The 121,896-nt window shown below is 43.0% G+C and overlaps 1 protein-coding gene and 1 pseudogene across 2 annotated transcripts; one reads left to right on the top strand and one right to left on the bottom strand.

Annotated features, from left to right (window-relative positions):
• Positions 1 to 54,342: 54,342 nt before the first annotated feature.
• Positions 54,343 to 117,061, bottom strand: TNFRSF21 (TNF receptor superfamily member 21; the record flags this gene model as incomplete). The annotated part of the gene is made up of 6 exons (XM_079713668.1): positions 54,343 to 54,572; positions 55,891 to 56,119; positions 77,255 to 77,520; positions 96,117 to 96,611; positions 98,159 to 98,810; positions 116,975 to 117,061. The coding sequence occupies 6 exons, from the start codon at positions 117,059 to 117,061 to the stop codon at positions 54,343 to 54,345; spliced, it is 1,959 nt and encodes a 652-aa protein (XP_079569794.1).
• A 405-nt stretch (positions 117,062 to 117,466) lies between these two features.
• LOC307058957 (CCA tRNA nucleotidyltransferase 1, mitochondrial-like) lies at positions 117,467 to 121,501 on the top strand (annotated as a pseudogene). Its single transcript has 3 exons — positions 117,467 to 117,555; positions 119,632 to 119,728; positions 120,495 to 121,501. The product of its transcript is annotated as a CCA tRNA nucleotidyltransferase 1, mitochondrial-like (transcript).
• Positions 121,502 to 121,896: the final 395 nt, after the last annotated feature.

Genomic DNA, 121,896 nt, shown 5'->3' on the forward strand with positions numbered 1-121,896 from the left:
TTCCCTGTTGCAAATGTCCTTGCTCAGATTTCAGAATGGCTCTGTCCCTCTGGACAAGTGTCACCTTCTTGGTGCAGCCCGCTCTGCAAACCCTATCTTAAAGTTAAAATGCTACGTCCCGGGCTTCCCTGGTGGCGCAGTGGTTGAGAGTCCGCCTGCCAATGCAGGGAACACGGGTTCGTGCCCTGGTCCAGGAAGATCCCACATGCCACGGAGCGGCTGGGCCCGTGAGCCATGGCCGCTGAGCCTGCACGTCCGGAGCCTGTGCTCCGCAACGGGAGAGGCCACAACAGTGAGAGGCCCGCGTACCGCAAAAAAAAACCCCAAAAAACGCTATGTTCCACTCTACCTCCCCCTCACCGCCACTTTATTTTGTTCACAGCATTTGTCACCTTCTAACAAAATTTTCGTAATTTATAGTATCTAGTAGTTACCGTTTCTTCCCCAACTAGAATGTCTGCAGAGGTTTCCATCTGTTTGCTTGGTTTTCCAAAGGCCTAGATCAGTGCCTGGAACAATCAATGATGAACCATCAAGGAAAATTACTTTTGCATAATTGTTGGAAATCATTGCGTGACACTCCATAGGGGTGTGTTCTATCAGTGATACACTCTTGATGAGGAACTAAACAACGACAGCAACAAAAGGATCTTGACAAAGAAATAAAGTGTAACCTGTGGAGTAGAACAAGGAAATTGTGGAAAAGTGGGACTGGATGCCTCAACCATGTCATATATTAAGACTGGACCTTTTTATAAAATAGATAAAGAACAAGGTCCTGCTGTATAGCACAGGGAACTCTATTCAATATCTTATAATAACCTATAATAGAAAAGAATCTGAAAAAATATATATATATATGTATAACTGAATCACTTTGCTGTACACCTGAAACTAACACAGCATTGTAAATCAACTATATTCCAATAATAATAATAATAATAATAGACTGGACCTTTTAAAACATAATAAATGGCACTTTCCCTGGAGTGTTGCCTGGTACCAGTAGTCTCACTGGTGTCATCTGCATACTGGGACCAAAAAACAATAACAGAATAAAAATGCAAAGTTTCTAAAAATAATTTTGGTCAAACCTCATGATTTAGGAAAAGTCACCCTTCACTCTTTGTTCTCCTTTGAGCTACCTTTCTGAAAATGGGAAGTTATCAATGCTCAGCTCTGTCTGCCTGGTGCAGATGTGAGAACTAACACAGCCAAGGGGATTGGGGGAGATGAAGATGAGAAACACAGATAAAGCCCACGGAAGGTCAACCCCTCCACCCTCTACTACACCAAGTCTCCCAGCCATACACCCTTGTTATAATTCATTTTGTGTACTGTGGCTCCTTTTATAGCCTCCCCATCCCTTTCCCCATGCTGTCAAGTTGCTAGGGAAACAGTAAAGGGCAGGGATATGGTTAGGATGAGGGGGGATTAGAATGCCCAGGCTGCATGCAGTTTGTTTAGGTTATGGGAGGGGAGGATATATACTCCAGGAATTACTGTGATTGCTCTCATGTCTCTAATGGTCTGTAAATATACATGCCAGAGGTTCAAGCCTCTTTCTGCTTGCTGGAGTTCACGAGCCTGACAAGACCATTGGGTCTGGCTAGTGGGAACAAAACTGGCAGGCATTCAACTGAGCTGTACGAAATTCAACTGCATTGTTAAACACCTAGCAGGTATTTGAAATTTCTTCCCATCCAAGCATACTTCTCTTCCTCCTGGCTCTTCCATTCCCTCAGAAAAATCAAAGCTCCCTTTGATCTTTGCAAGATTACCACCCAGTTACCACAGTATTGGCCCTACGGAGCCAGTCATATTTGTAGTTAGAGCCTCTGTTTTACCACGTAACTAAATACGAGTCCCGTGGCTCAAGTATTTTCAGATCCAGGCTTTGCCTTTTTCCACATGTTGTGGCCCAGAGGAGAGGGTGGGAATGGAACACAGTGGCAGAGGATCCAGTCTGGCCGTTGCCATGGCAACTTGCTGTTGCGTGAAATTCCAGTGTGGATGGTTGAGTGGTACCCATGTGTAGCAAATTTTGCATTCATCTGTTCCTTCACTCATCTCATCCAACAAATACTTATCCAACACCTGATATGTACCCGAAACTGTGCCACCGTGAGGAGAGTATTTATTTTTGTGTCTGCTGAAAGACGTTATTGAACCTTACAAAGATCCATAGATACAAACCCTGTGCATAATTATCATCCATTTTTAGAAGAGAAGTGGAGTTCCTCCATTTGTAACTACAACACAATGTAAAAATTAATCCTTGAGTAGGAGAAACGTGGACAAATGTCTTGTGATGAAGTGGGGTCAGGGAATCCAGAGGATCAAGGCTTATGGCAGAGATAATATCTAAAGTACACTTAAAACTTGAATTCACTTCAGAACAACAGGGAAAGAGAAGAGAAGGTGACACTGGCTTTCAGATCGGAAAGGAAGCTGCCGGAACCAAGGTCAGTCCGTGGCAAACTAAAAACGGCATGAAGTTGGACCCCGCTCGCCTGCCTGCTTTCGTGCCTACCGCATACCCAGGCCAGCCCCACCCCATCTTCATGTCCCCTACTCTTCTGAAGGCAGAGGGGCTGTAAAGTCAGACCCCTGCACCCCCACCTAGTCTTCAGTGTACTTTCACATTTGCCCTTTTTCCCCCGCATCAAGGTCTGATAATCTGCTCTCAGGAAATGACTCATACTAAGGTGTAAGTTACCAGTATTGACACAGCACATTCCCCTGCAAGGAGATCACGCACCTTAACAAGAGATAAGCCGCCTTTATCCACGTAAATGACTGTTGGGCCTCAGGCTGCCCGGCGCTTGGAGGAGGAGGGAGAGAATTGCTAGAATCGCTAGGAGGGGCAGCTCCCCCAGCGATACACACCTCATCCGGATGCGGGGTCTACTTCCCCCTTCTTTATGGGCTTATTTTAGGGCTTCCCTCCACTCAAGTGTAAGCTCTTTGGGGGCAGCTTTGCCCATCTTGTGTACCTCTACCACTGGTGTGTAGAACAGTGCCTGGCCTAGAATGGATAAGTAAGGGTTATTTGTTAAGTGAGGGTTTAGGGAATGTTGTCTGTTTCTAGCGCCTGGCAGCAAAACGGATGAAGAGAATGGGAGGCAAGAAAGCCTGAAATTTTTCAAATAAATACAACATTTTTTCACATAAACTACATGTTCATTGTCGGAAAAATCGTTTTAAACAGATAAGCAAAAATAAGAAAGTTAAAAGCATTCATAATCCTGTTCCCAGTCAATTATTGTTAACATAGTGAGGTAACCCCATTCAGATTTTTATCTATGTCTATATCTCTCTTGTATATATACACTTTAACAACAACAACAAAAAATCAGCGGCCTTAATGCTTTATGATTTGCTTTTTTTTAATATAATAAACCACAAACAACTTACCATGTAGTAACATATTTTATAATCATTTAAATGACTGTCTAACAGTCTAGCACCTTGCGGTGCCAGAAGGCCCTGTTTTACCAATTCCCTATTGCTGGACATAGGTTGTTTCCAACTTTTCACTATTATTTCCAAAACACAGTTAAGAATGTCTTTATCGCTAAATCTTTGTGCTTGTTATTTCCTCATACAAGTGAAAATATCATGATCAAACACTGGCAATATTTATTGAATGCTCTAGATACATTGGGATATTTAACATTACTGTATTTAATCCTCTCCCAAACCCTATTTTTACCAGATGAAGAAATGACCTAGAAGATACTGAGTAACTTGCCCGAGACTACTGTGAGTCATGTGTTTACTGTTTTGGATACGTATTGCTGAATTGTCTTCCGGAAACACACTTTGGAATGCTTCAGGGAATAGCTAGGAACCTGCTTCTTCAGGTAAACCCTCTACTATGGGATACAATCTCCTTTAGTGAACAATTCCCATGTTTTATTGACCCATCAAAGTTTGTTTTCCCCTTACATTTACCCAAAACCTTTGTGATAGTTTAATCACCTTGTACTTCCTGGCAGCAAGGTGTCTTTTGACTCGCTCTCTAAGTGAACCACACTCCAGTGTGGTCCTGGGTTCAGAGTCCTAAAACACAGGCTTGACCCCTGAGTTCATCTCTTTTCCTGGAGTGGCGTCCTCAGGCATATCAGTTCACATACCCCAGCTTTGGTTTCCATATAAGATGACAAAAATAATATTGGCCTAACTCATCTCCTAGGTTGCAATGAGAGGAGAAAATGGAATTGAAGGAGCTTTGCATGTGTTATCAGTACCAACATCTTCATCTTTATCATGACCCTTAAATCTATTACCTGGTACTTTATTCAGGCCTTAGCCTTTTTAATAAGTAAAAGCAGTCAGAAAGAGGAAAAATAAAGATCGGAGGGAAAGGAAGATAGAAAAAAACAGAGGTCAGAACGGAATGGACTGTGGGATTGGGGGACATTTGAGGGAACACCCTGTAAGAAGGAGCAATTAATTGAAATTCAGAACAGGCTGAATGAAACCGGATTATACATTCCAGGGCCTGTATTCAGTGGGTAGTGCATTAGAGAAAGTACTCACGGGAAACCTAGCCAGACCTGCAAAAATCTGCAAGCCGCACCCATAATTAACTTTGCATCTCATTTTCTTAATCTTTTTATTTATTTTATTATTATTATTATTATTTTTTGCAGTACGCGGGCCTCTCACTGCTGTGGCCTCTCCCGTTGAGGAGCACAGGCTCCGGACACACAGGCTCAGCGGCCATGGTTCACAGGCCCAGCTGCTCCGCGGCATGTGGGATCTTCCCGGACTGGGGCACGAACCCGTGTCCCCTGCATCGGCAGGCGGACCCTCAACCACTGCGCCACCAGGGAAGCCCTCATTTTCTTAATCTTAAAATGAAGGAGTTAAATTATATACTTGGACTCATTTAGTCCTGAATTCTACAATTATTGGAAGTATTTCTTATCAAATTCCTTTGTCCTTGGGACTTTGAAAATTTCTTATCCTTTTTCCAAGACCCTGGACTTTAAGAAATCTGAAATCTCACCCTGCGGGGACAGAAGAATAGATTAATAGCGCCCTGTATCTGTTATTCCAGACGTGGTCCAAAAGGTATTTTGTCTTTCTGGCAACCACAACCCAGCATGAAGTGATGGTTTTACAGAGGTTCCCATCCCTATTGCTAGTAAGGTCTAGTGAGCTTGAGAAAATCCACTGTACAGAGTTGAATTTTTAAATTGAATATCTGCTTGCTAATCAGTCATTCCCAAGGAAAGAGAAAGAGGTTAATCTAATACAGGCCTTGAAACAAAGCAGAAGATTAAAGTTAGCTTCTGAGTCAGGAAATATTCAGTCGAGCACAAAGAGAAGGAAAATGGATAATTGATATTAAGCATGACATGTCAGAAAGAAACTTGAATGATTTCTAAATAGAACTATTCTCTCCCTTAATTTCTTAAAGATGCACTTCCCGCCCACCCCACCCCCAAGGATGGATAGGAAACTATTGGCTTTCCTTCCCTACCTTATTTAAAGCTGAATGTCATTTCACTGACAAATTATTCTAACATTAGTAACCTGGCTTTTAAAAGGGAAAATAGGATGTTCCTATGAATGGCTTGCGACAGTAAAAATGCAAACGCAAATTTACAAAGCTGTTAGTTCAGGGAGGGGGGCTGAGCCCAGAAGAGTGGGTCCTGAGGTTCACACACTGGTTTTCCCATTCTGTGGGAGCCAACAAAAGGGGTTCAGCCCGGGTATTTCAGATTCTTTGCACGGAAAACGGGAACCTATTCTCTTAAAGCCCATCATGTTAGATTACAAAGCTTTGTCTTAAATCATTTAAACAAGAAGTTGGGCAATGACTTCTGTGAAGAAACCCAATTCCTGGAACGAAACAGATGAAAAAAAAATTTTAACTGATAGGTGGCTACGTGTCTTGTAAGTGGTAGTTTGGAAAGAAATTTATTGGAAATGATGGGAAAGGAATGAAAGTTACTGAAGTGGGTGGTCTCGGTTACAGAGGCTGACCCAGGTTTTAGGGGTTACCCTGAAGTTTTCTGTGGTGGGAAAATGCCCAGGAAGTGACTGGGCCAAGCCCGTCATTATTGGAGGCACATAGAAGAAAGTCAGGATTGGCTGTGAATCTCTTCTGGGAACACTCTGGAAAGGGGTAGTCAGGGTGCTGGGATCAGCCCAGCCCCACATGGCCTCAGTTTGCAGGAATAGAGGTAAAAAAGGATGGTATCTAGGAAAAGCAGAGTGGTCCTGAGAATTCAAGTGGAAGGGGACAAAGGAAGGAGTAGCATAGTAAGTGTGGTGGCATCAGTTGTGACAGTCCTGTTCTGTGCAGAATTGAGCCCAGGGGTCCCTGTCAACCTCCCCAACAAGCGGAGTGTACACACCTCTGAATAAAACAATTTCTCCTTCAGCCTGCTCTGAAATCCCCACCTATTTCCCTAAGAGTAAAAATGTAGACACCGGTGGAAAAGCAAATAAGCAGTTCTTGGGAATGTTGGAATAAATTAAACCTTGATTACTCATGAGTGTCTTGGAAAATTTGCATTTACCAGAAGTTATCCCTTTTGCAGGAATTCTGATGAAATAGGTACAGTTATTTCTGTATTAACACTGGGGAGAAGGAGATAGGAAAATGTTTGCAAAGGTTTTCATTCATGGATGTGTTTAACAAGTGTTTACTGCAGCAACGTGGATGGACCTAGAGATTATCATACTGAGTGAAGTAAATCAGACAGAGAAAGACAAATATCATATGATATCACTTATCTGTGGAACCTAAAAAAATGATACAAAGAAACATATTTACAAAACAGAAACAGACTCACAGAAAACAAACTTATGGTTACCAAAGGGGTAAGGTGGTGGGGAGGGTAAATTAGGAGTTGGTGATTAACAGATACACATTACTATATATGAAATAGATAGCCCACAAGAACCTACTGTATAGCACAGGAAACTCTACTCAGTATTCTGTAATAACCTATATGGGAAAAATCTGAAAAGGAATAGATACATAGACAGATAGATAGATAGATAGATAGGTAGATGTATAGCTGAATCACTTTGCTGTACACCTGAAACTAACACAACGCTGTAAATCAACTGTACACCAATATAAAATAAAAATTTTTTTTAAAACCCAAAACAAATGTTTACTGAGCACCCTCTCTGTGTGAAGTCCTAGACTTGAAGTGTGGTGGGAACTTTCAAAAAGGCTTAGGACAACATGACTGCCCTCAGAATCTGATAGTACAGCTCAGGATCTAAGTAAGCCCTGAACTGTAGGAAAGGGAACACTTAACAGAAGGCAGGACATGGCGCCCAATGAAAAGTAGAGTCAATTCTAAGTGATGCAAGAAGTCAGAGGAGAGAGAAGACCTTTGAAGAGGTTCAAAGCTACCCCAAGAGAGGGTCCTGAATAGGATATTGCAAGAGGCACAGACAATGCAAAAGGGATGGTGAGACTAGGGCCAATAAGGGGCTCCAAATGTGAGTAGCTAGAAGACGAGGATGCACGACACAGGAAAATGAAACTTGCAGTGAGGAGGAGAGCTCCAAAAGAGGATTCACAGCTGGGAACCAGACTCCCACAAGCCCAACCACCATACCTATCAAGGCAGTTTGCTAAAGCAGAAACAGTGGGTTTGCCATCAGAACAGCCTTGAGTCAGATGACTAGCTGTCTTGTGTTGGGCTCAATCCAGTGCCATGGTGACCTTGTTTGTAAAATTGGGATAAAATCCCCTATCTCACAGGATAAAAGACATAACAGTGAGCCTGATGCATGGTGAGATTATCACACAAGCTCAGTCCCTTCCCCTGACCTCCAGATCCTTACACACACACACACACACACACACACACCTCCCCAAGAAGCTAGGAAGAGAAAGGACAGTCATCATATGTTCCTGTTTAACTTGATCCATAAGTCAGTGCTGTAAACTGTCTTTAGGAGAGTGGACTAGAGGAGATGTAAAACGATTCCAAATGTATAGGGGTAGAACATCTTTTAGGTTGTATCTCTTAAGAAAAACCACCATTGGGAGTAACAAAGAAAATAGATATTGTATATGTACCTGGAATGGAGAACATCTCTGGTTGAAGTTAGCACTCTACAAATAGGAATGTTGTTAGTAAATCAAGATTCGTATAGCTGTGGTCACTCCCCTTCCTTAACCCCCAATATTCTATTTCATCTAATAACTGCATCAGCTTTGGTCTTTTCTTGGAGGTGAGTTATAGTAACTCCCCCTCCAAGTCTTACAATTTCCTCTCATTCTTGATCATTATTACTCAAAAATAGTGACCGTTTTAAGGCACATTCTCCTCCGTATGGTTAGGATTCTCCACCAACTCTGCATTCTTATTTGTCTCCAAGAACAAATCCTAAAGGCCAGATGAAAGAGAGACAGTGATGGAAGAAGAAGAAAATTTCACAGTAAAAGTCAAATATTTGGCTATACACCCATCTGAAAGTACTGAGCACTATACTTAGGTATTGTGTCTCGCATACGAGATTTTTGGACTAAGAACTGGTTTCTGCTCCCTGAGCTTTTTGGTACCTGTCTTCTCCCTCCTTTTATGACCACTTCTATTACCATTTAGCTGTTCTGGAAAAGATCAGTGTCAATATAGACTAAACTGTTTGACTTTAAGATTCTAGCACATACATTTAGAATATGCAATAAGGATTCATTACAATAGGCTTCATGTCACAAAGACTTAGGAATGCTAAAGTAGCTCAAAAAATTTGCCCCTCTTAGAATTCTGCCTGCAGTTTTGATAAACTGCTCTAAGATTTACTAGCTCAATATGGGTAAACTATCCAAAAGGTATGTATCCCTTTCATATGGCTAATAGTACACGTGTTTTCCTCCATTATACTTTTAAATAAAAATAGAATTTAAAACTTAAAGAGTGTGTTTGTTAGGGAAAAAATGTCAAAAACTTTGAAATGGGCAAAAAAAAAAAAAAAAACCCTGAATATTCTTTCAATGAAATATTATACATTATCTAGTGGACCTTTCAGAGTTATCTGATGCCATAGGATAGTTGCCTTTCATTGTCTTTGAGCCATTTTACAACTTTATAAATTACAGAAAACTGATAGTAATGCAAATGAATCTTGTCCACAAAGATGCAAATGTGCCCAGCAGAAATTCAGTTGATCTCTCCCAAGTGGAAGAGACTGGTTTTGCATTTATTAGGAAATCCTCTTCAGTATTACTGATTGCCTGTTTAAACATCTGTTCTATGGATTCTCCTTTGAACTGGTTGTAACATCTTACTGGTTTCCTCATTAATTGATGGCTTAAATAAAATCTTTGACATGTGTTCACTTTATAGTTGTAGGAGAGTCATAATTTTACCATTTTGAAATTTTTTCTTTTAACATTGGAAAGGTATAAAAATTATTGATAACTAATTCTGTACTTGAATGAAAAAAATTTAGAGCAAAACTTATCTAATACATGTAAGTAGATAAATTTACTGATGATAATTCCCAGCAAGCCCTCCCAAAGAATTGTAAAACCCGTCTGAGTCTATTCCCTTGCAGTCATTTCCCTCAGAAAAATCTATCCGTTCAATTTTTTTCCTAAAGAAATCTCACCTGAGCCATCCTTCCTCCTCTCCCACTGAGGATGATTTGCTCCACTGTAGTCCTCGGACTTTCCCTTCCTTCTCTGAATTTCTGGTCCCATGTTTTCCTCTTTCTTTTTTTAACCCCTTGTTTTTGAGAGGCACATCCTACAGTATCATTTGAGAAAGAGTTTATGAGGAATACATTTTTGAGACATTGCTAGTCTTAAAATATAGTCGTATTCTACTCTTACTCCTGTTTTGTTTTGTTTTTTTAATTTTATTTATTTATTTTTGGCTACTTTGGGTCTTTGTTGCTGTGCGCGAGCTTTCTCTAGTTGCGGCGAGCGGGGGCTACTCTTCGTTGCAGTGCTTGGGATTCTCATTGCAGTGGTTGCAGTGGTTTCTCTTGTTGCGGAGCACTGGCTCTAGGTGCTTGGGCTTCAGTAGTTGCAGCACGTGGGCTCAGTAGTTGTGGCTTGTGGGCTCTAGAGCACAGGCTCAGTCATTGTGGCGCACGGGCTTAGTTGCTCTGTGGTATGTGGGATCTTCCTGGACCAGGGCTCGAACCTGTGTCCCCTGCACTAGCAGGCGGATTCTTAACCACTGCGCCACCAGGGAAGTCCCTTAATTCTGTTTTGTTTGGCTGGGTATAGAATTCAGCTCCCCCTCTACACACACAAACATAATAGTAATAATCATTCCTTTAGAATTGTGAATATGTTTTCTCATTGTCTTTTTTGCTTCCCGTATGTATATTAAGAAGACAAATACCATTCTTATTCTTCCAGCAAAGATCTAATTTTCCTCTTAGACACATTTATGTTTTTTTCTCTTTATTCCCAATTTATGGGTATTTCATGATGAGTCACATTGATATGAGTCATTTTTTTCTTTCATTGTACTGTGTCCTTGGTGTATTCTTTCTATCAGAAAACTGAAATTCTTCTCTTGTGAAATGTTTACTTGTATTATTTTAATACTCTTTTTCCTCCTTTCAGTTTTTTGATTTTTTTTTAAATTTCTATTTCTGGAATTCTTATTATTTACTAGGTTGATTCTCCAAGTTTCTTAATTTTTCTCTTTACTTTTCAGGGGTTTTTTGTGTGGGTTTTTGCTTTGTTTTGTTTTTTACTTTTTGCTCTATATCCAAGAAAATTTCTCTAACTTTATTTTCCAACCTTCCTTTATTTTTCTTCTCTCATATTTCCAACTTCCAAGAATTCTTCTTGTCTTGAACTGCTCCTTTCACTAACATGTTAGTCTTATTCTATGGATGCAGTAACTTCTCTTGATCCTCTGAAGATTTTAATTATAGATTTAAAATTTTTTCTTCTATTCCCTGAATTATTGCTCTTTCCTAAAACAATTTCCTCAACTCAGGGAGTCAGCTGAGTTCCACCTGGTTTCCACTCCCTGAACCACAGGCTGGAAACTGTCTAAAGGCAGTAAACTGGAGAAATCAGAAGACTCACATCGTTTGCTTTCCCTGTTTCAGGAATTAGTGTGCTTCACTGCCTGATGACCATTGTTTCAAAAACTGTTGTTTTATGTATTTCATCAGGTTTTGGGTTGTTTCCATTAGGAAGGTAAATTTAGTCCCTCTTATTCTATTTTAAGGAGAAACAAAAGTTCTGTGTATATGTACTTATTACTTTTATAAAAACAGTTACATTTTTGAGATCTCATTGTTCTCATAGTTTATTCAATTTATTTTCCTAGTTTTCTTGATATAGTATTTCTGTCACTTACTCCTACATTTATCTAACTGTAGTAGACTGTGCATATCAAACAATGTCTCAAAATAGTCCTGAGAGGGGGGAGCCTTGTTTTAAAGTTTCTAGTGTCTTTTAAAGTCACATAATGTGCTGACTTAGGGCTTGAAATACATTTTTTATTGTTGTTTGGTGAAGAAAGTGTTCTCCTATTATAGTTTTCCTATGTGTTTGCATGTTTGTCTGTGTTTCTAAATCAGAACTAATTATTGAACTTCATTAAATGTCTTCTGGCCACTGATTGAGATGAACATTTTTTTCCTTTGATCTATATTAGTAGAATGCATTATCATAATATATGTCAAGTACTTAGCTGGCGAAATGAATTTCATTTGCTGTATTTTAATGTTTTGTTGAGTTATGTTTTTTAATATTTAATTTAAGATTTGTCAGCCCTATTCTTAAGTGAGATTGGATGTTAGATTTCTTCTTTAGTGCTATCTTTGTAGATTTTGGTACAATGTTACTTTGGCTTTCTAAAAATAATTTGAAAGCTTTGTATATTTCTCAATGCTCTGGAACAGATTAAATAGCATTGGAATTACCTGTTACTTAAAGATTTAAAACAATTCATCCATGAAGGAATCTAAGCTATATTTTCAGCAGTGGCCAGCAGGTGTAGGAGTCAGGGAGGTGGGTAGTAGATCTTTAATAATTTTTTCCATTTCTCTTGTGGTGGTCATTCTGTTTCATGTCTTTTTATCTTCTGAGGTTAATTTTGTTCCATAGAAAATTATCCTCTCATCCAAGTCTCCAAATACATTTACATATTGTCTTGTAAGGTGCTGTTTAATAGTGCTTTAAACATCCTCAGAATGTGTGGTTATTTCTAATTTCTCATTCATAATTATATCGATGATTGGTGTTGGTGTTTACTTTTGTCTTCTTCATTAAGCTGGGTCAGGGTTAGCATATGGTTAAGATATAATGGGCTCCCAGGTAAAAATGCCTGGATTCAAATCATATCTCAATTACCATTTGTCCTTGGTGTCTGCATCTATAAGCGAGTGTATCCATTAGGACAAACTAGGTTATACCAAGGAAATAAACAATGTCAGCATCTCCCTGACTTGCCCTCCACCATGCTGCATATTCACTGCAGGTCAGCCTCATCCCTTCTTTGTGTCACATTCTCTCTAGGACCTCAGCTAACAGAGCAGTCTCTTTTTGGAATCTTGCCTCTTATCAGAGAGGGAAAATAAAAGAACACAGAGGCTCAGATGCTGGTTCTTAAAACTTCTGTTCAAAAATGATATACATCACTTCTGCTGGGATTTCACCAGCCACAGCAAGACATGGCCAAGCCTGCATCAATGAAGCAGATAAATTTAATCCTTTCTATGGAGGGACAGCAAATATCTTGAGGGATTCTACAGTCTACTGGAATAGATGACATTAATAAGTTTGTCAGGATCAATCCACACAGCTTCCTATGCATGTGCTTAAGCATAGTAAAGACTTACTAAATTATTCCATTCAACAAATATCACAGAACACCTGTTACATGCTATGCATTATTCCAGGGATAGAATGTAAGTACAGGGGTTCTTAGTTACAGATTTATTCTAGCCAGTTTAATCTGAAGAATTGAACAATTCCTGTGTATTAGCTATCTCCAGGAATCTGTGGGAGGCCCAGAGAATCTGTATGGAGGCTACCGATGCACAAACAGTGAGTGCCCAGTTCAACCACAGACCTACTCCAGGCAGAGCTCACCGCCCCACAATGGGGCATGAACGTGAGAGACTGTGCCCACATTGCTGGATGTCAGATGCCAGAACTTTCACCACTCCTGTCTTCTAAAAGCTTGATGCATTCACCACCATCCTGGCTAAAAGATGCATTCCTCATGGAAGCTGCTTCTTCATATTGTCGCTCCTCAGTCAGCCTCACACAGGTTAGTGTGACTTGTAGAGCCTGGGCCACTTGCCTAAACTGAAGTGGCAAGGAAAGATACATGAGTTCTGCATTCTGTCTTCAAGACATAGGACTCATAATGAAGAGAACTGGCCACATTTTTACAGGTGGGTCAGGGTTAGCATATAGTTAAGATATAATGGGCTCCCAGGTAAAAATGCCTGGATTCAAATCACATCTCAATTACCATTTGTAATTACCAGATGACCACACGCATGATAAACATCTACCACCTAGTATGAGGATTAAGGTATATGGACAAAGGCTCTCACCCTTGCGGAGCTTTAGAGTTCAACAGAGATACTGATATTAATTAGAATTTAATCAAATATAAACATATAAGGAATTGTACACAGTTCTATGAGAGCTTAGCGTGTTCAGGCCTAGATAGATGGTCAAAGTTTCCCTGAGGAAATGGTAATTGAGTTGAGAGCTGAAGAAAATGCAGGATAAAGGTTTATCAGACTGAAGGTGAGGAAAAAGCATAAGAGGCAGAGGGAAGGATTTAGGCAAAGGCTCCTCTTAGGAAGGAGCTGGGAACTTCATGAGGGACTGAATGAGAAGTCCTCAAGTCAGGCAGGTGGAAATACACTGGCGAGGTGGGCAGGGCTGCCCCTCAGAGTCCCCCTCAGGGCTCGGAGACTCTCTCCTTGCCTGGGGAGAGGGCGGCATCCCCACCCCATGTGAGCCAGGTAGTGAACAAGGAAACAGGGACGTGTATAATTGTAAACTTTCCCCGGGGGCTCTCGTGCATTGGAAGCATCAGTCTGGCCTAGCACTCCCCCTTCAAGTGACTTTTCCAAAGGTATCCATAAGGGCAGCGAAAGAGAAGGAGTGATTGTTCTTTAAATACCTACCATTTGCTGAGCACTGTGCTTATGGGCTTTACAGAGATGACCTCGTCAGTGGGCGTATTTACAGCAAGGAGGGAATTAATTCCCAGCAAGGTTAAGTAACTGGCTCAAGGTCATGCAGGTAATGAGGAATAGGAACAAGCTTTGTGCTCATAGCTCTCTGGTTCCAAACTCCAAAGTCTTTCCATAATACTGTGTAACCAACAGCAGGTTGGGGGGATGAGGCTCCAGGCCAGTGGTTCCCCAAGTGTGGTCCTCAAACCAGCCACATCAGCGGGTTTAACAGAAACTTGTTGTGACAACCTAAATGGGAAAAGAATTTGAAAAAGGATACATGTATATGTATAACTGAATCCCTTTGCTGTACACCTGAAACTAACACAACATTGTGAATCAACTATACTCCAATATAAAATAAAAATTTAAAAAAAAACAGGAACTTGTTAGAAATGCAGATACTATTACATGTAGGATGGATAAACAAGGTCCTGCTGTATAGTACAAGGAACTGTATTCAATATCCTGTGATAAACCATAATGGTAAAGAATATGAAAAAGAATGTATATATGTATAACTGAATCACTTTGCTGTACAGCAGAAATTAACACAACATGGTGAATCAACTATACTTCAATAAAATTTGAAAGAAAGAAGGAAAGAAAGAAATTCAGATTCTCAGACCTTACCCAGACCTACTGAATCAGACCCTCTGCGGGTGGCCCCAGAGAATGACCTGAGTCTTAGCCAGCCGTGCAGGTGAGTCTGAAACACACCAAATTTTGAGAACCAGTGCACAAGGCCAGTCGTTCTCAAGGGTATTTGATGAAGGGTCCCTAAACTTGCATCTACTACTTTCCTTGCCTCTATTCTCCTTCAATCCAGAACAGCCATCTTAGCAGGGCTTTCTAGGAAGGATCTCTCATTGTTGCCATGATTCTGCTGTCAGCAGCAGCCCAGTGAGTTCACACCAGTCCATACAGAACTAGTGTGTTCACAGATGCTATTGCCCTCCTCTAAAAATAGTCCAACGGAGCCTGCTCCGAGGGCCTGTGAGTAACAGCATGTGCTTTCTCCCCTCCCCTGGAGAATAGAGAGCATAGGAGGAAGAGAAAGAGAGACTTCCTGTCCCTTTGTACTTGTAAAAATATAGAAAAATGGGGGGAGTAGCCTTAGTGCTCCAGAAAGAACTCTCACCATCTTTCATAAAGGAAATCCAGCAAGAGGGGCCCTAACTGGGCAGAGTTACGCCAGGGAAGCAGGAATCCATCACTTGCTCGTGCATTTTTTAACGATCTTAGCAGCTGAAATCTTGTTTAAAAGAGCATGGTAAAAAGAACAAAATAATGCCATTTGCAGCAACATGGATGGACCTAGAGATCGTCATATTGAGTGAAGTAAGTCAGACACAGAAAGACAAACATCATATGATATCACTTATATGTGGAATCTAAAAAAAGGGGGGATACAAATGAACTTATTCACAAAACGGAAGTAGAGTCACAAATGTAGAAAACAAACTTATGGTCACCAGGGGCTAAGGCGGGGGAGGGATAAATTGGGATATTGGGATTGACATATACACACTCCTATATATAAAACAGATAACTAATAAGAACCTACCGTATAGCACAGGGAACTCTACTCAATGCTCTGTAATGGCCTATATGGGAAAGGAATCTTTAAAAAAATAGAGTGGGTATATGTGTATGTATAACTGATTCACTTTGCTGTACACCTGAAACTAACACAACATTGTAAATCAATTAGACTCCAATAAAAATGTTTTGTTTAAAAAAGCGTGGTCATATATACACTACCAAACATAAGGTAGATGGATTTTGGGAAGCAGCCGCAGAGCACAGGGAGATCAGCTCGGTGCTTTGTGACCGCCTGGAGGGGTGGGATGGGGAGGGTGGGAGGGAGGGAGACGCAAGAGGGAGGGGATATGGGAGCAGATGTATATGTATGACTGATTCACTTTGTTATAAAGCAGAAACTAAAACAAATAAAAATAAAAAAGAATAGTAGGAAAAAAGAAGTGTGGTGGCAGTGGAGTGGGCAGGGAAATCAAGGAAGTGAGATGCCGTCTGCAGGGCACCTGGAGGGGGCAGGAGAGAGGATTGCCCGTCAGCCCACCTGGGTCTGCCTGACGGAGGGACTTGGGGGTTTGCAGTTTACCCATGAGATGCTGCCTTTTTCGCACCGCTGGAAGAGCCTCCTCCCCTCTGTCCCCCTTCCCAACTTCAGCCATCACCCTCACCTGACAGGGCCCCAAACAAGTTCAAGGCTTCCCCAGAGCATCCATCTCAGGAAGAGTGACCCAGTTTACTGTCCCCTGAGAGGGCCTGGCCTCTGGGAATTGCTGTGTCAGGTCACACTGCCTCTTTGTCATTTGCTCAAGACTTGTGTCAAATGTCAGCTTGGTGCCAAGACAGAGCCCAGATCCGAGGGTATGGTGGTGACACCAACCGTACAATCTTTACTTCGGGTTCAAGTCCTCAAGCAGAATTATGCTGACCCACGAATTTTCAATCAGGGCACTGGGCAGTTCAGAGGTTGGTAGAGGGAAAGAGGGATGTTAAATAGGAACCCAAAACCATCGATTGCTTCAGTCAACAATGACGAAACAAAGGAAACCTCACGCAGTTATGCCCACAGGAATCGTGCTTGTCACTCTGCCCATGACAGAGCCCGGCCAGCTTGTGAAAGCTCAGTAGCCTCTTTATATGGTAACAAAAGAAACAGTGAGAAGAAAAATATTTTGTTTTCACTAAGCAGACTCCCCTGGTGGGTGTCAGGTGTGTCTCTTTCTTTTCCTGGAGAATAGGTTTTCTGTTTGTTTATTTGTTTGGTTTGCTTGTTTTTCCCAGGTTCTGGTTACAGGGGAAGGGCCTGGATTCTCAATGAGTGTTTTGCTATAGCAAGGCTTGTACAGCGATGCACCATTTATGAACTCTACGCCGATGTTCACGTGAAGAATGGAAGTGGGGACTAAGCTGATGCTAAAGAGTAAGCTGAATTATTTAGTGGATTTAATCATAGGGCTGCTTCTGCTTACCCTTAAAAAACGAGTTCACCAGCCTCTCACAGGAGGAGGAAATTAACACTGAGGTTAAAGAATTTCATCAGCATGAATCCAACTCAACATCCCTCAATCAGTGGGGTCCAGAGACGCTGCTCCATTTTTAGTGGTTCTCCCAGCCCACAGCTCTGACTGGGGCCCCTTCAGCCTCCTCCTGTGCCCTCCTCACTGCCAAACTGAATGCCTTGCTCTCAAATGAATATGAACTGCAGACATATGTATGCAGTAAACATTTGTCATTTTCCTTCAGTCTCCCAGCATCTTCAACACCCTTCTCGTGACTGGGCAATTCCTCAATATAGTCACCAGACATTCTCTTCTGGACTGCTTTGCAGCTGGGGCCTGGCATATGACTTAGATCTTGACATCAGAGCCACCTGCTTCAGACTTTGCTTTGAAGCCTGTAGCATAAAGGAGTGGGTACCGTGCAGATTCCATTTTGTTGAGCATGTTGGCAGGCAGATCCAGTTTCCTAGGGCAACAGTGATGGGGGATTCTAGCAATAGCTCCCAGTGTCCCAGCACTAAGAGGGGGGCCAATCCTCTGCCACCACCCCCAGACTAGATCCTCTACCAAATCTTAGCCATCTCTGACTACATAGCCCTTAAGCCCAGTTCGCTAGTCCTGACGGAGATTCTGTAGGTTACCCATTCTCCAATAAATTATTTTTCAGCCTAAACTTGTCCAAATTGGCTTCTGTTGCCTGCAACTAAGAATCCTAAGGCATACAACATGCTCCATCTCATTCAATCCCCCATAACAGCCCTATAGGATAGGGTTAACCTCATTTTACAGAGGGGAAAACACAGAATCTTAGCAGTCACCAAGCCTAATAAATGGGAGAGCTGAGATGTTTTCTTTTTCCGATTTCATGGACTCCCTATCTTCCAGTGAACTTGGAGTAATACTTTATTTGATTTTTCTGCCTCTGGTATTCTACCCCAAATGCAACCGTTACTCTTTCTCATTGCTCTAGGCACTTCGGTCTTATCTCTCAGTGTGAACTTTCAGCTGCTGGGACCCTATCTAATACTTATGTTATATCACAGCTAGCTCTTTTCTCTTTCCCCTCTTCTTACTTATCATTTTTATACAACTAAAATCGAATTCAAATGAAAATATTATAGATAACATTTCAGTGTGTACATCTTAAAATCAGCACACAGCCTATGGAAATTCATGGAAGGAAGGAAGGAGGGGGATATTGTTGCCAGGTACCCCATCTCCACCTTGCCTGCTGGTGGGATGCAGAAGAGCATCATTTCTCCTTTTGCAGCTGTGGTCTGCTGCCAGCTACACCCACCGCTTCATGCATACCTGCCGCAGCCTCTCTGAGTCACTCAAATCGTCTTGCCTCCAAAGAAACGCAAAACTTTCCCTCCGAACTCTTCATGAGTTCATCTCCTTTAATCTCCCCTTGCTGTCAGCTCTGGGGTAATCGGACCAAGGCTGTCCTAAGCCTCATAGCGGTGTAGCAAACAAGATCTGCCCAGCCTGATGTTCCAAGTGGAGTTGGCAGCAGTTGTTAATTGCCTAACATGAAGCCTGTGTTCTAGCTTCAGTGTCACCAGTCACAAGACACTGGGACCTCCCCTCACCGCCCACCTTGCAGCAAATGAGGTCTTTGATCATGTGGCAGCCACTCTAGGCTCCATCTCTCCCACTTCCTCCATTTTCCTTCTTCTCTCTTACCTCTAGGGAGATTTGGGGGATTTATGCTCCTCGAAGGTCCTTTGGGGCTTAGGATTCTCTCTCTGGAATCTTCCCTACTAGTGAGAAAGAGGTGGGCACTACAAATGAGACCAGAGAAAGGAAGTATGGAATGGAGACAAAGAAAGTTGCAGTCTTTGAAATCACTGCGTGTCATGCAGATGCTGTCATGGACTGAAGGTTTGTGCCCCTCAAAACTTACGTCTTAAAGCCCTGACTCCCACTGTGATGGTATTTAGAGGTGGGGCTTTGAGGAGGTAATTAGGTTCAGATGAGGTCAAGACAGTGGGGTCCCCATGATGGAATGAATGATCTTGGAAGAAGAGGAAGAAAGACCAGATTCCCTCTCCCCCCTGCATATGAGGACACAGTGAGAAGCCAGGAAGAGGGTCCTCACCAAGACCCCAATCTCCCAACACCTTGATCTTGCACCCTCCCAACCTCCAGAACTGTCAGAACTGTGAGAAATGAATGTCTGTTTAAGCTGCTCAGTCTACGGTATTTTGTTACAGCAGCTCAAGCAGACAGGCAGATGTTATCCCACTGTGGCCATTATGGATTCATTCTTCATAGAAACAATAAAAAGAGGAGTGGAAAATAAGCAACTAATATTTCCCAAGTTTCCTGTATGTGCTATGCTCTATGCCAGATGATTTAAGTTTTTTCCTTAATTTTCACACCACCACCACAGTATCATCTCTTTTGTTTCAGTTTTAGAAATAAGAAAATTGAGCCAATAAGAGAACAAGTAATCAAAGTTATACAGGTAATATCTACCAGAACTACAATTTGAACTCAGGACTTGTTTGTTTGTTTGTTTGTTTGTTTGCGGTACACGGGCCTCTCACTGTTGTGGCCTCTCCCGTTGCGGAGCACAGGTTCCGGACGCGCAGGCTCAGCGGCCATGGCTCACGGGCCCAGCCGCTCCGTGGCATGTGCGATCTTCCCGGACCAGGGCATGAACCCGTGTCCCCTGCATCGGCAGGCGGACTCTCAACAACTGCGCCACCAGGGAAGCCCAGAACTTGTTTAAATTTATTTTTTTATTGAAGTATAGTTGATTTACAATTTGTGTTAATTTCTGCTGTACAGCAAAGTGACTCATTTATAAACATATATACATTCTTTCTTATATTCTTTTCCATTATGGTTTAGCCCAGGATATTGAAAATAATTCCCTGTGCTCTGCAGTAGGACTCTGTTGTTTATCTGTTCTGTATGTAGTAGTTTGCATCTACTAACCCCAACCTCCCACTCCATCCCTCCCCCACCCCCCTCCCTGTTCGTAAGCACAAGTCTTTTCTCTATGTCTGTATGTTTCTGCTTCATAGATATGTTCATTTGTGCCATATTTTAGATTCCACATATAAGTGATATCATACAGTATTTGTCTTTCTCTTTCTTACTTACTTCACTTAGTATGATAATCTCTAGTTGCATCCATGTTACTGCAAATGGCATTATTTCATTCTTTTTTATGGCTAAGTAGTATTCCATTGTATATATGTATGACATCTTTTTTATTGAACTCAGAACTTTTGCTCCCGAAATTTCTACCACAATAAAATGAAACTTTTGAACAAGACCTCCCTTCTTAGAGCACACACAGCAAAATAAAATGCAGATAAACAAAGATTTTGTCTTTTAAAGTCCAGACTGTTTTTGCTTTGGGGTATTTTGAGAAATGTAGATACTGGTTGCTTCTTCCTTAAACCGGGTTATTTCATGCAATAACTCATGAAAATTATTTCCTTAGCTGATAAGTCTAGAGATTCAGGCGCAGACATATCTCATTCATCTTAATATATCTCACAGTGACACCACCAGCAAAATGCAACAGGAAAATAACATTAAGCCCCAGCTGGCCTTAAAATGTGGAGGAAAATGAAGCTAGCACAGTCTTCACACTGTCAGGCCTGTCTTTGAGGCAAAATTTTAATGGACTATAAATGAAAAGCCTACAGCCAGAAAACACTGGGAATTCTAGAGTTCTGACTCCAGAATTCCAAGTGGTATCCCTATTTGCATAAACCAGGGATTTTTAAAACTACCACAACAACCCAATATTATGCACTGAATCAATTTCAAAGGTCTGCGAAGCTAAGAGAGAAGGAAGCCTTCGTTTTTACTTTTTTTTAATTTATTTTTTTATACAGCAGGTTCTTATTAGTTATCCATTTTATACATATTAGTGTATATATGTCAATCCCAATCTCCCAATTCATCACATCCCTTTTTACTTTTTTCTTCTTTTTTCTTTTCAATTGAGCGTGTGCGGCCCAGATCTCAGGGTTCGAGGAATATGGAAGATGGTTCTGTTAAACAAACAACCAGAAACATTAATGCTGATTCACTCCAGATCTAGAAAAGCAACAAAGGAATCTTTTACTCCTGGTGATGAAATTCAAAGAGAGAGATTGAAAGAGACAGAGAAGTATTCCACCTTTGGAATCACAGTGTTGTTTTTTCCCCCCTTCATCTGTTACATCTTTCTCCCCCACTATCCTTCCATAGGAGATACTCAGCAAATTATAGTGAAAACTGCTTTGCCACCATACCTGGAAATTTGGGGGTATAAACTGTACCCACTAGGTGGGTTTGAGGTCAGCTGATGGGCAAATATTCTTCTTCTAAGTCCCCAGTACTACTCCAAGTGCTAGAGAAAATAGAGTTGGTTACAAACTGGTCCTTATGCTGAAAGGGTGTATATACCTTTATGGAAAAAGATAATCACAAATGAAACAAGAGTGAGCCAATTAAAATATTAAATTATTACACTTTCTGGCATATACTACAAGTGCTGTAAGGTTTCACAAGGAAGGGGAATTGATTTGAAGGCTGTGGGTAGGCAGAATCAGGTTCGCTAAACTCCTTAGCCTCAACCTACGCCTTCCACAAGGCCAGCTCCGAGCCTGGAGGCTTCCCTGCCAGGCCAGTTGGCACCTTGCTTTGGTATTAACCATAAAGACTTCAGACATTCATCCCTTACTAGCTTCCAGTTCAAATAAACAGACACGTATTCATAAACGACCACGTGCAAAGTGCTTCCTGTCTTTTGAGGACACAGTGATCACTAAGAAACCAGCATTCTACGACACTCACCTTCAGTCTTTGGATGTGGGCTGCTGCAGAAAAGAGGCGTGTGGCCTCGGGCAAAGCAACTCTCTTTAGCCAAGGTAAATATTGCAAAGCGCTGACAGCTTAGGGCATCTGCACATAGCACTCCCAGCAGGTAGAGGAATAAGCCCTTCAAGTGCTGATGGGGAAGCTAGGCAGGGCATCACTGCATACACTAGTCTTTCCTTTATACCGTTTAAATCCACTACTTTAAGTTCTGGAAACATCTCCTCTAGAATCCCAGGGTGGTTTGTGAGGGGTGAGGAGATTCTTTTGAGGGAAACTTAAAAGAGGAAGGTTAGCCCTGGGCACTACCGCTGGTTTCAGGGTCAAAACCAAAGATCATTATTTCCTTCCTCTTCAACCATTGTAGATTCTTCTACCTCCTGGCCAGCACTTCCAGGGTCTTGGTGGCTTACTTTGTGGCATCACCCACATCCTCATCCCTGAGGAATCTCAGCCCTGGTCATCCTGCCTTTATCAGACTGTGGCTGCTGCACTCTTTTGTCATCAAACAAGGGAATTTTGAGAGGCGCCCAGGTGAATTACTTGTGTCTCCATTGTATAACAGAAACCATACTTGATCCTGGTAATCAGGGTTAATTACCCCTGTTGGACTGTGACGTGAGCTCATAAATACAACCATCTAGCCTTTTTTTTTTTTTTTTTTTTGCTGTACGCGGGCCTCTCACTGTTGTGGCCTCTCCCGTTGCGGAGCACAGGCTCCGGATGCGCAGGCTCAGCGGCCATGGCTCACAGGCCCAGCCGCTCTGTGGCATGTGGGATCTTCCCGGACCGGGGCACGAGCCCATGTCCCCTGCATCGGCAGGCGGACTCTCAACCACTGCGCCACCCGGGAAGCCTCCAGCCATCTAGCCTTGAATCAAGCTGAGGTTTTTGCCTCATCCATTAGCTGGTTGTTAGGATTCTCCATATGGTCATAGGTGTGAGCTGAGGGAGAGGTTCTGTTGCAACAGTGATCCTCTTTATCTCCTATCTGGGCTACTTGCTCAGAAATCTTGCTTGTCCAGAAATCTTGCTTGTCAAGAAATCTTGACTATTTTTTTGTTTTTGTTTTTGTTTTTGTTTTTGTTTTGCGGTACGTGGGCCTCTCACTGTTGTGGCCTCTCCCGTTGTGGAGCACAGGCTCCGGACGTGCAGGCTCAGCGGCCATGGCTCACGGGCCCAGCCGCTCCGCGGCATGTGGGATCTTCCCAGACCGGGGCACGAACCCGTATCCCCTGCATCGGCAGGCGGACTCTCAACCACTGCACCACCTGGGAAGCCCAATCTTGACTATTTTTATTGCTCAAAAAAAATCTCTATTTTCTATAGCACTGGCCCTGCTCATGCTCCATCCTATGCATGCTGCTTCTATCTTGCAATGGATGGTTGTTGGACCTGTCCAACTTTGTGACTAGGTGGATCCAAAAGAACTCTGCCCATGATGGACACTTTTGACTCCATGATCATTGGTGTCTCCTGATCAGTCATTCCATCACTTCCATGGCTCAGTAGCATGCCAGAGGCTGTTTTTCAAAAGGTATAAAATTATTTGTTAGAATTGGTATGGTCTTGCTCTAGAATCCTATGGTCTGTGTTGTGATTCTTCTTTGGTACTTAGTATAACTTCTATGAGGAGTCTTTTCCCACCACTGGGGATACTTCTAATCTTATAGGTCTACTAGGTCATAAGGCCAAATAACGCATAGCAGCCTTGACCTGCTTCAGGGCTCTTTCCTGCCCAGCCCCCAATCAAAATTAGTGAACTTCCATGTCACTAGGTATATCAGCTGGAGCAATATTCCAAGATGTGGAATGTGCAGCTTCTAGAACAGCAAGAGGCCCACCAGGTGTTGAGCATCCTTCTTTGTGCCAGGAGGCACAAGATGAAATAATTTGCCCTGTTCTGATATACCCCCAAATAACTAGACACCTAAAATTTTTGCTAATATGGGGCCCCCAAAATTTTCAGGGTTTTTTCTATCCTCTGAAGTGTATGGGCTTCCAGTGAACTAGCCATTATTTTTTTCATCTAGTCCAATTAGCATGATTCCATCCATATAGTGGACCAGTGGATGTTCTATGGAATGTCCAGCCAGTCCAGATCTCTGAAAGTTAACACAGCCTTAGAGCCAGACTATAAATTTATATAGTTGTCCAAGTAAATTTATAGTATTCCAGGTATGTTTTTCTGATAGAGATACAAAAGAATGGATTGTCCAGATCAAGGACCACATTTCATGAATCTGAGGCTATGCTTACCTGATCTAAAAAAATACTCTCAGGACTCAGCTGCAATTAGCACCAGTCCTTGCTTGAGCTTGTGGTATCTACAAGCATCCCACAGGAGCCATCTGGTTTTTTCAGGCTCATACTGGTGAATGTAATGGAGATAGGATGGGAAAGAATTTCAAGGATGACACTCATTTCTTTTGTTCCCCAAGGATGTAGTATTCTTTTTCACTTACTACCCTGCTAGAGGAGCAGGGTGCAATTTCAGAGGCTTCCTTCCACCCAGTCTTCCCCACTACACTAGCTCTTACTGCACAGGCCGAGGAACCACTGTCAAGATTGTGCGTATTACCAAATATGTCTTCTTCAATTATATACCAGGGACTGGAAGAAGGACTCCTGGCTGAGTCCATGCAGCTAGTGGACATTGTGCTTAGCAAGAGCTACCCAATTTCACTATCCTTAGAGTTACATTTCCCATATTTCCCAAACATGGCACTTTCGAGAACATTCTCTCCCACAAGAATACTTTTCCAGTTCACCTCCAGTCTATGTGTTCACAAGTGCAGAGCTGTCTTGTGCCAGGCACTGTCTGGTGGTGGGTGGAAGTCCCCATTGCCAACTGAGGGGCAAGTGACCCAGCTCCAAAATCTCATCCTAGCATCTGGTTTCTCAAACCACTCCTGGCACCAACTATCATGGGCTGAGTTCCCAGGAAGCAGACGCTGAGACAGAGGGTAGCATGTAGGAAATCTATTCCAGATTGCTTCTGAGCGTGATACCTATGGAAGAAAAAGGGTTCAGAAGCAGGACTGTGAAGAGGGAGAAGCTGGGTTAGAAGGCAGTTTTGACAAAGCATCAGTTGACTCATCAGGCAGCTCAGAATCTGGGATGACCTGGAGGGCTGTGCAGAGTTGGAGCAAGGGGCCAGGCATTGTATCCACATCAACTAGGCATTAGATACAGGTTGACTCAGGAAGAGGGTCTTCAATTTGAGTAAGGTGACCCTTTTTAAATAATTCTGAAGAGGATGGACAGCTTAGGGCTCTGTGGACAATGCTCCCTGCAGCTGGGAGAAGAGGGTCCTTCAGTGTTACCAAGGGACCTAGGCAACACATTGCAACATCTACTCCAGCTACTCTCTTCATTGTGTAAGGAGATGGGATAACTAATGGGAGCTAAGAAGCTTCAGAGGACCAGCTTTGAACAGCTGGCCCTGGAAGGCCATGTGCCCAGAAAAGGACTGTTTTGTCCAGAAAAATTGTGTGGATTAAATTGAAGAAAGGTTGCTGAGTCAGCAAGGTAAAGGCACTGCATGAAGATTCAGGAGACAAAGATTTTGACCTTTCCTTCCTCAGCTACTAAGTGACCAGGAAAGTCACTCCATTTCTCTGTCCCTCACTTTCCTCATCAGAAAATGAAAAAGGTACCTAGAGGGTAATACAGGAGAAAACCTAAATGACCTTGGGTATGGGGATGACTTTTTAGATACAACACCAAAAGCATGATCCAACAATGAGATACGACCGCACACTTATTAGAAAGGTAGGAATTCAAACCTCTGATGGCACCAAATTTTGGTTTGGAGGATGTGGAGCAACAGGAACTCTCATTCATTGCTGGGTGGAATGCAAAATGGTACAATCACTCTGAAAGACAGTTTGGTGGTTTTTTACAAAACTAAACATATTCCTACTATACAGTCCAATAATCATGCTCCTTGGTAATTAAACAAGGTGAAACCAAATAAGAACAGGAGTTACTTAGGAGGAAATAGCCTGGAGCCTTGAGAGTGACAGGATGGAGCAGGGGTAATGTGCAAGGGCCCAAATTTAGATTGGAGGGGCACAGTAGCTGCATCATATAAGCTTCCAAGGCATATTAAGGACTTTAACTCAAGAGCAACGGGAAGATGTGGAAGGGCTTCAAGCAGAGTAAGAGGTGATTGAAGCTGCACGAGAAATCTAAGCTATTTTAGGAAATTTGCAATTACAGTATTAATTCAGCAATGGAATAGATTAACAACAGAGCTTGGGGGAACATTCTTCCAGAATAAATTGAGTTGACAGTTAAGGAAAATAAATAACTTCACGTGGGAAAGTTGCAGAAGAGAGTGCCAGGGGGCTGCAAATTAGGTCAGAGTTGGGGCAGGAAGGGTGGACAAAGCAAAGATTTCAGGCTCTTGTCCCTGAGATTGGAGTCTTCAAAGTGGGAAAGGAAGGGTAGACACTTTGCTCCTTTTGTCACAAGCTGAAAATCTATTCTGAAGGGATATAGGAGCATTTTCCTGCTGTATCGTGGGCTCGCTAAGATGCAGGATAATAGGACAATATTTCAAAAGGGTAAGAATGATTATGACAGCCAGAAGAGCTGCTCCCCCAAACATCTGCAATGACTTTTTCAGAGACTCCTCCATCCACATCAATGGATGATTATTTTCCTGGAGCACAGCCTGTCCCCAAGGTGGGCAACTTGTGAGAAAGAGAAATAGGAAAGGAGATGGTCTTAATTTTCAACAGATTCTCAGAGAACTTTTTCCTTTTTCTATCCAGTCTCCCTAATCTCAAACTAAACTCTGTGACTCCTTTTATTTTATTTCACAATTTCTACTACTTAAGGATGAATAGCTTCAATGCTGGAGTAGGGAAGCTTGTAAAATCCATGGTAACTAACAGGTCCATGGTTATCATTTCGAAGTACTTTCTAATTCCATTTAGTAATGACATGAACATCTATTGATGACATATTAAGTGCCATGCTGCTATAAATTTTATGTTTTATACATGTACTTCTTAGAAAAGTTTTAGTGCAAATGTTTATTGAATGAGTGATTGAACAATAATTGGTAGTCACCATTAGGTAACCGGAAACTGACAAACTATATGAATGGATCAGCTAGGGGATGAGTGAAAGAGGGTCCTACTAAGTTAAAAAACAAAACAAAACCCTGATTGTGCACATTTATCAGAGAATAAATCTGGCTGGGAAAAAAAAGGGCAATAATCCTGTAATTAACTGTATTGAGAGATCTCTAAATTGGCTTGAACCCCTGAAAACTCAAGTATATTCTGACTTGAGCCAGTTACTAATTTATTTGATGGGATTGTCAATGAAAAGTTAAACAGACTAGCAGAGACTCCTGCATAAGCTCAGATCTCATGTAAAAGAGATTGGTTTGAATGCATTTAATGAGAACTACCAGTTAAGAATCCTTTAACTGAATATGACCAGAGCTAGAAATGCTGAATAAACTATGGAAATCATGACCACAATGCATAGGAAAGGACATGTATATGTATATGAATATTGTTGGAAATTGAAAATTCCATATCTAGTAGTATTTCAACCTAAGTCTTCCACTCTAATGTCTTATTTGGTATTTAAGATTCTTCATCACTGCTCCTTCTTAACTCCTTTCTTTTCCATTCATTGAACCCAAGGCTAGAAATTAAAGGAGAAAAAGCTGAGAAGCTGTAGAATGGTAATGAGATCAAAACATATAGTAACCACCAGCATTTGGGATGTTTATTGTTCTATCAGCCTGGGTCCCTGAGCAAAGACCCTCCGTTGAGGGTCATTTTCTTGCTTTAAAAAAATTAATTCATTTTATCATACATATATAGACCTAGGCAGTATATTGTTTCAGCTTTTGAACTTTATAAAAAGTATATCAAAAAAAGGGGGGGGCTTCCCTGGTGGCGCAGTGGTTAAGAATCCGCCTGCCAATGCAGGGGACACGAGTTCAAGCCCTGGTTCGGGAAGATCCCACATTCCATGGAGCAACTAGGCCCATGTGCCACAACTACTGAGCTTGTGCTCTAGAGCACACGAGCCATAACCACTGAGCCCACGTGCCACAACTACTGGATCCCACGAGCCTAGTGCCCATGCTCCACAACAAGAGAAGCTACTGCAACAACAAAGAGTAGCCCCCGCTCGCAGCAACTAGAGGACGCCCGCGCACAGCAACGAAGACCCAACGCAGCCAAAAATACATAAATTATTTTTTAAGAAAGTATATCATACTGTATACATTCTCCTGGAACTTGCTTTTTTTCAATCTAGTTCATCTATGTTCTTATTTATAGCAGTGATTGTTTAATTACTGTATAATATTGTACTGTATAAACATCTCAATATTTTCTCCATTCTACTGTCATTGACATTTGAGTTGAGTTCAGGTTTTTTGCTACTATAGTCATTCTTGCACAGGTCTACTAGCATACATTTGCAAGAATGATGAGAGAAATAAAAATGAAAACAATAAGATATCATTAGGTATAAAATTATTTGAAATGTCAAAAATGAAAAGGTCTATCAAGATCAAGGTTTGGAGTGATGAGCAGCAATTAGGGTCTTGTTTACATTGCTGATAGGAGTATAAGTACCAACACCATTTAAAATAACTCCGCATTATTGTTAAAGCTGAACATTGGCATACCCTGTAGCACACCTCAATAAATGTTGAATGAATACCTGAATGGGTAAGTAAGCACTCAGAGAGTTAGTTAAGATACTTTCAACCTCTTTTTCAAGTTTGTCCCTTTTCAGTCTCCTAGTGACTTTTCCATAATCATGGATTTTGATGCCTGGCCCATTTCCCTCTCTGCCTCATGTCCTGCACCATTTAGGTTACTTCATTTCCCAAATGGATGACCCACCCAACACGCTAGCCTTCTCTTTACATGACATCAGTTATGAGGACTAAACAAGCTAATAAGTCCAAAGTACTTAGAACAGTGCCTAGCACAGAGTGTTACATAAATGTTCATTATTGTTGTATTTCCTTCAGCGCTCTTCTAGAAAAATAGCACAATGGTATATAATTTAGGTGTTCTTGGTACCTTGGCCAAATATATTTGTATACCCATTTCCATTTCATTTTTATTTGGGGGCAAGATATTTGTTTTCCTAGCATACTTTTCCAGATTTTCCAGTGGAAGTCCCCCAGAGTGAAAGATCAAATGTCCATGAGTTCTGGATCTGCCCAAATCACCCATTATTCAAATAAGTCACACCTCCTTTTCCATTCTTTTGGAAGGATAGCTCCACTCTGATGTTACCTGCTCATGGTCATTACAACACCTAATGAAATCTGGACTTCACCCCTTGGAGCCATGCCTGTACCTCCTTTAGTGAACTTCATCTCCCCTTAGAGTTCTGACTTTATAAATTGTCCAGGTGTATCAGTCATTTCTACATTCTCCCCTTCAATCACACTGCCACGTTGAAACTTACTGACCAATGCTCAAAACAGCTTACTCTGATCTTGTTTGTTTCTTCCTCCAATCATCCAAAATTTCTCTGCTGGCTTGTATAGCTGTCCCAGTCATCAAAGGCAAGTTCCTCTATTGAATTTACTATTGATTCCCTTTTTATAGCTTTAAGAGAACTGCTGGAAACTTTCCTCCTTTGTCAGGATCAAACATGTGTTAGGCATTGCTATTTTGGGATTGAAAGCATGTGTAATTGACCCTGGAGTTTACCAACTAGATTCTCTCTAAGCCAGGAAGGACTTGGAGAGCATAGCGAAGATTTAGATGAAGTGGCTTCCATACTGAGTATGTGAGCCATCAAGCACAGTCTTTCATTTTTATCCCCACCAGGCAGAGGTCATCAAAACAAGTCAACTTCCAGGGTCTGTGAGAGGACTATGTCCCAAGCAGCCTGGATATATTGTTTACAGGCTTCTGGGGAAAGGTTTGGAATGGGATATGGGCGGGTCTCATAACACTTCCAGGAGACAGCTTGCTCAGTCAGGAACTATAGCATAAACTGGTAAAAAGAGAACAGAAAGAAAGGTGGATGAGTAAGAAGAGTAGAAAACAAGAATCAGATAACAAGGGTTGGAAGGGGGTCACACACTAGACCATGCATGCCTTATAATTATTAAATTTCAGAACTGTAAGCGACCTTAGAACTTGTCTACTTTAACCAGCTCACTTTACAGTTAGGAAAATTTAGCTCATAGGGGTGAATGGATTTGTCCAAGGTCTTAGAGCTGTCAGCTGGATGGAAAATCCAGTTGTGGGAAATCAAATTTTTTGTTTATATCAAGAAGTTTATCATAAGATGCAAAAATGCTTCCTATATTGAAAGTTAAAATAATATGATAATGTACTACGATAAGATCATAATAAAATTAAATTAAATTAACCAAGAGTTAATGTCGTTCCCCTGATCGAGATCCCATGATTATTATACGTAGGCTTTAATCATTAGTGGCAGTTTTCTCTGGTACAAGGAATTAAAGGCATTTTTTTCCTTCTACTCTTCTGTATTTTCATGATAATCACATATTCCTTTCACAGTCATTAAAAAAATGTTTTACCCATTTGATTTAGAGTTATTGGTCCCCATTGGGTTGTTCAGAAGGGAACAGTAAATTAGGTAGTCTAACATCTCATTTTACGATATGGGAAACTTGGCGAATTTCTTTTGGTTGCTATTCTTAGGAAATACCATTTTAACATTTTGTTTCACAAAGATTCTCAGATACCTGTTCCGCTCTTCAGTTTCCAAAGCACTAATACACAGTAATCTAGGAGATAGAACAAATTCCCATGGGAAAAAATTCCTCTATTTGTCAGTCATGTCAAAAACACAGACCTGGAGGGGAGGGATAAATTAGGAATTTGGGATTAACAGATACACACCACTGTATGTAAAATAGATAAAGAAGGATAGTATGGGAACTGTATTCAATATCTTGTAATAACCTATAATGGAAGAGAATCTGAAAAAGAGTTTTTATGTGCATATGTATAACTGAATCACTTTGCTATACACCTGAAACTAACACAACATTGTAAATCAACTATATTTCAATTAAAAAAATTTTTTTAAAGACACAAACCTAGGAGGATTCTAGAAAGATGGTGTGTTCAGTTCCAGACCACCCCAACAGAGTGAGTTACAAGAATGTTTTGGTCTCCCAGAGCATATTAAAAAGTTATGTTTATACTATACTGTAGTCTATTAAGTGTACAATAGTATTATGTCTAAAGAAAGTACATAGCTTAATTCAAAAATACTTTATTGATAAAAAACACTAAGCATCATGTGAGCCTTCAGCAAGTCATAATGTTTTTGCAGTAGTAACATCAGAGATCACTGATCTCAGATCACCATCGCAAGTATAATAATAATGAAAGAGTCTGAAATATTGAGAGAATTACCAAAATGTGACACAGAGACATGAAGTGAGCAAGTGCTTTTGGAAAAACACCACCAGTGGACTTGCTTGAGGCAAGGTTGCCACCAATGTCCAATTTGTATAAAACACAATATCTGTGAAGCACAATAAGAAAACGAGGTGCACCAGCAACAAAATATATATAGTCTGTATAATATAGTATATAATACATAGAACTATATATAATACATTTTTCTAGTTTAATTGTGATATTGACATGTAACAACTTTCAAGTATGCAGTACAGTATTGTCAACTGTACACACTATGCTGTACATAACATCTCCAGGACTTACTTATCTTGTAATGAAGTTTGTAACTTCTGGCCACCTTCACCGATTTCTTCCACCACTCACCCCCCAACTCTGGCAACCACCAACCTGTCCTCTGTTTCCATGAGTTCGGTTTTTTTTAGATTCCACATACAAGTGAGATCATATGGTATTGGTCTTCCTCTGTCCGACTTATTTCACTTAGCACGATGCTCTCAAGGGCAACAACCATCACAATGCCCTTCCTCTCCCTTCCCTCTACCTGTTGCTAGAATTCCCATTGTCCTTTTGATCCATCCAGTTGAAGGTGAGCTCTAACCCCAGCTTTCAAGACAGCCATGAAGCCTGTGAATGGAGTCTGTCTCCACACACTGACCCCAGGTTGCCCTCCTTACTCAGGTGTTGTCATGGTGATCCACCCACTATTCCCCGCTAGAACCTTCCTTCTGTTCTGTGTTACCCATCAACTCCTCCAGCATCAGGGTTAGACCCTCTTAGAACTTTCCACAAACCCAAGTATTTCATACATCTTTCCCAGCGGGAAATCTCAGTACACCATTCTGCACCTCTCCACTCCAACACGTGAGCATTTCCGTGACAACTTCCTGATAACAGTACTTTTGTTACACTGAGGCTCGTGTTAACATGTCAGACAAAAGAAGCCGTGATAAGTCACTAGAGACATTTAGGGGCAAATTACTCTGTTTAGCAGAGTAACACTGGATGTCAGACCAGGGCATGGCGGAGGGGGCATGAGGGCAGCAGGACTTAATTTTCTCTTTTCCTCCATGTTCTTGCCGGAGGAGTGGGATTGCTCACTCCATGTGGCTCTTGGTTACACCTGCTTGGTAGGGAAGAAAGAGTTGAATCTGGAGGGACACCTGAATTCATTGCTAACTCACTCTGTGGCCCTGGACCCAGTTCTTAATGCATCTACCTGGGCCTCGGTTTCCTCATCTGCAAAATGGGGAAGTGAATATCTACTCCATGAGATTGTTGTCTAAAGCACCTGGCATATAATAGAGGCTCAGAAAATGGTTACTCATGACCAGCCTCCTTGTTCTAAGACTCCATCCTTGCTGTCCCCTTCTGAAGCACGGGGGAGAAGTGAGCACACATGATTGGGAGGGCCTTGGACAGACTGGGTGTGGTGTCCACATTCAGAGAAACACCCTAGGGTGTGGCGAGCCTCTTGCTTTCCTTTCCCCAAATCACTACTCCCACCGGCTTCCTGCATCTTACACCACTCTGGGGCCACCTCAAAGCTTCCTGCCAGCATCCTCGCCCCTCCCTGAGTCCTCCCAGGGCAAACATGTCAGCACTTGGTGTTCAGAAACAAAGCTTTGAGGCCCATCCAGGTGCAGCCTATGGCCATAAAACTCACTTGGCCTGGACCCACATTTGGCAATCAGGGAGCATCAGAGGGTATGCTGCAGTGACGTGCGATTCAGGGAAAGAAATCCCCTTTCTCCCTTTCCTTTTTAATTTGTTTTATTTGCATAATGCCATCCATAATTGCTTAACAATTATATTCATGGACCAATCTCTTCCTGCCCCGGACCTCCCCACACTCATGCTTTCAACTTCTGATATTCCTGAGCAACAAAGATTTATGTCCCCACCCCATACATCAAAGTTAAGAAGGCAAGCCCTCCGGGTTCCATCATGCCTCTGGGGTTATTCAAGCTGTTCATCCGGTTATATTCACGGACACAGGAAACCAGCCTCCCTTCTGTTGTGAGGACCAGCACTGTGTCCAACTGAGTCTTCCTTGGCCTCCCTCATTCAATCCCCTTGTGTCCCTCGTCTGCTGTGGTCAGCCCAGCCTGTGTGGTACTCAGCTGACCCCTCAGGCTGACCATGGGCCTCTACCACGTGGGTCGGCAAAGCTTTTCTGTAAAGGGCCAGATAGTGACTATTTTAGGCTTTAGGAACCAAGAGACAAAGTCAAAGATACTACAATCATGTAGGTACTTATGCAACCCTTTCAAACATAATAATTTTTTACTTTTATTAATTTCAATTTTTGTTCCTGAAGGTTCTATTTGATTGTCCAGTTGGCCCAGTCATTTTCAATAATCTCTTATTCTTTACTCATCCATTTGATAGCATCTTTTCTTTGATAAGCATATTAAATATACTTCAATTTATTCCATAACCAATAACCGAATAGCTGAAGTGTTTGGCAGGCTGTACCTGTTGTCTGTTGTTTTTTCTGGTTCTCTCTCACGAGGCCTTGTTTCCTCAAGTGCCCTGTGATCCTTTTTTCAGTTGTGAACTCCAGTTCTGTGGAATTTTACATCTGGGCATCAGTAAGGTCTATGATAAAGGTGATTCCTTCAGTGTGGATTTGATTTGTTACTAGACTGAGAAACTTGGCCCCATTAAAACAAACTATCAACTAGGGTTTTTCAAACTACAGGGAAAGTGTGAAGTTGGCTGCAAGCCTGCAAAAGGTTAACCGGTGGTCATAAATTCTCAGCTTCTTCCTCCTGTTATCCAGAGACTGTTAACGCAGGCAAGTTTCCTTTCTATCCTCTTCCGTGGGGAAATGGAGTTGCAGAAATTCCTGGTTTCAACTGTCACCGGGAAGATATCCTTTGGGGTTAAAGTACTTTATAAGAGGGCCTCTGATCTGACTTCTCATGTTCCCTGGACTTTGTCTCACGTATATTGTGCAGATATTAAAACCAAGTCTCTGGGTCACTTGAGGGTAGAAAGATACCCACAAGGGAGCCGTCAGCTTCATCATTCTCTTATATCTCTGCTTCCTCATCTGTTCATTTATTTTGTCTCTTACTTTGCAATCAGCATAGTGATACATTTTGAAAGATTTAAAAAAATTTTTTTAACAAATTTTTTATTGAAGTATAAGATTAAAAAAATTTTTTAATTCAGAAATTGTAGGTATTTTAAAGAAGAAAACTTTTATGATATCCAGGTCCCCTTATGACCTCTTGTATATTTTTGGAAAGCTCTAATCTCCCCAAAATATGAGTTCAGTGGTACCAGCATTCCAGATGCTCCCTAGCAGTCCCACCTATTTTCTCTCTTCCCTATGTGACTGACTGTATCTGGCTATGACCTTGACTTGGGTACTTCTTTCCTGGCTAGGATTCCTGTAAGTTGTCACATTTCTCTCTCGACTCCTGTTCACTCTCTCTTTTTTCTGTTTTTAAATGCTCATTTGTTTCCCGGTTAAACCAGTTTTCAGTGTTGATGTTTAATACATCTGCTCTTCATAAACCCTGCAGGCTGTTTCTATCTGTGCAAACAGAAGAAAGTCAAATAAATGGGCCTCACAACTGCCACTTGAATGAGCTGCCTATGATCCCAGGGCCCTTTGGTTCCATAGCATGCATGCTCCTTTCCACCTTCTTTTTTTTTTTTTTTTTTTTGCGGTACGTGGGCCTCTCACTGCCGTGGTCTCTCCCGTTGCGGAGCACAGGATCCGGACGCGCAGGCCCAGAGGCCATGGCTCACCGGCCCAGCCGCTCCGCGGCACGTGGGATCCTCCCGGACCGGGGCACGAACCCGCGTCCCCTACATCGGCAGGCGGACCCCCAACCACTGCGCCACCAGGGAAGCCCCCACCTTCTTTTTAAACTCTTCCTGCACCCCATCCGCAGCCTCCTATGGCCAAGAGAAGATACTCATATTCCCTTAAATTATCAGAGTAAGTTCTTGGTTATTTACATGGAAATGAATTGAGTCAACTTTTTTGTTTTCTTCTTCTTGAATAGAAACCCATTACAGGATGAAAATATACAGGGAGAGGCAAGTGGACAAACTTCTACTTCATTTATTTGCCTCACTGGAGCTGAATAGCTATTATTTTTTGAAGTCAGTAGCTCTTAAATTTTGGAATATATTTCTGTTCTCCAATAATATTATCATGAAAATCAATATTTCTAAGTAACATCATCATCTTCATTAGCACTTACAAGGATATTCTATGTGCCAGGCACTGAACTGATTTCTCTATATGCACAGATCATTTAATCTTTACAACCACCATATGAGGTTTATTACTACTACTGCTACTTTTATTATTTTACAGAGGTAGAAATGAAGGTTCAGAGAAGTTAACTTGCTCAAGGTCACAAACACACAGCTTGTAAGTGGTGCAGCAGAAACTCAGAACCCAGCATGTCAGACTCCCAAGTCCACTCAGTAGTCAACATTCCAGCAATATTTACAGAGCACCTGCTAAACCCCACCATGATTCTAGGCACCAGGTACACAGCGGTAATCAAAACAGACTCGGTGTCTACAAGAGTTTACAGTTGAGTGGAGGAGACAGAGTAAACAAATAAACAGGCCAATTTTTTTAAATAAATGTATTTATTTATTTTTGGCTGCGTTGGGTCTTTGTTGCTGCACGCGGGCTTTCTCTAGTTGCGGCAAGCAGGGGCTACTCTTCGTTGCGGTGCGCGGGCTTCTCATTGTGGTGGTTTCTCTTGTTGCAGAACACGGGCTCTAGGTGCACGGGCTTCAGTAGTTGTGGCACACAGACTCAGTAGTTGTGGCCCACGGGCTCTAGAGCACAGGCTCAGTAATTGTGGCGCACGGGCTTTGTTCCTCCGTGGCACATGGGATCTTCCCGGACCAGGGCTCAAACCCTTGTCCCCTGCATTGGCAGGCGGATTCTTAACCACTGCGTTACCACTCTGCCAATTTTGTTTAGTGAATGGATTTTTCATGGAAATCATGAGTGCTAGATTTTGTTATGCCTTATTTAGCAACAACAACAAAAAACCCTGAAATTCTCCAAAATGAAATTGGTCAAAGATCACAGTCCAAAGAAGTAGGCCAATGGTATTGAAACAAAGATCAGCTTCAAATGTAGATCATTAATGGCACATGACAATTTTCTTGGCGGGAAGACTTTCTAAGGTATCCTGAAGATGAGAGAATAGGAAAAAGGGAATACAATCAGCAAAATCCTTAAAAAGAAATGGAAACAAAAAAGAAGACAAAGTCAATTGTGCACATAAAATGAATTGCACAGTCTAAGCCTGCTACCATCCTGGCCTGGAGAAAGATGACGTAGAGTGAAGATCAACAGAGAAGAAACAAGTCTCTGAAAACTGGGTAACTTGCTGCAAAAGATTTCCAAAGAAAACAATGTAAAATAAACTTGGGGAGGAAAAGTCACCAAAATACCTTCTTAAGAACTCTTTTCACACAGCAGAAGAGCAGAACATGCTGTTGCTTCCACCTCAGCACTTCTGAGCAGTTGTGTCCATATTTCCACAGTTACACAGAACACGTTTACATCTAGGATTAATCCCAGCAACTGAGACAAATAATCCTTGACTACAAATCATAGGAAAGTTTTAGGGCCCAAGTTCCACAAGTGGGGACTATGGGGGATCAAAGTAGACTGTGTTTGATCTTTTTGTCTTGTATCCTAGTAAACTGGACAAGAGGATAGCAATATAATTGTGATGATTGTCAAAAATAACTAAATCAGAATCTCTGATGACAGGGTCCGGACATCAATACGTTGGACGTACTGGGTTGATTCTAAATGTGCAGCCAGTGTGAAGAGCTCTTGGCTTCGACGAAAGAGCCAGAGGGTTGGAGTCAAGAAACTGGGTTTGAATCGCAGCTAGAAGGTACCAGCCTTGAGACCTTAGAGCGAGTTCCTCACCTCGCTCATTCTGTTTCTTCATCCACAAAATTGAGCACATCTACCTTATGAGCTCTTGTGAGTATTTGATGGGACTTTGTAAGCCAAGTATCTCATGGTGCCTGGTAGAGGGGCCATTAAAGTCGGGGAGAGTGGGTTTTGCACATAGCCCAGTAACAATAAATACATGTCAGATTTGAGTGATTTTGCTCATGGCCACCCATTCAACTGTGCCTGGATAATTAGGAGATGCCAGAATGACTTATTTCTTCTACCATCACACGCACACACACACACACACACACACTCAACACATTACACACACACACACACACACACAAGGCAAAAGTATCCAAAGGAAGCTGCAAATAATTTCTAGTTGGGGAAAAAAAACATCCAGGACCAGGGGAAAGGGAGAAGAGGGAAGTAAAATATGGTCGTGAAGGGCTGGATGAGGCGCTACAACATCTCAAGGTGCTGACAAGGCAGGCTTAGAACAAGAGATGAAGAACAGACATCTTAGAAAGCCAGACAATACCTTAGCCTGAGAGTAGGACATACCTTTGGCTTGGGACACTGGAAAGAAAAACCAAATGAGTTAAGACATTTCTCCAAAGGAAGACTGGGATCCATCCTGCATTTTTATGTTTCCAAATGATATATAACTGATTCCTTTATAGAGTCCGTATTGTCTGTAGCGAAGTGGCTGCTGCTAAACTCAAACTATGTAGTCTGAATGTATTTCAGTGTTTCCAGTAGTAACAGCTAACAATTACTGTACGTTTTCTATGGAGCAGACACTCTGCTAAGCCCTTAATGTGCGTTCAGAAGACAGAAGGTAGATAGTGACTACAGAATAGATACCCTTGTCTTCTTACCATTTCACAGATAAGCATGATTTGAGAGTGGGTGGTTTGCTAAGGCACACGTGGTTAGGCTAGTGATGGGAACACAACACGGTCTGGTCCTCTGATTCCAAAGCTAAGGCTCTTAGGATCTGTGCTCATACCTGCTGGTGTGACAGTCCCTTTACTAATCAACAAGAATTTACCAAGCAACTTCTTTGAGGAAGAAACACTGGGGGATGCAAATGTGACAAGCTTGTTATCGTCACATCTTGTACCTTTCAGTGAAGGATCCAGAAAAGTGCACAGCTATCTGTTAAAAAGTTAAAACACACACACACACATGCACACACACAATACAGGGTGCTCAGTTAAATTTTAATTTCAGATAACCGACAGAAAAATTTTAGTGTAAGTATTCCCCCTATTATATCTAGGCCATAATTATACTAAACAAATGTACTCATTGTTCATCTGAAATTCAAACTTCACTGAGTGTCCTGTATATTATCTGGCAACCCTGCTGTGTGAGAGGTTGCATGGCAGAGATTCAAAGTAGAAATTCAGAAGAGAGAGAGTTCTAGGAACAATTAAAGCCAAGATATAAAAAACGGTGACGAGATAGAACACTGCGATAACTCCAAAGAAAGATCACACCTAGTTGTGCAGTTAAGGAAGACTTGGGAATTCCCTGGCGGTCCCGTGGTTAGGACTGCACACTCTCGCTGCCGAGGGCCCGGGTTCAATCCCTGGTCAGGGAACTAAGATCCCACAAGCCGTGTGGAACAGCCAAAAACAAAAAAGGAAGGGCTCACAGGCGGTATTTGCACTTGACCTTAGGGGTGAAAGATGTTGTAGCAACCCAAGGAGGAGTGAGAAGACAAGAGCAGACCACAGCATCCATGTTGCCAAGAGGTCAAATAAGATGAGAATTAAAGAGTGTCCATTGGATCTGGCATGGAGAAATCATTGATGACCTGGCCAGAAGCCCTCTGAGCAAGTGATGTAGACAAAGGCTAGATCACAGTGGAGAGAGAAATGAATTAAAAGTGAGGCATTGGAATTACAGACCAATCTGAGGAAATTCAAAAACCACCACATCTTTATGACGTATCCTCGTTTACATCACTTCCCTCCTCTCCTGCTTCTTTCCCTCATTTACCTATACTGTCATCCCCAATTCTCTTCCTATTGAAAGCCTAGCCATTTTGTTAAAGATCGAATCAAATCAAATCTTCTTTGAAAATCTTTTCCATCTATTGTCTTATTTTATTTTATTTATTAAATAACAGAACATACTTTTTTAAAATTAATTAATTAATTAATTTTTGGCTGCTTTGGGTTTTCGTCGCTGCGCGCGAGCTTTCTCTAGTTGCAGCAAGCGGGGGGTACTCTCTGCTGTGGTGCACGGGCTTCTCATTGTGGTGGCTTCTCTTGTTGCAGAGCACAGGCTCTAGGCACGTGGGCTTCAGTAGTTGCAGCACGCAGGCTCAGGAGTTGTGGTGCATGGGCTTAGTTGCTCCGCAGCATGTGGGATCTTCCCAGACCAGGGCTGAAACCCGTGTCCCCTGCACTGGCAGGCAGATTCTTAACTGTGCCACCAGGGAAGTCCCCAAATACCATCTTTCTTTTTTTTTAACATCTTTATTGGAGTATAATTGCTTTACCATGGTGTGTTAGTTTCTGCTTTATAACAAAGTGAATCAGTTATACATATACATATGTTCCCATATCTCTTCCCTCTTGCATCTCCCTCCCTCCCACCCTCCCTATCCCACCCCTCTAGGTGGTCACAGACCTACTAGAGAATGGACTTGAGGATATGGGGAGGGGGAAGGGTAAGCTGGGACAAAGTGAGAGAGTGGCATGGACATATATACACTACCAAACGTAAAATAGATAGCTAGTGGGAAGTAGCGGCATAGCACAGGGAGATCAGCTTGGTGCTTTGTGACCAAATACAATCTTATTTTGAGCTTCCCTGCACTCCTGGCAGTTAAAATGGATTACTCAGTACTGGCTACATAAATCTTTGCTGAATTAGCAAACTGTTCCCATCACACTGATCATATGGAATTTCCTTTGTATGTCTGTTATAGCACTGACTTCTCATTACCTTGTAATCTATTTAGTCATACACAGCTGTCTCCCTGACTATACAACTTAATGATGAGCTAGCTATGTATTAGTCACCTTTAAACCTCTCATAGTTTCTAAGTGCGTTGGGCAGTGGCGTCATCCAAATTGATATCTACTGACTGTTCTCTAGCTTGCATTGATGTAAGCACATGCTATGTATGCTGTGATCTTTATCCTTGGAGACAGTGGTTTTTAATGGTATCTATAATCCTAGGATTTGCTAGAGTCATCTTTAACCTCTCAAAATCTTTCCACTATTATTCATATGCTTTACATATTCTAAATTCTATACAATGTTATCAGATTGGATCTCTGTATGAATGAATACTCTACAAGCCAACTTTCTGATTCAAGGAAAACAACCCACTCAACTTTTAAGCTCAGAAGACTCAAATAGCAACTCATTAATGAAATTAAGTTAATATTCACACATATCTTTCTTTCCAAAGAACAACCTAGGAAATGTTAAACCAAGCCAAAATAGGAAAATGACATTGAGCTTTTGGGTTTCTAAGGACTAAAACCAAAAGAATGAGTCATATTCTTAAATTCTAGGCACCTGATGATTATTTGGATTTGATTGATTTGAAGAGGACAAGGACCATACACTGTTCGATGGATTTATTATGTCGTAGACCGAAAGACTTCCAAGAATTTTCAAAAATTTAGTAGTTGGGGAAATTAAGAGCAACTTAAACTCTGTTAAATTCATACAATTGATAAACTCCAGTTTTAAAATATTTTAGAATTTCTATTAGCACGTTACATAATTCTTCTGCAATGGAATCTGGAACTTTTGTCACCTCTTCCCTTTCAAAGCCCCACCTTTCACCGCATTTTAAAGAAAAAGCACAGAAATAGCCGACTCATCTCTGAGTCACTCAATAGAATTGGGATTAAAGTCCAAAGCTCCATTTCTTTAGAAAACAAAATTAGGAAGCAACGATGGTTAAATGTTAATATCTGACAAAACTGGGTAGTGGGGACCCAGGCAATTGTGATATTACTTTCTGTTCTTTTCTCTTGGTGTGAAATGTTTCGTACCTTTAAAACGAGAGGGAAAATATCCATGTCATCCAAAATTACGGGAGAACTCAATAACAAAGAATTTCTTGTACTGATTCTTAGTTACCCAATTTCTGTATTTGCCCCATGAACACTTAGGGCAGAGCTATTTCTTCAGTTTCCAGAGGAAGAAACAAAAGTAGTTAAGAGAAACCAAATGATTCTGGAGTACGGGTAGGTGCAAGTTCAAGTCAGAGTTAAAATCCCTGGAGTATCAAAGGACAAGAGTCTGCCTCCAAATACTGAAAGCATAATAGACATTCAATTAGCACTGATTTGATTAAATGGTTGCTTGTTTAACAGGAACGAGAGCTCAGCTCCTTGAGAAAGATGGCAGATGTCACCTTTCATTCATCACTGACCATGGCAGTGCTGGACCAGACTCAGGCGACCTTTGTGTGACTTCAGGGGTGGTGAGAGTTTCATGTGGAAGCAATCACACTCTCAAGGGGCCGTGCATTTATAAGGTGACTTACCTGGGGTTATGGGTACTGTTAATAGCCTCTGTGTAGAGCAAAGTTAATAAATCCAATGATAGGAAGAACTACAGAACCTAAGGACAAGAAAGAGCAAAAATATCCCCAAGGAAATTAACATCCAATCTCCCTCACTTTGCAGCATTTCTGTTGCCAAAGAGGTGACTAGATGGTGCTGATTTGGTTGGTGGAAGAGTCCACCAAACAAGAGAGAGAATGCAAGGTGGTCCCAGTCCAGCTCTTTAAATCTTCTCTGTCCTTCAGTTTAATACAGCAGCACTTATTAAGCACGAGCTTTTACTGAGCGCCAACAGTAAGATACTACACTGTCTTTTCTCCCTCAGCTTCTCAATGTGTTCTCTCTCTATCAATCCTCAATCAGCCCCAATCTCTCTCTCTTTCTCTCTCCCTCTCTCTCTCTCTCTCTCTCTCTCACACACACACACACACACACAGACACAGACACACACACACATTCCCAATATTGCTAGCAATTTGTTCTGCCTACAAGAAACCCATGTTCAAAGTCTATGAGGCATCACTTTAAGCAGCTGTAGTGGGTTGAATGAGCCAAGGAAGGCCAACCTCAACTCTAAGGAAAGATATTGGCTGAAAAAACAAACTGAGCTCGTCAGTGCTCATTTCCTCGAGGCTGTCTTCTTAGGATTCCTTCGCAGTGCTAACTCATAACTAAGTCGCTGCAATCAGCTGACCTTCCTCAGCAGCGACACACACAACGTGGGCCCACCTTTCTAGGTGCCAGCTGTTCAGCTCATCCCCAGTGTCCTTGACTGATGCCTCCTTCTTCTCTCCAACATCATCTCCCACTGCCCATGAAACCCTGCCTCAAACAGGCAAGTCCAGGCTCATCTTGGACCTCTTCTTTCTCACATGCATCTCGGTTCATGTTCTCCTGGGAAATCTCCCTGTATCCACCCCACACAACAAATCCTCCCAGTCCTCACATCTCCACTGCAGGCACAACCTCTAGAAAACTTCCCTGGACCTATCAGCTCTTCAGCTGAAAGGAGGACACTTGTGGCATTGACAGCCTCTCCCCTCTCTGGGTAGCTACTACATAAGCCTCTCTGCAGGACTGGTCACCTGTCTCCCTTAACCAGACTGAAATCTTCCTTCAAGCTGTAACCCTGGCTTGCCCCAGTCTGGAACAGCACGGTGGGCCAAGCCAGAGTCGCCAGTACTTGACTTACCCATCCCCTGTTGACTCTTGCTGCTGTGGGATGAGAATAGCAGAGAAGAGGGTCTGGCAATTCAAGGATATGGGGCACATCCAAGGATCCAGAGATGCTATGACTTAGGGACCACATGAGTCTATGATACATATAGAATTTCCCTTAGCTTTGTCTTAACCAAGGGCCATTACACGGTGCAAGAGGATTCTGGTGACAAGGGCACAGGTGATATGTTCACTGAAGCGTCTTGGGAGAAGTGTAGTTCAAATGCATCCTCTTAGAGAGAGAACGGTCAGAGTCACAAGAAGCAAAGATGTGCATGTGTCTATGTGCGTGAGCATGTGTGTGACTGCTGTTTGCAGGAGTGGTTCTTACATGGAGGCGGCATTCATGTGCCCTCCCTGGGCAGCCACAGCCCTGGTTGGAGCCAGGATTCCACCCTGGCCAGGGCTGAGGATGGGAAGGTCCTCAGGGAATCCTGAAGGCTGCAGCTGGAAAGAACTTAGCAAGAAGCCCAGGCCCCCCCCACCCCACATTGCACAATGGAGAGGTAGGACCTGGAGATGATGCTGAGCTTAGACCAGACTCTGGGTGAGCAAGAATGTCAGGTCAGACTCTGTTCCTGACCTGAGTGGGGTGGGGCACAAATGCCCACCGGGAGCCTTCTTTGTCACCTATAAAACACCGCCAACGACCGAGAGGAGGAATCATGAGGCTCATGCTCTCATGAGCCTCATGAGTCACCCTCCCAGGCTGGGCCATATACAGTGTCTTTCCAAACCTTGCCCCTGTGACTGGCAGTGGAATTTCTCCTCCACAGCTCCATGAGAAGGAGCCAGAGAAAGTTAGAGAAGGTTTCAAGAAGGGCAATGAATGAACAGGTGGGAGAAAGGGCTGCACAGAGGAGAGGGGTTATAAGATGAGCCAAAGGGAAGCCAAGGTCAGCCCTGGACCCATGACAGCAAAGACCAAGTTGAGCAATGCTTTTCTCCTCTCTGCAGGGGAGGAGAGCCAGACCAGGCAAGTTCTGGGAGTTTCCTCTGAACACCCCAGCCTGCTGAGTCCTTTGCTTTCCATGACCTGGAAATGGTGGGTGAGGGGATGGCATGGAGGCAAAGCTGGTGGTGGGATGAGTCCCAGACACACACAGTCAGGGCCCCCGAGTGAGTCCATGCTTCCTAAGCAGGCTGCCATCACTGTATCTGGGGGATCAATGCTGGGCCAGACCTCAGAATAGGATACCTCCTTCAGGACTTCTCATCAACCTTTGGTCTGAACTTGCCTAAGACCAAGACGTCCTATGCCTCAGCCAGCCTAATCCTCCTAAAAAATGCTTTCATCTCACCGCTCCCAGGATCAGATCACTCTCCTGGCTCCAGAGTGCCTCCTGCTTCAAGTCTCAACTTCTCTGCCCCCTTCCAGGCGCCCCTAGTTCAGCCCTGCCTCCTTCCCCATCCTCAGATCCCTCCCCTCTCTGCACACTCACTGTCCGCTCATTCCTAACTCCCTTGCCTTTCTCTCACCTCTCTTACCCAGGACATCCTGTCTTCTCCCTCTGCCTAAAAATAATCTGCTTATCCATTCAAGCATGGCTTGGGCTGACTTCTCCCGTGAATCCTGCTTCTTTACGAATTCACATGGATCTCTCCCTTCTCAAAATGTCATTGTAACAATCCAGAGCACACCCGGGAATGTAGACTCTGAGCTCTGGGGAAAGAGAGCTCCCAGGCAGCAAGATGAAGAGTCAATGGTCTGACTCCCAAGTCTGCTGGGCAGGTTCACACAGGGCATTTGATAGTCTGTATGACATCTTTGTGCCCATTAGAAAGAGGTGCCCCACCTGCACAGCGGTACACAGCAGCCCTGGTGCCAATCCCTCACCTGCTGCCCACTAGCTGTGTACCCTGAGGCAAGTCCTTAATTTCTATTAGTCTCAGTTCCTCATCTGTAAAATGGAGGTAATAGTGCCTACCCCACTGGGTTATTCTAAGAGTTAAGTATGAAAGCTGATATAAAGTGCTCAGCGTTTGAATCCATGGAGCAGTCACTAAATGTTAGCTATTACTCTCATGAGCCTTCACTACCTCTTTGATGTGCTGTCTCTAGAAAAAGGAAAGGTCTTCTGTAATTTTTTAAGACGGCAACTGATGCCTCTGCCTCTTTCTCTTCTTTTTTCTTTGCCATCATATCACCACATCCCATAATTGGCAATTTCAAAGACCCTGGAACCAAAAATAATATAGCTGTGGGGAAAAATTACATCTCAGGAGTAAGAGGAATCAGATTTAGCCTAAGACCATCCAGGCATCAGGAACACAAGAGAGAGAAAAAATTAACCTCTAAAATGGGAGAAAGAGAGTGAGAACATTGTCCCTAAAGTATTCGAGTGTGGGGAGGTATGAGCACAAATGAAATGGATGTGGAAGCCGAAGCATTATAGGGCTGACTTGGGCAGTTCTTAACGATTAAATGAATTGACTTTGGAGTTTGACACCATAGGGTTCAAATCTTCAATTTGCTCCTTACTAGCAGTGTGATATTGGACAAGTTGCTTAACCCCTCTGTGCCTTAAATTTCCTTTCTAGGGATAGTAGATGAGTGGAACCAATTAAGGGAGATAGCATGGTAAGTGTCCCCATATTTGATAGATATCTAATATGTAAGAGGCCCTCTATGGCATCCACTGAGAGGAGAAATCTCTGCCCATTTTTCAGCCATGGGACCATTAATAACCCTTACCATCTCCTCCAGAATAAATCATCCATGAACTGAGTCAGGGTTCAGGACAACCAGGATTCACTTTGAGGAGGAAGCAGGAAACACAGGGACAGTTGCATTTATCACAGTAAATATGTGATGCCTTGTCAAGTATCCGACACATTAACTTTTGTTGAAGGCATGCATAAACAAGCAGTTAGTATATAATTTAGCCTGGAATATTACTTAACCAGAGCAGAATTCATAATCCTGATGAGGATTTATTTTGTGTTTTTTATTATGAATAATTTATACAAAAGTAGAAAAGTTTCATAAACCTCAGTGTATTCATCACCCAGACACAACAACAGTCAACTCACGGCCAGGCTTGTTTCACAGACATCCCACTCTCTCCCTGCCCAAAGCCAAATTATTTTGAGGCAAATCCAAAATACCATAGCATTTCATGATGAGGATATATTTTTTGTAAAGGAAAGGGAGAAGGGACACATACCTTTTACATAAGTTTTACTTTCCCTAAAACAAGGCATGCATGGCAAAGAGGAGGCAGGATGAGCAGAAAGTGACTGATTCTAGTCCTTTTTAATTGCTTCTCCACTTTATATTTACACCATTTATTCTTTATCATTGCTGTTATGTATGTTGCCCTGTAATGTGTAGCTTTAATCATCTCACTTGGATTTGTTTCATCAACTCCAATGGAATCGAAAACACATGGTTAGCAAGAACCATGTTTTCCTCTCACTGAATTTAATGTATGTTCTAATGTTCTGTATGACACCTGGTCTACCTTTCCACGTCCCTTTCCTCTTAACGTCCTGCCTTCCACCCTCACCAATCTCCTAACCTCCTAATAACTCCCTAACTTCCTTCTATTAATCCCATCAACATTGACTGGGCACAGATCCTGGTGTACAGTAGACAAAATGAAAATGAGATGGGAACACCTAGCAGACCATTGGAGGTTGAAAGCTGGCAGGAAGGTGGTGCATGCAGCTGAGTCTTAAAGGATAAGAATGAATTAGCCAATAAAGGAGGAGGTGGAAGGCAGTGAGGGTGCAGGAAGATCATTTTAGGAGGAAGCAGCCCTGACAAGGGTCTAGGAAGGAAATTTGGGGTCTCTTTGGGGAACTGCAAAATGTACCATGTAGCTGGACAAATAAATTTGAGGGGCTAAAGGGGAGAGAAAAATAAGGGTTGAAAAGGTAGAATTAAACATAGTCCAGTCCCTGGAGAACAAACAGTAGTGGTTGGTTAGGGTGGGGGGTTGTTGGAGTAGGGCTGGTGGGAGCGAGGGGTCCTGGTATGATGGAGACACAGCTAGGATGCACTCTCCAAGTAGCTGGAAGTCTTTTCAAGTCCTACATCATCTCCTGGGAAAGCATAATCTCCCAAGACTGGCATATCTGTTTGCTAGTTTACTAAAAACTGGCTCCTGCCCCAAATATTTTTTTTCTTGATATAGAATCTACATGTCAAAGTAGGCATAATATCCAAAGCAGGTACATTTATTTTGTTTGCAAACATTTGTTTTCCCTGAAAATATTTTCAAAGCAGAAACGAGACCAGACCTTATTATGATTATTATTTTAAAATAAATTTTATTTATTTATTTTTGGCTGTGTTGGGCCTTCATTGCTGCGCGTGGGCTTTCTCTAGTTGCGGCGAGAGGCAGCAACTTTTCGTTGCGGTGCACGGGCTTCTCGTTGCGGTGGCTTCTCTTGTTGCGGAGCATGGGCTCTAGGTGCACGGGCTTCAGTAGTTGTGGCTTGCGGGCTCTAGAGCGCAGGCTCAGTAGTTGTGGTGCACGGGCTTAGTTGCTCCGTGGCATGTGGGATCTTCCCAGACCAGGGCTCGAACCTGTGTCCCCTCCTGCATTGGCAGGCGGATTCTTAGCCACTGCGCCACCAGGGAAGTCCCAGACCTTATTATTTTTATCTATTTCTTTTACTTGGTGCAGCAAAACAAATGCTAATTAGGATGGAAAGGTGGTGATGTGGACAAATCATTTTTATGGTGGTGGTTGTTTTTATTAGGTTGACTGTATCTGTAATGCACCTGTGGAAATATATTTGGAAATGTTCACTTCATAGCCCTTGAGCTGTTTAATCGTGTAGCTGAGGCTTTGAGTTAGATTTGTAAAACTCAAAATGAAATCAATTGACCACGGAATTGGAGTGCGTAGATAATCATTGCCATGGAATTATCTATTCTTTCGTCACTTCCCCAATTTGCTTGGCAGTTGAAAATTCCACACTTTGCACTTGAGTTGTTGCACTTGACTACTTTTAGAGCTCAGGGGCTGGAGGGTTGTTTTTAAGTTTCATGGGTCATGAATTTGAATGGCAGTGAAGTATGCAATAAAGCACTTTGGAGTGAGAAGTGTGATTAAATGACCTCTAAGTTTCCTTCCATTTACATAATATTCTAGTTCCTGGACCACAGAGATCTGGAGCTACTAAATTTAACTAGCTATAACTAGATCTACATCTATATCTATATATTAGTATTATCACTTTTAATGTTCTATAAAAAGGGAAAGGCTATTTTCTACCTGAGCCCTAGTGTGATCAAGAAGAGACCATGTACCATGGGACAAGCTGCTTTCTGATGGATCCCTCCCCTCCAGGGGTGCAGGGCAGAGCCAGAAGTGGGCTGGAGTTAGAATTAAACTAAATTTCAGGAAGATGACTCAACGACAAGTTTGGATGGTAGAGGTAGGAGTTTGACCATGTTGAGATCTAGTTTCATATTTTATGATATTTACATTCAGGGACCACAAAGAATCTTATTCCAGGACAATTCCAGTTCCCCTGCATCCAGAAGTGACTTCATTTCCACTCACTTTCTCCCCCTTTGAATCAGGGGCTCACTCACCTGTCTTCCTCAATTCCCATGGTTTTTTATGCCCTGCTTGTATTATCTTGCTTGATTGCCATCCACCTACCTCTCATCCTCATCTATAAAGACAATTGTGCCCCCAACTCCAGGGATAGATCTGATCTTAGGGGAGGAAGGGCTCTTTGGGGAGAACTTGGAGCCTAAAATCTCTGTCTTTAAATCCTCCACTCTCAAACCATCACGAGTGGGTTTCCGCCCCTATTTCCATCTTTGAGGGGCTGCTTGCCGAACCCACGCTGCTGGCCTTCTAAATACTAACATTCTACTCTCTGGACTTTGGCTCATCTCCCACGCTACTCCTGCTTGGGGCCACCACTGATTTTAAACTGGGAGGCCTTGAAAATTGTCCTTGTGACCTACGAGTTCTAGATCCCTGGGACACACACCCTCTGGAACCCTCCTCCATCTGTCTCCCAGCTGGGCTCCCATGTGGACCTTCAGGTTCTGTCTTGACTCAAGCTAAGCTCATAATCCATAATTCCCTCGTCTGTCCCAGCCCCCTGCCAGGCCAATGACCCTGGACTTGGTTTCAGGCCAAGGAGAAAGTGAAGGTGAAATCTCTGGCTCTGCCAAAGCCTTGCCTCAGTTATCAGCTCCACATGATCACTTTCTCATTGCTTTTCCCTGTATCAATCTTCTGTCTTATATGTCCAAATGCTGGTCTCTGACCCAGAGCTTGACCTGATGATCATGGTAACAGTGTCTGTCTTATGCTTCTTGCTTCCTTGGAACTCTCAGGGCCTCTTTAGCCACTGGGATATTACCTTACTCTGATAGATGGCTCAGATGTGCTCAAACCTCCCTAGTCTTAACCAACAGCATTTGTGGGCTAAGGCCTTCTGACCCCAAATCCAGGGTTCTTTCTAGGATGCCACAGTGTTATGATTTATACCAGTGCCCTAACTTCCCACCTGAAAACCACAGGCTCCCTGGATGATGTCCAGTGTTCCCTACAAAGGTAAGGGCTACAATTCTGGCTAAACAAAAGATCACATTTACTTTTCTCAAATCAAAGGTCAAGATAGGACCTTGCTGCATCTACAGGACTGTACAATGAGATGGAAGCCCCAGTGGCTCAGGTGTTGCAAAAGTCTGAGATTCTATGATACAGTCAGTGCAGGTTTATGACTCATAATACCTTATTTCATTTCTTTGAAACTGGCAAACCTTCAAGCAAATATACAGGTAGAAACATAAATCAGGATAACATCACTTCCCAAGTGTTCCTGTTTAATCATATGTTCATAACATCACTTCCCAAATATTCTTGATTAATCATACCTTATATATTATGCTCAAAGCCATGAAGAACTGATTAGTTGCAGGTGGGTTCATCAGTGCAATTAAGCCATAAGATGTTGCCCCAACTGTGCTTGGTAGTGTATCGATTCCTAGCAGTTACATAACATTTTTAAAAATTAATTAATTAATTAATTAATTAATTTGTCTGCACTGGGTCTTTGTTGCTGCACTGGGCTTTTCTCTAGTTGAGGCGAGCGGGGGCTACTTTTGCTACGGTGCACGGGCTTCTCATCGCGGTGGCTTCTCTTGTGGCGGAGCACGGGCTCTAGACGCATGGGCTCCAGAGCGCAGGCTCAGTAGGTGTGGTGCACGGACTTAGTTGTTCCACGGCATGTGGGATCTTCCCGGACCAGGGCTCGAACCCATGTCCCCTGCATTGGCAGGATTCTGAACCACTGCACCACCAAGGAAGCCCACTAACAGTTACATAACATTTTACAACAGGGTTATGTGTCCTAAAGCAAGTCTGCAGGGTTGAGTGGGACTGGCTATAGCAAAATCACAGCTGCAGATCCCCAGGTTACCTCCCTGTAAGATTTATCCATCAGACCTGGGGTGAGGCTCCAGAAGCACTCTCTTCACGAGCTCTTAAATCAGCAGTTGTGCAAGCTGACTACACACTGGCATCTCCTGGGGAGCTTTAAAAAATGCTCATGTCGGGGTTCCATCCCTGAGAGGCTGACACAATTGTTCTGGAGTTGAGCTTGGGCATTGGATTTCTCAAAGCTCCTCTGGCTGATTCCAGTTGCTGTAGATTCTGACCAGGACTGGATTGCCTGACAGTGGAAATCTCTTTAGATCATCAGAGATTTTTTCCTTCTCTCCTGTGGAACTGGTGTAAGCTACTCCCATATCAGTGCTACTCTTTGGAAGTCTCTTTGAAACCGAAGCTTCATCTCAGGCTCCTCAGTGTGATCTGGGGGTCAGCAGCATCCATGCCACCCAGGCACCCTCTCTCCCCGGCCAACAACTGAAAAAGAATCTGTGCTGTAACAAGATCCCCAAGTGTTTCATTACTTATTAAAGTTTAAGAAGCACAGCAAAGTGGCCTCAAACTATGCATTTCTAAAAGCTCCCAGATGTAGTTCGGCTGGTCCCCAGTCCACAGTGGCAAGGATCTAAAGCACTTTTCTCAATGTGACCCAATGAAAACTTGTGTGGGAAGCTCGATCTCCACGTCACCACCAATCTCCTGAATCGAACTTTCCGGGAATCTGCCTATTTAGCAGCCTGCTCATTCCCAGACGATGCGTACTTACGTGAAAGGTTCAGAAGCACTGAAGCATGTCCCAAGTTCTCCTCAGAGGAGGAATCATTCTCTTTGAAAACCAGCCTCACCTAGTTGTGTCAAAGCTCCTCTGCATTTAGCCTAAGTTGGCCTAGAGAAGACAGTATGACTCTCTAAAGAAAGATAGTCTCTTGCTTAGCCTTTCAAATCACTGAAGGTAGTCTTTCCCCTGCCTCTATGGATCTTCCTCATCAAGTGTAGATTTCCCAGCCGTTGCTCTCAGTTCTGTGTCCTACTCTTCCCCCCAACCCCACAGTGGAGACCTTCCAGTTCAGCAGACCCCTCAAAGCAGGGCAGCTCCAATCAGAGAAAACCTCCAAAGTGAGCAAGAGAGTATACAAATGAGATTATCATCAGCTCCAATCAGAGCATTCTAGTTTTTAATACTGCAGTTAAAGGTTGTCTTTTTTTTTAAGAAAAGCTATATATCATGTTAATTCAATATTCAGCTTCTGTTTAACCACAACTCCTATGTCCCTTTCCCCCGGGTCATCAAGAGATGCCACCCCTTCCCTATATTTCCACAATTATTTATTGAACTTAAGTATAGGGCTTTCCTTATAACCCAGATAAACTTTATCACCATAATCTCTGTGTCCACTGTTTCAGCCTGACAAAAGAGTTCTGGATAAACAGTCCTGAATGAACAGTCTTGGATTCAGATTCAAGTCTGATCTCTACAACTCTGCTGTTGGCCCTTAAGCAAGTTCCTTAGCCTTTAAAATAAGCCTATTTTTTCATCTATAAAATGGGCACAAATTATAGTCCCTGTCTTATAGGATAGTTGTGCGGATTCAATAACATAATATGAAAAGTACTTTGTAAAGTATAAAGCTGTGTAAAAGATTAATAAAAGCATCTCCAAGCTATGAATAATTTACAAATTACCGTTAACGCTGATTCATTCATTTATGATGTTCTCAACCCCACATAAAATAAGTGGCAGTCCTGAAATCCTCTGAAAAACAAAAAAATCTGTCTCCTCCACTACCCTCCAGGACCCATTCTGGTTTGTTTTCCTTTTGTGAAGAGTTTCTGTCTTCTGGTGACAAAGAGGAAAGGAAACTTGGCCCGAGAACCATGAAACCAAATCCCAGGATGGCGCTCTAGAAACCAGCCACATGGAAGTGGACAAAACCAGAAAACCCCTTTCACGTCACTGACATGGGTGTCAAAGTGTTCAGACAGGGTATCTACTTCCAATTTCTCACTGAAAGAGGAACTCAAGGTTGCTGAGGGTCTGGCTGTGGGAATTCTGTAGAGCCGGGGCTCCCAAGCTAAGGGAGATAAGCAGTGAAATATAAAATATAACATAATAGATAAAATATAATGTAATATATCCCACCAACATAAGATGTTACCCTGCCATACTGCCAAGAAAGCCCCCTGAAGTTAATCAGGGGCAATAAGGTTTCATATAGAAGCCTATGAACTTGTGTAGACAGGCCCACGAACTTATATAGACCCGCCCATGAGTATTAATTTCCAAGATGGAAATGAGTTAAGAAGAATATAATCCAAAGCCTAGTCAGCATTTATACCTCTCCACCTCCCAATCCTCATTTCTTAAGCAGAGACAATCTCAAAAGCAGGAGCCTCAGATTTACCCCCAATAAACTAGGAAATGCTTGTTCATCCTCAATGCTTGGAAGTCCTTCTCTATGAATCTCTAGGTACTTTTCCAAACACAAACCTTCGCTAATGTGCATGATTCAGATTAGAAACGCTTACGTTTTTAGAATACACTTTTCCAAGAGACTAATCAAAGAATTATAACATGAGCACACGAACAAGGCAAGGATTAAATATACTCAACTACTCAAGTAACAAACACCTAATATTTATTAATAAATTAGTACACTTGAAGGCAGTTTTCTGATATCAGTCCCTCACCACTACCCACAAACCCCACCCACACAAAGGGAGTCCAGACCACCTTTGCATTAGAATTCAGCAACTAAGCATCAAAGAGCACGTTTATAAATGGGAGCAGAGTTGCAAATATATCAGACAAGAGTTCTTAAAGCTGCAGCCATTTTTAACTAAAGTGATTGAATGAAGGAAACCCACCGAGACCAAGGCCTTGAGGGCAGACCAGACCTATCGACTATGTGTGTATAAAAAACAAGACATCTTGTAAAGCAAAGCTGGACAAATTCCCTTTGGAAAAGGTGCCATTTGTCACCAGCACTTCAATTGTGACTTTCCAAAGTGCAGCAATATGTTCCAGAAGAGCTCAATCTCTAAAAGTTGAAGTTCAAGTTCCTTGGTGGCCCAGTTGTCAAGCCACTCAAATAGCAAGTCATGATGGCTTGTGAGGATTTCATGTCTCCAGCCCAGAGCAGACTAGCGTAAGGGGAGCACAAGTAAACAAGCATTCAACACGGTGTCCAGGTGGAAACCATACAATCAGCAACAGTGTGGTCAAGTTTCAGCCATAAATATGAACTATCCAACAAGGCATGTTAAAAAGAGATTTCAAGATCTAATTGCATTACAGTAACTCAATGGGGCCTTACGTTTCTTGAACCCTTAAGAAAATTCATAAATGGCAAATAATAAAATAGTAATAATAATAATAATAATAATAATAAAGCAGATGTGAATGTTGAGACATGAAGACAGCTTATAGCATTCACAAGATGCTATGACACTTTTAAGAAGTTAAGAGCCTCATAATCCAGTGTGTGGGAAAAGCCACACTGTATTTGTGATATATTAAGTGAATTTAAAGTGCACAGAGCAATTTTGAGAATACATACAAAGGCAAAACAGAGAAAATATGGAACCTAAAAAAACTTCAGTGGTGGATATTCTGAAACAGTTGAAAAGGCTTATATGTTAACTTCCCAGGAGGGTTTTTAAAAAGAAAGAAAGAATGAACTCAAAACACTGGCCATATACTCTGTTAAACACACACACGCGCACGCACGCGCGTGCACACGCGCACACACACACACACACACCAAAAAACAAAAATTAAAAAAAATAAGAATAAAAACGCCACCCTGCCACTAAATTGAGTAATTTCCAGAGTGCAGTATTCCTCGTGTTCTACAACAGGTCGGGAAGATGGCTATAAACAGAGTCCAGGAGGGTCTGGCTGGCTTCCTGGCTCTTGACTCCAATGATCTCAAACAGCCGGTCCAGCTTGTCCTCGGCCTGAGGAATCTCTTCAATCACCCGCAGCTCCTCGGGATTCAAGATGTGGAGCATGTCATCAAAAATAGGCTGCAAGTCGCAGGGGTCCAGGCGCACCTGTCGCAGCACTGTGTCCTTCTTTTCTGCAGGGAGGAGAGCAGAGGGGACAGCTGTAACGGGACTGTACTGGGGGACGGAGGAGAGCTAAGGTGACAGCGACCCTCTCCCCAGGCTGTCCCCATCCCACCCCACAAGGTGAGGGAGTGAAGCTCAGGCACATTGGTTTTTACCGACGTTGCACCGTAAGATAACAAACAAGATGTGCCTAACAGAGATCAGACAAGGATCTGCTTATCTGCTTGAATGCGTTGTTGATGGAACGTGACATTCGCCTAGACTCAAATGACGTCTCCGAAATTCTCCTGAAACTCAGGAGAATGCTGAAATACTTAAAGAAACTTTAAAAAAACAAAAACAAAACGTCACTACTTTCCCCATCTGTAACATGTTAGTAAGCAAAGATATGAGCCCAGCCTTTCCCCTCAAACATTCCAAGTCAATAATCGGCTTATCTGACTTCCTAATTACATTGTTATATTTTCAAATTAAACTGCTTAGAGCAAAAGCACATAAATAAGAAAATATTGCTTCTTGGGTCATATCTTACAATGGAGTGAGGAACTATAACTTCTATTATCATTTATAAAACGTATTCTCTAAAATATAATATGTAACATAAATTATAAACTAAAATATAAATCTTTATATAAGTATAGAGATATATGAATATATAAAGTATAAAATATGTAAAATAGAATTATTTTATAAAGATATAAAAAACAACATAAAGTATAACCCTTCTGGTAAAATATAACCGGTGTTACCCAAACTAGGAAATTTCTAACAAAAACCTGTCATCAGTATAGTGTACATGCTAATTCCCTACCCTGCTATTCAAAACTGCAAGTGGCAAATTATTTACCAAAAGTACCAACCCATGATGTTTAAAACATTGTTATTTGCAACCAAGCTTAACAGAGCGAAATTTAATTTCAGTCACTAAAACCTCTACTCCAGACTCTCAAGATAAGTTATACTTTAAATCCCTGGATTCCGCAAGCCTAGTAAATAATTTGCACACACACAAAAAAAAAAACCTGCCAGACTACACGTTATCGGACCTTCCCCAAAACACACACTCGATAGCATCATGAGGATCAAGGGTGACCGATACTCCTGGACACAGGCTCCTGGCCAGACAGTCGGGGCTGTAAAGATTTTCTAGGCAGGTCCCGACTAGCTAATGATGTCATTTCGCGCAGGCCAGCCTCACCTTGGAGTCCAGGGCAGGTCATTTAGATGACCCAGCCCCTACTGGAATGGGGAACTGATGGAGGGAGAGATGCCACGGGCTATTTGAGGGGAGGCTAAAGAATGAATGTGGGTCTGAGCCATCCGTACCTTTGGTTATAAAGGATCCGGTCCTGCTCAGCGCCGAGGAGCCGCTGGACGTGGAGTCACAGCGAAGGAGGGGCTCGGACTCGTCCACGAAGAAGCCCTTGTTCTTATCCAGCGGGGAGGGCTCCACCGTCAGAAGCGTGGAATTCTCAAGTTTCGGGTTGGGGCTGGCAACCGGGCTCGTGCTAAGCGGGCTGGGGCTCCTCGGGAGAGCCAGCTTGTCAGTTTCCAGCTGTAGAAAGAAACAAACAATTTTGAATTATATACTTCAAAAATTATAGAAACTGGGACTTCCCTGGTGGCGCAGTGGTTAAGAATCCGCCTACCAATGCAGGGGGCACGGGTTCGAGCCCTGGTCCAGGAAGATCCCACATGCCGTGGAGCAACTAAGCCTGTGTACCACAACTACTGAGCTTGCGCTCTAGAGCCCACGAGCCACAACTACTGAGCCCGCGTGCCTAGAGCCCGTGCTCTGCAACAAGAGAAGCCGCCGCAATGAGAAGCCCGTGCACCGCAACACAGAGTAGCCCCGGCTCGTCGCAACTAGAGAAAGCCTGCGCGCAGCAACGAAGACCCAATGCAGCCAAAAAAAAAAAAAGAAAATTATAGAAACTAAATGGAAAGCATCTGAAAAAGAATATACATATATGTGGATAACTGCATCACTTTGCTCTACATCAGAAACTAACACAAGATTCTAAATTAACTATACTTCAATTTTTTTAAAAATAAAATAAAAAATAAAGATAGAAATAATTTTTAAATTAAAAAAATTAAAGAAAAAAATGAAATTAAAAGCCCTTCTTGGATGCTTTTTTTTTTTGGTTCCATTTAGTATTTTGTGGATAAATTCTCCCATTTGGACAGTCCATAACTTACATTATTGCTAGATACACACACACACACACATACACACACACACACACACACACACACACCCTTCAAAATGCACGAGAGGATATGTATGAACATTAAAAATTAGGAAGCATATGCACCAAGCTGTTACCTCATAGGAGTGAAACTTGGGCAAGAAAGTGAGGAGGAAGATCTCCAACAAAAATATAATTTCGTACTGCTGGAAATGGTCTTAGATATTATGCAGCATATTCCCCTCTGTTTCGGGATGAATTCTGTGCCCCCAAAATTTGTATGTTGAACTCATAACTCCTTGTACCTCAGAACATGACTATATTTGGAGATAGGGCCTTTAAAGATGTAATTAAGGTACACCTGGGCCTTCCTCCAATATGACTGATGTCCTTATAAGAATAGATTAGGACACAGACACACAGAAGGGAAGCCATGTTGAAGACACAGGGAGAAGATGGCCATCTTCGACACGCCCAGGAGAATCAACCCTGCTGACACCTTTATCTCAAACTTCTAGTCTCCAGAATTGTGAGAAAATACACTTCTGATGTTTAAGCTTCCCAGTCTGTGGTAGTTTATTATGGCAGCCCTTGCAAACAAATACACCCTCTCTTTTACAAGTAAGGAAACAGGCCCAGAGAAGGTAAGTGACTGTCTTTAGGGCACCCAGCCAGGAAGTGGCAGAACTAAAACTAAACCCTCCGTTTCCTGATTCCCATTTCAAACTAGCTCAGGAAGTAAATAAAACTGCTTGAACAAAATGAGAACAGGAGAACACCAGAGCAAGAGCGGCTGGAAGGAGAGAGGGAGAACCACCCCGCTGGAGCCAGTGGATAGGCTCTTCAGGATGTAGGGGAGACCGTGAAGCTTGTATTCCAGGGCAGGGATCAGAGAGACGATAACACGAAAGCAAGCAAACAAGATGGTTTCAGATGGAGACAGTGAGCATCATGACCGCTCCGGCTGGTGCATGGAGGCTGGATTTTAGGGAGGTAAGAATCAACACAGGAAGACTAGTTAGGATGCTGCTACAGTGAGTGGGCAGGTGACGTGTAATCATGGCTTGTACCAGGGTGCACAGTGGAGATGAGAGTAAGTGATGAGTGGTATCACCCCATTTTGCAGGTGAAATGACTACGGCCCAGAGAGGGCACACAAACCCAGGGAGAAAGTCAGTGCTCAACTCAGGCCAGCTGGACATCTCTAGTTGCCCCTGTCATTTGACACCGTACCCTAGAAATCTGGCAGACACTGGTGGCACCTCCTAGTCAGTTGACTTATATTTTTATTGGTTCTTCTGGCACAGAGGGAAATCTGCGAGCCAGGTGGCCAGACGACACGGGGCCGGGTGCAGACAGTGATGTGCACTCTTCCCGGAGCTGTTAATCACTGCTCATTAGAAACCTCATGACTCGACTCCCACTTGTCAAGAGAAACATTTTCAAGTTCCTCAATCAGGAAGACATTGCCCCTTGTTTCAAAGGATGACGTTCTCCAGTTGTAAAACGCACAAAGCAAAGCACAACTGCCTCTTTTACAAGCCTTACGGCCTGAGAAATTCTTGCAACTGTGCAGATTCCGAAGGCCTCTGACACGGCAAATCTAATGTTCCAACAGCATTTTTCCCTTGTACAACCACCCACATCCTGCTTCTGCTTCCAGTGCAGTCTTAAGGCTTAGATATCACGCATTCCCACCAGCCCCCTTCTGATCCACAGACAAGTTTTATGGATACGCTTTTAAGATTTGAATTCATTAGGCCCTGGCATGCATGTGCCCCTCCTCCCTGAAAATGCACATGGCCACTCATGCCAAAACATGTTTTTTATTCACTCAATTAGACAAAGAACACTTGTCTACACTCTGGTTCTCAGGGACAGTACATTGGATGACCCGGCCAGTCAATATAGTGCACTGTTCTTGCTTAAGAAAAGGAATTCCTGCCCACAAACCACATGCCAACAGCCTAAGAAATCCACCCACCTATTTCCTGAACTCAGTTCAAAACTTTCAATATTTAATATCCCCCCCCCAATTTTGCCAAAGGATATTATCAGTGGAAATTAAGTACATGACTTCTAACATGATTTCGAAGGCAGAATGCTGAATTGGTGCTGTCCAATCATTAACAGTGAGTCAAGTGAATGGGAAAATGCTGCTAGGAATGGTTTTAGCAGCTCCACGATGGAGCTCAGAACCACAGCTAAAGCCAGAGACCATTTGACAAGCATCTTTCTAGAAAATCTATTCCTCTACCAAGTATAGATATCTGTCACTATGTACAGGATACACAGTAGCTGGCTGCATTCCAGATTTCTCTAAAGTTACTGGCATTTTTTTCCTAGCAGGAAAAAAAAAAAATTGCCCCTAGAAACTTCCTTCTTTCCTCCCTTTACCTTACTATTGACAATATCCATCAAAATTGTTTTGCAGCACTGCAACTCAAGCATTGTGTTACCTGTGACTTCTCTAATAAGAAATTGAAGCCTCAGGGTGTGTGGAATAAATTAATTCTTTATTTTCTTAGTTCAGAAAGTTCATGGTTCAGTATTGAGTTTATGGCAAATAAAGAGCACTTATAATAAGATTCAGATACTAAAAAAGAAGGCAAATGCTCTAAACAAGAAAGCTAGATGTCCACAGAAGCGGGTTGTATCCTCTTGGAAAAGATTTGAACATACACTTATCCAAATAGTCACAAAAGAGATCCTGAGTAAATTAATGTATTCCTTTTTCTCCTTTAAGCTTCCCAAATTCTCTACAGGGCCATATTAACTTTTATAATTAGAAAAACAATAAATGTTATTTTTAAAAGCAGTCACCACTGATAAGTATATTTTCCCTCTGTTAACTGGACAATGTGGCTGCAACAGCTCTTATTTATATTGGTAGCCAAGGAACAGGACAGGTGGAAAATCATCTACTTGGCTGAGCTCCTCTCTTTACTTTTTGTAAGCATTCACAGGCACAAAAGGGCAACACTCCTCCCAACTTATTGTGGTGATGCAAATATTAAGACTTAAAAGAAAGGCCTCAGGGAAAACTTGGCCAGTGAAGGCAATGGATCCACCAGATATTTGAAGTCCCTTTGGAGAAACTTGAAAAGTAGAGTTCTTTTTGCTCTATAGCCATGTTGTAACCGTGCTAACTGAGAAGACTCATTTGAGAAATCAGGGTGAGACAGTAAGAGAGACCAAAAAGGGGGAGAAGGCAGGGATCATGAGGGGAGAGCTCCCTAAGTAACCCAAATCAGTACGAGTCTATTGTATGAACTTCAAGACCGTGAAATTTATTTTGGCCAAATGAGCCCCAAATGTCGTCCTGATTAGTTTCCATACAAATACACTTTGTCCTTCCAGATACTGTATTTATTGGTCTAAGCTGATAAGAAAAGAGAGATAAGTGGTTCACCTTACTGGACAGCTGAGTCATACCTGAAACTCCACTGCTGACCTGACTATTTTCCTTTCGGATTCCCAGAACCACTGAGTATGAGGAACCATCCAAACGGATTAGGTAAACAAGCTATTGATTAAAATTCGTGGGCTTGAATGCCTCTGAGCTACAGAGGTTTGAGCAGTATCGGTGAGAACAATGATATAACTTGTCCTGGGTTTGCATTGGAAAGAGCCATTTCCAGCTGTGTCCTTGCAACCGTCCACTCCTCCCTCAACCAGCTCCCCAAACTGACATGCCCGCTCTGGGTGCACAATCAAATCACAACTTGAAACTGAACCTCAAAAATAACTCTCCTCTTGGGCTTCCCTGGTGGCACAGTGGTTGAGAGTCTGCCTGCCGATGCAGGGGACTCAGGTTTGTGCCCCGGTCCGGGAAGATCCCACATGCCGCGGAGCGGCTGGGCCCGTGAGCCATGGCCACTGAGCCTGCGCGTCCGGAGCCTGTGCTCCGCGACGGGAGAGGCCACAACAGTAAGAGGCCCGCGTACCGCAAAAAAATAAATAAATAAATAAATAACTCTCCTCTTAACAAATATACACTACTATAGATAAAATAGATAATCACAAGGACCTACCATATAGCACAGGAAACTCTACTCAATATTCTGTAATAACCTATATGGGAAAAGGATCTGAAAAACAATGGATGTATGTATATGTATAACTGAATGACTTTGTTGTATACCTGAAACTAACACAACATCATAAATCAACTATATTCCAATATAAAATAAAAAGTTAAAATAAAATAAAATAACTCTCCTCTTTTAACATCAAACAAAACACACTTCCCTGTTGACTGGCCTTTCCGAGGATGACACACTGTGGAAGGCTGAAATGTTTCTCCAGCCCTGGGGATGGTGGAGCCATGGATGCTGAAGCCATTGTCATGGCGAGGGTGGTATATAAGTGAAACAAGAGTTTGAGACTACTTTGCTTCTCTCCTATGATGGAGCAGCATTCCTGAGGATACTCTGCAAACAGGCAGGGGTGGAAGACTCCAGCCCCAGAAGCCTTCTTTTCAGCGTGTTTCATGATCTTCATAGTCAACTCCTAAAAATCAAAGTCATGACAATCCTGGAACATCATGGCAAAGGAAGAAAGGAAATCTACCACTCACTAGCTGTGTGGTCTTAGAAAAACCGCACCCCTTTTCAGATCTGTTTCCTCATTTCTATAAGAAAAAGGTTACTCTAGGTCATCTCTCTTCAAATTGTCTTATTGTTTGTCTCACTATGGCTCTTTCGTTCTCCCCCCTCCCCACCTACAGACCCCAACTCCCTTTCTCCTTCCAAGTTACTTCCACTGGTTCCTCAACTAAGGTTTACCACTGAGTTATTTTCAATTACTATCCAATTACAATCTCCCTGTGGTTGCACAATTTGTTTTCATAAAACTAATTAACAACTTTGATGCATCAGTGATCCCCTGAAATGAAGCCTTAATTACCCAGCCCTGATGCCCCTTGCCAATCTGCTAAAATGGTTCAACTTAACCCCTTGGTTCCTGGCATCACCCAATCAGATTCCACAAGATCCTTTTCTCTCCCCTCTGTAGCCAGATATGTCTGATAGACTCAAGAAGAAAGCTCCTTACAATTAAAAATCACCTTCCTACTGAACTTTCCCTCCAGACCTCATCATCCAACACTTAGAAAGAAGGAAGAATTCTCATGTTACATTTGTGAAAACTTCTGTCACTTTAATGATGGTTTTCGAAAACCCATTTGCTAAATTCAATGGAAACTAATTGCTATTCCATCTGAGTTGACCAGCTTGTTACTCAGATCCAGTAAACAAAAAGGGACTTTAAAAAATAAGCCATCATCAATACTCTGCTAAACAACTCAGCATGAAATATATGGAATCCATTTGATGTTAAGGTAGCTCTTATTAGCTCCATTTTACAGATGAGAAAACTGTGGCTTTAAGAGGTTTAAGTAACCTGCCCAAGATCACAGAAGCCAGGACTCAAGATCAGGTCGGGTCTAGTTTCCAAGTAATCCTCTTTGCTGAGTCATGTCACTTCCCTGTCTGGACCCACTGCAGTTACAGAAATTGACAAACCCTGTAAACTCAATACAAAGACATCACATGACCACAAGGGGCTGCCGTGGTCCATCAGCCAGGGTGAAGGGGCCAGAGCCAGGGTCTGCAAGGACCTGTAACTCAATGGCAGATCTTGAAGCCCAGCTGGATGACTGCCCTGAGATAAAGATGAGAGATTATGTAATGAAACTTAAAAGCTTTTGCACAGCAAAGGAAACCATAAACCAGACGAAAGGACAACCCTCAGAATGGGAGAAAACATTTGAAAATCAAGCAACTGACAAAGGATTAGTCTCCAAAATATACAAGCAGCTCATGCAGCTCAATATCAAAAAAACAAACAACTCAATCCAAAAATGGGTGGAAGACCTAAATAGACATTTCTCCAAAGAAGATATACAGATTGCCAACAAACACATGAAAAGATGCTCAACATCACTACTCATTAGAGAAATGCAAATCAAAACTACAATGAGGTATCACACCTCACACTGGTCAGCATGGCCATCATCAATAAATCTACAAACAACAGATGCTGGAAAGGGTGTGGAGAAAAGGGAACGCTCTTGCACTGTTGGTGGGAATGTAAATTGATACAGCCACTATGGAGAACAGTATGGAGGTTCCTTAAAAAATGGCAAATAGAACTACCATATGACCCAGCAATCCCACTACTGGGCATATACCCTGAGAAAACCATAATTCAGAAAGACTCATGTACCACAGTGTTCACTGCAGCACTATTTACAATAGCCAGGACATGGAAGCAACCTAAATGTCCATCGACAGACGAATGGATAAAGAATATGGGGCACATATATACAATGGAATATTACTCAGCCATAAAATGGAACAAAATTGAGATATTTGTAATGAGGTAGATGGACCTAGAGAGTCTGTCATACAGAGTGAAGTAAGTCAGAAAGAGAAGAACAAATACTGTATGCTAATGCACACACATGGAATCTAAAAAAACGGTACTGATGAACCTAGTGGCAGGGCAGGAATAAAGACGCAGATGTGGAGAATGGACTTGAGGACACAGGTGGGGGGAAGAGGAAGCTGGGACGAAGTGAGAAGGTAGCATTGACATATATACACTACCAAATATAAAAGGGATAGCTAGTGGGAAGCTGCTGCATAGCACAGGGAAATCAGCTCGATGCTTTGTGACCACCTAGGTGGTGGGATAGCGGGGTGGGAGGGAGGCTCAAGAGGGAGGGGATATGGGGATATATGTATATATATAGCTGATTCACTTTGTTGTACAGCAGAAACTAACACAACATTGTAAAGCAATTATACTCCAATAAAGATATTAAAATTTAGGGCTTCCCTGGTGGCGCAGTGATTGAGAATCTGCCTGCCAATGCAGGGGACATGGGTTCGAGCCCTGGTCTGGGAAGATCCCACACGCCGCGGAGCAAGTAGGCCCGTGAGCTACAATTACTGAGCCTGCATGTCTGGAGCCTGTGCTCCGCAACAAAAGAGGCCACGATAGTGAGGGGCCCCGCGCACAGCGATGAAGAGAGTGGCCCCCACTTGCCGCAACTGGAGAAAGCCCTCGCACAGAAACGAAGACCTAACACAGCTATAAATAAATAAAAATTTTTTAAAAAAATATTAAAATTTAAAAAATAGATAAAGATGATAGACTATGTAAATAACCAGACACTTCAACTGTGGCCAATAACTGTTTTCTATTAGAAAATATTTCCGATCCCAACAGACCAGTGACTATTTAAAAAAACACAAATTCAATTTCCACTAAAGGTTTATCTCAAAGGAATTACAGTCACAAATAAATACATGACTACAACTATTTAAGGATGATATTATCTGAAGCTTGTTTCCCCCATTCTCCCAGCTGCCCATGTAATCAAGATCTAATTAGATTTCATGACCTCCCATAGGTCCATGTAGGTATGTAAGATTGGGCTCTGATAAAAACGAGCACTTTCCTCCTTGCTGTACCAATACCTCTTGATATCTCAATCTATGTAGTTCCTACCTTGAGAGAACAGGAATTCGGATGATAAGAAACGCTTTGTCATCCAAAAAGCTATGTGGTTCCAGGACTTCAGATCTACATGAGGGTTCAGATAATGATGGCTACCAGCCCTATCACAAAACATGTACCTGAATCTATTCAATTCCTAAGTTCAGATACTAAAGAATACCTGTATACGATGATTTCTCCCTAAAAAAAATAAAACAAATACACCGCCTCCAACAGAAAAGGGGGAAAATAGGTGAGTTTCTTTAAAGTTCCAGCTGATAGGGGACAGACTTTTAATTATTCTTCCGAGTGTGAATTCTTGTTCAATCCAACCCAGAGAAAGAGGTCTTAAGAAGAATAACCCAAATTTACTCAGCAAAAATTTTTGCAAACAAAAAGAAAAAAATTAAGAGGAAATTGAGAAGACGCTGATTCCTAAACCTTTAAAAGAAGGGTTAGCAGTTATAAGAAATTTGGACGGAAGTCTTAGAAAGAGGAACATGGACTGGAAATATATACACACATATATAAATAAAGCAAAGATGTCAAAATGTAATTGTTGAATCTAGGTGGTAGGTTCTGGGTGTTTGTTGTACTGTGTTTTAACTTTTCTTTGTTTCCTAAGTCTTATTTTTAAAAGTTAGGACAATAAATAAATAAAAAAGAAGGGCTAAGGGCCAAATAACCTGAAGACAGAAATTCCCCAAACTTTTCCTAGGCTTCTGATTATTTAGTCTTTTGTTGACCTTCCTTCTTTCTTCTCCGGCCCAGCCCAGAACATAGGAAAGGGAAGCACAGAGGGGCTTCCATTGCATAAGTAGGGAACAGTGCTAACGCTTAAACGTAAATCATCAGCTGGCAAGCGGACACTGCAGCATTATGCTGTCTAGATCTCCCTGGGTTCACTGGAGGTCACGGGATGGAAGCAGGAACAGGAGTACAATGCCAAGATGCCCTGTTCAGCTTCCCTGGGAACCCCTGCGCTAGACCACAGAGGCAACAGAGCTGAGTGCACACTGAGCTATGCACTGCCCAGGTAAGCTGCAAGCACCTGCAGAACAAAGTCACCCACCCTCAGGAAGCTCACAGGATTCACGTGACCAAAAACTGCCCAAACCACTGGGGAATTATTTTAAAAGACACCCCGCACGCCCCCTACATCTGTCCAAGCACAGGATAATTAAAGAATTTTGTTTCAACTGCAACCTTACTTAAGATTCCATTTAAACATTAGTCCAGGCGAGCTGGCCATGGCTGGTTTCTCCTTTAAGTATCTCAAGCCCCAATCAAGGCAGTTGTCAGAGTCTTGTGTTTATATGTCATCTGCTAATTCTGATCATGTCTAACAGTTCATTTCAAATCCACCCACGTTTAAGCCAAGGTGTGGTTGGTGGCCAATCCTTGCCTAGCAAGAGAACTTAAGAGGACTGGGTGCACGGTTGAGCGAGGGGGCAGCCACAGGAAGCCACAAGCAGTGCTGTGCAAAGCTGCCAAAACTGGTAAGAACCAGCTGGCTCCGGAGGGAGGAGAGGAGGGCGTGGCCACCAGCTGCTGGCACATGTGTCTGCCAAGCAGTCCAGGCTGCTGACATCAACCGTAATGCTGCAGCCCTGAGCTGACTCACCGATTAGCTTTCTCAAAAAAGGAAGTGAGGAGAGTAAGTCAGGGGGCCCCATCATTATAGGAGGAGATCTTGCTGTTGGAAATGCCTCGGGTTTTCGTAAACTTCACTCAATGAGACCTATTAGGAAACCTTTCCCACAAAAAAGCCTTTGGACAATTCTAATCAGGAAAAAAGGTTGCAAGAATCATAAGCTTGCCTTAAGACAAGATAGAAGTATCCAACTACGTAAAAGGAGGTCCTGTGCATTTCAAGTTTGCAAGGCACCTGTGTACTTAAGCTATGTACAGACACTTACTGTACAGTAGCTTTGACGCTTTATTTGGGGTACATTAATCTTACAGTATTTATCCACCCAACCCCAGACTGAGATACTGCTCCAAGGTGCCTTCAGTAGCTGCCAGTAAATTATTTTAATGGCTGTCTTGAAGTTAACAACTGTTATAATGAAATAGTCTACCTGGTGCTAAATAAAGCCTTTAGAATGTTTTTTAGAAAAGTATGGAGGACAGAAAATAATTTCATAGGAAATGCATGACCTTGAAATAAGAAGGGTCAAGCCAACCTTTGTGACTCAAGTTTTCTGAACGTCCCAAATTTGATTAAATTAGTGTTGTTTAATAAAATCGTTAACTGAATTCATGCCATTAGAATTAGACTATACATGGTACACAATGCCACAGGTACAAAAGGGGACCCTGAAAATACTTCCCCCTCACTAAATCCTGACTTTAGCTTCTCCATACCCACCCCGCAGTGTTAACTGTTACCAATTCCCCGTGTATTCTTCCAGACATTGTCTATACTTATACCAAATGGTAGGTACATATATTCTCCACCCCACTCCAGACCTTCTCTTTCATGTTTTACAATTTTGTTTTACAATATGGTGGCAAGGTATACATACACACTGTCCTGTACCTTGCCCGTTTTTGTTTAAAAACCCTTCTTGAGGTTAGCACATAAAGAGCTGACTCATTGTTTTGATAAGTGCATACTGTTACACGGTGTAGATGTTCCATAGCCTACATAACCAGTTTTCTATTGAAGTGCATTTGTGTTGCTTCCACTCTTTTGTTATTAATGAGAGATACTACAATGAATACTTATACTTGCATCACTCTGCACATATGTGGGATGTATATAAGAATATATGTAGGATGGGGTCAGGAAGGGATGGATTGGGAGTTTGGAATTAGCAGATGCAAGCTATTATATAGAGAATGGATAAACAACAAGGTTCTACTGTATAGCATAGAGAACTGTATTCCATATCCTGTGATAAACCATAATGGAAAAGAATATGAAAAGTAATGTGTGTATATATATATGTATAATTGAATTACTTTGCTGTACAGTAGAAATTAACACAACATTGTAAATCAGCTATACTTCAATAAAATAAATTTTTTTTAAAAAATTCTTTTTTTAAAAAGAATACATGTAGGGCTTCCCTGGTGGTGCAGTGGTTAAGAACCCGCCTGCCAATGCAGGGGACACGGGTTCGATCCCTGGTCCGGGAAGATCCCACGTGCCGTGGAGCAACTAAGCCCATGCGCCACAACTACTGAGCCTGGGCTCTACAGCCCACAAGCCACAACTACTGAGCCCGCATGACTAGAAGCCACTGCAATGAGAAGCCCAAGCACCGCAACGAAGAACAGCCCCCGCTCGCTGCAACTAGAGAAAGCCCGCATGCAGCAACGAAGACCCAACGCAGCCAAAAATAAAAATAAATAAAATAAATTAAAAAAAAAGAATATATGTAGGATGTATTCCTAAGAGTGGAATGTCCGTGGTCAATGGACATGTCCTTAGGTAGATGATACCAGATGGCCCTCTGAAGGGGCAGGGCTGATGTACAAACCCATTGGCAATGGATGCTGTTCCTCTTTCCTTATTCCCTTCACAGTACAAGAATGGTGTCATACCTTTCCCTCTTTGCCAGTCTAAAAGGTTAAAGCTGTATCTCAGTGTAGGTTTCAATTTGAATTTTTCTTATTTGAGCAAGGTAAAAAAATAAAAAATAAAAAAATAACATTCCATTGTATATATGTGCCACATCTTCTTTTCCATTCATCTGTCAATGGACACTTAGGTTTCTTCCATGTCTTAGCTATTGTAAATAGAGCTGCAATGAACATTGTGGTACATGACTATTTTTGAATTATGGTTTTCTCAGGGTATATGCCCAGTAGTGGGATTGCTGGGTTGTATGGTAGTTATATTTTTGGTTTTTTAAGGAACCTCCATACTGTTCTCCATAGTGGCTATATCAATTTACATTCCCACCAGCAGTGCAAGAGGGTTCCCTTTTCTCCACACCCTCTCCAGCATTTACTGTTTGTAGATTTTTTGACGATGGCCATTCTGACTGGTGTGAGGTGATACCTCATTGTAATTTTGATTTGCATTTCTCTAATGATTAGTGATGTTAAGCATCCTTTCATGTGGGTAACGACTAGTTTGTTCTCTATATCTGTGAGTTGCTTCTTTTTTGTTATATTCACTAGTTTGTTGCATTTTTTAGATTCCACATATAAGTGATATCATACAGTATTTGTCTTTCTCTGTCTAACTTATTTCACTAAGCATAATACTCTCCAAGTCTATCCATGTTGCTGCAAATGGCAAAAATTTGTTCTTTTTTATGGCTGGGTAGTATTCCAATGTATATAGTGTGTGTTTTCATTTAGTATATCTGGTGCCTGGTACAGGGCTTGAAACAAAATGGGTGTTCCATTAACGAATGCTAAATAAATTGCTTGTGTTAAACTATCTCATTTTTAAAGGCTACTAAAAAAAACAAAAAGCATGTGTAAGTCTGTGTGTGTTGGGGAGGGAGGGTATATCAATCCCAAGATCCCAAGAATCTGTTTCCCAGACTTTTCCCCCTATAACCTGTACTCTTCAAGCTCAACTACCATATTTCATTAATTCTATGATGGGATATTTCTTTTCACATTTTAACATCTCTGAAATAGGGATGTATCTAACAACTATAATTAGCAATGTTTTTATTGCTTTCTTAGTGGTACCTATAATAACGGTACATACATGGTTGCCATGGCATTCAACGAAATACAGAAATATATCTTAATTCTAATATTGACCTATATCTCACAGGGCCATGAAGCTTGCTAGATAAAAGCAGATGCAAAGCACCCAATGTGTTTGGGACACAATAGATACTCAGCAAACAATGGTCCCCTTTCTCCTTAATCTCCTTTTACAGAAAGTAGAGTGGTATTGCTCTTGAGTCAAAAAAGGAGAGTGTAGAATTCAAATTCCAACATGGAAAACAGTAGCTAAGATTTACTGAGCCCCCCTAGTAGATGTCAAGTGCAGGACTGGACATCTACAATCATTACCTCTACTATGTACACTCTATCTCACCAGATGCTTACAAGATGGCTACGAATTCAAGAAGTAGGGAATTCCCTGGCGGTCCAGTGGTTAGGACTTGGTGCTTTCACTGATGTGGGCCCAGGTTCGATCCCTGGTCAGGGAACTAAGATCTTGCATGCCGCATATTGTGTCCAAAAAAAAAAGGATATATATATATATATATATATATATGTGTTCTTATTTTCTAGGTATATTTTGGTGGGTCGCATAACCCTGCCTTCTGATGCTATCTTACAATTCCTCGTGCACACTTCTATTATACATTTGCTTATCCCACTGAATTGTCATTATTTGCACATCTCCATCTCAGTGAGTGAGCTATTGAAAGGCACACACCTTTCTTCTTTACATAGTACCAGGAACACAGCTGGTGCTCGACAAAAGATTGTTGACTAACTGAATGAAACCTTGGAGTATGATAACAAGTAGAATGGCCTGAAATGTCATTAAAAGTCAAAAGGCTTATTCATAGACATGGCTCCTTTGTACACAATAACCACCTTAAACACAAGCATCACTCAATGTACTTGGGCCCACTGTGTGTCAGCAATGCCTTTACAATGTCCCCTTCTCACCACCTCACAAGTTCCCCAGAGCCCACAGTCACACCCTGCAAAATTAAGTAACTTGACCTGAAATGACCTTCCACGCAGTGGTCACACAGCAGAAGTCAGGGGCTCGACACACGTGAGCTTAGCTAACATCTTAAGGCCTTAGGACAATAATCCCTGTTTTCTAGGAGATGATCAACTGGCAAGTTAAAGACAGATTTGAAAAGCCAAGAAGTCAACAGCTAAAGGTACAGCTGGTATTTGCCTCCACTCACCCTCGCTATATTAAATTTCTGAAAAGAGCTGGTCTCAGTCACACTGTAGATAAGGACAGCTGCATCCTGCAGCTGGTAAGAGAAAAAAAAAAAAAAATCACATAGTTCCCTTTGCAGCAAAAGCAGTGGTACCGTCCTTGCAGATAGAATGCCCAGTGCTTGCCTCACTGGTAGATTCTCCCTGTTGACTATACAGAGCAAAACCACTCAATCTCCAACACAGAGTCCACTATAGTTGAGAGAGAGAGACAGAGAGAGAGAGAGGGAGAGAGAGAAAGAGAAAAAACTCTGTCCCTGGGATGTAGGTTTCCTATGTGGTTTCTGGAAAGGATTAAGAATCTCTAACAAAGAATCATTCTACTACATAGAAGTTAACCACAACAATACTGGCTTCAGAGCCACTGGTTGGTACATTACAGTGTAGTTTTAATCTAGCTAATCCTATGGAAGGAGGGCAGGGGGGGTGAGCTACCCAAACCCCCTGCCTGACCAACACCAACTCTTTTCATTTATGAATCTCTGGTCAAAGAAGGAAGCTAAAGTAACACTTTATATTATTTTAAATGACTGTGGTTATTTTTAATATGATCATTTCTTTTTATGGAAGTGTAGTTGATTTACAATGTTGTGTTAGTTTCTGGTGTACAGCAAAGTGATTCAGTTATACGTAGATATATTCTTTCTCATATTCTTTTCCATTATGGCTTATTACAGGATATTGAATATAGTTCCCTGTGCTATACAGTAGGACCTTGTTGTTTATCATTTTTAAGTATACCTAAAACTCCTTTTGCCTCCCTTTCTCAAAATGAAACTATAAAGGAATGCTGGAAAATTCAAATCACCACGACTTCCGAACCTAGCCAGTAGGCATCACTTTCATTACCTCATTTTTTTTACATCCCACAGTTCAACAAGCCATTATCTGATTTAACTCTGAAAAGCACTTGAATTCCCATTTTAAATAGAAAACTCTGAGTCAGAGAAATCATTTGCCCAAGGTTTCCTAGAGAGAAAAAAACAAGTCCAAAGTGAGGGGAAAAAGAAAAGAAAATGACAGCACTGGGTAAGCCTATTTGAATACACAGAGTCCCCCCTGCCAAAAAAGAAAACAAAGGAAAGTAAGGAAACCTAGAAATCCAGTTGCTCAATTTCATGTCCTTTTTCTGACAGCCCTTGAGAGCAGACCTGTCTACATACACACCATCACCTTTGTTTCTTCACTACAGCAAACATCCCTGCCAGCCTAGGAACGCTCACTCAGGAAGTAAGGAATAAATATCTATAACTACTAGAATTTCCAGTTCTTGGGCACTGAATGCAGATGGCAACCCTCGTGCTCAACCATCTACCTGTCAAGCAGTCTTGGACTTGGCTGTCCCTTCCCACCTGACACTGAGCAACCCTTGGCATTCAGGATTTAAAGGATCCACCATGTGAGTTGGAGCTAGTTCAGGAACATTCTTCCACCTCTCCTGCCTCTAGAGCCTTGGAATAGCTGCAACGATTCATGGCAAACATTCACCAAGAGCTTCCTGTGGGTCACACTGACCTAATGTCACAACAACTCAAAGGACAGGCACTAAGGGTGCTCCCATTTTCTCAGGAAAACACTGAGGCAGAGAGGTCAAGTAATTGACCATTGAGTCCCCAGTGTGATATGCTGCCTGGACAGGAATTTAACCCGGCACACACATCCACACTGACATCCCGATTTGGAGCCTTAATGTTGATAAACTGTACATCCACCAATTCCCTCCTCCCTCCCTCCTGGGTTTACTCCCTTAGATTAAACATTGATATGTATACGTTTCTTCCCTTCAATGGTAAGCTTCCCCGACAGCAATGAATCTGTCTTCCTTGTCTTTGCATTGCCCGAAGTCCCTGGTATAATACTGCACGTGTAATTCGTTATGTAATATAGATTTAAAAATAAAATCACATCCCCTCCTTTGCTATTTATTTAGCAAGGGAAACTTAAACCCACTCAAGAAAGTACTGAAAGAAAAATAACTATCAAGCTTAAGTTCTATTTTCCAGCTCACCTTCAAAAACAAAGGACAAGAGGCTTCCCTAGTGGCACAGTGGTTGAGAGTCCGCCTGCTGATGCAGGGGACACGGGTTCGTGCCCCGGTCCAGGAAGATCCCACATGCCGTGGAGCGGCTGGGCCCGTGAGCCATGGCCACTGAGCCTGCGTGTCCGGAGCCTGTGCTCCACAACGGGAGAGGCCACAACAGTGAGAGGCCCGCGTACCGCAAAAAAAAAAAACAAAAAACCAAGGGCAAATAATGCAATTTATTTTAGTCAGTGGGCATTTTCCAGGTGAAGAAAAACAGAGTTTATTGCCGGAAACCTACACTAAGTATTCTTTAGGCCAAAGAAAAATGTTCTCAGGCAGAGATGGGGAATGAAGAACAATAGAAAATATCAGTAAGTAGGTAAATCTATGTGGATCGTGACTGTGTAAAACCGTAATAATTATGCCTTTGGGAGGTTTAAGAAATGTGTAGTGTTAAAACGTATGACAACAAAAACACAATACAAGAGAAGGATAAATAGGATTAAAGTCTTTTAAGGCTGCTGTGTGGTCTGAAAAGTAGTAGAAAGTACACATTTATAAAATGGCTCATAATTTAAGTAGGCGTGTTATAACCTCTGGGGTATCCGTTAAAAGTAAAGAAAAAATGTGTAACTAAGAAGTTAAGAGGAAAAGTAGAATAATAAGAAAAATGCTTTATGAACAAGAAAGGAAAGGGGGAAGAGAACAGATAGGACAAATACAAAACAAATAATAAGATGGCCAAATACACGGGTAATTATGTTAAAAATGTAACCACACTGAAATTCTCTAGTTAAATGACAAAAACTGTCAGAATAGGTTTTTTAAAACCTTAAATATATGCTCCTTACAAAAGACTTTCTTGAAATAAAGCCACAGAAAAGAATCAAAGTAAAAGGACGGAAAAAAAGAGATAACATAAAATTTGGAAGGCTGTGTTAGGTTTTTGTTTTGTTTTTTTTTTAAAAGAGTTTCGGCAAAATCCCAGTAACTTCCAAACTATTGTCCCACTGCTTTACTGCTTCTCCCAAAAGCTCATGACCAGGAAGGAAAGAATCCAGATGATTCTGGAAGGCTGGGTTCAGTTTTGATGTTGACCTTGAAAGAAGAGGGAACTGAAAAACCCAGCTCATACTTCAGAGAAGGAAAGAGTCAGGCAAGTGGATGAATACATAAACTGTGATAAATCCAGACAACTGAATATTATTTGGCGCTTGAAACAAATGAGCATTCAAGTCATAAACAGACACAGAGGAGGCTTAAATGCATATGACTGAGTGAAAAAAGCCAACCTGAAAAGGCTACACACTCTATGATTCCAACTATATGACATTCTGAAAAAGGCAAAACTGTGAGGGACAAGGAAAAGGTCAGTGGTTGATGTGGGAGAGAGGTGGGCAGTGGGGAAGAGAGAAACAGGGAAAACATAGAGGATTTTTTGAGCAGTAAAAGTATTCTGGGGCTTCCCTGGTGGCGCAGTGGTTGAGAGTCCGCCTGCCGATGCAGGGGACACGGGTTCGTGCCCCGGTCTGGGAAGATCCCACATGCCGCGGAGCGGCTGGGCCCGTGAGCTATGGCCGCTGAGCCTGTGCGTTCAGAGCCTGTGCTCCGCAATGGAAGAGGCCACAACATTGAGAGGCCCGCGTACCGCAAAAAAAAAAAAAGTATTCTGTATGATAGTATAGTGATGGACATATGTCATTATACATTTGTCCAAATCCATAGCACATGTACGACACCAAGAGTGAACCCTAAGGTAAACTATGGACTCTGGGTAATTATGATGTGTCTGTCAATGCAGGTTCACTCTTGGTAAAACTGTACTATTCTGGTGAGTGAGATTGATAACGGGTGAGCCTGTGCATGTGTGAGGGGAGGGAGTATACAGGAAACTCTGTAACCTCCCTCTCAATTTTGTTTTAAACCTAAACCTGCTCTAAAAACTTGTTTAAAAAAAATGCAAAGAACAGTACACCAAAAAGTAAATTTTACTGTATAATTTGTTATGCATAATTTTTTTTTAAAGTAAGACTCTGGATGCGTTTAACTCAAAAATGGCTAATAGGCCACCATGGTTAATAATGGGCCAGCTGTTCCTGACAGAGGTAACTAAAAGGAACACCAGGGCTAATCCTTCGAGTGGAACATAACATAGGTGTTCTCAGGCTCATGAATAGGAAAAAACATTAACCATTTTAAACACACACACGGAGTCATTTTTGCATATTATGAGTCCATTAACTCCTGGGGCAAAGTCTCAAATTGTCAGCAGTACCACCGTACACACAGAATACAGATCCACTAGAAAATGGAAGCTAGGTCTCAATTATGCCCCCTGCGCTTTGATTCTCTTGTTTGACTCCACAAGTCTCAGAGATAAACTATGAACAAACTGTGCAATCAATAATAGCTGGCAGCCAGAAATCCATGCTCACTGGCTGTTAAAATTAGAGTAAGAGCTGGGTCCACAACACTGCCAGACAATGATGGACATGATTAAAACATGGAACAAGAAGCTTAATACTGCCTTCTCAGCCTCTATCCTAACATGCAGGCTGCACTAGAACCAAGAAGAAGGCTACAAGAGGTCTCGATGTCACTGTTTCTTACAAAATAAACAACAAAAAATAGACACTAGAATCTTTTGTATATGTAGGAGATAAGAGGAAGGAAAAAACTATAAGGAACAAGAGCTTGGCACTTGGGGACCAAGGGTTTTGGTTTCTTATTCATTGACCCAGTGATTTTTGCTATAATCACTCTCCCTGACATGTAGTCTCCTCCATGGAGTCTGCACCTTTGGTCCACTTTTCTCAGCACCTAGGACAGTGCCTGGAATAAAGTAGGTGCTCCATAAACATTGATGAAGCTCAATGGTACTATAAGAGAAACATACCAACGTCATTTGGTATAGAAAATACTCTACCACCATCATTACCACCATTCAGAAGTACCTTAAAGACTAGGCCCAAATTCTAAGTGATTGCTGAGTGTACACAGAGAGAGGAGAAAGATCTGCAGAACCTGAAAGTAAAGTAAGTTTTAGGCAAATATGACCCAACATAGCAAACCTCAGCCAGTCCTCCCAAGGAAGAATGGATGGCACATAAACCACTGTCTGCTCTTCCTCCATTAAAATGAGGATGGTTCCGTCTTTCAATTCAGCAGAGTAAAACAAAGCCCTACCTATCTTTCCTCGTGGGCCTTTTCAGCTGTCATTTAAAAAAATGTTTTAAACCACAAAAGTAATGTTTTCATTATAGAAAATAATTTTTAAAAATCACTTCTAATTCAACCACCTAAATTTAATAATATTAACATTTATGCATTTTCCTATGTTTATATTTGTTTTTTCTAATGAAAAACCTTCTTTTGAACCCTTAACAATACATCATGATCATCCTTCCACCTTATTAAATATTCCATTGAACGACATCAATTACATTTTCTCTTTTTTGGAGCATTTTCTCTTTTTTGGAGGCATTATCAAGGTGATACAGCGGCTTATTCTCAAGTATCTAAATCCTTCTTCAAATCTACTGCTCGTCCTAGCAGTTCTTTCCTTAAAGCCAGCACTCCAAGGAAGCACAATAATGTTTTTTTGTTTGTTTTTGCGGTACGCGGGCCTCTCCCGCTGCGGAGCGCAGGCTCCGGATGCGCAGGCTCAGCGGCCATGGCTCACGGGCCCAGCCGCTCCGTGGCATGTGGGATCCTCCCGGACCGGGCACGAACACGTGTTCCCTGCATCGGTAGGTAGACTCTCAAACCACTGCGCCACCAGGGAACCCCTGCCTTTTAAATTTTAAGTGGTTTTTTTTTTTTGGTTTTTGTTTGTTTGTTTTGCAGTACGCGGGCCTCTCACTGTTGTGGCCTCTTCCGTCGCGGAGCACAGGCTCCGGACACGCAGGCTCAGTGGCCATGGCTCACGGGCCCAGCCGCTCCACGGCATGTGGGATCTTCCTGGACCGGGGCACGAACCCGTGTCCTCTGCATCGTCAGGCGGACTCCCAACCACTGCGCCACCAGGGAAGCCCATTAAGTGGGTTTTATCAAGGCTCAAGGGCAGTATTTTTCCTTTGGGAACACGTTACAAAACTTCAATCGAAGTCTAAGAAATATGATTCAATAGCCAAATTTGTATTTAATTCATGGCCTTTCAGGGAAGCACCTTATGATTAAGGAAAGGCTAAGTAAAATGAGTTACATCATGACCATAACTACATTTTACAGAACACCTTCAATGTGTCAGGCATTTTACATACTTTATTTCCAGTCTTAATTAACCCTATAAACCTGGCTTACAAGGGAGAGAACAGAGGCAGAGAAAGTTTAAGTAAAGTACCCTTGGTCACCCAGCTAGTAAGTGTCAGAGCCAGGATTCCTATCCAGTGCTGTCTGACTCCAAAGCCAGGGCTCATGGACGAACGATTATAAATAAATCACACTCCGGAGTCCCCTCAGTTTCATCTGAGGCACTGATTGGACAAGCCCAAGGAGAAATATCAATCCTGTTACTAAATACTGCCAGTACCACCTGCATCCTTGGGGGTACTCAGGGCTAAGACACAGCATTCTTAAACCACATCACAGAAAATATCGTCTGGAAGGGAAAGGGGATAGAAAAAAGTCTTCCTTCTTGCTTTTGTTCCAAATGTGTTATGCAAAATGAAACTGTAAATTGGGTAACAAGGAATAGATCTAGCCATACAGTCTGATGCCAGAATCCACTCCAAAGGCAAAGATTCTCAACTTTGCACATTAGAATCACTTGGAGAGCTTTTAAAAATACTGATTCCTAAAAATACTGGTTCCTAGTCCTGTCCCTAGAGATTCTACAGTGACTGGTCTACAGTGAGGTCCAAATAACCAAAAATTTTTTAAAGTTCTCTAGATAATTAATGGAAAACCATTGAGAAGTTCTGCCCTAGAAGAGGGGTGTGTGTCTGTGAGTGAGACAGAGAGAGAGAACCTAGACACCTACTATCAGTTCTTTCTCCTTATTACATATACCTGGTAAAGTCTGGAGCACAGGGACCTAAAGGTTAGTGGGAAAGACAGACAATCCAGGCTGCATTACCTGGGCTGTATCTTCCATCAGGCCACGGATCTTCTCCACAACATCGTTGCGCCGGTGCTGGCGCAGGGCGCTAATTAACTGGGCCAGGCTGGCCTCGGGGCCCCGGATGGTCCAGTGCTGCAGTGCTGCGTAGGCCCGCTCGTGGTCCGCCGTGTACCCGTTGGAGAAAGCGGCCACCTCCCTCTCGCTGGCATTGCACAGAAGCTGATAGATATCCTTCCACTGGCTTCCCACTTGGGCTGCTACAAGCTTCAGGATGTCAATGCCTATACCAGACACAAAATAAAATAAAACACAAATACAGATATGTGAGGTCTTTACAGAAGGCCAATCTGTTTTAATGAACTTAAAGAAGCATGCTTTCCCATGGCTCTCGTCCGTCAAAGGGATGCAGGGCCTGCTACTGCACACACAGGCCATCCGGGAGACTAGTTAGGTACCCTCCTGCAAATGTCACTTCCAGAACGTGGAACCAGAGGAGCAACCTGGAAGAAAAATAAATCGCCCCTAAACAATATTTTGAAAGTCAAACCCAAACAAAGTACTCAGAGTGATTCCTTTATCGCTGCTAAAAACTGGAACCAAATAAATTAGAGACTCTCAGATGAAAAAAGTGGCGACTTTATAAAATCTAGAAAAGGTAAGCCACAGGTTCTAACTGCAGTGGAGTCTATCCAGCAGGGTCTGGGTAAAGGGTGGTGAGAGTCTGGCTATGGTGTCTTGTATATCAACTGATGAAATTCCCAACTGATCCAGCCCAATGGGGGCATTCCTTCAGAACTTCTAACTTCCCATGCTCTAAAACTCTATGCTCAAAAGGCAACTTTCTGATCTATTAGTCAGTCTCCTAAAGTTGACTTGCACAGTTATAATGAAGACAACAGCAAAACGACAATATACTAACAATAGCTATTATCTTCCAGGTATTATGTGAAGGCATTCGCTCATTAACATTCCAATTGCCCGGGTAAGAAAAAAAAAAAAAAACAGAAAAGTCAGGCAACTTGCCCAATATCACAAAGGTAGGTGGGCTGGGTTTTGAACCCAACTTACTGGATAATGTTATAAATGGAGTCATTCTGGCTCATCAGTTACTTATAAACTCAATCAGCATGGGTCTGCAGTCCCCAGATCTGATGAACAAAGGGTGAAAATGCCAAAATCAAATCTTGGTATTTGACAACTCAGGATAAGCACCTGGCACCGACCCTCTGTGAGGTGGGGTTTTCCCTGAGTGGCACACTTTGGTGTCTTCCTCTTTAAGGCACCTTCTCTCTGCAATTACGTATTGGCTTTTCCCAAATTTATCCATGGAGTGTATATATAACCCCACAGTAAGGGCTCTGGTAGGTATCACAACAGGTGAATGAACATTCTGAATCAATACCACCATATCTTTGAATGAGGCCATACTCACAAACCCAGATACCAGAGTTATTATAGTTAACAATGTCTTGGCTAACTACAGCTAACAAAGAGGATACACAGGGGCTTCCCTTCCCTGGTGGCGCAGTGGTTGAGAATCTGCCTGCCAATGCAGGGGACACAGGTTCGAGCCCTGGTCTGGGAAGAACCCACATGCCACGGAGCAACTAGGACCGTGAGCCACAACTACTGAGCCTGCGCGTCTGGAGCTTGTGCTCCGCAACAAGAGAGGCCACGATAGTGAGAGGCCCGTGCACCATGATGAAGAGTGGCCCCCGCTCGCCGCAACTAGAGAAAGCCCTCACACAGAAATGCAAACCCAACATAGCCAAATAAATAAATAAATAAATAAATAAATGAATGATTTTTAAAAAGAGGATACACAATGGAATACTACTCAGCCATAAAAAAGAATGAAATAGGGACTTCCCTGGTGGTTCAGTGGATAAGACTCCGAGCTCCCAGTGGAGGGGGCCTGAGTTTGATCCCTGGTTAAGGAACTAGATCCCCCATGCATGCCGCAACTAAGAGTTCACAAGCCACAACTAAGGAGCTGGTGAGCCGCGACTAAGGAGCCCAAGAGCTGCAACTAAGGAGCCCGTCTGTCGCAACTAAGACCCGGTGCAGCTGAATTAAAAAAAAAAAAAAAGAATTAAATAGTGTTATTTGAGCAACATGGGTGGGCCTAGAGATTATCATACTAAGTGAAGTGAGACAGAGAAAGACAAATACCATGTGATACCACTTATATGTGGAATCTAAAATATGACACAAATGAACTTATTTACAAAACAGAAACAGACTCACAGATGTGGAAAACAAACTTACGGTTACCAAAGGGAAAAGGGAGTGAGGGAGCAATAAATTAGGACTTTTGGATTAGCAGACACAAACTACTATATATAAAATAGATAAACAACAACATCCTACTGTATAGCACAGGGAGCTATATTCAATAACTTATAATAAACTATAATGGAAAAGAATCTGAAAAAGAATATATGTGTATAACTGAATCACTTTGCTATACACCAGAAACTAACACAACACTGTAGATCAACTACACTTCAATTTAAAAGGAAAGTTGAAAAAAAGTCTTTAAAACATTTACTACTCAAAAAAAAAAAAAAAACAACAGGGGGGCGTATTCCCTGGCGGTCCAGTGGTTAGGACTCTGTGCTTCCACTGCAAGGAGTACAGGTTCGATCCCTAGTTGGGGAACTAAGATCCCACAGGCCACGGGGCGAGGTAAAAAAAAAAAAAAAATGAAGTCAAGTTCCCAAGTGAAACTTGGGGAAGAAAGCAAAAGAAGAGAAGAGGCGCTTACTGTGATGGTTAAGTGAATTTTTCAATTAACTAGAGGTTAGTCGGGAGGGAAAGAAAAAAACCCTTTTTGCTCCAATCAGTTGTTGGGGAAAACATTTATAAAATGAGCTATCAACTTTTGCCTGAGAAAAGAGCAATAAGAATTCCCGAAGTTCCCTTGTAAATAGAGGAATTTGTGGTTCCTCCATGGAAACCCTTCCTCTGCCACGCAATACCATTGAAGCAGATGACTTGGAAGACTTGCGTGTACATCCTGAACCAACCCCCTGAAAGTGGTTTCGGAAAGTTAAGTTCCTGGTGGCAGGCTGCTTTCTTGTCAACTGTAAAAGTAGAATGCCACAGATTGAGACCCGACTGTACTTCCCACACTATTTTCCCCGGCAGTGTGAAATACACTTGAACCTGCTGCTTTTCAGTTTTCATAGCAATGTTTAGCCAGATACTGAGCTTCTGATTTCAAGCAAACAGACGCCTCAAAAAACATGTCTTATATAAAACCCCGCAGGTAACTTTCAGAAGCAAGCCAGCTCTTTGTGGTTGGTGTGGTCGATTCTTCCAAACACCAAAAGGCTTCTTAGCCCCTGAATCTTTTTTTTTTTTTTTTTTTGCGGTACGCGGGCCTCGCACTGTTGTGGCCTCTCCCGTTGTGGAGCACAGGCTCCGGACGCGCAGGCTCAGCGGCCATGGCTCACGGGCCCAGCCACTCCACGGCATGTGGGATCTTCCTGGACCGGGGCACGAACCCGTGTCCCCTGCATCGGCAGGCAGACTCTCAACCACTGCGCCACCAGCGAAGCCCTGCCCCTGAATCTTAATTTAGGTCAAGTCAGCGAAGGCCCACAGTGTCTTACATGGAAACATGACTGTGTTTTCTTGTATGTGGGCCCTTTGCTTAAATCTTCGTAGTGACAGTGACAGTGTGGCTTTGGGCAAACCACTAACTGTCATGTTCATTTCCTCATTTGTACAATGGAGATACTCAGTATGGTCCCTGGGGATGAGCTGATTAACATTTTCTATAGAGTGGATGTATTTTTGGAAGCACCCCATCATTATAAATGTTCCATACACTGGGCACTACAACTTAAGACTAAATGCATTTCTGATGGAAACACACAGGCTTTATAGAGTAATTACAGAGTTTAAAAGGCTTACGCTTAACAATAGCTCCTTCTTCCAAAAGCCAGTATTTATACATTTTTTCTGCCACAAAATTTTTAAAAAAAAGGAAAACATGAAGAATGGGTGCAATGAGATTTTCCTGCAACTAAAATTGCCCGGAAGCTAAATTTTAGGTCCACGAATCAGGTTTCACCTTATTCTTTTCCTATGTAAACATGGAGTCAACTTATGGTGAACCAGCCTGGATCAACAAGGTTCCTCACCAGGGGCCCCTCCCACTTCGGAGCTGATAAATACAAAGATATCAGAGACAACCACTACCTCCGGAGAGCCCAGCCTCAGCCTAGCACAGGATCCCAAACCACAGCAGGAGGAGGGAAGACCAGTCTGAACTAGCCCACGACTTTGACTTTGGTGTACCCTGCCCCGACCCCACTATCGCCACCAAAGGGAAAAGAAAAACCTGCGGAATATTTCAAGAGTATTTGTTGGGCAGCCACTGTGTGTTAGCTTTGTTTGCTGGACTGAAAGCCCTTGGGAGATTTTCAGACAAAGAGTTTAGCACCAAGAAAATGAAGTCACACTGATGAAGCACAAAATTTGATGGAATCTGAAAGTGCTCTTCGTTTAGGAAACAAGTTTCAGGCAAAACTAAACAATACAACTATAGGGAAAAGCAGTAGAATGATTAAACTAAATTGAGATAGCTACTGTTGGGGAGGGAGGGGGGTATGGTAGCTGTCCACTACTGGATAGGTGCACAGAGGGGACTTCAAAGGTATTCCCGAGGTTCAATTTCCTAAGCTGGATGGTGGGGAAATGGGTCTTCTTTTTATTTTATTATTGTATTTGATATTTATGTTATTATTCCTTTTAAAGCTACATACATATATATAACACACATACATAAACATATATTTACATATACTTCATACCTATACATACTATGATGTGGGATACATAATTTTTTAAATGTTTAATTTTACTGGTGAGGAATCTCATGTAGAAAGGTTAGTGACTAGTTCAAGGTTGCCCAGCTAGTTAGTGGTACCTCTGTTGTGGTTAATAGGGAATATGGTATCGCAGAGGAACATTGCTATTCACTGAAATTAGGCTCCTAGGGCATAGTCCACATATGAATGCACTCGGCATAGACCATGGTGTGTGTGCTTCTTCCTGGCCTGTTATTATTGGCCAAGCAGATGCTTGGAAAGTTTTTCTTTAGGGCTAGCAAGTGTAGTTCTTGGTACCCTTTTTTTAAAAAAACTATGGTACCCTTTTTTTAAAAAAACGGAAGTTTCAGCAAGCTTTTTCTGTACAGGACAAGAATAAATATTTTAGGCTTTGAGAACCATACAGTCTCTGTTGCAAGTTCTCAACTCTGTTGTTAAATGACAGCAGCCATAAGCAGTACAAATGAGCCCGTGTGCTATAGCTCTCCAACCCCTGAAACTGTAGCAATTTAAAGAGACCATAGCTAGACTGTCAAATGGCAAAAAGATTTAGAAAAGCATTGTGTTAAAAGAAGCACAAACGCACACAAAGCCCGCAGAATGAAAGCTCCTACCCCAATGGTCAATCTCAATGTGAAATGATAGTAAAATAGAGACCAAATCTCTGCGTGGCTGGGTGCCCTGGTCACCCGTCCATCAGCGTTCCGACAATTTTCATCTAGAATGGAGACAGTCACCATGTGTTGAATTAATCTAACTTGTTTAGTGTGATGCCAAATCTCTTTTTTCTTAGATTGAAACGCAATACAGCCGTCTACCCACAGAACTGCTGACAGATAGGCAAGGAGCTTAACTTCGCTCTTCTTGTGATGGCAGGTGCTGGGGCTCTGGAGAATGGCTGAAGTTTCCAAAGAAGTCAGGAAGCAGCCAAGCCCTATAAACCAGGGGCTGTACTTGCCAGGGGCTGTGTCTGAGAAGGTGGTTCTGGCACCAGGGAAGTGGCTTGTGACTCTTAAGGTGCAGGTAGTAGAAAGATCATAAACTTGCTAATCCCAAGATACAGTTTCAAACTCCATGACTTGTGAGTTGTGTGACCTGGGGCAAAGGACCTCTAAGATGTCAGTGTCCTCATCAGGAAGACGAAAATACCACCTCTTATCTCATAGGCTGGGTAAGGAGATGTATGGGGTCAAGTATGAAACCTGGAAAGCACCTTGGTTCTCCTTCCTCTATCCCCTCCATTTCTGGACAAGAGTCACTGGGGCAACGAAGCTGACAGGCGGGAGGAGTTCTGCACAGACATCGGTTTTAGCACCAGGACCACAGGCGCTGAACAATGAAGCCGGGCACCAGCATCCTCGCCTCCTGGGTTTTTCAGAACCTCACCAGTTTGTGTCCGAAGAAGCACCACTGCACAAGAGGGGTACCACCCACAGAAAGGCACATGTGAGAGGTCAACGCTGTCCCTCGCCACACACAGGGCATCACAACAGGACTCGGGGGTTCTTCCGAATGAGCGGACTCTGCCCAGCTCTGCTATGAGGGAGCTCAAGGAAAAGGCATGAGGTGAGCAGTTGGGTTATTGTGGAACACATGGCATTTTCCCATGCGTTATAAAACCCTGAATCAGATATAATCTGGGTGACAACCCTCATCGGAGGCTCAATGTCAATGTCAGTGTGCAAAAAAAATTCCTCCTCCCTTTTTTTTTTTTTTTTTTGCGGTACGCAGGCTTCTCACTGTTGTGGCCTCTCCCCTTGCGGAGCACAGGCTCCGGACGCGCAGGCTCAGTGGCCATGGCTCACGGGCCCAGCCACTCCGCGGCCTGTGGGATCTTCCCGGACCGGGGCACGAACCCGTGTCCCCTGCATCGGCAGGCGGACTCTCAACCACTGCGCCACCAGGGAAGCCCCTGCAAAAAAAGTTCCTCCTCTTTTAATACGAACCTGAATTGACCTTTACAAGAGAAGGTATTAACGCTCCTTCCTTTTGGAGATAAATAACTGAAATGAGTGCTATCATTAAGAAGCCATGGTAAAGCCTTCCCTGGAACAGGCATGAAGAACAGTGATGACAGAGCTGGAGGAAATGAAGGCCGTCTGGACCCCATGACACAGCCCTCTGGATTTCATGCTGTACAACCATACTTCGTACAGAATGGGTACCTTGAAGAGGCGAATGTGTTTATAAGCTTTTTGCTGGTACCACATTCTCATCGTTTAAAAGATTCAGGTATTCCCACTGCATCACCCATCCTTGTTAAAGGTCATGGCTCTTCTCATTATTCTGCTAGGAAAAGAAATGGCGGGGCGGTGGGAACAAATAAGGAGAAAACTCCCATGGAGGCAGTTAGTACACAAACTCACTCCTCTCGCGACAGATGACTCCACAGTTACCCCTGTGCTGGTTTGCTGCTTTACACACACACACACACACAGAGTCTCCTGAGACATACATGTCGAAAACAGGCCATATGAGCTCAAAACGACTTCCCTGCTCCCAACAGCCTGACTCCCACCCCAAACGTGCCCTTCATCGGCAAGTGCTGTGACCCCGGGCTTGCCAACTGCGGACACAAGGGCAAAGATGGACAGGACACATAAAACATTTGTACAGAACAACAACTTGTAAGTCAAGTTCAGAAATGTGAATAAGAGTCTGGCTTTAGCACGCCATGATGGTCTTCCCTGTATAATGGTCATGTCCTCAGAGATGCCTTTTCTGGCCACCTTCTGCTCGAGCCCCATGTCTGCTTCGATCACCATTATTCCCAGCTACTCCCGGAGACTAGCACCTAACAAAAGTACAGTGAATATCTCTGACTGAATGAGTGAATGAATGAATGAATGAGAGCCTTTTTACATCCCTCCCCTCTTGCCTGAACCTCCTCCCCACCTATTTGTTATCCCATTAGCCCCTGTAACTTAAGTCCCTGAGAATGAGAGGGCCCAAATGCTATCACATCCTTGCTGTGTAGCCCTGCCAAATCTACAGTCTCTATGATGACAAGAAGGAAGGCCCACGTGTGGCTGCCAATGGGGGAAACGTGGGCTTCCTGGCCCAGGAACCCAGCTGTTGTGCAATAACTCTCCCTCTGCTGGCGCCGTCTTCCCATTGAGGGCGGTCCACTGAATCCATGTCAGGGCCCAGAGCTCACGAGGCAAAGAGGTCTCACCATGGCGGAGACCTCCTCCAGAGATAAGCTATCCAGGCCACGGTCTGTCTGGCCTGATAACATAGTAAATCCTCCTAAAAGCAACAACCCCACATATACATGTTTTTTTTTTTTTTTTTTTTTGCAGTAACCAGCATGTCATAGGATGGTTAAAACATGCTATATCAGGACTTCCCTGGCGGTCCAGTGTTTAAGACTCTGCGATTCCATTGTAGGGGGCACGGGTTCGATCCCTGGTCAAGGAACTAAGATCCCGCATGGCCAAAAACAAAAACAAAAGACAAAAAACATACTATATCTAAAGTGATCGCTCCCAAAGCATCACACAGGAAATTGCTTCATCCACGCCAGGAACTTGGTTTGCCCCAAGTTAAAAATACTCCTTCCCTATTGAGGTAAAAAGTTGGAGGAACTGCTTAGATTTCATTTGAAACCCCAAAAGTGATTTCCAAAGCTGAATTCATCAGTATCTTGTTGAAGGTTCAATGGGCAATCATTCCAAGCTCAGATGAATCTCGGGAGCCGCTAAAAACCACCATGCAAAGGTCTCGTGGTTAATGGAAGAACTGTTTACCAAGGGCAAACTCTATCAAAGCAGTAGGAATGGAAGATATACATTTCACTGAGGCTGTGAGGACAAAACTAATAACCTTTTCTTTCATTCCTGTAGGAAAACAAAAACAACACAAAACAAAAAATGCCCTCTTCCTCCCTGTCTTAGACTCTGTATGAAGCTGTTCGTTTATTCATATAATGAAAATGTACTAAGCCCTTACTGAGCACCAGACACAATTCTGGGCATTGGGGACGTGGCAGCGAACGAGGCAAAACAAAATCCTTTTTCCTGGTGAAGTCTGCATTCTGTTGGGGAACGCGGGAAGTAATAAAATATTCCATACGTTGCACAGCCAGGAGTGCTAAGGAGTAAAAGACAGCAGGGGAAGGGGACCGAGGGGGCAAGGCTGCAATTTCAGACATGGGGCCTTCTCCCTGATATCTCAGAGAAGGCTCCACTGAGCTAACGCTGGAATCAAGCCCTAATGGGGGTGAGGGAGCAAGTCCTGCGGAGGGAACAGCAGGTAGAAAGGGAGGAAGGGTGCTGGCATGTACAAGGAGGGCAGGAAGGCCAGTGTGGCTGCAACAACGAGTGATGGGGAGTGTGGTGGGCGTCAGAGGCCGGATGCGAATGGCCAGGAGGGGAGTACAGATTGCACTGGGCCTTCAGGCTGCCGCTCCCCGTGCAGTGAAAAGTCACTGGGGATTTCGACTTTTCAAGGACAGGACTGCCGCGATGGGACTTACATTGAACAGGCTCACTCTGGCCGTCCTGAAAAGAATAAACTAAAAGGGGCACAAGCAGAAGTGGAGCAACCAGTTCAGAGGCCACGGCAAGGATCCAGGAGGGAGGTGACAGTGCCTTGGGCCAGGGTGGTGGCTGTGGAAATGAGGGCAAATGGTCGCCTTCTGCATCTATTTTGAAGGTAGTGCTGACTGGATTGGCTAATGGCTTGGATACGGGGTGAGAAAGCAGGAAAGGAGTTAAGGATGATGCAGAGGTTTTGCTCGGAGCAGCGGGAAGACCAGAGGGGCCATTTTCTGCACGGGGCAACCTATGTGAACAGCACGGCTCGGGATTCAGGTTTTCACATCTTAAGTGGGAGGTGCCTGTTGGACATCTGGGTCCATCAGGCAGGTGGGAGGCTATCTGTATGTTGAGTTCAGGTACAAGATCCAGGCTGGGTAGATGCACTTGGGAATTAGCAGCAGATAGATGGCATTTAAAGCCATGGGTCACCCAGGGAAGGGGTGTGTGAGGGTAGAAAAGAGGGGTGAGTCCTGAGCCCCGGGGCTCTCCATTATTCAGAGGTGGGGTCCAAGAGGAGGAACTAGCCAAGGAGCTGGAGAAGGAACAGCCAGACAGGTGGGAGGAGAGCAAGAGAGGGTGGAGTCCAGGAAGCCAAAGGAAGGAAGTGTTTCAGGAAGAAGGGAACCAAGGGACCCAGTAGGCTGTAGAGGACAACTCAGAACCGAACAACGCAGTTAGAATCATGCTGTCAGACTACATGGAAAAGAGGCAAGATAGGGGCTAAAACATTGCTACCATACTTTAGAGGTGCTAAAACATCTAAATGCACTTTTTAAAAACTGAAATACAGTTGATTTACAGTGTTCCAGGTATACAGCAAAATGATTCAGATATAGATAGACTGATAGATAGATAGGTATTCTTTTTCAGATTCTTTTCCCTTATAGGTTATTACAAGATATTGAATGTAGTTCCCTGTGCTATCCAATAGGAGGTCCTTGTTGGTTATCTATTTTATATACAGTAGTGTGTACCTGTTAATCCCAAATTCCCAGTTTATCCCTCTCCCACTCCTTCCCCCTTTGGTAACCACAAATTTGTTCTCCAAATCTGTGAGTCTAATTCTGTTTTGTAGATAAGTTCGTTTGTATCAGTGTTTTAGATTCCACGTATAAGTGATATATATGTTTTTAACCAATGCCTTTCCGTAGCTTGGTTGCAGTGTGCTTTTTTCCTTCGTGGTGTATAAAATACTGGTGCGTCTCACGATCGGTGGTGTCTTAGATTGGACGAAATATAGTAAGAACTATTATTTTTTTTAATTTATAAACTTGAACCCACCTAATTTTTACAATCTCACATACCATTAACAACCTAATACGTCAAATTCTGTTCATAAGCTGCAAGGGTAACGACCAGTTACTCGTGAAGAACAATCAATAGAATTAGAGAAATTCCTCCTTCTCTGCAAAATCTGCTTACATAATACCTGACCAGGTTGATTCAAGGACACTCATTTGTAAGGATTTTCTTTTCTACTTGTATTTTAGCCCTACGTGGGGAAAATGCTTATGTGTTTTTCAGTATCCCAAACAGCTTAAATTCAAAAGCTGTTCGATAAATTAGACAATAAAATATACATTTAAAACATAAATACCTGTCCTCTAAAGCCTAGAGTAAGAAGCCATTGGTGGGTGGGCCTGGGGAGAACAACAGCCTTCCAAGGGCAAAGGCCACACCTTCCTTGACTCTGTGCATGAGATAATGCTTTTGAGGCTGTCGCAATAAGAGGCTTTTCTCCTGCAGTGGTTGTGTGTGCTTTATAATTCTCAAACATCCTAGAGGTTCAACAGAAAGGTGCCGTCGGCTGGAAGTAGCATTACCGGAAGCAAAGGTGGCAAAGACCGGGGTTGGGGAGCACAGGATGGAGAACAGCACGCCTGTTGCTGCCTGCTCCCTGAAAATGACTGCGGCCCTGGGGCCAGAGCAAGGGCACAGCAACCTCTTAAATGGAATAATCTGCTCCCTTCAGCCCGGCTTCCCGGTGTTTACACTTCAAGTCTACTTCCCGTAGGAAATTTGGGCTGACAGACAGGATGACTGTCTGGAATTTGGAGTCCAGGAGCCTTTTGGCAAAGGAAAGAGGGTTTCTTTGGTTGCAGCTGCTGCTGTCTGGGGCTGAGAAAACTACCACCAAGTTCAACAGATGTGCGTTCCAATTAGCACGACTCCATCACCTCTGACTTATCTGAAACAGCCTTTACATTTTCAAACAGCCCTCAGAGCCTTCAGCCATTGGGTATCTGGCTTTAGAATTTTTCCATTTCAAGCAATCCAAGAAAACAGTGAAAAGTAGGAAATCGGGATGACTTCTATGGAGGAAAACTCATTATTGGTGACAATTTTTCAGTTGTTTTATTTCAGAACAAGCTGGGTTTTGCTAAGGGAAATAAATGTTTCTTGACTGAGCACAATTTTAAAAAATCAACCATAGAAACTTCTAACATTGGAAAAATTAAAATCCAGATTCCAAGAACCAGAAAAATAAATCCAAATTCTAAGAATCAAGGGGCAGTGTCCAGAGTCAGATCAGTGCCTGAGTTTAAAGCCTAGCACTGCCCTTTTGTAGCTGTGTGACCTCGGGCAAGTGATTCTCTGTACCCCAGTTTTCCCACCTGTAAAATGGTGGTGATAGTGACTTACCTCATATGGTTAAGAAAATTAAGTTAATATTTATAAAAAATGCTTAGAACAGGATATGGCATTCAGTAAGCATGATACAAGTCTTTGTTAAAGAAAAGTAGACAATGAAAACTTAATGGTAGCAGAAACCTTTCTTATAAGGTTAGAAAATTATATTAGTAAGTCACGGTTTATTCCATCTTTTGCACCCCAAAATCACCTCAGTATCTTGCCTATGTGGGTGGTAGCAAACACTCCCTAATCTCACTTTAGAAAAATGTAAAGTGGAAAAGTACTTATTATTGAATTCCTAATGCACTTCATTCGTTCTTCATTTCTCAACACTGTTTATGGTGGTTTTAATAATTCAGGCAAAATGTTACGTCATTCCTGAAACCTGATTGAAGAGTATATTGATGTTGTTCAAATGCATCCAAGGCACAGATTTCAGTTACTCAGCATCTGTCCCTAACCAAGCCCTGCAACTTCGGGGAAATATTTATAAGAGAAACACAATCACAATTCCACTCTTACAATTTGATTGCATCTTACTGCTTCCCCTCGAAAGAGGATGAAGTCTGCAGAGTTGCAAAACTGGGGGATGGTTTTCCTTCATAAGCCCCAATAAAAACCACTTCTCCCACACTGGGCCAATCCTAAAGAAGGAAGCACTTTTTCTCAGCCTATTGCTGGGATTTGTAAGGAACCAGAATTTTGGGAGGAAAGGAAGCATTTATTTTCAGCCTGTTGTTGGGACTTGTAGGGACCCAGACCTGAGAACATGGTCGTTACTGAGTAAAACCTAAAGACAACAGAGATGGGAGGGGATGTGTTTCTGCTTGTTTGCTGGGTAAGGCAGGATGATGTCCTGTTTTGCTTTGCTTGAGCAGTGAGTTGTGGATGGGGGAAAGGATGGAAGAAATAGAAATAAAAAATATATTACCAGAAACTCAAGATCTAAAATAGAGCTCAGTGCCAGGACAATATCTGAACCTTTTAAGTAAGTGCACTAAGCCAATTCTGTCCTGTTCCTTAAGCAGCATTGTTTTCCCTAAGAACAGTCTTTAGGTACAGATTGGGACGTCAAAGTTATGCAAAAACGTGGATGGACCTAGAGATGATCATACTAAGTGAAGCAAGTCACACAGAGAAAGACAAATACCATATAATATCACTTATATGTGAAATCTAAAAAACGGATACAAATGAACTAATGAACTTATTTATGAAACAGAAACAGACTCACAGACATAGAAAACAAAGTTATGGTTACCAAAGGGGAAAGGGTGAGGGAGGGATAAATTAGGAGTTTGGGTTTAACAGATACTGACTACTACAGGACCTAATGTATAGCACAGGGAACTATATTCAATACCTTATAATAACCTACAATGGAAAAGAACCTAAGAAAGAATATAGATAGATAGATAGATAGATAGATATAACCGAATCACTTTGCTGTACCAGAAACTAACACAACATTGTAAAGCAACTATACTCCAATTAAAAATTTTTTTTAATTTAAAAATTTTTTAAAAAGAAATAGCATCTTAGTATCTCGTTCTACAGTATGAGCCCTTTGCCTTTTTGCTGCTGCAGGTACAAAACGGTCTGCTTGAGAAAACATCCGCCAGCTACCTTCACAATCCCTTTTGCAGTCCATTGAAAGGAGATGCTGTCTTTATATAACACGTGCTTTAAGAAACTACACAGGGAAGGATTACTGTCCCTGTCAAATGCTTCCGATCTCCCCAAGATCCAGGACTATGAATGTGCTCATCAGGAGCTAAGTGCAGTTTAAACAAGGTAAATCCAATTCCTTTGTCTCTCACCCTTTTTTCCCCTCATTTTTCTTCATAGCCTGAAGTCTGAAAGAAAAAGGGAATGTGATTGAAGAGAGACATTGTCCGTTTTTTGCTCCCTTTCTCACTATCCAGAACCTCCTCCACAAGTATTTCAGGGCAATTTCCACTCCTCACCTGCTTTCCAAACTTCCCCTCAAAATCCCAAGGGCAACGGGGCTGCTGGGAACCCAACTTCATACTTACCACAAATAGTTACAGGTCACAAATAGGAAGAGAGAGAAGTGGGGAAGGCAGAAGGGAGGAGAGGAACAAAGGAAGGAAAGTCAATAGCAAGGAACCATATTAGAAACGGCAACGGGAGAACGGCACTGGCTCCCATTCTCAAGCCATCTCTGTCCTTAACTGGGACAGGACCACCGTTCTGTATGATCCATAATCCTAACGGAGTGAATGAGGTGACTGTTTTAAGATCATTTGAGACATTCTCAGTGCAATGGATGGCCAGTGTGTACACGCTAAGTGTCACTCTCCTTACTTTGGTGCTTTTTGTTTCCAAACCGATCAGACAAAAAAATATTGTTTTCCGTATAACTTCCCAAATAACACGAACCCACATTCATCTTTAAGTTGAACATTTTGGACCCCCACTTGCCCCATTATGCTTGGGTTATGTTATCAAAAGAACTAAAAATTTTAAAAACGACAAAAAGGGACTTCCCTGGTGGCACAATGGTTAGGAGCCCTCCTGCCAATGCAAGGGACATGGGTTCGAGCCCTGGTCCGGGAAGATCTCACATGCCACTGAGCAACTAAGCCTGTGTGCCACAACTACTGAGCCTGCGCTCTAGAGCCTGCAAGCCACAACTACAGAGCCCGTGGGTCACAACTACTGAAGCGCACACGCCCACAGCCCGTGCTTCCAACAAGAGAAGCCACCGCAATGAGAAGCCCAGGCACTGCAACAAAGAGTAGCCCCTGCTCGCCGCAACTAGAGAAAGCCCGCGTGCAGCAACAAAGACCCAACGTAGCCAAAAATAAAAAAAGACAAAAACATGGCACATTAAGCATTAACAATAGACTTACATCTTGATGATACTTGGACCTGGTAATAAACTCTTAAATAAATTCTGAATGGACATTCAATTCCTGCTGCTGAAAAGGACATATTACAGGAAACCACAGTACAGTCCCAATCTACCAACAGAAAATTGCTATGACTCCAGAAAGGAAGGAAACATACAAACTGCCACAGCCCCTCAGTCTCCCATCCTCCTGGCCACATAAGGTCTCGTCATGTGTTTCCAACACTAGGATTCCACGGAAGTAGGGTAGCAGTTTTGTGGAGTTCAACTTTAAAACCGTAAACCCATGGAAGGCAGAGAGGGGTGAGTGGAACCAAAAGAGGCTCTTGTTGATTAGAAAGATGGGAACCACTGGGCTGGCTTCACAGTGCTGGGGGTCTACATGGCTTTCAGGAGCACGGCACCATCTGCTTAAGGTGGGTAAGGGTTAAGTGAGGTCCTACACGACCTCTTATACAGAATACACAGGACTAGGCGATTTTATCCCCACCCTCATCCTCTTGAACAATTCAGTGTGAAATGGACAAGGACCAGAAAACGATCTTATTATACAGGATTATCTGCTGCCCAGAACTCACTGCAATCAGATCAACAAGGTATTGTTTCCAGAGGCCTCTCTGAGCACCTGGAATGGTTTTTCTGAAACAGAACCTCTCTTTGTTATGGGATTTTACCTGGGTGTACCTTTGAGAAGAGCAATTTAGAAACAGACCTTCCTTAAAAAAACACCTTAAACATAAACTTCCCAATGCAAAATCCCAGGGGAAAAACGTTAAACTACTAGAAGAGATAATAACATCTGAGTGAGAGGGCTGTGATTTAGTTGGAAAAGTGTATTGCTGAAATACTGCTTTCTCAGAAGGTAGGCTCAGGTTTTGTTTGATTTGGCACTTCCATTCTTTCAACAAAATAGGATTGTTTCAAGGACACAGACATAGTAGTTTACGAGGTTACAGTGGCCATAAGAATGCCTAAGATCATTGTATTAAATTGTTTTCCGCTGCTGGACCAGATTTACTTCTACAACTCCCTGTGTTCTCAAGAATTCTGAAAACTGCACTGCAAGAGAGTTTAGAACTATAGCTGACCATAATCTAATCTATAAATCCAGCTAGTAAAGTAATGGAGTCGTTTCTTTAATAAAGTGAGGGCTTCCCTGGTGGCGCAGTGGTTAAGAATCCGCCTGCCAATGCAGGGAACACAGGTTCAATACCTGGTCCGGGAAGATCCCACATGCCCCTGAGGCAACTAAGCCCGTGCGCCACAGCTACTGAGCCTGTGGTCTAGAGCCCTCGAGCCACAACTACTGAGCCCGCGTGCTGCAAATACTAAAGCCTGTGTGCCTGGAGCCCGTCCTCCACAACGGGAGAAGACACCACAGTGAGAAGCCCGCACACTGCAGAGAAGAGTAGCCCCCGCTCGCCACAACTAGAGAAAGCCCGCATGCAGCAACGAAGACTCACGGAGCCAAAAATAAATAAATAAATAAATAAATAAATTTATTAAAAAATAAAATGAATAATGAGAGAAGAGTTCCAAATATTTACATAATTAAGCACAATGTGAACATTGTTTTCTGCTAATTAGATATATTAGAACAAGTGTTCTGCCTGGCCACCTTAAAGGACAATTTAATGAAATATAGGATCCTAGACAGGATCCTATACCAGAGGAAAAAGTATGCTGTTTATCAAGGGCCTTACTGGGTCAACTGACAGCTATGGAATATGGACAGCAAATTAAAATATTGTATCCATGTTAAATTTACTGAAGTTGAAAACTGTGCTGGTTTTTTAGGAGAATATCCTTATTGTTAGGAAATACATATTGAAGAATCTAGGCATAAATGGTCATAAAATGGTTCAGAAAAATTATTTTATGTCTGTATATATGTGCATATACATGCTATATATTGTGTACTATGTAACATTATATTATATAACATTATATATAACATAGATTATTCTACATGGCACATTTTATAATATAAAATTTATATTTTTATAGAAAAAGAGCAAATGATAATGCAAAAGGGCAAAATGTTAACAATAGGTCAATCTGGGCACAGGTATATAGATATTCTTTGTACTATATTTGTAATTTTTCCATATGTTTGAGATTATATCCAAATAAAAATTTTTTATTAAAAAGGAGGAAGAATTGGAGCCTCCCTTGCCCAGCTGGTTGCCTGCAAAGGGTTGTTTTATTCAAGTATGTATAGGCTCATCCCAAGTCGGGGGTTCACCCCAGTCTGACTTTCACTTGGTTTGATCGTTCATACAAATTAGCAAAAAGAAGCAAACTGAGTTGTTTTTTTAAACTTTCTCTACGTTTCTGATTATAAAAGTAGCATGTACTTATTATAGAAAATTTTGGAAAAAGAAAACTAATAAAGAAGGAAAAAAATCCACGTAAATCTCACCAAATCCCACCAAACTGGAAGAAACATCATTGTCATTTTGGCATATTTCCTTCAGTATTTATTCCCAAATTTTAAGAGAACTAGGATAATATTCTATAAAGTGTGTAGTGTGGAGCTTTTTTTTTTCCCATTCTTTAACCTAGTATAAACATTTTCCTATGTCATGGGTAAAAAGTAAAAAACTTCATAATAAAATCTTCAATGTTAACATAATATTCTACTATATAGATATGCCATAATTTACATAGCCATTTCCCTAAAACCAGCCCTTTGAGTATTTCCAGTTTTTATTTATTATAAATAATGCTGAATTAAAAGTTCAAGATCTTTGTGCTTAAATTATTTTTTTTAATATTTCTTGTTTATATCTTTATGATAGATTCACAGAAATAGAATTGCTGGGCCAAAGAGTATAAACATTTTTAAGACTCAATACAAAAGGCCAAACCACCTTTTAGGAAGTTAAGCTTACTCTTTTATCTTTTTTTGTTTTGTTTTTGTTTGTTTGTTTGTTTTTTGTTTGTTTTGCAGTACGCGGGCCTCTCACTGTTGTGGCCTCTCCCGTTGCGGAGCACAGGCTCCGGACGCGCAGGCTCAGCGGCCATGGCTCACGGGCCCAGCCGCCCCGCGGCATGTGGGATCTTCCCGGACCGGGGCGTGAACCCGTGTCCCCTGCATCGGCAGGCGGACTCTCAACCACTGCGCCACCAGGGAAGCCCACCCTTTTATCTTTAAGGAAAACGATCCCAAATGGGATTATCAAAACTTTGAGCTGAAATATCATTTAATATTAAAGAAACGGAAGTTACTGCCATAGTCTGAAAACTGTAGTCTTCAGATCACACTTAGCTGCTAGGACAAGTTCTATAAGGTATTTTTTGCCCTCAAAAGAGGAAAAACTGAAATATTCCAGCCTGTATCCACACACACTGACAAATAGGGAAAAGATACAGGGCCCAGACTCAGATGATAACCTATATACTAAGCTTTGAGTGTCTAAAACCCAAAAGACCTTTCTATCTTCCTGATAGAAATGCGATCCTAAAAATATAAGGGGGAAAAGTACATGTGAGAAAAGTGATAGGAACCTAAAAGCAAAGTTCAAATTCAAAAAGGCAAATTTAAGACAAGTTGTTTTTTTCCTCCCTCAATTTTCTGAGCAGTCTCCTGTGAAGAAGCAAGGGCTCCAAAGTCAGGAGACATGGATTCAGTCCCATCTGTCCCGAACAAAAGACTCCCCTGGGTCAACGCAGCCAAACCTCTCTGAACTCGATTCCCTCACTTGTTAAATGATGAGGTCGAACAAAGTCCCTAAAGGTCACTCTCACGACTCTGATGCCAAAACACTGTCCTCTAAGTGTGCCATGGGGACAGATGGCAGAGGAGTTATTCTCTCTGAACATATTATGTCGAAGGCTGACCACCTCCTTTTTCGTAACACAAACAGCACTTGGTATTCAAAGGAGATTCCAGAAACTTTGCATTTCCCATTCCTTCCACCCACAGGGACTAGGGAGGGAGAGGCGGGGGATCTGGAAGCAAGGGGAAAAGATGGGAGGCTTACCGTGGCCATTGCAGTAGTAGATCCACTTCTCCCGGTTCTGGGTGGGGGTCATGGATTTCTTGAGCCCCGCCTTTTCCACAATGGTGCTGGGATCCTGCCGGGGCCCCTTCTTCAGAGTCCTCGAGCTTTTCCGGATACTGCACACCACTATCACCACGAGCACCAGCAGCAGGAAAAGCACGATCATCCAGGGCAGGTGCTCATTGATGTCAAAATGCTTGTGTGGGTTCTGCCTGGGATGGCCCCTCTTGAGGCCCTTGATGGGCGTGCTGGACTTCTCGCCCCCAGTGGCCTCCATGGATGGCAGCAGCTTCAGGATGTGTCTGTGGTGGGGGCCTTGCTGGTGGTTGACTACCTGGAGGTTTGGGAGGGTCTTGTTCATGCCTTCCTCCCCCTTCGCTGAGCTTGTGTTCTCAGGGACTGTCCCTTCCTGGATGCCACTCGGCACCTTTGGTCTAACAGAGGCAGAAGAGTTGGATTCGGTTGAGTTCGTGCCTAGAAAAAAGAGTAAGGAGGGGGGAAGAGCTTTTCTATATGTGGGGCTCCGTACATTCCCTCCTCTTCCTAGTCATCTCCAAACCAGGCCAGATAATCCAAGAAAAGATGACCTTTGGAGCTTAAGAGTAAATGGCATTGTACGTTTTCATAAAGACCCTGACAGCACCTTTACGTAAAAGGTAAAAACTCAGCTTAACAGCTAAACTCACTTCCTCATGTCAAAACCAAGGGCATCCTCAGGGATCCAGTGTCTGAGCTTCACAGCAGCTTCTCCTGGGCTGCACATACTGAGTCAACCCTTAATTGTTTTGATTATTCAGAAAACTAGTTCCAATTGAATTCCTTTGTCCTTTAGTTTCTTTATTGCTACTCTCCCACCAGTTGGTTATTTCATGATGCAGTGGTAAAAAATGGAGACTATGACTAAAATAAAGAAAAGAGCTCGAACTCCAATCTAAGTTTGACTACTGAAAGGTCCGGTGAGACAGGTCAGTGAATAAAATAAGGCAGGACTTGCTTAGTATGTGTTCGTGATAAGAGGGACAAGATTTGAGCAGGCAGCTTAGTGGGCTGCTTTTGGAGAAGTTTCCACAAGCATTCTCTATTAAGGAGAGAAAGCCTGGGAATTTGAGTCCCAAGAGACAGGACCTGGCCTAAATCGACCCCTGAGGAAACCTGGGCAGGTCATGGGATCTCTCTGAGGCTGTTTCTTCATTTCAACTGGCGGTTGTGAGAAGGCCCTCCTTATGGAGTCATCAGGAAGGTCAAACGTAACCACACGTGAGAGTCTGCCAGAAAGCACAGCTCACATTGGTTGTCATCTCATGAAAATTAAATTTAATCAAAAAGGATTTGAAAATAAAAACAATGTTATTCTTGCCTGAGGTTCAAGATGAATTCTGAGGAAAACTGGGGTACACTTAATGGAGGACATGAAGTCCTTTGAAAACAAGAAATTCTTTTCTAGATGTGAATGCTAGTTACCTTCCGTGTGACACGGATGTGCTTGTTTCCTGAAGCTTCTGCCTTACTTCCCTTTTCTGGCCCACCTCAGATCCAACATTCATCCCTCCCTTCCAGATGTCATGGTATTTTTCTCCCCTTCTCCTTCTGACCTTCAGGCTGTGTCTCCCCAGGATTGACTGGGTGTTGGAAAACTTTTAATCTAGAAGGGACCTTAAAACAGCTAAATCACTCATTTATGGTGTCATACGATTGACAAGTTTGCAACCAAGGCCTGGAGAAGTTCAGTGACTTCCATAAGGCCACACGCTGACCTTGTTTCTCTCAGTTTTTACTTTCTAGCTTGATGTCACCTGGTTCTCAGATACTTGCTCCCCCCAATAGATAACTTCTGAGTCTCAATGTTTCTAATAGGTCCAAAGAAGCTAGACTTTAAATAGCCACAAAACGCAAGCCCTTTCTTCAAGGGGTGACTTTGGAACAGACCAGATGGAGAAAACATCCTGGGTCCAAGCCCATTCTCAGTACCTCCATGGGGCACAAAGCCTTCCTCACATACATAACTCATGAGGTTAAGTTACCTTTGGGAACATAAGTGGAGGAAGGGACTTCGTGGGGTTCCATGTGCTCAGGGCGGGAAAAGCTGATTGTGCCAGGGGAAGGAGGGGTGGTGCTGGAGAGGGGCGGGAGCGTGCCACAGACGTTGTCTGCCTCCTTGGTCCCCAGCCTGATCACCACCAGGTTCTGACTCAGACAGTCTGTGTATGATCTGCATCTCATCACACTGGAAGGCACATCAGAAAAGGTCCCCCGAGCACACTGCTTACACCGCACGTCCTCTGTCTCTGTCCCCTTCTTCCGCACCCCCCAACCCACAGGGCACACCGTGTGGGGGGCGCAGGTAGCATTTGACTGGAACATGCCAGGTGGGCAAGTGCATTCTCGGTCAGTCAAGGCAGCGCAAGGTAATTTCTCAATCATCGGCCGGGGGCACGGCTGACTACACTCGTGGCATTTCTCAATGCCATTCTCGTGTCTGGTAAAGGTCCCCATGGGGCAGCTGCTGCAGACACGCAGGCTTGTGTTGGTACAGTGCTCAGACACATAGGTTCCTGCTGGACACTTGTCACAGGTAAGCACCTGGCCGGTGACATGGTCGACATGGTGGTATTTGCCAATGAGACTTGAGGACTTCTGTTCCGGCTGAGCCCTGGTGGTACTGAGGAATCCAAGCTGAAAGAAAGAAAAAGCAGGCGGGGGGACAAAAACCAAGAAGGTGTTACACAGGAAGAGGAGGAGAAAGGATGGAAGAATCCCAACCCCACCATCATCATCATTCCCATGAAAGGCCTGACCCGTTCTGTACCCTTTTAACACTGCGTCTGCAACATAACAGAGAGAGAAACAGACTCCAGTTCCGTACAGGGGCCTGATCTCCTGGCTGTGAAGCTTTGGTTTTGTTGCCTGACCTTTGCCTCAGCTTCCTTTTTTTCCATCTGTAAAATGAAGCTGACAGTACCTCTCGAACTGATTGTAAAATCAATGGAGAATACGAATGTGAAAGCACTTTGGGACTCACATTAAAAACGCTACACAGAAGTCAAAATCCTAATGCAAGAGGAAAATAACTTGCTGAATAGTGTCCTCCTTCTATGACCCAAAGGTTGCGTGGCCATTTCTTGATACAGGGACAAGTCAGCTGAGAAGCAGGATGGCAGATATTTGAGCTGCTACTTCCATAACAGGTGACCCGGGTGGAGCTGACCAATAGACAAAGGTAAATGTTTTTTGTTTGTATTTTGTAAAACAGAGGCAGGCCCTTGGCATTCGTAACGAGCTTTAAATAACAGAATTAATGTTTTTAGATGCACATCCTGTTTGTTGAGCCTCCGAAGGCCACCTAGGAGCCCAAGCACAAAGCTTGGGGAGGAGGGCAGTCAAGTTCAAAAACAGTATTTAAGGGACTTCCCTGGCGGCACAGTGGTTAAGAACCTGCCTGCCAATGCAGGGGACATGGGTTCGTGCCCTGGTCTGGGAAGATCCCACATGGCGCGGAGCAACTAAGCCCGTGCGCCACAACTACTGAGCCTGCACTCTAGAGCCTGCGTGCCACAACTACTGAGCTCATGTGCTGCGACTACGGAAGCCCACGCGCCTAGAGCCCGTGCTCCGCAACAGGAAAAGCCACTGCAATGAGAAGCCCACGTACTGCAACAAAGAGCAGTCCGCTTGCCACAGCTAGGGAAAGCCCACACGTAGCAACGAAGACCCCATGCAGCCAAAAATAAATAAATTATTTTTAAAAAAAAACAGTATTTAAGAATGTTCCCTATAAAATGTAAAGACAAATTTGATGATACCGAAAATCTGATGTTAGGGAAAACACCTGAATCGAGAGACACAGTCACTGAGAAAAGTTCAGGAGAACAGGAGCCAGAAAGCCTGAGGCTGGTTCCCCCTGATCGAGATCCTTACTTCTCTCCTTGATACAGAGGCAGGGAAACTAAATCAGAGCTTCAAACAAAGACTCGGGCCTCAAACGCAGCATCAAAATTACCTGAGAAGTTTTTTAAAAATCCACATCCCCAGCCCATCACCTGAGATCATCTGGATCTGCAGTGTGGCCAGGAATCTGTTTTGGTTTGGTTTGGTTTGCTTGTTAAGCTTTCCAAATGATTCTCATCCCCAACTAAGTTTTAGACCCCCTGAACCACGATGGGCCTCCTGGGGCTCTAATCACCTATGATTCTGAGACAGCTCAGTTCCACGGTCAGAGCCCTTCCCTCTGCCTCTCACCCAACCTGGCACTTTTTACTGTTTTACTAGTACTCTTTTTTAAGTATTATTTTTATAACAAAAATAAACATTCTTGTAACAATTTTACTATTATGAAATCGAGTGAAATGTTTAAGTCTCTGCTCAAATCCACCCATTCCCCAGAGAAACGCACTGTTCATTCTGGTGGGCACCGTTCCAGACCATTTTCTGAGCATTTACACATAAAACACACATACATGCTTTCAGTTGGCCAGTTCAGCCACTTTGGGTTTGGTTTTGGTTTACATATATAAAGGGGACAGGCCATACCCACTATTCTGTGACTTGCTTTTGTTCACCTTCTAATACTGCATCACTGAAATCTTTCCATGTCTGAACACATAGGTACTTCCTTCTTTATAATGGTCAAAGCTCTCTTCAACAGTATGGATACGCCTTTGAACATGCACATGGTAAAGAATTTAGACATACTTCCTACTAAGGACATGTAGATTGCTTCTCCGTCCATGTGTCAGTGTACGCATGCGTCTTTCTATAATCCATATTCACCTCCTTCCCTTCCCACTCCACACCCCAGTTTCCCTTTTCTTTCCTTCTCATCCCAAATGACAGCTACAACCATGCTGCCCTCAGTCTTTTGAGAACCCCTTTCTTCAAGGACCAAAGAAGTCTCCATACAACCCATAACTAGGAATTCTCACTCCTTCTCCTCTTTATTACTATGAATTTACTAGATACGTATTTTCGGCCTACGAGAGCACCAGACCTGAAATACAAAGAATACCTGGGCAAAGATTTAGAGAACAGAGGACTTGTGTTCTTGTCCAGACTCTGCCTTAAGATCAGTTGGACCTGGTTTTACATGCTTGTAAAATTATCAGGTTGGACTACGTTGCATTCAGCTCTAACCTTCAAGGTGTCTGTGATTGTTTATCAAGTTCCACCTTCTCTATGAAGCCTTTACAACCATTCCTAGACACCCAGATTCCAAGCCGATGAGCAAATTCTTCATCACATTTCCTGTTTCTTCTGTTCATCATGTTGGTGCCTAACGACATATTGCCTTGTAATGTTAGTTGATGGCTTCCTCAGTGTATATACTTATCTTCCCATAATGATTATAAGCAGCTCGAGGCCAGGGTCAACCACGTAGATTGCATTTCCTTCCTTGCTCAACCACCTGTGATGAAGATCATGGAAATGATAAACAAAGCATCCTCTGAGCCAAGGGTCAGCAAGCTACATGCCCCCTGTTCCTGTAAATAAGTGCTTTGTGACCACCTAGAGGGGTGGGATAGGGAGGGTGGGAGGGAGGGAGACGCAAGAGGGAAGAGATATGGGAACATATGTATATGTATAACTGATTCACTTTGTTATAAAGCAGAAACTAACACACCATTGTAAAGTAATTATACTCCAATAAAGATGTAAAAAAAAAAAAAGTGTTATGGGAACCTAGGCATTCATTCAGGTATTGTCTATGGCTGCTTTCATGCTATAACGGCAGAGCTGGATAGTTGCAATAGAGACCATATGGCTGCAAACTTAAAGTATTTACTATCTGGCTCTTTACAGGAAAGAAAAAATAAAAGAAGCCTGCCAATACCTGTGCTCAGCAGTCAAAAGAAATGTCAAAAAATTCAGGGACCAGGAGCTCACTCATAGAAACACTCATACCTCCTCGGAGAGTCTAGCAAAGAGTACGGAGTTCGTGGCTTCCTTTCTTGACACCCATTCCAACTGACACGCCAAATCTGATCCTTCCGTCCCCTGCTTAAAACTCTCAATGGCTCCCCACATGACTTACGATGGAATGCAAAACCTTTACCAGAGTTAGGACTTCCTTGGAAATGCCATCCCTGCCCTCCCCTCCCCAACTTAAAACTGGTCTCATATTCTCCCCTCATATACATTTTTTAGGCTAATAAATGTTTTATTTTTTTTAACTTATTTTATTGAAATATAGTTGACTTACAGTGTTGTGTTAAATTTCTGCTGTCCAGCAAAGTGACTCAGTTATACATATATATACATCCTTTTCCATATTCTTTTCCAGTATGGTTTATCCCAGGATATTGAATACAGTTCCCTGTGCTATGCAGTAAGACCTTGTTGTTTATCCATCCCCTCATTCCTGTTTTTCCTATACGACTACCTTCATTTTGTAGTTACACATGCATCTGCTTAGTGTGTCTTCCCCTCTGGACCACAAGCTCCATGAGGATAAGAATAGGCTCTGTTACATTCTGATGCTCTCCAAGTCCTTGAGAAGAGTACCCAATGTGTGGTATAACTGGCAAGGGTTTGTTGGCTAAATGAATGAATGGCTTTGCAGACCATGAGTAATTAGAAGCAGCAAAGTAAAGGGTGGGGATGGAAGAGGTTGCTGGGCATGAGCACGGATATAAAGGCAAATGAGAGAAAACCAAAATGCCTCCACCAGGTAGCCATCATCACTCAAGAGATAAAGCAGGCTGGCACCTTTCGGTGGAAAGGCAAATAGTTAGTTTCACCTCCAAAGCCCCTGAGGATATCATTCTGTTTTAACAGAACCAAAACTGGCTTATAAGAATTATGCTCTGTGTGGTGCTTAAGATGACAAGCAAATGTAATGAAGAATTTAAAATATCTCCCCTTCATTTCATAAAAAGATTACACTAACTTGGTGCTTGGAATTATAAGCAGTATAATGAGATTATTCTCCAGCAGTCACCTATGTCCCATCTTAGTTTCAACTTTAGTTATTTGAAAAATTTCATGTACTTACGACACTTATTTCACCACCAATCATGGTTAAATGAGCAAATATCAGTGTACCACCCCAAACTGTACAGGATATGGGAGCACTATAAATACTTATGAAGTGATTAAAAGGGAAAACCCAAGACAAAGCAAATTTCAAAGGAGGGAAGAGGTAGCTTTAAAATGACCAGCTATAAAGGCCTCCACACTCACCTTGGTGATACACATCACACCTGTCCTGTTATATCACTTCTACTCTAGGGCACAGAGATGGACCCAAGAAGCACCAGATGTGCTGATACCTGTCAGAATGCTGATGCCTATTTCTCTTTAACAATTCTTAACCCATGACGTGGTCCTTCAAACAAATGGGCAAAAAATTCCATGCAGTTTATAAGTACAACGTGTTTATGTCATTCTTGTTCCCTATCAAATTCCAATTACTTTTCATGGAAAATGAGCAAACTCAAGACAGTGATAAACTTTTGTCTGTTCATAAGGGATCAGCAGGAAGACCACTTGTGAGTTTGCTATAGAAAATTGTTCAATGCTGCCTAAAACTAGTACATCAAAAGGAATCTCCGCTACTGTGGATACGATAACAAAGAAAAGGGAACCAAGTTATTCCTGAGATGGTGACTATAAGACATACTAATAGATGCTCAAACAGCAAAAGCCAGGCAGGGTAGAAACACCCCCAGAAGTTCTGACCATTTTATTTTCAGTGCCACATTAAATTTGTAATCGCAAGACACTCACTGCTGGCAATTCTCTAGACTTGAAGAAAGAAAAAGAATGTACAAAGAGAAAGGCACTAGGGATAAAGCGTCTACAAAGCACGGATAGACCTGTTCTCAGTTGTGTTATATAAATTTGGTTGGCTCTGGCACTGCCTACTATCCTCTCTGATATAAAAAAGCCTTCTGTTGCTAGGGTAAAAGCAGGGACTGCTGTTAAAGCTGGCAAATCTAGAGAATGCTGAGGCTAGAATGAGCTGAAAACAGGACCGGAAGGAAGAAAGCTCAGGGGACACAGGGGAAAAGGGAAAAAAATGGTCAAGACTGAACTAACCCAGATGCTGTCTTTCCTGGAACCTACAATGCAGAAGAGTGTGTACTCAGCCTTCAGGCCTTGGACCACAGAAACGCATCTCCCTCCATCCATCACGATGGCTAGTTTTATAGGCTAAGACCCCACCTACGTGGAGAAGCCAACTTATAAATAAGACAGTGGTAAAGGTGTAGGGGAAACATGCCTCTGGGCTCACTAAGAATTTATAGAATCCTCATATAAACCAAGGCAAAACTAACACCACCAGCCAGGCCAGCAGCTCCAGCCTGAAAGTATAAAGAAAACCTAATTTAGCCTGAAGCATCTGAGCAAGCGCAGCTCTATCAGATCCTGATTTGGAGCTGGGGGGGGGAGGGGGAGGGTATGGAAGTGGTTTGACCTGTGTCTCCATTTCCTCATTAATATAATGGAGATACTAATAATACAATTAAATAATTTTAATAATAATGCAATAAAAATAATACATAGGATAACAATCCTAGGGTTGTTTTCACAATTAATTGTTACTACACATAAAGCAGGTAGAACACGCATGACCCAAGGAAGTTCTCCATGAATGTTCGTTATTTTAATCATCACTCCTTCTACTATCATTTTACTCTAGTTTAGCTTCAGTCCCTTGGGATTAGACAACTTTTTCAAACACCCCAATTAAAACACAAATATCCAATAGAGAACAAACTAGTGGTTACCAGTGGAAAGAGGCAAGGGGGAGAAGCAATATGGGGATGGGGGAAAAAGGGTTACTATGGGATTATATGAATACGAATCATGTGTATGAAACTTCTGAAAACTGTAAAGCACTACAGAATTTAAAGAACCTTTCATTCAATAAAAGTAATAATAAATAATACCTGGTTTTTTACACTAAGTAAAGAATAAACGTATAGCCTCCTTTTTATTAAAAAAAAAAAAAAAAATGGGAGCTCCCTGGAGGTCCAGTGGTTAGGACTACGTGTTTTCACTGCAGAGGGCACGGGTTCTATCATCCCTAGGTGGGGAACTAAGATCCCACAAGCCGTGAGGTGCGGCCAAAAAAAAAAAAAAAAAAAAACACGAAAATATCCGATTCTTGATAAGTGTGTCAAAGACTCTAGATTAAAAAAAAAAAAAAAACACTGTAATCCTAAAACACACCCTACTAGGCTAGGAGCCCACACAAAACAAAACATACAGACTGCATGGCAAGGAGGTAAAAGACAAGCAAGGACCAACTGGCGTTTCCAAACAGATTTAGAATATAAGCTTACTATACAGCAAATGAGAAAACACAAGCAGAGAAAGGATTTGTTACTAGTAGGTACACTGGAGACAAAGGGAGAAGTTAAGCCAGCACTTTCCAGAGTGAAATTCCCTGATCTTGTCCCACAAGATGTTCACGATTCTAGGGTCTACAACACCAGTGAACAAACTCCGGCTTTTACATTTTCAATAGTTGGGGAAAAAATATCAAAAGAAGAATAAAATTTTGTGACACATGAAAAAAAATGATTTGAAATTCAAATTTCAGTGTCCACAAATCAAGTTTACTTGGAACCCAGCCACACCCATTCTTCTGGGCATTGCCTAGGTCCGGCTTTCAAAGTACAGAGGCAGAGTTGAGTAGTTTCCACAGAGATCACAGGGTCTACATGGCCGAAAATACTATCTAGCTCTTTATAGATAAAGTTCACCAACCCCTGGTCTAAAAGTTTAGGAAATGTTCCTGATCGGAGCCCTGTCTTACAGAGGCAGAATTAATGGCAGCCTGGTGATGGCTCCAGGAGGCCCAGCAGGAGGGCTGCAGAAAATGGTGAAACTTACTCGACCATGAAATCCTTTCCTCACACTAGAAGTATGAACATTCTGCAGTACACACTGATGTAGTTCTCACCACCAACATGATGCTGAATTCCAGAAAGGTTAATAAACCCAACATTAAAAAGATCAAATATAAAATTTAAAGTAATAGCAATAGTTGATTTAGCCCATCTGTAAGGAGATCGATGTCTAGGAATAAAGACGCAGATGTAGAGAATGGACTTGAGGACATGGGGAGGGGAAAGGGTAAGCTGGGATGAAGTGAGAGAGTGGCATGGACATATGTACACTACCAAATGTAAAATAGATAGCTAGTGGGAAGCAGCCACATAGCACAGGGAGATCAGCTCGGTGCTCTGTGATCACCTAGAGGGGTGGGATAGGGAGGGTGGGAGGGAGATGCAAGAGGGAGGAGATATGGGGATATATATTTATGTATAGCTGATTCACTTTGTTATAAAGCAGAAACTAACACACCATTGTAAAGCAATTATATTCCAATAAAGATGTTTAAAAAAAAAAGAGATCACTGTCTGACTGTGAAAACAAAAATCAACAACAAAAAAGAAGATACTCTCCGACACAAAAGAAGATACTCTCATTTTCTGATACTGTCAGAAAATAGGTTTAAGAAATTAACTGAGGGAACTCCCTGGCAGTCCAGTGGTTAGGACTCCACACTTTCAATGCCGTGGCCTGGGTTCAATCCCTGGTCAGGGAACTAAGATCCTGCAAGCCGCATGGCACGGCTGAAAAAAAGAAAAAGAAAGAAAAAGAAAAAAAAAGAGAAATGTTTGCATTATGAAATATAAAAACATTAAAAGTAGACTGGAAAAATATATGCCACATATAGCTAATAAAAGCTTATAACTGAAAATGTAAAGAATTAATGCAAAGGAGGTTAACACAAATTCCACTCAATAGTTGAGACAGAATAATTACAAGGGAAATTATCCCACGGATAAATTGATGATATCCCTAGCAACTACTGAAATGTAAATTTGCACAACCAAGGACCTTTACGTGTCTATATTAAAGCAGCATAAATAAATTAAAATGAGAAACTTCAATGTTGGCAGGCTTGTGGGGTAGAAGGTACATTTATAGGTTGCTGGTGATGCTCTCAATGAATTTAGTCTTTCTAAAGACAATCTGGCAACATGCAGCGAGAGCCATAAAATGGTTCATTCATTTCCTGCGACCCAGCAATTCCACTTTGGGGAATACACTTCAAATGTACCTCACTTTTGGGAACAACCCAAAAGGAAAAAGAGCAACTCGTCTGTACAGAGACAACACTATTTGTGCTGCTCGCTTGCAGTAGGAAAACAATGACAATAACCCAAGTGTCCAACAACAGGGGATGACTCAACACACTGCCAACCAGAGAAGAGGTGGGCTTAAAAACTGGCGGGCATGAAGATTGCACTGACATAAACCACAGCACCTCAAACTCACATCCAAACTTTGGGTGCCCCAATCTCACCCACTCCTTCCCCAGCCTCCCCTTCAAAGGAATCAGACCATCAAAGACTCAACTCAAGAACCGGAGAGTCATGGGATTTCCCTGGTGGTCCAGTGGTTAGGATTCCGAGCTTCCACTGCAGGGGGCACAGTTTCGACCCCTGTGCCCCCCGGGGAACTAAGATCCCACAAGCCACACGGTGCCAGGGAGCCAGCCTTGATGACTGCTTTCTTTTCACCGCACCTGCCCGCTCGTATTTCACCATCAGGAAACTCTCTTCAAACACTTGCAAATCTAACTGGTAACCTCCCATCTTCACTGCCACCACCCCAGAGCCATCATCTTTCCCCTGAACTATGGCAAAAGGTTCCAACTGGCCTCCTGCATCTACGTTTCTCCTTTCCAACCCATTTTCCACAGAACTGCCAGAGTGATCTATTAAAAAAAAAATCTAATTAAAGCCATATTATAACCCTGCTTCCCACTGTACTCTGAGTGATATCCTGACATATTCGTATCTTTAAAGATCTTGCACAATCTGGCCTCTGCCCACCTCTTCAACCTCAGTCCATGCTCCCTCTGCCTCTATTCGCTGAGCACCAACCACAATGGCCTTCTTCCCAGTCTCTGAACATGCAGGCCCTTTCCTACCTCTGGGCCCTTCCACGTGCTGTTCCCTCTTACTGGAATACTCACCCTCCTGCTCTTTCAGAAGATCAGTCCTTAAATATCAACCCTTCTGTCTTCCTTGATAAACTATAAACTTCAAGAGGGAGGACCCATTAATAGCCTTTTACTATCACATACCCAGAGTCTAGCAATGCCTGATGTTTAACAGATGCAGCATAAATATTTATTAAATGAATGAAAAATATATCCCTGTAAGATCACAGAAAAATAGCTACATAAAGAAACGCAGAGCACAAGCATGTACATATTAGTTTTAACTGTACATGAATGGTTGTGTAACATCCAAGAATAAGAATGAAGTGGGAAGGGACTTCCCTGGTGGCGCAGTGGTTGAGAGTCCGCCTGCCGATGCAGGGGACATGGGTTCGTGCCCCAGTCCAGGAGGATCCCACATGCCGCGGAGCGGCTGGGCCCGTGAGCCATGGCCGCTGAGCCTGCGTGTCCGGAGCCTGTGCTCCGCAACGGGAGAGGCCACAGAAGTGAGAGGCCCACGTACCGCAAAAAAAAAAAAAAAAAAAAAAAAGAATGAATTGGGAAGACACATAAAGAGACGTCCACGTCCACTAGGCTCTTCTAGTCTGCCAGGTTGGTTTACAATGTTCTCTGTTGGGAATTCCCTGATGGTCCAGTGGTTAGGACTCCGTACTTTCACTGCCGAGGGACCAGGTTCAATCCCGGGCCCAGGTTCAATCCCTGGTCAGAGAGCTAAGATCCCACAAGCGGTGCAATGTGGCTAAATAAATAATAATAATAAATAAATAAAATGTTCCTTGTTAGTAACTCAAATACCCTTGAGATGTTGCTCAAAGTATTGAGAGATAGATCAAGCTCTCACTACCCTCTAACTTGTCTAGAATGAATGAACAGTTAGTTTACAGCAAAATCCTTCTGGAATTCATTCAACAATCATTTATTGCTTAACTACTATGTGTCAGGGCATTGAGCCAGAAACACAAAGATGAATAGCACATTGTCTGCCCTCAGTAAGAAGCTGAAATGGAGTAACACTGGCCCTGAGCATTCCATATGGGGAGGGAAGCATACCCAAATCTTGTCCAATTTGGTATTTCTCCTGGACCAGGTACACAAGATTTCAACCAAAGAGAGGAGAGCCATGGACGTCCAGAAGTAAAGGAAGAGCAAGGAGTGACTAACGACCAGTTAGATTATTCTGGGAACCTGTCACCATTTGCCTTTGAGTATTTTTTCCCCCTTCCGATCCTCTTGCCTCTCCTGACCCTGGTTATGTTGAACTGGCCATACCTAAGTTGATATCAGATTATGGTCTTGGCTCTAAAGGATTCTTTGGGAAACCAGAATGCTAACCTCTTTCCTGGAACCAGTGATAACATTTCTTCTCACCTTATGCCTTTCTTTAGTCTACTCAGCACCTACAATCTATGAAAACCTTGCTTAGGAGAGCGCTACAGGCGTGATAAACCACACACAAACACATCACATACAAGACCATGCAAATCATGGAGCCCAACCAGTTTCTAAGAGACCTGAAATGAAAAGTTTACAAAGAAAATACTAATAACAGATGAGGCAAACCCATGCACTGATCCTATACAAATAATCAGGCTGGCAGCAAAGAAGAAACCCCAAGAGGTCCTCAAGTTCTCAGGATGAGTTGAAACTGCCATGCTAAGCAGAACCCATGTCATACTGTTACTCACTAAGCAAATATTTTTCAAAATGACCCAAGGAGCAGGAAAGCAAAGCGTCTATTCCCTATTTATAACATTTCAATTTGCAAGAGTATCTTTCCATCTTAACCATGGCACCATTCCTTGTCAGAATCACACCATAGGAAAATGTTTGCCAATGGCTCCATGCCCTCTCCTTTCAATACACACACACACAGGTTGCTCTTACTTTATAATCAGCCCTTTTGGCTAAACTTCCAAATGCCATCGTGGAGCAGAACTGCTCCCCCAGTGGAAAGAGAATGTTCGACTCTCAGGTAAAAGCATTCCTTTAACGGGAAACAAAATTCCAGTAAATTAAGGTTACTTGTGCCCTACCCACATCTTGGCAGAAAGAGCAGTGTGTAGGAAGCCAGGTTGGCCTAGATCTGAATTCTCTCTCTGGCAGTTGACAATTGCTTGACCATAACTTCTCCTAAGCCTCATTTCCTATAAAATGGGGCTAATGCTACTACCTCATGGACTTGAAGGTTTTATTGAGATCATTTGTAGAAGGTATTCAACACAATGTCAATGGTACATGCTCAGTAAATAGAAGCTTAACAATACCAACATTGATGATTCATATTAAGAGCCGTTAATATTCCTTCCCTCTGGGCTGTCAGGGCCAAAGCCCTCTTGAAGCCACCACTGCTCATTTGATTCCAGAACCCATGAACTCACTCCTTTCCTTTCTCCTAAATCCATTCAACTCAGGCTCCTTCTCCCAAAACAGATTAGCAAATGGCTCCAAGAACTAGAGCCACCAAGCAGTCCTGGTGGCAAAAGAGCAAATGGAAAATTATATCGGGACTTCCCTGGTGGTGCAGTGGCTAAGAATCCGCCTGTCAATGCAGGGGACACGGGTTTGAGCCCTGGTCCGGGAAAATCCCACATGCCTCGGAGCAACTAATCCTGTGTGCCACCACTACTGAGCCTACGCTCCAGAGTCCATGAGCCACAACTACTGAGCCCACGTGCCACAACTACCGAAGCCCATGCGCCTAGAGCCCGTGCTTCGCAAGAAGAGAAGCCACCGCAATGAGAAGCCTGCGTGCTGCAACGAAAAGTAGCCCCCGCTTGCCACAGCTAGAGAAAGCCCACGCACAGCAACGAAGACCCAACGCAGCCAAAAATAAATAAATAAAATAAATAAAATAAAATAAAAATGATATCAAGATCAGCTCACGAGCCTTGCTGTGACTTCGTTTATGAAACCCCCTCTTTTTTATTTTTATTTTTTTAACATTTTGGCCACGCCGTGTGGCATGCAGGATCTTAGTTCCCTGACCAGGGATCAAACCCGTGCCCCCTGCAATGGAAGTGCAGAGTCTTAACCACTGGACCACCAGGGAAGTCCCAGCAGCCCCATCTTTTTTAAACTTGATTTTGTTTTTTTCATTTAGAACGAAGCCTTGGACAAAATTTTCAGATATTCTCAAGAGAAGATGGGGCTAGAGCAGGCTGCCCTTACTCCACACCCATGCCCTGGCCAATCCCACCCCTGCTTGAGGACCCTCTGAGCACAACTTTCCCACCACTGCAAGCATCCATCATCTCCAAGGCCAGGGTGCTAACATGTGGAAAAACTCCAGAGAGCCAGAATCCAGAATGGACCATTCCTGGAGGCCTTCAGCAGTGTAAGATCACCACTGCTTTCAAGCAACGGCCTAAACATCCGTGAGCGCCAGGTTTCTACAGCTCTCGTGAGCGTTCAGCAGACACTTAAACATCTGCCAGGTTCCTCCCTACTTATAATCTCTGCCTGGCTCCTCTCCTCTTGGACTCAGGCTGGAAATGGGAGGTGGCAAAGTAGCCAGGTGGCAGCACACAAGCCAATTTAGGATGCCTGTTTACTTTTTGGTATTTGACAAATACAAACACAGGGGCAAGGCCAGTATTTATTCACGATCTCACCCCGCCCCTAAAGAATCGAAGCTCAGCAGCTGCTATCCCAGCAACAGTAATGCCCAGTGTCCTGCTAACGCTAAATGGGGGTTCGATTTGGGGACCAGGTTAACTCCTATTACGGCTTCCGTTTTCATTCTCTCAAACAGACATATCTGCGCCTAATGCTCCAGGCTGCATCCGCTCCAAATGGTCGTTGGGCACATGCCCAAAGGTGATGAGAGACTCTTGTCACTGAAGAGAAGCAACTGAGTTTTCCAGGAAGTTGCCGGGTGACCTGACATCACCGGAGTCTGCCAGGCCTGCTTGGGGGAAGAGGGCCAGCAGAGTGAGTGCTTACCGGAAAAAAAGGCATGGCAGTTGACAGAAAGAAAAGTCACTCAATTCACACTGGCCCCAGAATAATCTGATGATGCATCTGACCATTTCCCATCACACACACACACACAATTAATAAAGTTTACTTGAGCCAATTATAGTTTGAATGCTTTATAAAGGGCCGGCTGAGTACAAAAGCAATTGCAACTTCTCTAGGGAATCTCCGAGGAGACGTTTACCTCTCATCCTCACAGATGGAGTCAAGTGTAAGGTGAAATGTGATGTCTTCTGATCTACAAGCAGACTGAGCCCACGCACACTCACCCCATCCACCTGGAGAAAGGGGCCTTCTGCAAACAGTGCTGGAAAAGACAGCATTAACTGTGCTAACCACATCCAGCTTGAAAGACTCTGTCCAAATATAGCCACACGAAAATATGTAATCTAGCCGGTTGGTGGACCTATGCCGATTTAGTCCCGGGTACTGTCTCAACTTAAGGTAGCATTCATTCCAGGACAAGGAATCGTTTTCTTGCTGATTTGGTGCGCCTGTGCATTTTCTTTACACGGTAGGTTTGTTTATTTGTTTTGGACTGGGCCTGAGAAAGATTCAGCCATATGCCTTTAGAAACAGTTGAGATGAGAATTCAGATGAGAAAGCTCGAGCCCATTCTACACATTTTGACAATAGGGATGGGAGATTCCCGGGGTGAGAAACCCTGCCTTCCGGGACAGGTCTGCATTCCCTACTCTTCTGAGTCATAAGTCACTTTCCCTACCAAGGCTAGTAGATATTATTCTGAGAGTAGGAAGACGTTTCTTCTTCTGACTTTCAGACTAAAAGCCAAAATTATTTCAAGTAGTTTAAAGATGTTAACATCTATCACATTTTATGTATTGAGTATAGTACATTCATCCACTGATTCTTTCTGAACGCGTGAAACCCAAACAGCACTATTGATAGCCATGTACATTTATATACCATATAAATTGCACCTGAGGGGCAAGATCCAAACCCTAATTCATCCCCAGGCTCCCACAGTGCCTCTCACAGTAAGCGCTCAATGTAGGTTTGTCAACATGAAAAAATAATTTGCTTCCCCAATCTAGGCTGTTTTTACTCCTCCAGTTTTCCCTTCCGGTTTTCCCACTCTAGGATTGTGGAGTTCAAGTACATAAAAAAGAGAAAGTCTTTTGGATATAACATCAGCTCTAATCTAAAGTTCTCCTCGAACTTGTCACTAAGTCCACCCAGGACTTCAGCTCCAGCCAGCTACTCCACACGGACCTAGTCAAATTGCCAAAGTCAAATGCCAATATACTAGATCATTAACTTTGATAAGCAAAGGTCAGGAGATGGCATTAAGCTAGACATCTAGTCTCAAAGACAGTGACAAACACCATACTTGGGACTTTCTAGAGTAGCACAGCTGAAGGATCTTACAGCAACTGTCCTATCTGGAATTCATAATCTGTGCAGATTAGTGGTTTCTAAAATTTCAGACCTCATTTCCTTAACAGTTACGGCTCCCTTCTTCTGACTGTCCCACTGCCAATATTCTATCTGTCCAGTCAAAGCAACTCCCTGAGGGCAAGAGACATCTTTGAGTGTGTTGTGTCATACTGGGCAAGCCCTTCTAGGGCATTCCTTAACACTGGCACACACTTTAAGCTCTCATTTATCTGCTCTCCAGACTTTTGGCCTGAAACACGTAATATTGTTTTTTTGTTTTTTGGGTTTTTTAAAATATATTTTATTTATTTATTTTTGGCTGCATTGGGTCTTCGTTTCTGTGCGCGGGCTCTCTCCAGCTGCGGCGAGCAGGGGCCACTCTTCGCTGAGGTGCGGGGGCCCCTCATCGCGGTGGCCTCTCCTGTTGCGGAGCATGGGCTCCAGGCGTGTGGGCTTCAGCAGTTGTGGCACGCAGGCTCAGTAGTTGTGGCACACGGGCTTAGTTGCTCCGTGGCATGTGGGATCTTCCTGGACCAGGGCTCGAACCCATGTGCCCTGCATTGGCAGGCGGATTCTCAACCACTGTGCCACCAGGGAAGCCCTGAAACACGCAATATTTTGCCTTTCAGTGTGTGGTTCACTTTCCAATATCACAAAGACATCTCAACTCATCAGAAACAGGGGCTTTAGGACTTCCCTTGTGGCACAGTGGTTAAGAATCCGCCTGCCAGTGCAGGGGACACGGGTTCGAGCCCTGCTCCGGGAAGATCTCACATGCCACGGAGCAACTAAACCCGTGTGCCACAACTACTGAGCCTGTGCTCTAGAGCCCGCAAGCCACAACTACTGAAGCCTGCAAGCCTAGAGCCCGTGCTCCACAACAAGAGAAGCCTGAGCACTGCTACAAAGAGTAGCCCCCACTCACCGCAACTAGAGAAAGCCCACGCACAGCAACAAAGACCCAACGCAGCCAAAAATAAACAAATTAATGAATTAAAAACAAAAAAGAAACAGGGACTTCCCTGGCGGTCCAGTGGTTAAGACTCCGTGCTTCCACTGCACAGGGCATGGGTTTAATCCTTGGCCAGGGAATTAAGATCCCACAAGCCACGTGGTGTGGCCAAAAAAAAAAAAAAAAACAACAACAAAAATAAACGCATCAGAAACAGAAGGGCAAGCAGCGAAAATACTTTCCTCCAAAGGCACTCATGTAATTCTCATCAACGTCCTGCACCAAACCAAACCACCAGCCTCAACTCTCCCCCAGTGAGCCTTCTCTCTTGTTACATTTCATCATCAGGCAATTTGGAGTTGTGAAGTCAGGGAAGTCCCATGAGATCATCATTTTATACACTAACAATGCCTGGGCTGAGGACTGGAGCTTGCAGAGCTGGAATGGGAAAAATAAAAGACATTGCCTCCCCACCCTGGTGACCCCTGGTCCACACTCTCAGTTTCCCTTCAGGACAAAGGGGTCAATTCTAGGCCATTCCATGAAATGAAGTGGAACCTTTCTATCATAATTAGCAGAAGAATAAGGACTCTTGTTTTAGTTAATATCTCGAGATTGCTTCTAAACACGACTATAAATTTCATTTTTTTTTTAAAGACAGCCAAACTTGCATTCTCAAGTCTTCAGTTGCAAATCCAGTGCACAATTTTTAGGTCAACTGGACTTAATGATTTCGGAAAAGGAGCTGGGCTCTTTCTCCGGAGGTTAAAGCAAGCTGCACTTTGATTACATTCTGACCTTACTTAAAGCAGCAGAAATGGAAAGTCAATGAAATATTGCACTGACTTAAGACTTAATCCAGAAATGGACTCTATGGGGAGCATAATGATCAGATGTGTTGGAGGAATTGGACAGGCATGTAGTGGGGTGGCACATAGTGGGGTACAGTAGTAGATCTAAGGCTGACAAGGAGGCAGCTGAAGGATGGACCTACTTCATCTTAGGATCAATGTTCCCTGGGCCTTAGATGGGTTTCTCTCCACACCAAGACTGTCCAATCCAGGTTCACTGCTTTAAGAGACCTTCCCCCTCTACCGCTCATCATCCACCACCCTTGAGTCAACGATAAAAATCTTGACTTTGCCATTTCTATAAAGTGGGCAGAAAAGGGTCTTTGAAGGAAGACTGGGACTTACCTCATTATAAATGCTAACAGCACCAAACTTTTCTTTAGTCTCTCTCTTCCCCTTTAAAACACACCCTCACACAGGGAACCAGAGTGTCTGTAGGATGAATTCCCAGGCCATAGCAACTGCAATGCCCTGGGATCTAAGAGATCTTGGCTGGCCAGGCATTAAGCCCTTTTCGGGAAGGAGACAGCAAGCCTGCCTTTCCCTGACACAGCCCTGCCATGAAAATAGGCTCTTGTTTTTTGTTTTTGTTCGGTCTTTAGCTAAGAATCTCCATCCTCCTTGAGGAGACAAAAAGATATGCACGGGAAGCTTATGGTGGCTCGGGTTTGATCTTAAATCAATTTTCTTCCCCCTAACTCATCCCATCCCCCCTAACATTTGCAAAGAAGGGGAAGGGTTCTGGGGAAGTTGGGGATAAGTTTTGGGTCAAAGGTGCTTTCAGGCTCTGACCAGATAAGTGACGGAGAGGACTACCTACAGGGCACGCCCTGGCGCTGGATGCAGACCGAGTGCCCAAGGAGGAAGCTGCCTCACCCTGCATGCTCACCTGCCCGGCCACAGGTAAGCGAGCGATAGGCAAGATCGGAGAAAAGTCAGCTTCCTTTATGGAGAGCTCTCTCCCCCTCCCCCCACTCAAGTGCCAACGCACTGGCTGCCTGGCTGCGAGCCGGCGCTTTGGAGGCGCCTGAGAGCGGGTGTCAGGGTTCTTCTTTGGGCGTGCCGAGACCGGGACCCACCCAGCCAAAGCGGAGAGATGGGGGGGAGGGGGCGAGGCGCCCGCGCCGAACGCTAGGCGCGGATGCACGCGGCGGTCTCGGGGGCCGGCGCGCACAGGTCCCGCGCTCTCCCACTGCGGTAGCATCCCGACATGACACTGCAGCTGCAACAAAGCGGCGGCCGCCGCCAGCCTCAGCGCCCACCCTGCGGCCCCAGCCCCACTCCACGCGGCGGGGGCAGCGGCCGGTGGCCGTGGGGGTGCGTGGAGGGGGTGAAGGCCCCCAGAGGGGCCGAGGAGGAGGAGAAGCCCTGAAATGCGCAGGAAGCCCGGTGGCCACCTCCCGCACCTCGCCCGGCGCAGCCAGACTGCAAGGAAAACAATTCGCCTTCATTCCGGAGTCCCGGCTGAGTCCTACGGCTCCCCCAAATGACCCGGTCCGAGCCCTCCGCTGTGTTGCCTTCCCTCGGTCGCAAACCTCCCGACCCAGCCGGCCGGACCCCAGCCCCCCGCAGCCCCGGCCCGAGGACCCGCCCGGTTCCCGGAGCGCGGTGCCTTCTGCTCCCGCGCGGCCGCCACCCCCGGCTCCCCACCCCCCCGCCCCCAGCAACCCCGAGCTCTCACCAGGAAAAGGGAGCCCGCGATCATCGTGGCTCCGGCGATGCGGCTGCAGGAGGCCGGGGCGGTGCTGCTGCTCGCGGAGATCCCCATGGCTGAGCCTGGGGCTCGCAGGGCGCCCGGGGCGCGTGGCCCCCCGGCAGCTGGAATCAGCGGCTGCTTCTGCCCAGCGCCGCATCCACCGCCGCCTCCCGAGCCGGGAGCCCATCTACCTCCAACACCCCATGTGCACTGCGGCAGCCGGACAGCCCGACAGAGGAGGGAGGCGGCGAGGGAGGCTCCGGGGGCGCTCAGCACCTGCCCAGCTGCGCGGCTGCCCGGGCGGGGAGAAGCAGCCGCGGCTGCAACCAGCGCCTCCCCGTGCTCTCCTCCGACAGCGGCTGCGGAGAACCAGGGAGGAGGGCTGGGCGCGAGAGAGCGAAGGAACAACTTCCCATAGCGAAGCCTCCAGCCGCTGCCAACCACCCTCCTCCGCTGCCCAGACCGGCCGGCGAGGGAATGAGTCGGGTGGCCGCCGGGCGCGGGGACACACGTGGTGGTGCTGAAGGGGCGGGGAATCGGCTCTTTGTGATGTCACCGCGAAGGAGGCCGGCTCTTTGTGCGATCTGAAGTGGGAAGGCGGTCCAGGAGGAGGGAGGAGGGAGAAGATGCCGCCTGGCGTTCGCCGAAGAAATTGCAGCTGCTTATTGACCCTGGGAAAACTTTGCGAAGGTATGCACACCCTTGACCCAAATTTACTTCCTTTTTCTAAGATGATTCTCAGTAAATTATTTTCTGCGACAGACGCCTTTCTATTGCTTCTGGCTCAATGATTAAGGACAGCAAACGACCATAAAGCATTAGATCAACTGTATGCCATAAAGAGACCAGCAACTTGGTTCTCAAACGTAGCTGCGCTTCAGAATCAGTTGGAGAGTTTAAAACGTACGCGTTGATGCCTGGTCCTACCCCAGAGATTCTGCTTTACTTGGAACAGGATGTGGCCTGGGCACTGGGAATTTTTTCAGTTCTCCAGGTGATTTGAGGAGATTATGGGGCAAAGTTTGAAATCCTCTGGGCTAATGAATGCAGTTAAGGAAATCCAGACTAAAGAATTCCAAACCCTGAGTCCGCGGAAGCTGGGTCCGTGGATGGTTTTCCAGGTCTTGGAAATCCTTGAAATACGTGGGCCGGTGCATTTTCCTAAATAAAGGATCCAAAGTTTTGAATCAGACTATCACAGAGGTAAGAAACACCCTTCCCCTCAAAAAAAGTGTTAAAAATTTTTGAGCTGAGTTCCAAATGCCTTTGTGGGATGTGAGTGGGTAGAGAGGGAGGTAATATTCTGCCTCAGAAGTAAGAGCAACTAGAACATTCCCTTGGTTGGTTGGCATCTCCTGCATTTCTCAGTGTGAGAGAAGACCTGGTCTCCCTTTCTTTGTCTCTCCTGGGGGGAGGCAGAGTCTCCTGAGAACGGCCACCTTTTCTGGGACAGTGTCCATCCTCTAGGTTCTTCCAGCACAGGGCACACTGTATTGAAATTACCTCTTTGGCCATCTGGCTCATACCACTCTTTTGTGAACCCTATGGTGCTGGGCTTCTTCTAGCTTTCCTTGACCCCTTCTACTTCAAGATAACACACTTTCTCAATTATTTGCTTCAAGACTCAATACAGTACTCCTGAAGGTAACTTAACCAAGGCAGAGGTGCCAGCTATTTATTTTCTTATTAAAATATTGTGCTTTGGCCTTTGTACTTGGAAGATGCTAAAAATTAATCTGAGGATTAATTCCAATCTATTCTTTCAAACATCCGTCAGTAAAGAAAAGGGTTGTCCATAAATATTGGAGCAGGCGGAGCCATAATATGTAACTGCTGGTGAAAGTCAAAGAAGTTCTAGAAAACATTACCACTAAATAAGGAGTTTGGAGGAAAGGATTATGTTTGGACTTGAATTTCTCTAGCTAGTTCCAGAAGTTCAAAAGAGGGAGGGAGATGCATTGTGCCTCCATAGATAACAGCTTCAATATTTCTTCAAAAATTCAAATGACTGGTCAGTACCATCATAAGTCTTGTTTAGGGAATTCCCTGGCAGTCCAATGGTTAGGACTTGGTGCTTTCACTGCAGGGGCCCGGGTTCGATCCCTGGTCAGGGAACTAAGATCCTACAAACCCCGTGGAGTGCCCCCCCAAAGAAAGTCTTATTTAAAAGAAGTTGCATAGGTGTAAAAAAAAAAGAGAGAGAGAGAGCACTTGTTTGTTAGTGCGTTTAACTCCTTCCATCCAAACTTACATTTCTCAAAGTAGGTTCTGATTGATTCACTCCATGAAGTCCAGCAAATTTAGAGTTTAGAGTTTGGGTTCCTATGTAGGTAGAAGTCCTTTCTGAAGAGGTCCTTTCTCAAAGAAGTCCTTTCAGAAGAGTCTGACAGAATTTTCATCAAAGAAAATCATGAACTAAGAATAGCAGGAAGAGGGCTTCCCTGGTGGCGCAGTGGTTGAGAGTCCGCCTGCCGATGCAGGGCACACGGGTTTGTGCCCCGGTCCGGGAAGATCCCACATGCCACGGAGCGGCTGGGCCCGTGAGCCATGGCCACTGAGCCTGCACGTCCGGAGCCTGTGCTCCGCAACCGGAAAGGCCACAGCAGTGCGAGGCCCGCGTATCGCAAAAAAAAAAAAAAAAGGATAGCAGGAAGAGCAGTGAGGGATTTATTAAGTGGAGTAAAGCCGCAGGATGTGGATTTTGTTACCCTTGCTCAAATGAAGGAGCTGTTTCAGTTGGTTGATATTCAGCATTCATATGATCAACAACAAAGGAAAAAAGCACGGGACGAATAGCATTACCATACGACCCAGCAATCCTGCTACTGGGCATATACCCTGAGAAAACCATAATTCAAAAAGAGTCATATACCAAAATGTTCATTGCAGCTCTATTTACAATAGCCAGGACATGGAAGCAACCTAAGTGTCCATCATTGGATGAATGGATAAAGAAGATGTGGCACATATATACAATGGAATATTACCCAGCCATAAAAAGAAATGAAATTGAGATATTTGTAGTGAGGTGGATGGACCTAGAGTCTGTCATACAGAGTGAAGTAAGTCAGAAGGAGAAAAACAAACACGGTATGCTAACACATATATATGGAATCTAAGAAGAAAAAAAAAAGGTCATGAAGAACCTAGGAGTAAGAGGGGAATAAAGACACAGACCTACTAGAGACTGGACTTGAGGATATGGGGAGGAGGAAGGGTAAGCTGTGACAAAGTGAGAGAGTGGCATGGACATATATACACTACCAAATGTAAAATAGATAGCTACTGGGAAGCAGCCACATAGCACAGGGAGATCAGCTTGGTGCTTTGTGACCACCTAGAGGGGTGGGATAGGGAGGGTGGGAGGGAGGGAGATGCAAGAGGGAAGAGATATGGGAACATATGTATATGTATAACTGATTCACTCTGTTAAAGCAGAAACTAACACACCATTGTAAAGCAATTATACTCCAATAAAGATGTTAAAAAAAAAATAAGAAATCAGATGTTCAAATTTGGAAAAAAAAAAAAAAAAAAGCACGGTACGATCACCGTCAGGCTTAATGAAGAAAATTTTAAGCTACCACGGATTGACGTTGCCGCTGAGGGAAGACATGCTGAGGTCGAATTCACAACTGACTGGCAGAAAGATGCCGAACGCAGAGATCTCACTATAACTTCTATGTTTTTAGGTTTTGATGGTACTGTATTTGACTACTTAATGGTTATGAAGATTTAAAAAATAAGAAAGTTAGATTTGTTGGACAAGCTAGACAGAGGATAAAAAAAGATTATCTTTGGTTTAAGATATTTCAGATTTTATAGGAAAATTGTAGACACACCTGGTGACCACGATCCTGAGACTTTGGAAGCAATTGCAGAAAATGCAAAAGGCTTGGCTGGAATATCAGGAGAGAGGATTTGGGTGGACCTGAAAAAAATTCTTACTGGTAACCATGTAAATCATTTGATTCACCTCATCTATGATCTTGGTGTGGCTCCTTACATAGACTTATCTGCTAATGAAAGTTTAGAAGAATTTAACAAAGTCCGTAAAAGTGTTGAAGGTTTTTCACCAAAGCCAATGACTCTCTTGACCTCATTGTTCAAAGTATAAGGTGACGTCACAAAATTGGATCGGAGGTTGAACATTTCAAAAAAAGAGAAGAATCTTGGTTTATTTATAGTTAAAAACAGGAAAGATTTAATTAAAGCAACAGATAGTTCAGAACCATTGAAACCCTATCAAGACTTCATTATAGATTCTAGAGAATCTGATGCAACTGCTCGTGTGTGTGAACTCCTCAAGTACCAAGGAGGGCACGGTCTTCTGAAGGAGATGCAGCAGTGGTCATTCCTCCATTTCCTATAAGTGTCCATGACAACAGAAAAGTGGGCATTTCTTTTGGAAAAGTAATTGGGACTCTCTTACAGCAGTTGCGAGAACAGTGGAAGAAAAGTGGTTACCAAATGGAAAAAGATAAACTGCTAAGTTACATAAAGAAGACCTAAAATTGATGAGAGCTGGCTACTAAAAAGCAGAAGATTTTTGCTAGTCATAGCATCTTTGTGTGCTATGGGCAAATAGCAATTTTGGACCTTGATAAAACAATTTTGAAAAGCATATTTCTATTAAAGCCCTCCTAAGAGAAAGTGTGACAAACAAGCCCTCAGTATATTAACAGAGGCTATGTTGCAAGAAAGGGAGCCTCAGAAACGACTGCACACAGGTCAGTAATTAAATGTATTATAAAATAATCCACTGAAATATTTAAATACTATTAAGATATATATTTGGACCCAACACTGTAGAATTCCTACTATGCTATATAGGAAGTATGCAGATTTAGCTATTTGAGGTCTGGTTTTGTCATGTATAAAAAGACTTTAAAATAGAAAAAAAATGT

This window comes from Hyperoodon ampullatus (assembly GCF_949752795.1).
Source record: "Hyperoodon ampullatus genome assembly, chromosome: 10".
Classification (NCBI taxonomy): Eukaryota; Metazoa; Chordata; class Mammalia; order Artiodactyla; family Ziphiidae; genus Hyperoodon; species Hyperoodon ampullatus.